Here is a 144,179-nt window from a genome sequence, read left to right as displayed (position 1 = left end):
GAAAGAATTTGATTGTATGAAGCTTTGCATAATTATACCACTAACCCTGTCAGACGTGTCAGGGAGCTGTAGAGAGAAGTGGAATACGCTGCCTCATCTTTCCCAGAGAGAAGCCCCCCACTGACTCTTCACTCCCCCGCCTTGTGTGTATGCACAATGATACAATTGTGATGTCTTATGATACCATCATAAGTTACATGATTACACGCTGCTTTCCCCCAGGACTCTGTGACAGGGTGATCGTCTGTCCCCGCCCTCCCGTGCCCCAGGAGCTGCTCAGACCACTTCCTTCCATGTTCTGTCTGTTCCAGCCCCTTCCACCAACACGTGAACCATGTGACATCCCAGTTTGTAATACCTGTCTTTCTGTTCTCTGCCAGGGTAGAGGACAAGCGCTCACTCCTGCCCCTCCCTGTAACCCTTCCTTCCTTCCTGACTTTTATCAGGGTTAATGGAGGGCTAATTAGTTCCTCGCCTCCCCAGCTTCTCCTCCTGATTAGCCAATTGCTCAATCAATCAACACTTGGGAAACTAACCGAGGCTACAGTGCCCAGGGTGCTGACCCACCTGGCAGGCGGTGCACAGGAGGGGCCAGCTGTAGGGACGAGTCGAGGCTGTCCAGAGGAGACACTCATCTGCAGGGTCCTGCCTTGTTAGGTTGGAAGGCGTGTGGTGAATGAGGCAGGGACGTGCAGGGTGAGCCAGGCTGGCAGCTGCCATTTTTTATGTTGTGCATCTGAAAGTCCCGCTGGTCGCCGCTGCAAATCGGACAACGTGTTCTGCGCTGGGCGTGACTCAGTGCTGTGAACTGGGGGAGGGGTTTTTCCTACAGCCACTGAGTGGCAGTCACATAGGGTGTTAGGGAGCTGGCCCATTGCTCTGCACAGCGCGAGCAATACCCCCCGCTCCCTGAACATCTCCTGCAGGGGAACTCACCTGGGGGAATTTCCTGCCTCTGGCTCCTTGACTGGGATATTCTCAGTAACATGGGGGGAGTCATCTGCCGTAGTCTCCTGACAGTCTGTACAAGGCTCCTGAAGTGTGCTTGACGGCTGAGGCCTACGATACGACTTTAACGCAAGTAATAACACAGTCAAACCAAGAATAAAGCCCCTTTCCACTGAGCTGTTTATTTCTATAATGTATTGGTGCTCTTCCGGTGGCGTCCAGACTCGTTACATCTCAAACCAGGGTTCAGTAATTAACAAGACTGAACAGTGAAAGTGAGCAAAGAGGCAGGCTTTAGATCAGGCACAGGTAGGACTGATGATATTTAAAAACCAGACACTTCTGCAGGAGTGCCAGAACCTCCCCTGCCCCGCCTCTTCCTCCAAGACTCCACCCCCATTCACTCCTCTTCCCCTGAGGCTCCACCCCCATCCAGTCCTCTGTCCCCCTCCCCCATTGCTCGCTGCTTTTCCCCTCGCTCGGGCCAGGAGGGGCTAGCCTGTGGAGCCGGGCTAGGAGTTGCAGCAGCCTGACGCAGGCAGGAGGTGGCTCCATCTGAGTAGGGGCTGCTGCGGGCGATGACCCAGTGCCTCCTCACCTCCGCCACCGGCGGTAATCGGACTTCTCGCGTCCGGTCAGCAGAGCTGACTGGATACTTTCATGTCCCCTTTTTGACTGGATTTCTTGGTCCGAAAGCAGGCACCTGGCCACCCTAGGCACTGGTTTGGCTGGCAAGATTACCCACGTTCTGCCTGGTATGCTGTGATCGATGGGGCATTCACCCTCTCGTGGTCTGGTCACGCACGTCCCGAAGAACAGCCCATCTCTGGTCTTCACAGGTGCGAAACATCTCGGTGTCGCAGGAGTCGTTCTGTCCCTTGCACTTTCCAGCGAGCTGCCTCGCTCAGGGTGATGTTTGCCCACGCCGTTTGCTGGCAGCTCGTCTGGAGAGGCCTGCTCAGGCATGCCTAGAAATTGTGGTAAAGGAGCAGGTGATTCAGGGCAGATCTACGCTTGAAACGCTGCAGTGAAGACATTACTACATCGACAGAGTGTCTCCCATCGGCGTAGTTAATCCGCTCCCACGAGAGGTGGCTGCCGTGTTGACGGGCGGGTTTCTGAAGCTTGGTCTGTACCGGGGGTTAGGTCAGTAGAACTGTCACTCAAGGGGGTGGATTTTTCACACCCCTGAGTGACTTAGTTATACCCATGTCAGTTTATAGAATCGACCTGGCCTCTGTGACAGCACATGCATGACAATTGTGGTAGATTTGGGAGGCAGAAACACATTGCCCTCCTACCCCCACCCAAGGGTGCTGACTGAAGACACCCAAGGACAGCAGTGACTTGTTTGGTAGCCTCCAGTCTAGGATCTGGTTCCTGTGAAGCCTCCTGGATTGGTAGATTTGCCAACCACAAGTGGTGTTTTAGCACCCAAAGCCCCCCCCCCCCCGACCCCCTTTGTTTTGTGGGTTTTGTTCTCTTATGTGTTTGGGCTTTAAAAATGGAGGAGCGTTTCTCCAGACTCAGGTCGTCATTACACAAACTGCCCCATGTAACCCTGGGGGGAACCCGCCCTTAGCACTGGTCCAGCCCTCACTGAGCGAGGCCCACCAGTTATAACAAATACGTTGCACTTTTAGAGCATCTTTCTCTGAGGATCTGGCTGTGCTTGCCAAGCCTGGTGCTACAAGGTAGGCACGTAGTGTTGTATCATCCCCATTTTAACTGACTTGCCTAAGCACTCACAAGTTAGTGGCAGAACCTAGCATCCAATCCTGACTCCTGGTCCCATGCTCTGACCCGCTGGACTGTGCTTGGCTGTCCGCTGTCCTTCCGCAAGTCAGATCTCCTTCCCCGACAGCTAGAGCAAGCGGCTGTGATATCTGTCTCAGCAGAAGCCTGTTGTTATCCTGGCTGTCTTTGCTCCCTCTTCTGTTCTCCACCCCTCGCTTCTGGGTTACTCCAACACAATGTGCCCTCCCCGGTCAGAAACGCCCAAGCTGGCCAGAGCACAGGGAGCAGCCGTGTCTCTTGCTCATGCGGCACAGCCCTAGCATGAGCTCCTCATTCTGTCAGGTATGGGGCCCATGGTGGGGCTTTCGGCAGGTTTTTGACACCTGACTGGAGCCCTAAGCCAGGCACTGGTGACTGCTGAGCCCTGGTGTCGCCCCACGAAGCTAGAACAATGGCTATCCTTGTGTTGTGGCTGCAGTAAGTGGAAGCGAATGCTAATCCCAGCTCCAGCACTGACTCACTGTGTGGCCTGGGGGACCCCTCTGCGCGGTGTGGATAACGGGACTTGCCTTGCATGCCAGGCTGCTGGGCGGGAGTCTGTCTGTCTGCCCAGAGCAGCGGAGTGTTGTGAATATTAGTTATTTAGGCCATTTAGAAACTTGATCTGAGCCCTTCTGGGTCAGTCGTGCCATTGGACTGTGTTTGTCGGGAGAAATGATTGGAGCTGGCCTATTGCTTATAAATCTGCTGAAAATACTGGGCCGGTTCCACAGAGAGTGAGTGTAGCAGATTTAAAAAATTTATTTGAGCATAAGCTTTCGTGAGCTACAGCTCGCTTCATTGGATGCATCCGATGAAGTGAGCTGTAGCTCAGGAAAGCTTCTGCTCAAATAAATTGGTTAGTCTCCAAGGTGCCACAAGTCCTCCTTTTCTTCTTGCGAATACAGACTAACATGGCTGCTACTCTGAAACCTGTAGCAGATTTGTATTGTACAGCTGGAGAGTTGGCTCCCTGAGTGCCACAGTCTTGAGGATGGCATGGGGGATAAAGACCTCTGGAATCGGGGCCAAATTTACACAAACTCCTTCTCCTGCTGTGAATGATGTTCTGGGGACTATTTTACCCTTTGACTGGCTGATCGACTCCTCTCCAGCTAAGACCTGAGAGGTCAGTAGGAGAGCGGTGAGAAGGACTTTGATTTCTAATGCTGCCAATCTGGCAGGAGCCATAAGCCTTACGCATTGGCTGTAAGGGTAGGGGTGGGAGGACTCCTTTCTTTGGTTGAACTCAGACCTTCCCAGAGGGAAGCATTACAGAGGAAGGGCAGTTTCTGCTTTGCAGCAGCCCGTGGCTGATCTGTCTGTCAGAGGAACAGCAGCAGCCCCTATTGTGAGGTAGACAACATATGATTCTGAAACATGTTTTCGCTTGTGCCCAGCTGGACTCATTCATGACGCAGAAACTCGTCTGCATAAATACATCCTAGGCGGGTCAGCACTATTAATGTGTATCGGACCTTTATTATTCTAGCAGTGCCCTGCAGAGCTGACATAGAAATAGTGTCCCTCATCATTTGTTTCAGATGGCCCCGAACTAGTAGCCCGCGACTCGGGCAGAGGCAGGCCACATTTTGGTCCTATATTGCCATTTCTGAAAGGCTGAGTTCAATATGGTAGCTAAGCTGAGTCAATGAGACTGAAGCCGGGGGAAAAAATTCATTGCTACTCAAGGCTATTGATTAAAAAGAAGAGTTTAGTCAAGTCCACGACACTCAGCTGATGTTGGCCTTTAATAAGGACGGTGCACCAAATTCTGATCTATTGGCTAAGCAGGACAGTTTTTAAAAGTTGCTTTAATGTAAATGCGGCAGAGAGTCCTGTGGTACCTTAGAGACAACAGACTGATTGGAGCATGAGCTTTCGTGGGCGAACATGCACCTCGTCGGATGCATGGAGTGGAAATTCCCAGAGGCAGGTATCAATATGCAAGCAAGAATCAGGCTAGGAATAAGGAGGTTAGTTTGATCAGGGAGGATGAGGCCCTCTTCTAGCAGCTGAGGTGTGAACACCAAGGGAGGAGAAATGGCTTTTGTCGTTGGTGAGCCAATCACAGTCTGTTTAATCCTGAGTGGATGGGGTCAAATTTGCAAATGAACTGAAGCTCAGCAATTTCTCTTTGAAGTCTGGCCCTGACGTGTTTTGGCTGCAGGATGGCCACCTTGAAATCTGCTCTTGTGTGTCCAGCGAGGCTGAAGTGTTCTCCTACAGGTTTTTGTATATTGCTGTTCCTAATATCTGATTTGTGTCCATTTATCCTATTCCCTATGTAAAAGGATAACACGCAACCCCCGCAAAACAGAGAGAGAAAGCCGGCTGCTTGTTAAAACAGACAGGTACAACTCCTCCCACCTTACTCTAGGCTGGTTGGCTGTCAATTGACTCTGCTAGGCCCAGACCACAGTTCTCTGCAGAGGCCCTAGCCTGCAAGCAGGACCAGAACACCTCTCCCCCAACATTTTAAAGTGGTAGCTTACAATGTTAATACAGTTTTCAGTACACCCAGAATTGGCCTTCAACCCCTGTGCTGGCCAAGAGGGGCCTTCAAGTGTTGAAAGATGCCAAAGCTGACTAGGCCTGGCCTCTCCCACTGGGGCGAATGTCTGAGCGCGGCGTAAGGCAGCTTATGGGCTGAAGGTTGCTGAAGAGCTTTGGTTAGTTGGTTTAAAAACCTCCGTTTCCAGGGTGACCCAAACTGTTCCAGTGACGGACCCTGCAACCACCCTGACCCAGAGGTGCGGCCGCATCGTCGCACAGGGTTAACACGTTTTTTCTCTCTCTCTCTCAGCGCAGGCAGCTGTAATATCCTGCCCCAAACATTGTTTCACCTTTTTCCTTCCTTGGCTGTAATCTGCTGGCGATTTCCTGCCTTCGGTGGGGTGGGTGCAGCCATGCTTTATTTTTACTCCCCATTGTGTCATGCCGTTTTCGTTCCCACGCGGCATAACAAATAAGATCTTGTATGAAATCAAATGATTCCTCTGCCCTCTCAGCTTGTCCTATTCCACAGAGCTCTGCTTTCCTGGAGCCAGTGGGCCGGTCACTGAATTGCCATCATTCGGCGCCCCCAGTAGGAGTGCCATGGAACAACCGCCTCGTTTGTCACCCATCGCTCACCCTCTAATGGCTGATTGGAGCTGCTGAGGTTCCCAGGGGATTCCGATGAAAGGATAGGTTGGCACCTCTGGCCTCTCTCCCCCTTCGTGTACCATGGCATCCTTATGGGTGAGACTGAAGTTCTTTTGTTTCTTCTCTACTGGTGCTCCGGGTGCCTGGATTGTCTGATGATTTGTATATGGTGCTGGGCATGTTTGCTTCTTTGCTTCCCTTTGTGGCTTATCTGGCATGTTGCCTTTGCAGCTTAGCTGGGTGTTAAGGGACCCAGACGCTTTAGGCCATTGCCTGCCAAAATGAATTGTTGTTGCTTTTCTTTTATTAATAATAAATAATTAGTGCACATCTTTGTCCAGCTACGCTGTAGAATAATTGACTGTCGGCTGATAACCAGGGATCCTAGTTTCCCGTGAAACCCCCACCAAATTCTCTGATTTTAAAAAAAAAAACCCACAAAAATGCATGATTAAAATGAAACACTGAATTTTAGTTTCCCTAGCCACAACATATATAGGTATCAGTTGATCACAATGTTTTTATCCATATATTTACAATTTTTAAGCAAGGTCAAAGCCTACCAGTACCATCCATTATACTAAAATATAGTTAATAGAATGATCCAGTCATGGTCCATTGTTTCTCTGCTGTTGTCAATGGCTCTGCTGTATCCGCCTCTTGTTTTAGTTTCTCTATAGTTCGTTTGTTTAGCGCTTTCCCTGTGTTCTGCAGTTGTTTGCCTTCGAACGTCATCTACAGCCTTGCTGCATACAGAACAGCACATTACCATCGACGTGAAATTTGTCCTTGTCAAACTCAGTGACACGGACTTTAGGGGGGATTTTTAAAGTTTTCGGCATCTTTTCATAACTTTAATTACTTGTGTCTGGAGACTGAGGTGAAATTTGAGATGCATTAAAACACGAACCCCTATACACCACTGAGTTACCTCTCTACACTGGAAGCAGTTTATTTAGCTATGTAAATTTACAGTGCATTGAAAACCCAGCCACAAGAGGGGCAGGTTGCATACATTGAGTAAATGACACTGGTGCTTTCCATAAAATTTGTTTTTATTTTTGCACAAAATGTAAAAACTAAAGATTCTCTGTCAAAATACAACTTCTGCTTTTTTTCTGTCAAACGGATTTCTTGGCTCCCTGCTGATAACTGTCAACAAGCACAACAAAGCCACTTTAGGGTACATCTGAAGTCTACAGAAACAAACAGCCCAGCACCTTTAATTAAAGATGCAAATTGAGTTAAAAGTTGCTATGGAAGGGATGAATTGGAGGGACACAATTTTTGAGCCCACAGTTTTTGAACTCAGTCACCTGGGGCTGGAGGTGGGGCTATTTCCTGCATGTGGAGAGATAAGGAGCATAACCCTGAGAATAAAGAAATTCTAGCCATACCATGGAAACGCCTACTAGGAGTTTCCCAAAGTCCATCAAAATCTATGGGAGTATTTTAATTGATTTCAGTGGGCTTTGGATGTGCTCTGGTGCCATATGAGAATTATTCAAAACCTAGTTCTGCCTATTCATTTATGTTAATGACTAACACGAAACGAATTGGTTAGTGAATTGTATATGAGAGATGTAGCTAGAGTGCCTGACCCAAGAAGCATGTTAGCTCAGTCAGAGCAAGGCCACTCCTGTTCTCCGAGTGCCGATGTTTGTAAGCAACTGGTATATTTCCACAGAGCAGGCTCCAAACCAAATCTCAGTTCTCCTCCATGTGTGTGCAATAGTCCCATGGGTTTCTCTCCAGAAATGCAACTTTGAGCCCTAACTCCAGCAGGGCCCAAGCCAGTGACCAGCTGCACAAACCTCCATCACATTAACTGTACATGCTCTTCAGGATTGTTGCCTAAACTGTTCTGAGCTGCTTATAAATTGGTCTCTCTGTGGATGGCTGAAGAAACTGTAGTAAGCTGCCGGCTAAATAAACCAGCAGAAGTTTGCACTGTTATGTGAGATAAAAGCAGTGTATGTATGGGGTCTATTATGGAGAGTGTTTCTTCTGACACAAGTTCCCCCAGCTGAGTGAAAGTGATCAGATTTCACTTTTCATTGTGTTCTCTCATTTTCTTGGCATAATTTTATACTGACCAGCTCAAAGAAACTGGAAAAAACAGAATATTTTTTTCTGAGGACCATTGTATTATTGATGGAGAGACACCATCCCCCTGCTCCCCATAGATCTAGTCTCTGCTATTCAGTGAGGTTGTGAACAGCTGTGGGAACAAAATGTTTCCTAGTTTTTACTCAAAGCCCCTGGAGCTGACAATGCTTTATAACTTCCCTGACTTTCTATTAAATATCTGTGTGTAAAGCAGTACACACTTTCTCACTGCTTGTACGTGAGCCAGTAAAAACTCTTGCACTACTGGGAATTGAGATTTTTCTCTTTCCTGTGCTACAAGTCCATCTCTCTGCATGCAGCCAGCCCATTATCTAGGTTCAAAGCAATCTGTGAAGAGCATTAGTTGTAAACAGAGACTCCAGCCAAAGTGAGTTGGCATGTCAGTTATAGGGTTAGATTTACGCTGTTTGAACAGAATAAGAAACCAAGCCAAAACATGGTTAGTTTTAAAAAAAAAGACATTTATTACTTTGGTGGTGATTGTAGTTTTGCTTTCCTGTGTTTCTTCAGACACCCAACGTCTGAGCATAGCTCTGGATATGGGGCATGAGCAATGAGAAGTAAAGAGATGGATGGGAGAGCAGCCTAGATGCCCAGCAGCCCTGTGTGTGTGTGCGAGAGAGAGAGAGCTGAGTCAACCCAACCCAGTTTCCCAGGACAGCAGACCCCCAGAGTCAGACACTTGGGAACGGAGGTGGTTCGTAACTCTGAACAAGCCGTCCTGGGCCGCTCCTCAGACCGGGGCTCTCCGCTGTGCCCTGGCTGCCTGGCGGGGGTGGGGGTGAGGGACAGGCAGCTGGTTCCAGCTCCCCGGCTGGAACGATGCTGAGTGAGACCCCCGGGGCCCTGTGGTGTCCGTGGGCCCGCAGTGCAGGCGGCGGTCCTTTAAAACGGAGCAGGGCGCAGCATGCAGGTGGGAAATCGGGCTCTGGCTCCAGCAGCTGACACTCCAGGCCAGGTTTCAGTAGCAACCGGGGCTCTGGGCTTGCAAGCTTGTCCCCCTCCCAGCCAGGGGCAAGGGAGAGGGGGGAAAACCCCATTTCCTCACCTCCTGCCTGTAAGTGGCTGCCCCAGGCCACGCCCTAGCGCGTAGGGGGTGGGGACGGGCCGCCCAGAGGTGCCCACCTTTACGATGCAATCCAGGCACAGTCCAGCATCTGCTTTTAGTTTTTTATTGTTTGTCTCTGCTGCTGCCTGATTGGCCACGTCCGGTTCCCCAGGGTGTCTGGCCGCCGGGTCAGTCCCGAACCCGGGTCTTCTGGCCTCTACTGCAGCTTGGAGGGGCAACAGAGGGGGACTGAGGAAGGGTACGTGGAGAAGCTGACTTGTTCTTGCTGCCTATCGGCACGTCAGCGCTGCGCACGTTCATTCTGTAATTGTGTGCGGGTCTGTCTGATGAGCAAGAGAGCGACAAAAATCTTAAACGCTTTTTATTTCGCACTGCCGCCCCCTCTTTGATCGCGAACACGGCGAACGCTGTTCTGAGGAAATTAAGCCGGGTGTTACAATAACTTTTCAAGGCCTTTTTGGCAGTGTGTCCCTGCTCAGGTCAGGGTATTCAGTGTCCAAGGGGCTTTAGGAGAGAGATGCGAGATGCAGAGAGCCCCTGAAGGAACATGCTGCCCCAGGCAGGGGGCTGGAACTCAAGGGCATGGCACTGCTCCTTGAGGTCTGCAGTGTCCTGGTAGCTGTGTTGGTCCCAGGACAGTAGACACATGGTGGGTGAGGTGATGTCTGTTACTGGACCAGCTTCTGCTGGGGAGAGAGACGAGCTTTCCAGCTTACACCGCGCTCTTCTTGCGGTTTGCACTGCAGCTGGGAGGTGATTCCCAGCATGGGGAGACAAACTTGGGCTAACACCCTTGAGTTAGTGTTGATGACGCTCTCCTCGGAGAGCCTAGAACGGTCAGCTGCTGTGTTACCTCTCTGCCTGAGCAAGAGCGAGAGAGCTTTGCTGACGTTTAAACTGTGTCAGCCCCCAGCCACACCACTCTGTCCGCCTCACCAGCAAACTCCTCGAGGGCCTGCCAGCCGTAACCTTGCCTTGCAGGTGACATTGAGCGCACCCCGGTTCCCAAGTTCCCCAGAGACGTCTCTCTGCAGTATCCAGCTGCTGTCACTGAACAGCCACAGAAATTACCAAGTCTGCTGCTTCCAAAGAGACTGTGCACACCCCCAACCTGTTTACCTGAGGACCCCACTTACTTTAATATACTGAGATGGTTCACAGTAAAACTAAGCATACATTTATTAACACAGAACATAGATTAAGTGATACTGAGCAAGAGAGAGACTTTTCTGGTTACAAACAAAACAAAAAACTCACTTGAACTTTAGCAAGCTACAGTCTTTGCCTAAACAGCTTTCTCACTTGCATCAAGCTATCAGCATCTTCAGCCCTGCAGGCAGGAGGAACTTCCATTCACAGAATCAGAGGGTGTTGGTCCCTTTGTTCCTGAAGTGATGGATGACAAAGGAGTTCCCTCTTCCTTTTATGGTCCAGAAAATCTTTGACATATATTCTTGATACGTAAAGCCAGACAAAGTTTTTCTCCCCTGCTGCTTGTTCTTTGGGGTGCAGATGCCAAGCCACTTCATCTTCTGGTCAGTTTGCTTTCTCAATCGGCTTGATCATTTTGACAGGTTTCAGAGTAACAGCCGTGTTAGTCTGTATTCGCAAAAAGAAAAGGAGTACTTGTGGCACCTTAGAGACTAACCAATTTATTTGAGCATGAGCTTTCGTGAGCTACAGCTCACTTCATCAGATGCATACCGTGGAAACTGCAGCAGACTTTATATATACACAGAGAATATGAAACAATACCTCCTCCCACCCCACTGTCCTGCTGGTAATAGCTTATCTAAAGTAATCTTTGATTTGTGCTGGAAATGGCCTAACCTGAAGATTACTTTAGATAAGCTATTACCAGCAGGACAGTGGGGTGGGAGGAGGTATTGTTTCATATTCTCTGTGTATATATAAAGTCTGCTGCAGTTTCCACAGTATGCATCTGATGAAGTGAGCTGTAGCTCACGAAAGCTCATGCTCAAATAAATTGGTTAGTCTCTAAGGTGCCACAAGTACTCCTTTTCTTCTTGATCATTTTGTTTACCTTAGAGGCAAATATCCTTTCATTGTCCTTGACTTTTAATCAAGCCATGGTGTTTTCTCATCCACCTGTTGGCTTGGTCAGGGCAGACTGGTAAATCCACATTCCTTTGGCTAGGGCAAACTTGATCATCATCTGCTTCCACAACATATTTTAAAAATGTATCTCCAGCACAAATACATAACTATTGTACACCACCCATACATGCTGTGCAATTTTAGATTTTAACTGAAAACCATTTTGTTTTGTCATTTTTTTGTTCTAAGTTTGAGAAAAGGAAGGAATGAGAGTGTGTCATATGAGTATCAGATGTGATTATACTTCAAATTCTTAGGGTTTCATCTGTATTCAGGCCAATTCCAGAACAAAGAACAGAAATTGCATCCACAGAGTCTATGAAGTCAACGATTATTGTCATGATTTGTATTATTCACTGGGCACCATCTGTGTGCTCAGCACTATTCAGAATGTGCCAGAAAATGTCGTCCCTGAGCCATTGCATCTAAGCTGCGTAACTCTGGGTAAGATGGCTCAGAAGTTTAAGTATGAAGTGTATCGTCCTTGACCACACATGGCATCACATGTTCACTGTGATGTTAATATCTGAGAGTGGAGGCACTCATGGCAATAGAAGTTGTACTGGATTAAGGACTAGAAACTTTGACCCTCCAACTTTCTTTCAAGAGAAAGAGCTGCCCGGAGCTCCTGGGCCTGTTTGTTTTCCTTTCCTGCCTGCAGTGGCCCTGAGAGACCTCAGAAATCTCAATTTTTTTTCTCAACTTTAAAACATGGAATTTTGTTGGTGTTTGGTTTAAAATATTTGCCTGTGAAAATTGCAACTCAGTCACTGTGGTGGTGTTTAAGAGCCTTCTGGAAAGTAGCTAGCTTTTAAATAGAAGTGAAAGCCGTGTTGCCAGCTCTCATGATTTTGTCGAGTCCCATGATAATTATTGGTTTCGGAGGAGCAGTCGTGTTAATCTGTATCTTCAAAAAGAAAAGGAGGACTTGTGGCACCTTAGAGACTAACCAATTTATTTGAGCATGAGCTTTCGTGAGCTACAGCATCCGATGAAGTGAGCTGTAGCTCACGAAAGCTTATGCTCAAATAAATTTGTTAGTCTCTAAGGTGCCACAAGTCCTCCTTTTCTTTCTGATGATTGTTTTCCTTAAAGCCGCAGCTCATGGAGTCAAGTGATCCGTGATGATTTCAGCCTTCCTTCTTAAAGAGAAATGAAGTTTCTAGCCCTTGTGGCTGTGGAGAAAGTGTGGCCCCAGTGCACCCTAAAGGCTGAAAAAGCAGACTGTAAATAAAAACACCAAATCTATTATTTTTTATATAATGTTATTTTAAAGCCACTCATGATTTTTGGGGAGCCTAATTCATGATATTTGAGCATTTGGGGTTGGCAATACTGTGAAAGTGACTTGACTCCTGTTTAAAGTCCTTTTCTAGTCTATTATTTGTACCGGGGTAACACCCCTAGAGCCCCAGGCAGGTGCACTATAAACTCACCGGGCCTTGCCCTAGAAGGATGTTTCCAAAAATTAAATGAGCTATTCCAGGCTTGATGAAGTGCTAGAAAGTCATCTAGAGTTTTCTACAATTGTTTCAATTGTTATATTCAAGAGTTAGTAACAAAGTAAGAATATACATTACATTTTTAAACCTAACCAGTGTCCCTTAAGTGAAGTGACACAAGACGTCCGAATATGTTAGTATTAGAGCTGAGTGGGTCTAATATTTATTTAATTTTCTCTTTGTATAGGAATTAGAAATTATCTGACAGGAGCACTGTATCGAAGTTATCTGCAAAAAAACAAGAGTTTTCAGGTGTCCAAGTAGCCTCTGGAATCACGGTTAAAGCCCTCCACCCCCCCACCCACCCCCCCCAAAATCTGAGCTGGTGCCCCTGGTTGTATGATACCTTAGAGGCCATGGTTTGCCCAAATAGTCTGATGACCGGGTGTTGGGTGCGCCCTTTCCCAGCTGGCATAAAGAGGCTCTTAGGGGTCACAGTAGCACACTAAAAATAGAAGTGTGGATGTTGCAGCTCAGGCTAGCTGCCCAAGCTCAGGCCGGGCAGGCTTGGACTCAGGCGGCTAGCCTGTGCCAGCACCATCCGCATAGTTTAACTTCTATATTTGGGGGGGAGGGGCATACATGGGGGGCAAATTCTGTGCTTGCCCACAGGGGCACCATTTCAGATTTTTCAGAGGTTGTGGGGCAACTGTAATGGATTCCAGGGGCTACATAGGCAACTGAAAACTCTCTAGTTTTTTTCCAGATAACTTAGAAATGATCTGACGAGGCACTGAGTCTAATTCCTGTATCAAGAAAGAAAATTAAATAAATATTAGACCCACTCAGCCCTAATACTAATACGTTGTGACCTCTTGTGGCAAGTCACTTAAGGGACACTGGTTAGGTTTAAAATTTGTAATCCATATTCTTACTCAGATACTCTTACTAAAGTCAGAAGGGACCATTGTGATCATCTAATCCAGCAGTTCTCAAACTGTGGGTCGGGACCCCAAAGTGGGTCATGACCCCATTTTAATGGGGTTACCATGGCTGGCTTAAACTTGCTGGGGCCTGGGCCGGAGCTGAAGCCAAAGCTTGAGCCCCACCGCCTGGGGCTGGGGCTGAAGCCGAAGCCTGAGGGCTTCATCCCTGGGCAGCTTGGCTCAGGTTACAAGCCCCCTGCCTGGAGCTGAAGCCCTTGTGCTTTGCTTTGGCCTCCCCGCCTGGGTCGGTGGGGCTCGGTCTTTGGCTTTGCCCCCCCTACCCAGGGTGATGGTGGTCGGGCAGTCTCAGGATTCAGTCCCTTCTCTTGATAAATCCCTAGTTTATAGCAAAAATTCTTGTTGTTAGTCCCTAAATGCATGACTTTGCACTATTAAATATCATCCCATTTCTATTAATCCAGTTTACAAGGTGATCCAGAGCTTCTTGTATGATATTCTAGTCCTCCTCCGTATTGGCAAAACCTCCCAACTTTGTGTCATCTGCAAATTTTATTAGCACACGCCCATTTTTTGTGCCAAGGTCAGTAATAAAAATGTTAAATAAGATTGGTCCCAAGATTGATCCCTGAGGAACTCCACTAGTAACCTCCCTCTAGCCTGACAATTCACCTTTCTGTAGGACCTGTTGCAGTCTCCCCTTTAATCAGTTCCTTATCCACCTTTCAGTTCTCATATTAATCCCTATCTTCTCCAGTTTAACTAATAATTTCTCATGTGGAACTGTATCAAATGCCTTACTGACATCCAGGTAGATTAGATCTGCTGCATTTCTGTGTCTAAAAAAATCCGTTATCTCCTCAAAAGAAGATATTAGTAACTTTTGTTACTACCTCTTGAATACAACAATCAAAACAATTGTAGAAAAATCTACTATTCCTTTTTATCATTTAGGCTGCTTGCTTTTTTGCAGTTCACCAAGCTTGGAACAGATCATTTAACTTTAGGAAACATCCTAACAGCCCTTTCTGATCTTAATCACCTGTTAATCCCTCTAAAAAAACAATGAGGAGTCCCGTGGCACCTTAAAGACTAATCCCTCTGTTTCTGACTCCCTGCCTCAGGGGCACAAACTGGTAGCAGTTTTCAGAGTAACAGCCGTGTTAGTCTGTATTCGCAAAAAGAAAAGGAGTACTTGTGGCACCTTAGAGACTAACCAATTTATTTGAGCATGAGCTTTCGTGAGCTACAGCTCACTTCATCAGATGCATACCGTGGAAACTGCAGCAGACTTTATATATACACAGAGAATATGAAACAATACCTCCTCCCACTCCACTGTCCTGCTGGTAATAGCTTATCTAAAGTAATCATCAGGTTAGGCCATTTCCAGCACAAATCCAGGTTTTCTCACCCTCCACCCCCCCACACAAATTCACTCTCCTGCTGGTGATAGCCCATCCAAAGTGACAACTCTTTACACAATGTGCATGATTATCAAGTTAGGCCATTTCCTGCACAAATCCAGGTTCTCTCACTCCCTCACCCCCCTCCAAAAACCCACCCCCATACACACACAAACTCACTCTCCTGCTGGTAATAGCTCATCCAAACTGACCACTCCAAGTTTAAATCCAAGTTAAACCAGAACATCTGGGGGGGGGGTAGGAAAAAACAAGAGGAAATAGGCTACCTTGCATAATGACTTAGCCACTCCCAGTCTCTATTTAAGCCTAAATTAATAGTATCCAATTTGCAAATGAATTCCAATTCAGCAGTTTCTCGCTGGAGTCTGGATTTGAAGTTTTTTTGTTTTAAGATAGAGACCTTCATGTCTGTGATTGCGTGACCAGAGAGATTGAAGTGTTCTCCAACTGGTTTATGAATGTTATAATTCTTGACATCTGATTTGTGTCCATTTATTCTTTTACGTAGAGACTGTCCAGTTTGACCAATGTACATGGCAGAGGGGCGTTGCTGGCACATGATGGCATAAATCACATTGGTGGATGTGCAGGTGAACGAGCCTCTGATAGTGTGGCTGATGTTATTAGGCCCTGTGATGGTGTCCCCTGAATAGATATGTGGGCACAATTGGCAACAGGCTTTGTTGCAAGGATAAGTTCCTGGGTTAGTGGTTCTGTTGTGTGGTATGTGGTTGTTGGTGAGTATTTGCTTCAGGTTGCGGGGCTGTCTGTAGGCAAGGACTGGCCTGTCTCCCAAGATTTGTGAGAGTGTTGGGTCATCCTTTAGGATAGGTTGTAGATCCTTAATAATGCGTTGGAGGGGTTTTAGTTGGGGGCTGAAGGTGACGGCTAGTGGCGTTCTGTTATTTTCTTTGTTAGGCCTGTCCTGTAGTAGGTAACTTCTGGGAACTCTTCTGGCTCTATCAATCTGTTTCTTTACTTCCGCAGGTGGGTATTGTAGTTGTAAGAAAGCTTGACAGAGATCTTGTAGGTGTTTGTCTCTGTCTGAGGGGTTGGAGCAAATGCGGTTGTATCGCAGAGCTTGGCTGTAGACGATGGATCGTGTGGTGTGGTCAGGGTGAAAGCTGGAGGCATGCAGGTAGGAATAGCGGTCGGTAGGTTTCTGGTATAGGGTGGTGTTTATGTGACCATTGTTTATTAGCACTGTAGTGTCCAGGAAGTGGATCTCTTGTGTGGACTGGACCAGGCTGAGGTTGGTGGTGGGATGGAAATTGTTGAAATCATGGTGGAATTCCTCAAGGGCTTCTTTTCCATGGGTCCAGATGATGAAGATGTCATCAATATAGCGCAAGTAGAGTAGGGGCTTTAGGGCACGAGAGCTGAGGAAGCGTTGTTCTGTCTCCTCTGCAGAACTCATTGTGCTGCACACACAGGCTCCCCGCCTGAGGCTTGCAGTTTGTGGGGAGGGTAATGCCCTCCCATGCCACACCAAACTCCCTCCACACTGCTATTGTTAGTGTGCAAGGCCCAGCGGAGCTAGTATCAATCTCTCTACCTGTGCTGGGAGTCACAGCTCCTAGCTGCAGCGTAGCCATGCCTTGTGCAGCCCCACTGGAATTAATGGAGCACTGCCTAGGTATGGGGCGGGGGGTAGGATCTATCCATGTGGATCTAATTGCAGGATGGAGGCCATAGGCCCAGACATGGTCCTTTGTCCAGAATGTTCCATGAAAAGCGAGTTGGTCCCATGGTGCAATGGAAAGGGATGTTGTGAACTCACTTTCTCTGGAATAAAACCAGCCAGCCTTTCCACAACAAAACAGGTTGCTCACAATGGGGCTACCTCGGTGAAGCTGTGTATCTTTGCAGATTCCCATAGCAACTACTGCCTTGGGCTCAGTGAATTTTATATTCCATTACTGGTGGGCAAAATATTGCTTAATGCGTCGTTTGCCTCTGAATGATGTTGTTTTTAAAATCTTGGTAAGTAAATGGACAAGCAACTATGTTAAACCCACAGTTATTTAAATGTAAAATTAGAGGGTTTAAAAAACTTCCTTTTAAAGGAAAGGCTTTGAAAAACATACCATTAAATGCTCAAAATAGTGTCGGTTTCTTGGCGGACATGTCAGCTTGTTCTAAGAAGTTGTTTAAGTCCCAACAGCAGCATTCATTCCCGACAGATTTCTGCCCAGTATTTCCGGCTAGTAGCTGCTGGATAAGGTGTAATATTCCTCATTCCAACAAACACTCAGTGTAATATTCCTTGCGTTCCAACAAATGCGAGGGTGCTTTGTGGAGACTGATAATGTGGTGTCTGGATCTGCCACTGCTGTGGTGTGTCTGTCCCATAAAGAGGCAAAGCTGGGGTGGATATTTCACTCTAGGGGTTTGTCTGGATAGGAGCTAGCTTCCAAGGGTAGAGAGAAGAGAGACCCTTTCTGGTGGTTGCCTAACAGCTGTAGCTCACAAAAGCTTATGCTCAAATTGGTTAGTCTCTAAGGTGCCACTAGTTCTCCTTTTCTTTTTGAGCATACATTTAAGGGTCCTGAAGAGAGAATGCAGCAGGACAGAGCTAAGTAGCCTTAATATCACCAGCCTGCTGACGTGGGGAGCATGCAAACCACTTTGAATAAGGCTGGTTAGACTTGGTGAAGGAGAATGAGAGTCCTTCAGACACAAAGGCGACTCTGGACTGGTTAGGAGAATGTAAAATGGTTGTTTCTGTATCTGAAGAGAGAAGCCAGTCTAATTGAGCTTGTCATGGAGAGTAAGGTTAGCTGAGATGAAGAGTGTCTGTTTTGAACTTCAAAATGCTTCCTTCTAACTGCTGAATAGCAATGTTTTGCTTTAAGGAAGCCATTGGTCACTATATCACTGGATACAGCTTCTCAAAGGGTGGACACACAGGTGCTTGAAACGCAGTGGGGTCTGCTGGGGGATAGGCAGTTGGTACACCTGGGGCAGCGTGCCCAGAGCCTGGTCTGAGGAGAAGAACCTCCAGATTTTACTGTGAGGCAGGTAAAGGCAAGAAGCCCAACACCTGACAGGTGGTCTCAGGAAGCCAGCCCAGACCCAAGGTGCAGCCTGATACCAGGTTTGTATTTCCATTATTTTCCATGCCTTTTTACAAATTTATCAGAACCTGTCACTCACCAGGCTAGGCCCCTAGTAAACCTGTTCTCTGCTGTTTGGGGAAAACTTTTCCCTCTTCCTGTATAAACTCTCCAAAGCCCAGCACTGCTGGCAGCTGACCTGGCTATCTGATGGCAACTCCACACTTCTGGGGAATTCAGAGCTGTGTGTCTGTCTCCTTGAGTCAGCAGCGGGCTGTGAATGTCTGGTGCAATGTGACAGAAAAGTCACAGGATGCTTCTGTTGAGGAGAGACTGTGGCTGCAGGTGCACAGTGGCCGTTGTGAGTATTCCCATGGCTGCCCCAAAGCTCTGAATGTCCAGCAGTGGAAGCTCAAAGCTGCCCATTTCCACAGAGACCAGTTTGGAGCTGCAGGTTTGGTTTGGCTGGATGGGCAGGACTGTAGCTTGGAGATTTCCTATGTGCTGGACCGTGCAGGAAATGGAATATAAACCATGTTGCAGTGCTGCCAGAACTGGGGTGGCCAGGCCTGTCCACTTTTTGCTGGGGTGGATCCCACCCCCTTTCCCTCCTCTTACCCCCACATGGCCTCACCGGCAGGCCAGCATGGGGTCTGGGTAGTTGTGGGAGTTGCGCGGACCCTGCCTGGTCCGGGGTGGCTGAGAGCAGCCCCTGGCTTATGATCCTGCCCCCCAGGCTCCCTGCCCGGCTGAGAGCAGGTGGAGTGTCTGCAACACCATGCTGGCTCCTCACAGCTATTTGCCCCTTCTTACAGAGAGGCAAAGCGATGTGACCGCGGTCACACAGGAAGCTGGTGGCAGAGCAGGGAACCTTGAACCACTGAGCCATCCTTCCTCTCGTCTCCCCTTCCCCAGCCGTGTCCACAGGATGTTGGACGTGGCTAATCAGTGGACAGGAAGAATTACACACAAAATGTTATGTCATCCGCTCATGCAGCTCAGTTCAACCTGGTTATTTGGTGTGGGAATAAGGGCTGGAAGGGCTGGAAATTCTATTCCACATTTCCTTAGAAACCAGAGGGTTTTATTGTCCATGCTTTCTCGCTTAATCAGGGTAATGATTCTATGAATGAGGCTTCAGATCCCCTTTCATCTTGTCTTTATCACTGAGTACTCCATGGAAACAGACCCCAGCATTGTAACCAGCATTACTGGCTTTACCTACAAAACAACACCTATCATCATTTACATCGTGGGGGTGTTTTGAAGGAATCTTTAGGTTTCCTGCAGCTTCTGGCTGCAGAAATGGAGCCCACCGTCTTATTTGGTACAACCCTAGCAGTTCATTTGCACCCATTTATATTTACAAGGTTAAATCACAAGGAAAAGTCTAGAAACGTCCCCTTTTTATTAAAAAATACCGGCAGAGATTCTTCTTTGTAGCCCTGCAAGCCCTGTGAACAAGGGACTTGCCCAAGTCCCCTCCAGTTCATTGCTGGTTCCTGATTCATACAATGTGGCTCCAAGTCCAATGTCATTAATCAAGGCTAGAGTAAGGGACAACTCGTTTCCCACTTAAGCACCAAAATAAAGGTCCAGATTTTAAAAACAACTCAGTGTGTTGGGTACCGAGCTTCTGAAAATCTTCCCAGGAGGGAGCTGCTGGGTGCTAAGCACTTTTGAAAATCTGGGTCTTATTTAGGTGCCTACCTGGCAGCTAATTGAAAACCTGAGCCCAAGTGACCTGCCTACCTGTGTTCATACCTGCACCTGTGCCAGCTTGGGCTCCCTCCCCCAAACATCTCACCTGCTGCACGGTTCCTCAACTGATTAAATTAGGTGACCTAAGAAAGCAGAGAGCCATTGCTGCTGAGCTTGGTGCCTCCTTCACTTACATGCAGACCAGCATGTAGCTGGGTTAGTAGCCACCAGATGGCAGGAAAAATATGGAAAGTGCTGTCCTGCCGGGTTCTTGTTGCAGCCTGCTCCTGTTTACTGGTCTATGGCGAAGCATTGCAAGGAGCGCACAAGGGAAAGCTGCTCCCTGGAGCAAGGTGCAGAGTCCTGGGCCTGGTCTCTCCACAGTGGCAGAGACGACCTCTGACGGATGAGAGCTTTGTGGCATGAGGTCAGGGTCAGAATTTGGCCCTTAAAGGCCTAGAGCCTTTCCTTTCTGTAACTCTTTTGTGCTTTCACCAGTAAGTTGCTGGGGACTGGGCCTGCAAGCTCTAGGGCCAAATTCTGGCCTCCTGTGTGGCTACTCAAAGCCCGGTATACCATAGACCCCATGCAGTTCTGCTGGGCAAGAGGGGATGGCTAGGATTTGCATAGCATCTGCAGAGGCTGCTTTGAAGAGCCTAGCTCCCTGTGCAGCAGAGTCAGCTCATGAGTGTACTAGACGGAGAGGGGAGATCTGCCCCTCTGCAGATCCACAGAACATTGTGCCCACAGAAGCAGGAACGGCGTGGGCCATCAGAGGGGCATATCAGCCATGGAGTGACTTCACTGGCATCCCGAGGCCTGGGGGGAGGGTTCCCAATTCCCCTTGGCTGGTACCAAGCGTGGCTACATGGGCCTTGGTGTGTGTAGGAGGATTTGGGCCTCGGTGAATTGTGAAATGAATATTGTGGACACTGACTCCCAAAGGGAGACGTTGCCTTAGTGACAGGCCGCGAGAGACCGCTCTTCCCCTGCAAGCTGCAGCCATGTTAAGGATTTGCGTGCTGTCTGGCTCATAATGGGAGATGGATGGACATCTCGCCCAATCCCGGCATTTCAGAGTTGTGCAGGGCTCCAGGAGCAAAGCGGCTCTTGTTAATTTTAACTTTTTGTTGACAGTGCTGTGGTAGCTGGGGATGCTGGGACAGAGGCAAGGTGGGCCAGGTGATAGCTTTTATTGGACCCACTTCTGTAGATGAACGAGAGAGACACTTTTCAGCTCCACAGAGCTCTTCTTCAGGCTCCCGCTTAGGTGAGCCCCTGGTGGGCTGTGGCAATGCAGAGGCTGGTGGGGCTAGTAACCAGGAGCAATGGAAGGGGAGGAGTGGCTAGGGCAGCGGGTCCCCATTAGCCATTTAACATGCTCAGAAAGCTGCTCCAGCCCATTCCAATGGTACACGGTAGCCTTCGCTTATACAAGTATGGCAGTGTGTACCATCCCGTCCAGCTCTCGTGTGGGGGGGTGCGGAAGGATTCAGTTTGAACTGACTGTCACTAATCAATGGTTTCTTCCACCCTCCCACCCCAAGAAACAGCTAGGGAAAAACCCATCTGTAATAATCTACATTTACAGAAAAGAAAAGTAATTTTAAAAATATCACTTGAGGATTAATAAGTGTGTGTGTGTGGCTTTGCAAAGAATTTGATGTTCTGTAATTCTCAATGAAGCTTTTAAAATTAATATTAAGAGTAGTTTATCAAATATTATTTTATGAGCCTGTTTGAATCTAGACTTTCCTAAATTATGAATAAACAGCAATTGGTCACTGAGGATCTTTTTTCCTTTCCTGATGGTGCAGAAGTTATTAAAACAAAATATATTTGGGTGCATATGTCCTTATTAGTTGTTATATTTATCATTAAATATTTGTACCATGAAGCCTGAGACAGCATTGGGCCCCTATTATGGCAGGCCTTGTACATACATGAAAGCATGGTCCCTTCCCTGCAGAGTTTGTGGGAATTCATCAAAAATAGAAATGAAGAGGGAGATTTCCAAAGGCACAAGTGACAATAAGACAACTGGCTGGCATTTGTGCTTTTGAAATTCTCTCCTTAAATCCAGAAAAGCTTCCCCCAATTTCTGCCCCCTCGCCCGCCCGCCTGCTTGCAGTGCAGAGGAGACGTATGTTTACTTCTTCTCTGGACAGAGAGTGGATTTGTTTGGATTTCCTCCTCGTTTTCCCCCTTTAATGTCATTAAATCACAGGGGAAGGATGGTCTCATTAAAGCACTTGACTAGGATTCAGGAGACCTGGCTTATCTTTGCAGCTGTACTGCAGACCTTCTTGGGTGACCTTGGGCTAGTCACTCTGCCTCTCTTTGCCTCCGTGTTCCAATCTGTAAAATGGAAGAGGATGATAAGCTTTACCTGGTTTCCCATCTATGCTGAAAGTCTCTGGTCCCTAATGTTCACCGCGCACGTTGCGACCCTTCAATGTTGGCTGTTCTAAAAGTGCAGAACGTTTTTTATTACTCTTATTTGTACTGTGGTATCAGTGGGGGCCACCACCATTGTGAGGAAACTAAGGACAACGTTACAAAAAGGAAAGGGAGACTGTATAGACAATGCCAGACAGAGCTGGTGAGTTGGAGGGGATTCAAACTCACGATGTTTTGTTTCTTAAACAAAATCAAGCATTTGTAACACTCTGCGACCCTTTGCATGACTGTTGCTATGCGACATACTTTCCCAGCTCTCCAGCCATCCAAGGAGAATTGGGACCCACATGGAGGATTTTCTGAGTTTCCTGCCTTTCCCGCTGCTCTGGTGCTGCCATTCCTCGGAGCAGGATGAGATGTCAGGGTGGCGGGAACGGCTCAGTGCGGGAGCTCCTGAATCTCCTCCGTATACGTCAGGCTGTAGAATAAGCCCAGGCCACATTCAGAGCAGGAGTGAAGGGTGGAGTCCTCCTGTGTTCACCCTAGATACCCAAGTCAATCAAGCCATTCCATAGGCTGCCTCACCTGAAACATACCTCAGTCCCAACCCTGTCTGTGTCCTACCTTGCCACCACCCTGGCTCAGGGCTGGTCACTCTCAACCCCCGCCCCAAGCACGGTGAGACATCTGGGCCATCACTCAGGAGCCTGTCCCACACACAGCTTCAGCCTTGGAGAAGCTTGGGAGGAAAGGCCAGGGCAGTTCGAACTCCTCCCTCTTCCACCCAACTCCACCACAGGCGGCTAGGGGCCTGTTGCTTCCTCTCGGGCCTGGTCTTCCCTGCTAAATAAGGTGTGTTTTTTACCTCAAGGTCACTCGCACGCACGAGTTATTCCAAGATAAAAACCCGGAGTTTTCCCAAATAGCCCTAGGTCAAGCCAAGGGCTGACCAGGGCGAGTTCACCACACTGTGAAACTGAAGGGCCTGGGAGCGGTGGTTGTCAGAAAGTGCGTGAGCTCTCACTCGCCATCTTACTACAAGTTTCATGGTATTGGGGCGGTTTTCCGGAAAGCGCCTGGAGGCAGGGGATACATCCAATCTCCGCTCTCATTTTTTGTTAAAACTAAATTCTAGCCCTCCAGAGAAAAGCCTTAAAAACATGTCCTGGAAGCAGCATAAAGAAAAGCTCAAAACTCCAAGAGATGGATAATAAGCAGCTGACATTTATTAAGTTTGAAACCCATCTCGTGGGGGGGGGGGGGGAGCTGACTTGTGATTTCTGAATGCTTCAGTTGGCAATGTGGTGAAGGTGAGGGGCCTACATGTGGGCACAGGAAGAAATATGCCAAGTGGCAGTGTAATAATCCCTTGCAGTGTAAAGATGCTCACTCTGCAACCTGGCAACACCCTGAGAACTAGAGCGATCCAGTGATTATAGTACTGTGGAATGTTCCTCTATAAGGAAAACTCACTGGCGTAATGATCATTGTCTCGTTGCTGATATTTACATGGCTAGGATCTGTAAACCTGTTAACGCTTTCTAAATAGACAGGTTTTCAAAACAGTAATAGCTGGCTCTGTTTATTCATTGCTTTCAAAGCACTTTACAAGGAGGACGGTATTCTCTCCATTTTACAGATGAGGAAACTGAGGCACAGGATGGGGCAACGACTTGCCCAAGGTCACCCCATAGGTCAGTGTCGGAGCCAGGGGTCCCGAGTCCCAGTTCCATGCTCTGTCTACAAGGTCATATCCCTTTTCCTCTGCAGACCTGTGTTTTGCAGTAGCCTGGCTCTCCTTTGTTTGGCAGACCCCAGCACCCACAGCTCAATGCACTTGGCACAGTTTGCCTCAGCGGAGAAGCTGAAGAGTGAATGGGCAGTAGTAGCAAACGCTTCAGGGTAAGAGACAATTGGCAGAGCTGAGCTGGGGGCACAATATGCCTGCCTCCAGCCTGCACCAATAGTCCCTTTCTTTTATACGTTTGGGGAAAAAAATCAAATAAGCATGATTCAGATTTTAGCTGACCAGACTTTTTCAGATTCTTTCCTCTAGATTCTGGACTCCTTCCTCCAGGCTCTTTCAGCTGCCACCTACTGTCTAAACTTGAGCAGCAGCCCGCACTGGGGTTCCATCCAGCTGACACTTGCCCTCTAGGTAGTGTGGGTATTTTGATCCCTAAACTGGCCCGAAGCTCTTTAAGAAGCAGTCGTCAAATTTCTGAGGCAGTGTGTCACAGAGCACACCAGCTCAGCTTACAAAGCCCTGGGCGATGCCGTATTTGGATTTTACTGCATCAGTAAGGTAACAAAATACTGAATGGTGGGGAACAAAATAGTGGAGGCACTGTAGCTGTGTCTGGTATGTTACCACTAACCCCCCGTAGAAATAGGCCCGGGAAAAGGGACGGGGACATCGCATCCATTGACACATTTCTACTTTTAACATAAATATCATGTCTGTAACCTGCTATAATTTTAGGTGGTCATATATCTGACCTGAATTCCTAGCATGGAAGAATTAGAGTAGGTATAAAATTAGCAATGGTATTTATGGATTGGCGGTTACCAGTGCTCCATCCTCACGTAGTTCAGCGCCTACTAATGCTTGCTTTACTACTCAGTAAACTTGGGCCAAGAGCTAAAAAACTCATTCCCCTTGCCTCGGATGTATGAAATCAAAGTCATGGTCTCCAGGCAAAGGTTTATAGTAAGAGGAAGCCATTGGTATCCGTAGTTAATTTGGACTATATCTCAGATTTGCATTATCCAGAACGTTAAACATTTATAAAGACGAGGCTCAAACTGGGCCAGTTTGTGGAGGGTTAGCAAATCGATTCTCTTCCTTGGTGCCCATTATCCTGCACCCCAGATTCTAAGCTTCTCTTTTAAATCTACCGAATGGGTGTGATGAAAACTATCAAAATGTGAACTAGCTGTAAGTCAGTGCAATGCTCTTTACAAAGAGCCCAAGACGGTGACTGTGAGAGTTATTGATTCTGGAGCCTATTGATGCTAGCATAAACATCACTGTCAACTTCTGCTCCGAGCAGGCGAGAAAGGAGGAGGATCATGTTATGCAGATGCACACAGTCTAATGTGATGGGCATCCCAGGCTGGTGTTACTTGTGGGTGGAGCTTGAGTGGAGTGCAATGGTGAGAGTGCACCAGTACCTTCCCCTAGCCTGACCCTGTATAAACAATCAGATAAACGATCATTAAACTTGGAAGATAAGGTAAAAGCCTTAGCCCCGCTCCATCTTGTTTCAGTCAGGGGGCATCCAAATGTAGCCAATAATTATAAATAAAAATTAATGTGTTGAGAAGAGGACTCTATATTGTAAGAACAAAAATTTTCAACAGAAAGTTTGCTTTAGGCCAGAGTTGGACCAGAACTACTTGGCGTCTCAAGGCTTATATATACTATAAAATTAGGTAGACTTAATTTAGGTCGACCTACAGCCACTGCAGTAATTCAATCAGCTGTTGGTATCCACACTACTCTCCTCCTGCTGGTGGACCGCATTCTGACCGGGAGCTCTTGTACCGACAGCAGTGGGGCATTGTGGGGCACTGTCAGTCGCACGGGGCTCACAGCTGGAACCCCCCATGCATTCTGGGTGACAGCTCCAGCTATGAGCCTGGCATGGTCTCAATTTCACAGCATAGAGCCTACCAGGAGTGAAATTGACGTTTTTGTCAGTTTCAGGGCTCCAGCCCTGAGCCCTCCCTTCTGCTCTGAGCTGTGGCAGCCCTGAAACTGACAAGAATGAAACCAACAGCTGAAGTAAGTAGCACAGTGTCTACATGGACACTGCCTTGCCCTAACTACGCCGACATGAGCTCTTCACCTCTCATGGAGGTGGAGTTATGTCGGTGTAGTAGGCCACTTACTTTGGCAGAAGCAGCATTCTAGTATAGACAGTGACATAATTAGGCTGATGTAGGCAGCTTACGTCAACCCAACTATGTAGTGTACCAAGCCATTTTTTGTTTTTTTAGAAAACCAGGATTGTTAACTACATAGCTTGTAGTTTATTATAAGATGAGAAGTGAAAAAGACATAATTATCTCCAGTTTCCAAGTCATTGTGGTTACAAGGACAAATCTTTAAATTCTCTGCAATAACACAGACTTTATCACTGTTATTCACATTAGAAAAGCAGAGAGAGGCTAGCCTTTCTGAGCTCTGTTATGTTGATGAGCAAAGCTATAGAATGAAATTATGGCCCCTCCCTTTGACACCAGTGGGGCCAGGGTTTTGCCCCAGGACTTCCACTCACCACTCTGGTTTACAGTAGGAAATTAGGCCAGTATAACCACATCACTCAGGGGTGTGAAAAATCAAGACCCCTGAGCGACGCAGTTAAATTGACCCAATCTCTGGTATAGACAGTGCTAGGTGGATGAGAGAATTTTCCTGTTGACCTTGTCACTGCCTCTCAGGGAGATGTATTAGCTACATCGATGGGGGAACCCCTCCTATCAGCATACGTAGTGTCTTCACCGCAGTACCACTGCAGTGTTTAAAGTGTAGACCAGCCCTGAGTTAATGGAAAGTGCTATGGGATTTTTAGTGAGCACAAAGCCAAGAAAGAAGAGAACAGTGACTTGCAATTATAGATTATTGGTACCACTTCTGCGTGGCTTGTTGGTCATTTGTTTGGTAGGACAGTGCTGCGGGGAATCTTACAGAAGCAATTCTCGAAGGGCTTCCCAGAAATGCATTTAAGAATGGATTTGAAGGCGAAGGCCTGGGAGCAGAGAGAGGCTGCATTTATCAAATACTTTATACAACATGAATTATTTGCTTGGCTCTCAGAAGGAGATAAGTGGCCCCGTTTGAATGTGCTAAAGGTTAAGCAGAAATAAATGCCTGGCCATTGGCAGGGAAGTGTACAAACGCAGGTGCATGCTGCGGGGAGGCTGCACTGAACAGCAGTTCTTGGACAGGTTCTGATTGCTGAACCACTTTCTGGCACCAGCTCCATGCTGTGCACCAATGTGAAGCCACTGGAATGGGCTGGGAAGGCTGAGATTATTTTCACGATGAAGCTCATTCAAAGATTTTGGCCCAGGTTTTTCCCCTGGTTATTACAAGACTTTGAGAAATCTCCCGTTGTTCACTAGCTTTCGAAGAGCCACAGCACAAAACCTGGGCTCCTGTCATGCGGGCTGTAGAACAGAACATGTCGGTTCTCTTGGCCAGCTTGCGGCTCTCTCCTTGCAGCGTCTGTCTCTGTGCCCGTCACTGAGTATTTATGGGAAACATAGTAAAAAGATGCAAAGTCCATCTTCTTTCCAGGTTAGAATTGGACCCTGGGCCTCCACTTCTGCAGCCAAGACACCTTTGTTTAGAACAAGCCAGGGCTCCCATCTCAAAATAAACGAGAGAGCGTGCCAGGTAACGGAGAACACTGCGGCCAAATCCCACGCTGGCTGAACCAGTGAGAGGGAGCAGAGATCCCGCCTGCTGCATCCTTTGCTACAGAGATTCATCTGTACTGGGCAGGATTCTACAGAAAAGCCCAGGATCCTGCCCTGGAGGGATTCACTTCACTTCTCTTCTATGCAGGAGCCACATGTCTGACCATGCTTTGCTGATAGCAGCATTGGACAGAGCCTGCCCAAACTTGCAGGCTAGGGTGACCCTCTGGAGACCTGGTGCATTGGCTGCTGCATTAACCTATCATCTCCCAGTGCACTTCTATGCTCTCTGGAGTTCTCCTGCCTGATGGCTTGTGGGGAAGGGCTCCCAAAGCCTTCAGCTCCTTCATGGCCCTGCTTCTGCTCCTTTTGAAGTAAAAAACCTCCTGCTGAGGTTGGTGTCGCAGGCTCTGGCCTCATCTCAGCCGAGGGCAGCATTCGAAGCTGACCAGCGCTGTGGTGATCTGCATTAGGGTAAATGCAAAGGCCGCGTGAGCCACTATGGAGATAATGTAGCTGTTTCTTTTGACTGAAAATGCCACATGGGATTTACGCAGCTTGAGGAAACCCTGCTGCTCTGGATCTTGATTGTTACTGGGGTGTTCACTGCAAACATACCCGAAGATGAGTCGCTAATATAAGATCCCACTCACTCTCCTCCTTGTGAACTTCCCAATGAACCTAACAATCTCTCCTGAGCTGAGATGATGGTTTCTAAGATGAGGCAGTGAGCAAGGATGTTACTGAAGGTTAAAGGACTCGGATTTCACAGTGTATCCACTAGGGCTTAAACAGGCAACTGTGATGTTAACGATCCAACTCTAGAAAGTGAACTGATTACTTTTCATATGGAGGGCTTCCCCTTCCCCTCTGACCTCACAACTATGCCCATGGAGAGTGTGAATGTGACTGCTGTCTGGGCTGTTTGGGAGCTGACATTGCACTGAATGCAGCGTGGAACACTACAGGAATTGCTTGCAGCTCATGGATAGTTAGTTGAGGTGTTCTCCAGTGAGCCTGAGGGGCAGCTAGCTCCTGGTGATTCCCAAGTGCAGAGCGTCTGCCTCTTTGGTCATTTGCCTGCAGTTCTGTTAATGCCCATGTAAGCAGTGTCAGGATGAGCTCCACCCTGATATCTGGTGGTGAGGTGTGGCAAGTTGTGGAAAAGAACTTCAGGGGCCGATCTCATTTGCATAGGCACACCCACCCCGCCTAGAATGAGGCCATAGCTCCCCAAATGGTCACTTTGGCTGCTGTGGGATCCCCAGTGTCTCTGTTATTGGGGCAGGAAGAATAAATTGTTATTACCCTGATTATGGGAACTGTGCTTGGAACTGTACTTGGCCTTTTGTTATGATGGAGGGACTCACCATCAACTAAGTAGCACTCGCTAGGCAAGGGTCATTGGTTCCAAAACTGTGAATGGAGAGAGGCTGGGGACAAGTATTAATACTTGATGGCATGGGCCCCTGGGTGAGGGCCTTATGTGCTAATTGCACTTCCTCCTCTCTCCACTGTGGAATATCAGAGCTAATTTTGATTCCGTTAGGAGTCTAGTCACAGGCTGCTGAGCTCACTTTGGGCTAATGGTGCACCAGCACTGAGGCTCCCCTACTACAAGCTGAAGTCACCAAAGAGCTGAACTGACTAAGAGCTGAAATCACTGAGCATTGTGTTAAGTAGTGGGGGAGCCTGAAGATATATTGTGGAGCAGTTTGCGGGACGGCTGGAGTGCCTTGGGGACAGGCTGGTGGAGCAGTGCATAGGGCAGCGGGAGCTGCTTGTGGGACATGGAGCGGAGCAGTTCGTGGACTGGCTGGTGGAGCAGCGGAGCGGAGCGGAGCCGAGCGAAGCAGTTCATGGGGCAGCTGGAGGAGCGGAGGCCTATGGGGCTGTGGGGCGGTCAGCTTCAGATCATGTAAGGTGCCCCTTTCCCCCTACCCCCATCTCCACCCAGGTTGAGAGGTAAAGCTCTGCAGATAAACTTTCAAACTTTGGAGCTGCCCTGACCAGTGACAGAGACTTTTGGGTCGTTGGACTTTTGGGACTTTGGGTGATTTGGGGTTGCTGGACTCAAGAATCAAAGGGAAAGGGGCATGCCCCAATTTGCTTGGGGTGGGTTTTTGCTCATGGGTTGTGTTAGGAATCCTGTTGGTGGTGTTTCCCCAACATAATGCCACATTGTTTCTCTCTGTTATTAAAAGGCTTTTTGCTACACTCAGACTATGTGCTTGCGAGAGGGGAAGTATTGCCTACTGGAGGCGCCCAGCGGGGGTGGTATATATTTGTCCCAGGTCACTGGGTGGGGGATCGAGCCGGTTTGCATTGTCTTATTGAACTGGATCCCCCTAGATATTGAACCCGGCCCTTGTTGCTGCCAACTCTGATAGGCAGAAGGGTTACACTCAGATACCAAGGTGATGGGCGCAATACTTAGGTTCTGATCTATTCTGCATGGCAAATAAATCAGTAATGTGGTGTGAGGTCCCTATCTGGCTGGCATGTTCTATAAGGCTTATAGCAGAGTTCCAGTCCCCATCTCCCTTTATCAGTGTTTTCCTCATGCAGAATTCCTTCTGTTTACAGTTTGCTCCTTTGATTGTTACATTCTTTTACCCTCGTTATCGTTCGACTTCTATCCCTGGTCTGCGGCTGTATCTACGCTACAGCCTTGTCTGTGCTAGAAAACTGGCTCACTGCTGATAGAGGCCTGGTCTACACTCGATCTTTTTCCTAATGTTTCCTACCATTGCTACACTCCACCAGCAGGAGCACTGGGGACTGTTGGCATTTTAACCACCTCGTCCGGTAGATCTGCTTTGAGCAGGGTTAGAGGACGTGGTGGGTCAGACCCCAGACTTGTCTGGAGCCATGTCCACACGAGAGCTTGTGCTGCAGTGGTGGGAAGTTTTTTTAGGGATAAGAGGCCAGTGCAGACACAGCCGAATGGAAGGAATTGGTTGTTGGCCCGTATGCTGTCTATCTCCAGCCACAGCCAATGGAACTACCCCAGGTGTAAATTTGGTCCATCACCTTTAAGGGAATGCTGACATTACGGTGTCTTGCTGGTACCCTGGTGTTGAGCTTGGAATAGATGTCTAGACAAACAGCTACGCGGAGTGGGTTCAGGATCTCAATGTACTTGAACTAAATCCTTAAAGAGAATTGGTCTCAGCTGATTGACCTCTTTCTCCTGCCTCTGTCTCCTTCCTCCTACTTTTTTGGTGATGACTGTGAGTAATGGGCCCTAGTAAAACACCTCTCAGTTTGACTGTTTGCATAAATGTTTTTCTTGGCTGAGAACAACTGTGTCACAGCTTCCTGTGTGGCAGCCAGTCAGACAAAGGTCCCATGTTACAGGGCTTGCAGTGTCTGATAGAAGCTGGTCTGGGTTATTGCTGGTAGCAGAGGACTCCGCCTTTGTCTGCGCTGGGAGCCACAGAAACTGATTAGCTGTGATGATTTTCTAATAGATACATCAATTTGTGAGGGCGGTGCATTCACACCCATTTCTAGTTCTGACTCTGCCATCTCCTACAATGCATTCTTATCTTGGTTATGATCCAGGAGTTGAATGTGAATTCAGACACATTTTTCTGGGAAGAAGGCTGCAGGCTGTTTGCAGATAGCTGCAATTTTGTACAAAGACAGACTGTAAATTTCTTTTAATGGATTGCTGATGGTCAGCACTTTTTGCAAACCAGCAGCCCTGTGGGGTGGGGGGCATGCTGTTCTCTGAAGAACGGGGTTTACCCGTAGGTAGTTTTCCTCTTATTTTGCATGAACAGTGTCACACCATGATGCACTAGACCAGGAACTAGTTGAGCTGGGTTCTATTCTCAGCCCTGACCTACCATGTGACCTTGGACAAGTCAACTGACATCTCTGTGCCACTTTCTCCTTCCACCTGTTGTCTGTTAGGCTCTGGAGGCTCTTTGAGGCAGGGCCTGTCCCCTGCTCTGCTGCATGCCTGCCACACTACGGCCCCATTCTTGGTTGTGTCTTCTAGACACTACAGTGATATGTATGTAATGATGATAATAAGAAATCATAGCCCTGCTTTTGCCACATTAAGCTCAGTGGAAGTTGGCTCATAGCTTGCCTTTTCACAGGTCAACATTGAGCAAAGCTGGTCCTGGAGAAGGGCCTGTGAGCACAATCCATGTGGTAATGTTCATCTAAACATGTTTCCACCCATCTGAGAACGTGGGCTAGGTGCAAAATGAAAGGGTAGGTAATACTCAGCTGTGAAAGGTGTGGGGAGCACGCACATTAGGGACCAGCAGGTTTAAAACAAACAAAAAGGAAGTATTTCTTCACACAACACTCAGTCAACCTGCGGAACTCCTTGCCAGAGGATGTTGTGGGGGCCAAGACTATAACAGGGTTCAAAAAAGAACTAGATAAGTTCAAAGAGGATAGGTCCATCAATCGCTATTAGCTAGGATGGGCAGGAATGGTGTCCCTAGCCTCTGTTTGCCAGAAGCTAGGAATGGGTGAGAGGGGATGGATCACTTTGATGATTCCCTGTTCTGTTCATTCCCTCTGGGGCACCTGCCAATGGCCACTGTCAGACGACAGGATACTGGGCTTTGGTCTGACCCAGTACAGCCGTTCTTATGTACCATTTCCATCACCTTCTTTGTGTTTCCTTATGCTGCTTTCTGCATGCCCAGTGACTGGAAGGTGGGTTTACATGGACAACGAAATGGGGAGAGGTAGCCTCTGAATGGAAGTCCCCTCCTTTTCTTCTCTCCCCCCCACCCCCCCAGGTCAGTCACCATAGCAGATAGGCACGTTAACACCCTTCCCCTCTCCCAGCCTCCTGGCTCAGTGGGCGAGAGTAGTGGCACCCAACTCCCTGGTTTGTTTGGTCATTATTTCCTTGTGTGCCTCCCACGAGAGCAGAAACCCATGGTTGGCTGAGGCATGCGTCAAAATGGCCCCTGAATGGGTGTCTAAAAACATTGCCGGCACGGTAGTATTGAAAATGGCTAAATCTGGGGAGCAAAGCTGGGCTCAAGTGAAAGCTGCTTCTGTGTAGAGCAGAGCTTTCCTGGGTGAACAAGTCCCTGCAATAGGCAGGACACCCCCTGCACGGGGGTTCAAAGTGCGGAGTTCATCTCCTTTGGAGAAGGTATACTCATATCCTCTCGCCAGGTGTGGCTCATCTGCCAGACATGGAGGCAAGTTCCTCCAGATGAGCAAAGCCACCCAGCCATGCAACAAACTGGGTGTTTCACTTTTTTTTTCTTTTCGAGTTTTAAACTTTACTTCCTCCTGACCGTGCTCGTGAAGAAGCTAAGCAATGGGATACAGGCAATAAAGCCAAGCCACTCTGCTTATCTGCCTTGTAATCCATGTGAAAAGCACAAAGGCACTTAGGGCTTGTCTACACTGAGAAGTTGTCGACAAAACTTTTGTCTTTCATGCGTACTTTAAAAAGCCCCCACCCTCCTGCGGTGAAAGACAAAAGTTTTGCCGATGCAAGTGGCAGTGTGAACGTGGCTTTGTCAGCAGGAGCTCCTGGGGAGCCCCCCATTGGCTGGGGCCTCTGGGCATGGGCCTTGTGGGCCCATGCATTCTCCACCACTGCACAGCAGCGTCCTCTTGTTTAGCTGTAGTGATATAATGCTAGTTTGTTAGTAATGCTCTTCTTCCAGACCCGATGAACTCTGCGTAGGTTGTGGCACCTTAGAGACTAACCAATTTATTTGAGCATGAGCTTTCGTGAGCCACAGCTCACTTCATCAGATGCATACCGTGGAAACTGCAGCAGACTTTATATATACACAGAGAATATGAAACAATACCTCCTCCCACCCCACTGTCCTGCTGGTAATAGCTTATCTAAAGTAATCATCAGGTTAGGCCATTTCCAGCACAAATCCAGGTTTTCTCACCCTCCACCCCCCCAACACAAATTCACTCTCCTGCTGGTGATAGCCCATCCAAAGTGACAACTCTTTACACAATGTGCATGATAATCAAGTTAGGCCATTTCCTGCACAAATCCAGGTTCTCTCACTCCCTCACCCCCCTCCAAAAACCCACCCCCATACACACACAAACTCACTCTCCTGCTGGTAATAGCTCATCCAAACTGACCACTCTCCAAGTTTAAATCCAAGTTAAACCAGAACATCTGGGGGGGGGGGGGGGTAGGAAAAAACAAGAGGAAATAGGCTACCTTGCATAATGACTTAGCCACTCCCAGTCTCTATTTAAGCCTAAATTAATAGTCTCCAATTTGCAGATGAATTCCAATTCAGCAGTTTCTCGCTGGAGTCTGGATTTGAAGTTTTTTTGTTTTAAGATAGCGACCTTCATGTCTGTGATTGCGTGACCACTACAGCATTTGCTCAAGAAACTTCCTGAAAAAGCACAAGATCAAATCCGCACAGACACACCCCTGGAACCCCGACCTGGGATATTCTATCTACTACCCAAGATCCATAAACCTGGAACTCCTGGACGCCCCATCATTTCAGGCATTGGCACCCTGACAGCAGGATTGTCTGGCTATGTAGACTCCCTCGTCAGGCCCTACGCTACCAGCACTCCCAGCTACCTTCGAGACACCACTGACTTCCTGAGGAAACTTCAATCCATCGGTGATCTTCCTGATAACACCGTCCTGGCCACTATGGATGTAGAAGCCCTCTACACCAACATTCCACACAAAGATGGACTACAAGCCGTCAGGAACACTATCCCCGATAATGTCACGGCTAACCTGGTGGCTGAACTTTGTGACTTTGTCCTCACCCATAACTATTCCACATTTGGGGACAATGTATACCTTCAGATCAGCGCACTGCTATGGGTACCCGCATGGCCCCACAGTATGCCAACATTTTTATGGCTGATTTAGAACAACGCTTCCTCAGCTCTCGTCCCCTAAAGCCCCTACTCTACTTGCGCTATATTGATGACATCTTCATCATCTGGACCCATGGAAAAGAAGCCCTTGAGGAATTCCACCATGATTTCAACAATTTCCATCCCACCACCAACCTCAGCCTGGTCCAGTCCACACAAGAGATCCACTTCCTGGACACTACAGTGCTAATAAACAATGGTCACATAAACACCACCCTATACCGGAAACCTACTGACCGCTATTCCTACCTGCATGCCTCCAGCTTTCACCCTGACCACACCACACGATCCATCGTCTACAGCCAAGCTCTGCGATACAACCGCATTTGCTCCAACCCCTCAGACAGAGACAAACACCTACAAGATCTCTGTCAAGCTTTCTTACAACTACAATACCCACCTGCGGAAGTAAAGAAACAGATTGATAGAGCCAGAAGAGTTCCCAGAAGTTACCTACTACAGGACAGGCCTAACAAAGAAAATAACAGAACGCCACTAGCCGTCACCTTCAGCCCCCAACTAAAACCCCTCCAACGCATTATTAAGGATCTACAACCTATCCTAAAGGATGACCCAACACTCTCACAAATCTTGGGAGACAGGCCAGTCCTTGCCTACAGACAGCCCCGCAACCTGAAGCAAATACTCACCAACAACCACATACCACACAACAGAACCACTAACCCAGGAACTTATCCTTGCAACAAAGCCTGTTGCCAATTGTGCCCACATATCTATTCAGGGGACACCATCACAGGGCCTAATAACATCAGCCACACTATCAGAGGCTCGTTCACCTGCACATCCACCAATGTGATTTATGCCATCATGTGCCAGCAATGCCCCTCTGCCATGTACATTGGTCAAACTGGACAGTCTCTACGTAAAAGAATAAATGGACACAAATCAGATGTCAAGAATTATAACATTCATAAACCAGTCGGAGAACACTTCAATCTCTCTGGTCACGCAATCACAGACATGAAGGTCGCTATCTTAAAACAAAAAAACTTCAAATCCAGACTCCAGCGAGAAACTGCTGAATTGGAATTCATTTGCAAATTGGATACTATTAATTTAGGCTTAAATAGAGACTGGGAGTGGCTAAGTCATTATGCAAGGTAGCCTATTTCCTCTTTTTTTCCTACCCCCCCCCCCCGATGTTCTGGTTTAACTTGGATTTAAACTTGGAGAGTGGTCAGTTTGGATGAGCTATTACCAGCAGGAGAGTGAGTATGTGTGTGTATGGGGGTGGGTTTTTGGAGGGGGGTGAGGGAGTGAGAGAACCTGGATTTGTGCAGGAAATGGCCTAACTTGATTATCATGCACATTGTGTAAAGAGTTGTCACTTTGGATGGGCTATCACCAGCAGGAGAGTGAATTTGTGTGGGGGGGTGGAGGGTGAGAAAACCTGGATTTGTGCTGGAAATGGCCTAACCTGATGATTACTTTAGATAAGCTATTACCAGCAGGACAGTGGGGTGGGAGGAGGTATTGTTTCATATTCTCTGTGTATATATAAAGTCTGCTGCAGTTTCCACAGTATGCATCTGATGAAGTGAGCTGTAGCTCACGAAAGCTCATGCTCAAATAAATTGGTTAGTCTCTAAGGTGCCACAAGTACTCCTTTTCTTTTTGCGAATACAGACTAACACGGCTGTTACTCTGAAATCTGCGTAGGTTGAAAGCTTGTCTCTCTCACCAGCAGACCCAAAAGATGTCACCTCATCCACCTTGTCTTTGTATTGAGTTAGGCATTGCTGGCTCAGTGGAGAAGAGTTACCATTACAGAGCTTCCTGCAGAAATGAAATCAGTGAGGGGTTAATTAAAGCAAGAAATCCCTGGCAGGTAAACCACTCTACAGAAGTACCACCCCCTGGTGGAATTGTATAGATGAGTTTTGGCTGGGTTCAAGAGACAGCAGACAAAGGAATGGTATACAGTCAGCCTGAACTGTCTCAAAGGTGGCCCTCCCTTGGTCCATGAACTGAGAGGAGACTTTAATCAAGAGGGCAAAACCCTGCTGGAAGGGTTTGAAGGTCTTTTGAAACCTCATAGGGTCTCCATGTGGCAGACGGTGACAACCGCTAAGCTAGCATGTGTGCTGACAATTAATTGTGTTTTTCTCTGTAATGCTTTTGTCTTCAGTAAATGTCCGGTGCTTTGTGAAGGCTGGCTAGTCACTGGTCTCCTCTCCTAGCTCCTGGGAGAGAGCAGATCTGCAGGCGCTGGGCTAAAGTTAGATCTGCTGGGTTAGTCACAGTGAATTGAAAAAGGAATTGCAGACTAAATTCCTGCTGTGGATGGAGCGGGATGTGAGTTTTCGCCCTGACAAAGAGTCCTGAGACCGGGGGGGCACAAAGGGGTTAGAAGTGCAGTTACCCCAAAACTGTGACGTGGTATTCAGTACCAGCTCAGCAATTCCCATGGCTGGCAACTGTTGTCAGCAGTGGGTCGGTTTGCCAGTGTAGACAAATTACATGATTGTTGTTTATTATTTATATCACAGTAGCACCTAAAGACCTCATTGTGTTAGTTGCTGTACAACCATATAGGAAATGTCCCAAAGAATGTAGTGTGAAAGACCAGAGGTCACAGGTGGAGGAAAAAAACGAGGAGGGAGGAGTGAGGGGGACTGGATAACAAATATAATAAAGTGTGCAATCTTCAATTGGCCTCCGCCCGTTGGTAGTGATCACAGCTCTCCATTTGCCCAGCTCTCAGCAGGTTGTACTCTACTGTCTGCATTCCAGCAGAAGTGAGTTCTGAGGAGGGACTGGGTGGAGGACAGGGTGGTGGCTTTCTGCGTTCTGACTAGGAGCTTGTAAGGGGTAGGTGGGGAGAGTGTATGAAAGCACTTCTCACAGCAGCGGGAAGTCAGATGTTAGAGATGGATCTGCTGGTAGAGTGAAAGCAAGAGTTCAGCTTGCGATAAGTGAATAGGAAGCATGAAGGGGCATACGAATGTTTAGCATTTCTGGCATGTAAATACCTTGCAATGCCTGCTACAAAAGTGCCATGCGAATGCCTGTTCTCACTTTCAGGTGACATTGTAAATAAGAACAGGTTTCAGAGTAACAGCCATGTTAGTCTGTATTTGCAAAAAGAAAAGGAGTACTTGTGGCACCTTAGAGACTAACCAATTTATTTGAGCATAAGCTTTCATGAGCTACAGCTCACTTCATCCGATGAAAGCTTATGCTCAAATAAATTGGTTAGTCTCTAAGGTGCCACAAGTACTCCTTTTCTTTTTGCAAATACAGACTAACATGGCTGTTACTCTGAAACCTGTCCATTTATTTGAACATAAGCTTTCATGAGCTACAGCTCACTTCATCAGATGCATACTGTGGAAAGTACACAAGATCTTTTTATACACACAAACCATGAAAAAAATGGGTTTTTACCACTACAAAAGGTTTTCTCTGCCCCCACCCCACTCTCCTGCTGGTAATAGCTTATCTAAAGTGATCACTCTCCTTACAATGTGTATGATAATCAAGGTGGGCCATTTCCAGCACAAATCCAGGGTTTAACAGGACGTCTGGGTGGGGGAGTAGGAAAAAACAAGGGGAAATAGGTTACCTTGCATAATGACTTAGCCACTCCCAGTCTCTATTCAAGCCTAAGTTAATTGTATCCAATTTGCAAATGAGTTCCAATTCAACAGTCTCTCGCTGGAGTCTGGTTTTGAAGTTTTTCTGTTGTAATATCGCAATTTTCGTGTCTGTAAAAAGTTTGGGACTTAGAACCCACCTGTTTCTCAGAGCAGCCTCTTGGAAGTGTTTTATACTGAACTCAAAAGCTGCTTGATTTATTCTGACTCATTTTAGCATGGGGTGGAAATTTTGCTAGTTTGGGACTAGGCAGTGCATTGTGGAAGACTAGATTCAAGAGTGGCCATGAGGGGCTCTTTTTCACTGTCTGTTTATGCAGGTACTTATGTGGCCTTTCATCACCATAACATCTGAACACCTTCTCTGAGCTGTTGATGCTCAGGCATGCTGTGGGAATGAGCTATTTAGGCTCCGTAGCCCTGTCTAAGCTAAGGAAGCTTTCCATTACTGTTGATATCTTTACATCTCCACTGATGTAAGCATCATTGGGAGCTCTAGTACAGAAGGGCTGTCGTTTGCTGCTGGCATTTTTATCATCACATCAAATATAGACTTGTTGTGAGCAGGATTAGATGAGGTGCTTAAAACACTGGCAGCAGCCAATAGCTTGCAACACTGGGACTCCCAAGGCTGGTGGTAGCAGCCATGGGAAATGTCTGTGCAGACAAGAGTACAAAGGAAAGCTATGGCTCTTTTATTGCACAAGTGCCTCTGGCTGGCTGGCTGACTCAGTGTGGCAATGAAGAAAAGCAGGGTCTTTGTTTGTGACAATCTCATGGAGTGCGGGACTAGAGGTGTCCATAAAAGACAGAATGATGGTTTCTAAAAGAAAGGGACAGGGACTTTCTTGAGAATCCGCTTTTTATTAGGCTGGTAGATGGGGGTGAGGAGAAACTTTGAGTGCCCAAGAAGAGAGGTAAAGACTGAAAATCTGCCATTTGGCCTGAAGTGCTCATGTTCCAAGAGGAGTGTAAACTCTGTACAAAGTCTAGAGTGGATTCCTGTAAAACAGGGCCAGACCTGGACATAAGAATTGCCTTTCAATAATGTGGCCAAAAAAGTGGCAAAGCTTTATTTCATTGAATAGGATGCTGCTACCTCTGTCACGTGTGTCTCCTGAAGATTTTGTTCCTTTAACCTAAAACAACATACAATCAATATATGTCCAATGTGTGGGCGTCACTGTTCCAAAATTCTGTGTTCTTTAACCCAGCTGAGTAAAACATTAATTCATTTGTGTATAGGTATCTCCAAAGACAATCAGCTACTCTTCCAGCCAAGCAAAGGCTTATTTAGCACAAACTGATTGATTGATTGTCTGTGAAGATATCTGAGTTGTAGAATAAAAGGTGTATTCAAATGGCTTAAGGAACTGTTTGGGAGATTTTGGGAGCAGGGAGCGCTGTCCCACGCTGTGCTGTCTAAATCTACCTAACAGGGTACTGTCAGGCTGAGCTAGACCCCACATTTCTATTGGGTATGACTAAGGTTTTACAAAACTGAACATCAATCACAGTCGTTATAGGTGGAAATGAATGGTGCCCTGCAGTTCTAACCCAAAACTTCACAGCATCGTCCTACTGTGTGTGATGGGCTGAGAGCGATGTGAAATAGTTCATGCTGAACGAAGCTGTGCCAAAAAACACCCTCCCTGATTCTGTTTCTGGAAGTAAATGTAAAGGGGGTGGGAATCTAGTGTTCTCTTTCACCATGGTTAGGATTCTTGGGGGGTGGTGCTGTATTTCGGTTTATTTAAGGCAAATTATGGCTCAGTTTTGCTTTGATTGGCTTCGCTGGAAAGTCAGGGCAAAGGCTCCCCCTGTCTCCTGTGGGCCTTGCACCCCCAGCACAAAGCCATATTTAAAACAATCAGCCTTGAATCAGGGCCATCCCCCCCTTGTTATGTCCCCTGCAATGCTGCAGCCTCGACCATGCAAAGCCCTGGGCAGCAAGGGGGGGTTCTGAGTGTACCCCTAAACCCCAGGCCGCGGGTGATGCCGGCAGAGCTAGCTTCCCAGCCACAAAGGGTGATTCTGGGGTGGGGGGGGTCTAGGATGTACCCCCGCCAAGGAGGCTTTCTGGGGTGGGGGCTGCTGGGGCGCCCCAGGCAGGCCCTGTGCAGAGGGGCTGCTGGGCCCCTATGCATCTATACAGCCCCCTGGCACTGCAGGGAGCAGCCCCCCCCGCCCAGTGAGTGCTGGGGCGCTGCCGCGGGCGCCCCCTGGCGGCCGCGCTCGGGCCCTGCGGCGGCCACGGGGGCGGGGCGCTGAGCAGCCAGGTGCGCAGGCCCCGCCCCCGCCCAGGTGAGGCTCGCCCCCCCCTTTCCCCAAAGGGAAGTCCCGCCCCCGCGCTCCGTTCCCATTGGTGAGCGCGCCCGCGCCGGCGGCCGGCGATTGGGTGCGGCGGGCGGAGGGGCGGCCCCGCTGGAGCCGCCGAGTCTGGCTCCGTCCCGCTCGGCGGCAGAGCGAGCCGCGGCCGCGCCATGAAGAGCCTCAAGTCTCGGCTGAAGAAGCAGCACGAAGCGTCGGTGGGCGGGGGCGCGGTGAGTCCCCGCCTCAGCGCGCGCGCGCGCGCGGGGGGCCGTGACCTGAGCTGGGCTGGGGGCTGCGGGGGGCGGGGAGTTGGGCGCGGGGTGTGGGGCACGAGTGGGGGGGCGGCACGAGGCGGTGTGGGGCACGAGTGTGGGGGGCGGCACGAGGCGGTGTGGGGCACGAGTGGGGGGGCGGCACGAGGGGGTGTGGGGCACGAGTGGGGGGGCGGCACGAGGGGGTGTGGGGCACGAGGGGGGGGAGTCGCGGGGCGGTGTGGGGGATGAGTGGGGGGTCGTGGGGCACTGCGCAGAGGGCCGTGCCGTGCCGTGGGGGGGTGCGTGTGATGGAATTCTCTGTCCCCCCCCAGCTCTCCAGAGCCAGCCTCCTGTATTCCGTCGCTTCTCTTAAAGCTTACGTGCCCTGTCAATGGGTTTTTATCTCCCAGGAAATGTGTGTATACTGTACACTTGGAAATGTGGCTTATTGGAAAGAGGTGTGGAAATACTCCGAAATACAGCCCTCACGTTTGTACAACTGTGCTCTGGAAGTTTGCTTGGTATAATGCTAATTCTTCTCTGTCTCACAGTACCACGTTTAACGCTGTTACTCAGTGGTTTGAGCATTGGCCTGCTAAACCCAGGGTTGTGAGTTCAGTCCTTGAGGGGGCCATTTAGGGATCCAGGGCAAAAATTGGGGACTGGTCCTGCTTTGAGCAGCGGGTTGGACTAGATGACCTCTTGAGGTCCCTTCCAACTCTGATATTCTATGATTCAATGTCCTGCCCCACATACGTTCAGAAGTGTCTTTAAGCTTGACGTATAATGTATAGACTTGCACTGTCTTATGGTAGTCATTAGAAGTCATCTGTTACAGTCGTATTCTTTGCTTTTTCAGAGCAAGTCTAACATGGTGATACTTAAATGTTAAGAAATGCTTTAGTAAATCACCACACTGATATTCAGTAATTGACAATTTTGAGGGAAAATAGGAAGATACAGGATTTTGGTCAATTACCCTCCCACCCTCAAATAAATGTGATTCATTTACCGCAACAAGATATTTTTGTAAAGTTGAGATTATTTTGATATATGACAGTAAATTGCTTTTGCTGAGATTATGAAACATTGAGGATCACGACTGAACAGAAACTAACTTTCTGAGAAGGAACTGAGTGATTTGAATGGCTATTGCTAGGGTGATTTGGCATGCAGAAACGAAGAAGTTCATATTCATGGTCAAATGTAGATGGGAGGAGCTGCTGATGATATGGTGTACAGCGTGAGTTTTGGATGGGTGTCAGTATGCCACAAAATCGAGGTGTGTAGTGGGTACTAGTTATTAAATTGTTGGTGTGTAATTTTGAGATAATTAGGCCTTGAAATATTTACCAGGTACATACCAAACTCTAGCTTGTAAGTTTACTATGGAAAAACTTTGTGTGGGTGGCTGTTAATGCAAGTAAAGAGAAATGCCTTGGAGAATTCCAGGCCCTGTTCCTAACTGCTGTGGGAGGGAAGATAGTGGGAATCCTGCTGAGATGCTGTCCCAGGATCCATCTTGGGAGCGTGCTCTCTTTCTCTCTTTTTTTTTTTTGCATTAGATTTTGGCTAGTAGGTGTCCAATAAATTCCAAGCTCCCCCACCCTCATCTAGCCCCTGGAAGGCAGAAAGGTACTTCCTTTCAACCCCTTGTTTCCTAAGCCTTTTTCTCCAGGTAAGATCTCTCACACAGCTTCTATATTTTTGGTCCGTAGTTCTTCCTGAGTAGCCTCTATGCATGGATCTGGTGCTTTTCATAACTTTCTCAAGCAGTAGCAGAGTGAAATTGACAGAATTAGTGTCAATTCCTTTGCAGACTGTATAAAGTTCTGAATAAGGGATGTTATCCAGTTTTGTTAACTTCTTGATGCTGTTGCTGCTTGGGAAAGCTTTAAGCAGTCCATTCAGTCACATGAATGGACTCAGATCATACTCAGGTGAACAATGCTGCTGTGTTTCACAATTGGGAGGTTAAGTTTGTAGCTGTAGGATCTAGAAACTTCTTAAAATAAAAAGCTAAATTCTACATAAATTGAGGGCTTTGCGCACCATCTGCCACCTCTTGTCAAGGAAAGTGCCTTATTCACCGATGGTAAATTGATTTTTTTTTTAAAGTTCTCAAGATGTATGTCACCTTATAGATGTCAGTTGCTCATGCTTAGAGGTGGTCACAGCAGCATTCAACCCTAAATATTCTACATTCTTGAGATTCCAACATGTACTGATGCTGTAAATGTCTTTGGGTGGTCCAGTTACTGTTGAGGTACTGCATTCTTGCAAGTTACACTAGGCGTTCAATGAAGATACTCATCCTCACTTTGGAACAAATGAAATGCAAAAGATTATTTGTGCATCAAGAAACACCAATGGCTGCTGAATCATCTCTGAATTAGAGGTGACACAGAGGTTGTGTATTATTCATTCCATCAAGTTTCTTTTTGTCAAAGTTATACTCTTGGGGACTGAAAGTTTTTTCTGGTATTATTTAGACTTCTTGTACTCGTATTATATGCTAATAGTTATTACAGCATCGTACACAGATTTTATAATTTTAGAGTGCTCCACAAATATAACTACATGTGCCCAGTCCCAGTGAGAAATATGACTGCACAACACTTCAGGAGAAAAAAGGGGAGGGGATTATTAATGAGGGTGGAATGCTGGAGGAGGTTGGTTAGAGGGGAGGAGAGTTTGTAGGGATAAGGAGGAGCATGATCATAAAGCTTAGTGTGGGAGGGAAAAGGGAGGAGTAAAGTGGGAGGACTGGGTAGTGGGTAGGAAACAAGGAGGAATGTCATTGCGATAATGTAGTAATTTAATGTCTTTCATAATGGAAAGCATGGAGCAAGCTTTGACATCACAGTCCTCCAGTCTAGTTTTGTCTTATTTCTCACTTTAAATAAAGCAATCTCTTGCATAGGCTCTGTGAATTATTTTTTTTATCGTTTTAGCATCTGTTGACTGAGCCAGGATTGGAATACTTTACTATGCAGTTTCAGAAGTGGTGTGTCAAGCAAATGATTTTTTCATTAAATCATGTAGTTTAGAAGTACTATAGCCACTAGCAACTAAAACTTTCTCTTTAGAGTTAAGTTGTCATTCTAGTAGTTGTGCCATCTGAATCAGTTCTGGTCAATATTGTTTATATGACTTCAAAGTACATTAAGGCTATCTTTTGCTATTATGTTATGTTGCAGTCTTTTTGTTTCCACAATTCATATATTTATAATATATTAAAATTTCATTAAAATTTTTTGTTCAGTCTTGTAAAACTTACTTTATTTTGTGGCTAAATTGAAAATAGTGTGTGTTATTGAGACCTAGCCACTATATTTTAGGTGGAAAACTAATATTTGTTGAAAATATCTCAACAAGGCTGACTTAAATATCCCTTTAGCATTGTATTTTTGGAAATACTTCAACATGCCGGTCTATTCTAAATAATTTATATTGATATGCTAGAAATGAGTGGACAACTTCCTAAAAATTAATTTAAAAACAGAAGCTTTAAACACATTGCCCGATAGGGCAGTGTGGATGGCAAATGCAACTTAACTTGTACAAATGTAAGGTAATGCTTATTGACAAAAATAGCATAACCTTCACATGCGTACTGATGGGCTCTGGAGTTTCAGGGGTGAAAAGCTGTAGGAGATCCTCTGGAAAGGTCACTGACATCATGCAATAGAAGTTAAGAACACATAGGATGCTTGGACGTGTTTAAGAGAAACTACTTAAATTATATCGAGTGGTGTTATGTCCACATCTGGTTCCAGTTGTCTGCCACACTTGAAAGATTTAGTGGAGACTGAGAATGTCTGTAGAGTAGGACATCAAAGATGGTTAGAAACTACTGAAATCTGCACATATGAAATTTCAATAACCTACATTATTTAAAGGAGAAGAATTTGAGGGGACTCTGAAAGATTCCAAATTAGGGGCATATTAAAAACGAATTACTTTAACTCACTCTGTAATATAAGACTGGAGAAAATAGTTGGGGGAGAGGAAGAAATAATCAAAATTAAACTACATTCAGAACTCATAGAAAGAAATGTTACTTTGTTCATTGCACAGTCTGAGAATTCATTACTGTGGATGGTCAAGATTTATATTCTGCATAGAATGTTGAAAAAGAGGTGGATGGATAATTATATGACCACTGGCAGTGGTCGCTATCCAAAATGAGATGTGTAGTTTTTTTGTGTTTTTTAAGTATTCTTGTCTAGAGGAGTCAGGAAAAAAAAATCCTACCTTGCTATGTAACTCTCCACTATTGTCTTGGTGCACTGAGGTTTTTTTGTCTTCCTCAGAATCATTAGGCATTTGTCATTGCTAGACGCAAAATACTGGAATAAGTGGTGTGATGTCCTATCTGATATGGTGAACCCCCGTCAACCTTTAATCCAGTTGTCCAGATGCTATCACAGATCTTAATTCTTAGCAGCACATTAATATAGTAAGAGTAAGTGCCAACAATTTTTGTTATTGATAATTGGTTCTGATAATTTCTGAGAACAAATTGTGTCATGTTTACTCCAAAATGAAATGGAGGGGTGAAGCTGCTAATACATATGGTTTTAGGCTGATGTTTTAAAAATTGCTTTCTGCTCACCTTCATATTTAAAATCCAGAATAAGCAGAATCCTGAACGAGGCATGGAGGGAGCAATTCTCAAGACTCTGTCAAAGATTTTGGTATGGTGGCTATTGTCTGAAATTAAGATGGGCTCTTTTACAAACCTATTTCTACTAAAATAGGTTTCCAAGCAGTACCTTTCTGCATTAATCCAAATAATACATTATTAAACTGTAGTCTCTGAGCAACCTCTGTAGTTAATAACAGATAAATGTTCCTAAAGTTATATGTTATGAGGATGTTGCTGTAGTCTATTATATAAATGACTTTTCCTCCACATTTCTTTATATAAGGAGTGGAACTCCTCTTTATCCATGGCTGATAGTAAAATGACTGAGTGCAATTACACATTCGGATCTGATCACTCTTGTATTGGTATCAGAACTGAAGTATGTTGTAACCCTCTGGATTAGCTAGTCAGTTAGCAATGATATGCATCTATCTGAGGCCCTGTCTACACTATAAAAATATACCATAATGGGTATAGCAATAATGTATTATGGCATGGTTTATTTCTGCCATTGTGGACTGCAAAAATAAATGGTAGAACCATGCTTGAGAATCATGTTTTTAGTTTGGTCAAAACCTTGTTAGATGTGGCCTTTTTAAATTCAAATTTCTGCTGTTGCTGGCTTCGGTGAGAGCTAGAATGTAGGTAAGGGGCTGGCCATCAGCATTTTAACCTTTGTGTTGTCTAATCCTGCTTGTTAAAAGCATGTCTTGACAACATGGTGATTAAAACGCTCATGACCATTCAACACTCATGCTCCCATTGTTGCTGGCAGCGGTAAGAAATCTGAGGAAAAGTTCAGGGTAGACGCAGGCTAATGCAGGGGCTCTCAGGACAAATTTTTTGGTGGCCTCAGAGTGTGGCTACCAACTCTTGCTGGTGGCCGCTCTCACACTTTTTCCTAAAATACTTAATTAGCTTTAGGAAAAACAAATAAATATGCGCAAACACACATCCACATCATTGTAATTTATTTATTGCTAGCTAGTAAGTCTGTTGTGAAAAGTGATATTAACAAACATACAAGTATCACTTTTCACAGCAGACTTACTCAGCCCTGGCAAGCCTGGGGACAAATTAAGCCCTGGATGGGGATTTGGGGGAGGCAGCAGGGGCCAGGGACTATGGGGATGGGTGGGTGGGGGGCCAGGAAAGCAGCAGGGGGCTGGACCCTGAAGTCCCAGAGCCTGAAGCCCCATGGCCAGGGGACGGGGCCTGGGGATGGATCCTGAAGCCATGTGGCCGGAGCCTGGGACCTGCTGCCGTGCAGCCAGTGCCTGCGGATGGAGCCTGAAGCCCCACGGCCAGTGCCTGCTGCCCTGCCACCCCATGGCTGAAGCCCAAAGCCTGAGCCCCCCAGCCCCTAGGAAGGTGGGGAAATCACGGGTTGCCTGCTCCTCCAGTGTTCTCTCCAGAAGGGGTAAGGGCCTAATCCCTGCTGGTGGCTCCAGCAACCAACATCAAGGCGGTGCATCCAGGAGCAACAGGGAAGGGAAGTGAGGGGCCGCTACTTTACCCCCTCAGTCACAGTCCAGGAGGCTGTGGCCGTAAGAAACACCCCGGGTGGCCGCATGCAAGAAACGCTGGGCTAATGTGGGTCCACCATGTTGTCTTCTGTCAAGACAGACCAGAACAAACACTGTTGTAATATGTTGTGGCTGATAAACTGACCTTCTACACAGTCAAAAAATAAACTATTTCTTTGTTCTTTCTTCTCATTCAACTAAACAGATTTATTGTGAGTGCTGTCCTGGTACTTGAGATGGCACAAATGGAGGAAGATGACTCCTGCCCTCAAATGTTTAGTTTAAATCAGAAACATGCAATACACTTAGACAAGATATGCATGTTGTCGGTAATATTGTAGATTCTAATACATCTTTAGAGGTGGATTATAATTAAAAAGCTTAGTGGAAGGAGTGTTTATTTTAATAGAATACTTATGGATTTCAGGAGCTCTAAAAGAAACAAATTAAATCAACAGACAAGCAAAAACTCATTGTAAAATATCATTGTTAACTCTTCAGCACGGTTACTCAGTAAGCACATAGTATTGTTTATCTGAGCTTTTTGACTAGGACTGGCAAAGTGCTTCCAGTTTGTTTGAACTCTTCTCTAAATTACATAAGAGTTAGCATTCATAAGGTGCTTTATAAACAAACGAGTCCTTGCAAAAGTTGTGAGGCAGGGAAGTATTGTCCCCAGATCTTCTTTTCTTGGTGGGTGAATGGGGTCACAGAGGGAGTCCGTAGCAGAGCCAGCCCTACGACGCAATAGTTCCTCCTTGAGCATGTACTCTAATCACTAGACTGCTGCCTTTGGTGACGGGAAGTAATAAAATCAGATTATTAAATTCTATGTAATATTTTCAAATGCTTCTTTTTCAATATGTGGAATTATACCAACTAACACCTGTCTGAGAATTTTTAATTTCAGACTGGAGGTTTGTCTACACTGGAAACACTGCAATGGCACTGCTGTAGCAGTTGAATGTAGACACTACCTGTGCTGATGGGAGGGGTTCTCCTGTTGGTTTAGGTAATCTGCTTCCCCAAGAGGCAAGTAGCTAGGCCAATGTAAGAATTTTTCAATCAACCTAGTGCTTTCTATGCCGGGGGTTAGGTTGGCTTAACTATGTCACTCAGGTGTGGATTTTTCACACCCCTGAATGACGTAGCTAGGTCACCCTAACTTTTTAGTGTAGACCAGGCCTGAGGGCAGTGTAAGTGTAAGTTATATCGCTTATGTCGATATAACTTACACTGGTCAGGGATGTGAAAAAGCCACCCCCTGAACGACGCAGGTTACAGCGACCTAAGTGCTGCCCACACCAGTGCTATGTCAGCGGGAGATGCTCTCCTGCCGACGTCGCTTCCGCCTCTCATGGAGGTGGAGTAATTTATGCCAACGGGAGAGCTCTCTTCCATTGGCATAGAGCGACTTCACCAGGCACGCTACAGCGGCGCAGCTGCATCAGAGCAACTGTGCCCATGTAGGGCTCCTAGTGTATGCTAGCCCTCAGTCATCGCATTGCCATGAGCCCTGAGCGAGGGACGATGCGTTTGTGCATTGCCCCTGAGCAGACTGGAAGGCAGCTTGAGTGAGTCACACTCTGCCTCTTGGTTTCCCTCTGCTTCATGAGGATGTGCCTTTTGCCAGTCTTGTACCTAGTGCTGTGTACTTCTCCCAGCACACCAGCTCTTACTCCCTGGTGTGGTCACACAGACCAGGCCACAGCCTGATCCTTCATAAGCACTTCACATTTTTATGTAAAAATTCAACCAATATTAGTTTGCTCCCAGGCTATGTAGAAAGTCCTGGTAACGTCTCTCTTCACAGAGCCTAAATGGCTCAATCTATATCCTGTAGCTGAGACTCATTAGTATATATATTTTTCTAAATACATAACTAAAGTATCCTCTATTGACAGGTGTATTAGAAAATGCTGTTATCTGTTCTATGCAGACTGGGAGACCGACTAAACCTGTCAATTGGCAGTAGGGGAGGTGTATTGTTCCACCTCTGAGGCCCCCAGATTTCATCTACCTCTCTAGCTTTAAGCCGGCAGAGTCCAGCTCCTCCCTACTGCAGAGCAAACTTTAAAGACGGGGGAGGGAGAAGGTTTAAAATCTCCTGGCTGTGAAGGTCTGCCTCTCCTGCCAGAGGATTCCCTTCCCCCTGAGTGGCTGGTACTCTGTCACCTCTGTTCAACCATGTGGAATGCAGCATGGCAGAGAAGGGGAAAATCAGATGTCTCCTGCATCTCCCCTGCTGATTAATTACCTCCATGGCGTTCTGTGTGCCTCAAGTGCTCAGACGGAGTAGGGTTTCTAGCAGCCTCCCTTCCCAAGCAGGAGAGCCCCCAGGACACAGCGGCAGCAAAATCCCCTGAACCTGGCACAGATGAACACAGCAGCCCTGGGACCAGCAAGCAGCTGCTCCCTCCCCTCTCCATGTGGGGGAGCTTAGGTTGAACAAAGTGTCAAAGGGCCAGGGAAGCTTTCCACCCAACCCCTGGAGTCTGCATTCACAGCCCCACGGAGCAGCTGCCCGACACCTCCCCTGCACTGGTGGTGCCAGGAAGCTAATGAGAGGGATCCAGGGACAGAGCAAGGAGAGCCTGGTAACCTGCGCTCAGACCCAACCCCTCCGTCCGTTCTGCACCATGCATCCCCTCCAGCGGCTCATAGCTATTCTCTGCCAGCAATGTCAGCCCAGTAGCGCCTCCCAGTGCGGCAAAATGGCCAAAGCCTCCCTTTGTATGATGAGCTAGAGCCTTGTGGCCCTGGCCTAGGGTCAGCCTACCTCCAGGCCATGTCCAGGAATCTCACCTGAACAAAGCGTGGGATGCTGGGAAGCTCCCATATGGGCCTAGTCCCACACAAACCCCCTTTTTCTCAAGGCACGAAAGCTGCTCAAAAAAGTAATCACAGGGTCCCTTCCCCACCTCCAGAGAACCATGAATCTGTGGGGAGCCCGAGACCCTCCACTTGTCCTGGGACAGGGTGCAGGGCTGCCAGAGAGACTCTTACCAGGCCCAGCTTCTGGACTGGTCAGGGGGCAAGGCCTCAGGGAAGAGGCGGAACAGTGGGCGGGGCCTTGGGAGTAAGAGAAAGGGTAGGGCCCCGGTTCCAGTGCTGGCAGCCCCCCTACTTTTACATAGGTTCTGGTGCTCTTCCATCTTCTGAAGAGTCTGAATCAATGGTTTCCTCTAGGAGGTGCTCTAAGGGTATGTCTACACAGCAATAAAAGACCTGCAGCATGGCTGTGGCCAGCCTGGGTCAGCGAGCTTAGGCTGCAGGGTTAAAAAGTGCAGTGTGGATGTTCAGGCTGGGGCTGGAGCCCGGGCTCTGAAGTCCCATGAGAGGGGTAGGTCTCGGAGCCCAGGCTCCAGCCTGAGCTGGAATGTCTACACTGCAATTTTTTGCCCCCCAGTTCGAGCCTTGTGACCCCAAGTCAATTGACCCAGGCTCTAAGAGTCACAGCTGTGGGCTGTTTATTGCAGGGTGGGTGTACCCTAAGAGTCACAAAGTGAAATCTGTTTCCCTCAAAACTCTGTAAATCTGCAGAGTGCAGATAATTCTCAGCATCTAATTCCCCTGTTTACCTTTATGAAGTGCAACAGGGCAGGCATTCTTCAGTAACTGCTCACCCTCACAGAGTGCAGCATTGGCAATTCAGTGTTGAAAAGACCATGCCATAGATATGTGCTGTTTCCTGTAGGCATGCATACACATAGCCCCACAGTAGGAATTCTCTGTGCTTTGGAGAGGAAGGCCAACTCTCCAAATCAGAGCTAAAAAATAATAAAATTATTAAAGAAACAAAAAACCATGTGCACAGAGAACAGATTTTCAGGAAAACTCTGAGTATTGTGAGCTACGTTTGAGATCTACAGATTCCTTAGTCAAGCTATGGCTATATATCCCTCCTAATACACCCTGGGAGTGTGTAATAGCAGGATAGGGATTTCCTGCCACACCTAAAGACTGGGAAAACATCAGGCAATATTATCAGCTGCCACTGCAGGTCGCCATGGCTTAACTATTGGGCTGTCATTTCCAGTTGTCATCAGGCCCTAATATCCTGGTTATTGCTCCCAGCTTCTGGTGCAGATTGCCCTGCCTCGGTACTGCCTCCACCTCCTTCCCCCAGCAGCTGGCTATGGAGTGATAAGTTGACAGCAGTTCAGATGCAGAAGAACTGGCAGATAGTGAGGGGCTTCTTGGTCCACAATTTCTTTCTTTTACCCCACCTCCATTCTGCAAGGCCAGAACATTCCTCGGCGTGCACCAGTCAAAATTGATCTTGGTGTCACTGCTGAAGATGAATGAGCCTTTTTTTCCTGGTCATGAAGGACTCGTCATTTCTACTTAGGAAAATTTTTTGCCAGAAAGTGGCCTTCTCACTATACAGGCTCTTCACAGGCAACCAAGTCCAGGCAAGCATCACCTCAGCCCAAACCTTCAGGCATGAAAACTATTGAGGGCATCATGCCAACTACCTAGGGCATCAGACAAGACAAAAGAATATTGTCATCTGGCACCCTGAGTGCCCTTGCGTGCTCTTACAAGCAATGCCAACATGGGTGGGCAGTATTGCAAATACGGTCTCTCTCAAACTATTTTAAAAAAAGAGAAATTGTACGCCTAAGGGCTTCTGCTGGTGGAGGAGTCAGTGCATGCAGATAGCCGTCCTGGATCTCCTGTGAATGGGAGCTATTGAACCTATCCCTCCTCTTCCTGGGAGAAAAGGCCTTACTCCGTATTATTCCTAGTTAATCTGAAACAAGCCCAGAAGGCTACAAAGCACTTTCCGAAAGTATCAAACAGGTCCATTTAACAAAAATCAAGATGGACACCTTCAAATCCACACTAGCTGACGTCAATGGAAGGGCCTGCATGACTTCTATAGATGTGAAGGATGCCTGTCTTCGTATCCCAGTTTGACAGTCTCACAGTTGCTTCCTAAGCTTTGCTCTTGGAGCACATTACCAGTACAGGTCCTTGCCCTCTGGTTTAGCAACAGGGCTGGTAGTGTTACTAGTAGCTGTCAAAAGGAAGTGGTCTGTCTCTCACCTTTCCTGGGTGACCACCTTATCCAAGCCTCATCCAGAGTCAGTTGTACGCTCTACCACTGAGCAAGAAGGATGCTGCAGAGCCATGGTTATGTGAGAGTTCTGTGTATTCCCAATCTGAGTGGGGTTGGTCATTGTAATCTACTAAATTGCTTATTGCAGGAAAGACAGGAGAAGGGGAGAAATCTTACCAAAACAATCAACCTTTCAAGGGGAATTTCCATTCATATGCTTCTGTCTCTTCTCGGACCAGTGGTCTCCATGTGGATATTCTTAGGAAGTCTGTGCTCACATGAGGCAACTACAGAGCTTCCTCTTATCCCTGCCTAAACAATCTCTTATCCACCCCTCACAAAGGTATCAGGTGTTCACATGGCACTTTTGTAGCTGGCATTGCAAGGTATTTACATGCCAGATATGCTAAACATTCGTATGTCCCATCTGGCATGTAAATACCTTTCAATGCTAGCTACAGAAGTACCATGCGAATGTCTGTTCTCACTTTCAGGTGACATTGTAAATAAGAAGCAGCCGGCATTATATCCTGTAAATGTAAACAAACTTGTTTGTCTTAGCAATTGGCTGAGTGGACTTGTAGGCTCTAAAGTTTTACATTGTTTTGTTTTTGAGTGCAGTTTTTTTGTATATAATTCTAGGTTTGTAAGTTCATCTTTCATGATCGAGTTTGCACTCAGTACTTGTATTAGGTGAATTGAAAAACACTATTTTGTTTTTACAGTGCAAATATTTGTAATAAAAAATAAATATAAAGTGAGCATGGTACACTTTGTATTCTGTGGTGTTACTGAAATCAATATATTTGAAAATGTCCAAAACTGTTTAAAAAAATCAATAGTGCGATTAATCGCACTGTTAAACAAGAATAGAACACCATTTATTTAATCACTTGATAGCCCTAGATAGATTATTAGAAGGCTCAGTCATGCACTAAAATCTAGACAGTTTAAGGAACTGATCACAGAACTAATAATTAATGGTAGCGTATATACAAGTGATCATGAGTTGATTACTTTTATAATGTGCAAACAATAAAATCCAGACCTCTGAGAGAGAGAGAGAGAGAGAGAGATTTTTTTGCATTAAAATGGTCAGTTTCACAAAGCTGCAAACAATCATGAACCAAATCAGCTGAAAGGAAGAATTTAATACAGAAAATGTGAGTAAGTGGAAGTTGTTTAAGAACACTTTGCTAGATGCCCTAAAAGCCACAATCCCACAATTGAAGAAGAAGGCCATATTGGTGGAAAAACTGACCTGGTTTGGAGTGGAAATGAAGGCAGCTGTAACAAATGGAGGAAATAGGAGTTGATAGTAATGAATACAAATCAGAAGCTAGTAATTGTAGAAAATTGATAAAGGAAACAAAGGGACATGAGAAAGAAAGCTATGGCCAGCAGAGTTAAAGACAATAAGGAGTTTAAGTATATTAGGAACAAAAAGAATCCTAACAATGGTGTTGGTCCACTACTAGATGGAAATGGTACAATTATCAATAATAATGCAGAAAAGAAAGTGTTCAGTAAATATTTCTGTTTGGTATTTGGGGGAAAAACATGATATAGTCGTATCAGATGGTCAGAACACTATTTCCATTCCACTTGTATCTGAGGAAGATGTTAAACAGAAGCTACTAAAGTTAGACATTTTTAAATCAGTGGGTCCAGATAATTTGAATTCAAGACACTTTTCAATAATCTTGAAACACTGGGGAAGTTCCAGAAGATGAGAAGAAAACTAATGTTAATATCTATATTTAAAAAAGTTAATGGGATGACGCAGGTTATAGGCCTGTCAGTCTCACATTGATTCCGGTCAGGATAATTGAGTGGCTGATGCAGGACTCAATTAACAATTCTATTACCCTCCTTCAGTTAATCCCAAATAACATAGGTCCCCTCGCAGGGTCCCAGAGCTTGGGCCCAAGCCCAGTTGTCTACACAGCAGGTTTTCAGCCCGTGAACCTGAGTACACTGATCCAGGCCAACGGCAGGGTTTTTATTCCAATGTAAACATTTCCTTACTGGTCTGTCTTGAAGCTTTAGTGTTCTCTCAAGCAGGGAGTGTCGTTATGCATAAATTCTTAGCTGAAAGAAAAAACAAAAATAGTGAACATTTTACATGTCTTATTTATCCAACCATTAGCAGATGTCTTAACTCATTATCCAATATTAATTACAGGGTGGAGATGTGCATTTAAAACATTCCAGTCTAGAACTCCACTGTAAATGTCAATTCCTCATTAAAATAGTTTGATGTTGTGAAAAACCAGAAGGCCTGAGAGTTTCTTTACCAGTGTGGGGGTAGGGAAGGGAACTAGCTGACACTGTTCTGTACTATGACAGAAAGAACAGCTGGCAAAATAGGAGTGTTTGAAACTTGTTTCCAGTGTCAGTTCTCATGACAATCTCAGTCTAACCTATTCCTCTTTAATCTCTTCAGCCCATGCAAGAGAGTTTTTTAAACCAAACTTTTCATTATAATTTCTCTGTGTAAATTCACAGGTGAGTCTTTCCAATGTCAATTTTATGCAAAGGCAAACGTACTCTGACCTTTGCAAAGCACGCTGTTTATTGCCCTGTTCATATTATAAACTGATTGCTGACACTGAAAAAGCAGGTCTGCCACAATCTCTGCCTCTCTTGTGGTCCATCCCTTTCCCCTCTCAAATACAATATTGCAGGGGTTCTCAAACTTCATTGTACTGTGACCCTCTTCTGACAAGAAAAATTACTACAAGACCCAGGAGGGGGTTCCGAAACCTGAGCCCGCCTGAACCCTGCTGCCCTGGGTCGGGGACGGCCAAAGCCCAAACCCCATTGCCCTGGGTTGGGGGACCTAAGCCGAAGGGCTTCAGCAACCTGAGCACCGCTGCCCAGGGCTGAAGTCCTCAGGCTTCGGCTTCAGCCCTAGGAGGTGGGGCTGTAGCTTCTGCCTTGGGCCCCAGCAAATCTGAGCCAGCCCTGGTGACCCCATTAAAATGGGGTCATGACTGAGTTTGGGGTCCTGACCCACAGTTTGAGAACTGTTGCAATATTGGCAATATGTGAGCTGACTTCTGGTAAGAACAAATCCAACCAATCGTCTACTGGAAAGAGAAGGTGACATCAACAGTTTTCACTTTGCAGGTATTGGTGTAGAGTTCCATTATTCTGGATGCTATAGAATTTTTTTAAACATTAAAATAAGTGTAACGCGTATAGCCTGTGGGTGAAAACACAAGGACCACTGGTGAAAATGACAATCTGTAGTCTTTAAATAAATTAAATAAAATCAAGAGAAAGGGACAGGTAAGAGTATAGGAAAATGATATGCTACAGCTAGTGTAGGATGGGACAAAATGCCACCTAGTCCTTGCTTAAATGGAAAATGTAGCTATTTACTCATGGTATAAAGTACTAACGAATGTACTAACGTCAAAACCTACAGTGCATTTGGATATTTATGCTTACCTGGCTTCCATATAATTTCTAATGAGAAAGTTGAGTGCAATCAGTTGAAAAGTCCATTGCACTGGTGTTGCCCATCTTCCTTAAATAAAGGGTTCTGTATGCTGACTTAAACGTATGCCAGAATGAGCTGGCAGAGAAGCCAAGGAACTGCTACCAAGCCCCAGAAGCATGCAAGTCTGGGCCAGCAAATAGGAGGAAGTAAGAGGATGTAAACAAATACCATTCATTTCTCATGGATATTAGCAACAAGTTGTAAAAAGGGTGGAGTGTGATGAGATTTTAGTTTGAAGTTGATATTAGAAAAGGCTTTAAATAAAAAAATAACTGAAACACTGACCACGTGCTTTATATGGGATCCAGACCCTGTGTGTTCTGGAACCTGCTGCAAAATTCACCCATTGTGGCAGAATTTGCTATAGCATCTGATGTCTTGAGTGGTTTTGTTGTCTTGAGTCTGCAGATGGCGTTAGCAGTAAGGGGTGTGAGCTACTCCTGCTCATCTCAATTCTGAAACGTCAAATGTCAACACTGCTAATTATTTCACCACTGACGGTTATAGCAGACACATCCTGTTCTGTATAGGTTCTTATTCTGTTCTGTAATATGGATTAATGTGCTTCTCCCACAATTCTTCCCAAAGGCCAAAAGTCCCATGTGTCCCCATCTCTGCTCCTAAACATCTAATTACCGTGCCTGTCCTGGCGCACCCACCTGCCACTCCAATTTCTACAATGTACTTGTGGTGTGTTAACAATGATCTGTGGGGGGAAAACTGAAGAGATCACGGTACAGTAAACAACATTGAATTTAATATCAAAACAACTGGGTACTATAGCAACTGCCTATTGTGGTGTTTTCTTATTTCACTCAGTAAAATGTCCATTTTAAAAAATGTACCTGAAAATGCTGCAGAATCCTCAGTCTGATGAATTGAAGAGCTACAGAAAACAGGGTCTTGCTTCAGAATTTAGATCCTTCTTGCTGCTGAATATCATTAGACATTGTTTATAGTGCTGCTCTTTTTTTGAAGATCATGAAACTTGCGAGATCATGAATCAGGCTTAATTTTACTTAGAAATCGCATCTCTTGCGATTAATTTGTGAGAGTTGGCATGTCTGGAAGTGTCCCAGTAGATAAGCAGCACTGCTCAGCAGGAAAAACAGTGTGCTGTTATACCCCAACAACAAATGGAAATGGGCTTGGGGAGCCACAATCTCTGAAGTTTGTAACACATTTCCTTCAACAATAGTTTTATTTAGAGAGGGGCAGTTTTCCTTCTGGAATGATTTAAAGGAAAAACAATGTTTATGGAACCTAGCAACAATTATGGAACCTAGCAACCTGTTACAGATCCCATAACATATTCCTTGTGTGTAAGGAAGAGCTATCAAAACTGGCAGACAGCTTTTCTATCCATGGACACAGTTACCAGGCTTTCCCTGCTATAGTGTCCAAAACCCACAATTTTAGCTGGGACTCTTGGGATCCCCTTTGCTGTATCATGGAGGCAGGTGGCAGTGTGAAAGAGCTTTTCTTGCAGATTTGACTTGCATCCTTGTGAATGAGGATTCATGTGCTTGCTCCATCTTGGAAACTGAACTTGGTAATTTTGAGTGATTCTAGCAGTAGTGAGAGAGAGCAAATGCCTTGCACATGATGTGTCTCCTGGAACGTAGGCTAATACCAGAAGAATCTTGCCGGAAGGGAGTGGGAAATGGAGAGAAGAGACCTACCCACGTGGTGCACCCCACAGTCTGATCAGCCTTGTACTTTGTCATAGCCTTGGCCACGCTCCCCCTGCTTGACACTCACCAGGCTGGTGTGTGTGGGCCCCACCACACTAGACCCATGTGTTTTTATGTTTCCTGAGACTGAGCTCAAAGTCCTGAGTCTGCACTCTCTTTCATTGGTGTGTAAGGGAAGCTTCCTGGGCACAGGCTCTCTGTTAGTTCTTCGTGAGGAGACCTCATGGTCCAGCTGCTCTAGGTCCCCAGGACCAGTGCTGGTTCCCGTAGACATCTGTTACTTAACCACACCCTTTACCAGAGCTCCAGCCTTGGGGGTACTCTGCCTTGCAGTTGACCTCTCTAGGGATATGTGATAGTGGAAACACACACAGGCTTTGCAGAGGGTTCCTAAATCAATCCCTCTTTACTTTAGACAGCACAAAAAATATACAGATCTAGACAAAACGATAAAACACCTGTACACATTTCCGTGCTTCAGTTTCCTCACCACTCCTGAGTACTGTTTGGGCTTAGGTCAGAGTCTCTTAGAGCATATCCAGAATCCTTCCTCTCCTGCACATGGCTTCCTTTCCGAATCATGGAATCCATCTCTGAACCCTGCAGTCAGTGACCTTCCATGCACTCTCTAAAATGATCCGTAAGAGACCCTTCTTTTTATAACTTCCTGTCCCCTTTTTTGGGTCACCTCCCATTAGTCGTCCATCAGGGGATCTGCTGCCTGATTACCATCCCCTTGGAGTTCGGACTTGAAAAACTGGCTTGCTCTGGGTGGTAGCCATCTTTGTCCATGAGTATTCCATATGAAGAGGCCTTCAAATTTAATGACCCTCCACTGTTATCTTTGTGCCAGGTACAAGAATTTCTCCTGTCACCACCTGTGGGTTTCAGCTCAACATGGAGGCAAAATTCAGCAGAAAAGGCATACAAACCCCACACTCAAAATGGAGTTTTCAGTCTGACACAGCTATCCATAGAAAGGCCCCAGTATCAAACAATTAGTAAGATGTACATTCCCCAGATAATCACAGCCTTAAGGAATGGTGACCCTTGCAGGGTAGCATAAAGGTTTTTGCCTTTTTCTCCTTGTGTATAAACAGTTTAAGATATGGGGGGACGGGGGGTGGTCAGGGTAGGGTCTGGCATAACAGCTGCATTTCATAGAATATCAGGGTTGGAAGGGACCTCAGGAGGTCATCTAGTCCAACCCCCTGCTCAAAGCAGGACCAATCCCCAACTAAATCATCCCAGCCAGGGCTTTGTCAAGCCTGACCTTAAAAATATCTAAGGAAGGAGATTCCACCACCTCCCTAGGTAACGCATTCCAGCGTTTCGCCACCCTCCTAGTGAACAAGTTTTTCCTAATATCCAACCTAAACCTCCCCCACTGCAACTTGAGACAATTACTCCTTGTTCTGTCATCAGCTACCACTGAGAACAGTCTAGATCCATCCTCTTTGGAACCCCCTTTCAGGTAGTTGAAAGCAGCTATCAAATCCCCCCTCATTCTTCTTTTCCGCAGACTAAACAATCCCAGTTCCCTCAGCCTCTCCTCATAAGTCATGTGTTCCAGTCCCCTAATCATTTTTGTTGGCCTCCGCTGGACTCTTTCCAATTTTTCCACATCCTTCTTGTAGTGTGGGGCCCAAAACTGGACACAGTACTCCAGATGAGGCCTCACCAATGTCGAATAGAGGGGAACGATCAAGTCCCTCGATCTGCTGGCAATGCCTCTGCATATACATCCCAAAATGCCATTGGCCTTCTTGGCAACAAGGACACACTGTTGACTCATATCCAGCTTCTCGTCCACTGTAACCCCAGGTCCTTCTCGCAGAACTGCTGCCGAGCAATTCGGTCCCTAGGTCCTTTTCTGCAGAAGTGCTGCTGAGCCATTTGAGGAGTTTCTGAAAATATGTTGGCTTACTTCTTACACTGGTACTCTCTCTTGGTGGCATGTTTCCCTTCTGCTTGGTCTCTGCTGGTACTGAAGCCTTATTTGGCTCCTAACTGGCTGTTTTTTTGTGAAGAGTCTGCCCCGATTCTGCATGTAGGAGAAGACTTTGGGGGAAAAGGGATATTTTCTGCTACTGTCATTGTCGTCTCAGAAGGCATTCAGTGGTGGGAGATCATCTCAAGATAATAACTAAAATAAGTGAGCAGGGAGATGCTCTGCTGTTAACTGCCTCTGCTGAGTTAGGGAAGTAGATCTGGGCGGGACGAAACTAACAGACTCCAAAGCATCTTGTTTGAGGACATTCTGCTATCTGTCAGTCTACTAGTGAAAGAGGAACAGCACCCAGGAGGTACAAACTCAAGCCCTCTGGGTTTGGACGCATTGTGCAGATAATGGCAAACTTGAGTTCCACAGCATAAATTTTTTTAAAAAACTGTCTATTGGACCCGGTAATTGCTGCTGTAATTATTGAACCTGAAAAACTCTAAGCCAGTGGTCACCAACCCATCGATCGCGATCATCTGGTCGATCCTGGAGCCTCTGCCAGTCGATCGCAATCTCTGCGGCTGGTGGTGCAGCAGGGCTCCAACAGGCTTCTTGCCTGCCGTGGCCCCATGCCACTCTCGGAAGTGGCTGGCTGGCTGCTGGCATGTCTCTGCGGCCTCTGGGAAGGAGGGGGACAGCAGGTCTCCATGCTCTGCCTGTGCAACTGCTGACCCCACAGCTCCCATTGGCCTGCCTGAGCTCCGCTGCACCGCCGACCAGGAGCTGCCTGTGGTAAGCGCCTCCTGGCCGGAGCCTAGACCTCGCACCCCCTCTTGCACCCCTCCTGCACCAAATTCCCTCCCAGAGCTTGCATCCCTCACTCCTGCACCCCAACCCCCTGCCCCAGGCTCAGCCCGGAGCCCCTCCCATACTCTGAACCCTTTGGCCCCAGCCCAGAGCCCGCACCCCCTCCTGCACCCTAACCCCCTGCCTCAGCCCGGTGAAAGTGAGTGAGGGTGTGGGAGGGCGAGCGATGCAGGGAGTGGGGAATAGAGTGGGCGGGGCCACGGGGATGGGGGGAGTAGATGCCAGGTTGATCTTAAAATCAAAAAGTGATCTTGTGCATAAAAAGGATGGAGATCACTGATGTAAGCCTTCTACAAGGATAGTCTATAAATAACTAACTATTGCTGATCTCACCATGTGATTGTCATTCCCCACATTCTCAGCAGCTCTGTGTCCTTTCTGCTACCTCTGGTAACTTAAGAACATCCTGTGTCTCTCTTTCCAGAACTGCAAGAGTAATCATCATTCTTGGTACCATATGTACTCTGAATGCCTTCAAGGACCTCTACTGGCAGGCCCTCATTTATTCACTACTTAGTTGATATAGCAAGTGGAGAAGTTTGTTTTTTGAAGGTCCCATTAATTCTAAGGGACATTGCTAGCACAAAGTTGGTGGGGTCAGACTTTCTATCTCTCTTTAAAATGCTACTATTTACACTGTTTTTTATGTATGCACTCCCCCCATCCAATTAGATGCTGTAAATGAACTCTTGAGCAGCACCGAGTGGGAAGAAGAAGGGACATGTTTCAAAGCTGCAGGGAAATGAGAGCGAGAACTTTGTTCCCTCTGAAGCTATAATATGCAGGGTAAGCTTAAATGAGTGGCAGCTCTCCGCTGTAAATGATTAGAGGAGATTTACTGAATAGTTTTCATTTTCTCAACTGCTGGCAAACAAGTGCCTTAAAAATCCAATTACCACCTGCTTAAGCTGTTGCATAATGCAAAAAGCATCATCATGCTGGACTTCCTTACTTGCCCTTTAATTTGGTTTGTGTCAGTTTCTCATCACCATGCCTGCACTAGTTTATCTTTAGATAATTTTCCATTTCTTTAGAATCATAGAATCATAGAATATCAGGGTTGGAAGGGACCTCAGGAGGCCATCTAGTCCAACCCCCCGCTCAAAAGCAGGACCAATCCCCAATTAAATCATCCCAGCCAGGGCTTTGTCAAGCCTGACCTTAAAAACTTCTAAGGAAGGAGATTCCACCACCTCCCTAGGCAACGCATTCCAGTGTTTCACTACCCTCCTAGTGAAAAAGTTTTTCCTAATATCCAACCTAAACCTCCCCCACTGCAACTTGAAACCATTACTCCTTGTCCTGTCCTCTTCTACCACTGAGAATAGTCTAGAACCATCCTCTCTGGAACCACCTCTCAGGTAGTTGAAAGCAGCTATCAAATCCCCCCTCGTTCTTCTCTTCTGCAGACTAAACAATCCCAGTTCCCTCAGCTTCTCCTCATAAATCATGTGTTCCAGTCCCTTAATCATTTTTGTTGCCCTTCGCTGGACTCTTTCCAGTTTATCCACATCCTTCTTGTAGTGTGGGGCCCAAAACTGGACACAGTACTCCAGATGAGGCCTCACCAATGTCGAATAGAAGGGGACGATCACGTCCCTCGATCTGCTCGCTATGCCCCTACTTCTACATCCCAAAATGCCATTGGCCTTCTTGGCAACAAGGGCACACTGCTGACTCGTATCCAGCTTCTCGTCCACTGTCACCCCAGGTCCTTTTCCGCAGAACTGCTGCCTAGCCATTCGGTCCCTAGTCTGTAGCTGTGCATTGGGTTCTTCCGTCCTAAGTGCAGGACCCTGCACTTATCCTTATTGAACCTCATCAGATTTCTTTTGGCCCAATCCTCCAATTTGTCTAGGTCCCTCTGTATCCTATCCCTGCCCTCCAGCGTATCTACCACTCCTCCCAGTTTAGTATCATCCGCAAATTTGCTGAGAGTGCAATCCACACCATCCTCCAGATCATTTATGAAGATATTGAACAAAACCGGCCCCAGGACCGACCCCTGGGGCACTCCACTTGACACCGGCTGCCAACTAGACATGAAGCCATTGATCACTACCCGTTGAGCCCGACAATCTAGACAACTTTCTACCCACCATATAGTGCATTCATCCAGCCCGTACTTCTTTAACTTGCTGACAAGAATACTGTGGGAGACCGTGTCAAAAGCTTTGCTAAAGTCAAGAAACAATACATCCACTGCTTTCCCTTCATCCACAGAAGCAGTAATCTCATCGTAGAAGGCGATTAGATTAGTCAGGCATGACCTTCCCTTGGTGAATCCATGCTGACTGTTCCTGATCACTTTCCTCTCATGTAAGTTCCTGTTTGATGCTGTAAATGAACTCTTGTTCTTTAAAATGATAGAGAAAACTTCAGGCACCAGTTGGTTTTTATAGTTTTTTCAGACAGTTCCTATTGGGTTCCCATTTAAGATGGAATTTAATTGTGTATTCAGTTACCTAATTTAAGACACCAATTGCTGCCGGACTAATTACAATGTCAGTTTGTTTCATGGAATGACATTAGTCATTCCATACCAGGAGTGTACATGTTTGATTCTGGTGTTGAGGAGACATCTGTGATGAGGTGGTTTCTAAGAGGGTGATTTTAAAAGCTTTATACGGCCATCAAGCGCTTTCTCAGGATTGTCTGTTCAAACTTCAGTGGAAACACTCCGATCCTCAACCTCTGAGGGTGGATCAGAGTTGTGCTATCACAACTCGTGGTACTCATATCATGTAGTACTACATCATATTCGCCCCTACGCAGAGGGCCCATAAACTAGAGGACTTAGATGGAACATAAACCTTGTGCTGCCCGTCTGCAAAGGCTTGAATTTCACCCTAAATTTCTAAGGCACTAAAAAAGAACAATGGAAAAGCAGGAATGCTACAAAACAAGGTGCAGCATACATATTAAAAAACTAGTTAAATATAAGCGAATGAAGATGAATCCATAATAATATCTAAATAGTGGTGTGAGCAATGAGCTTTCTTCTGCACCTACCCAATGTCAAGTGTGCTTGTAGACTCAGACTTTGAGGCCATCATGCTCATCTAGTATGACCTCCTCCGCATTGTAGGCCACAGGACCTGACCCGTAACCTCTGATTGAGTTACTGAAGTTCTCAACTCTTGATTTAAAAACTTCAAGTTACAGAGAATCTACCATTTACTCCAGTTCAAACCAGCAAGTGACCCATGCCCCATCCTGTAGAGGAAGATGGAAACCCCCCCAGTGTCTCTGCCAGTCTGACCTGGGGGGAAAAGGCCTTTCCGTCCCCAAATATGGCACTGAGTTAGACCCTGAGCATGTGGGTGAGACCCACTGGCCAAAAGCCTGTGAAAGAATTCTTTGTAGTAACTAGAGCCCTCCCCATCTCGTGTCCCATCTCCAGCCACTGGAGACATTTGCTAATATCATTTGTGGAAGGGGCATATGCCACTGCAGGTGACATCATACCATACCCTGCATAAACTTATCAAGCTCAGTCTTTAAACAAGTTAGGTTTTTTGTCCCCACTTCTGGAAAACTGTTCCAGAACTTCATTCATTTGGTGGTTAGAAACCTTTGTCTAATTTCAAGCCTCAACTTATTGAAGGCCACTTTATATCCATTTATTCTTGTGCCAACATTGGCCTTTAACTTAAATAACTCTTCTCCCTCACTGGTGTTTATCCCTCTGATGTATTTATAGAGAGTAATCCTATCTCTCCTCAGCCTTCTTTGTTAGGTTAAAGAAACCAAGTTTCTTAAGTCTCCTCTTGTAAGGTACATTTTCCATTCCTCTGATCATTCTAGTAGCCCTTCTCCAGCATGTGTTCCAGTCTGAATTAATCTTTCTTAAACATGGGTGTCTGAATTGCACACAGTGTTCTGGATGAGGTCTCACCAGTGCCTTGTATAATGGTAATAACATTTCCCTGTCTCTACTGGAAATACTATGCCTGATGCATCCTAGGATTGCATTAGCCTTTTGCATGGCTGCATCACATTGACGGCTCACAGTCATCCTGTGACTGAACAATACACCCAGGTCTTTCTCCTCCTCTGTCGCTTCCAACCAATACGTCCCCACCTTGTAGCAAATTTTGTTGTTGTTGGTACCTAAGTGCATGACTTTGCACTATTCATCCCGTTTCTATTACTCCTGTTTTCAAGGTCATCCAGATCTTCTTGTATGATATTCTAGTCTTCCACTGTATTGGCAAAACCTCCCAACCTTGTCATTTACAAATTAGCACACACCCACTTTGTGTGCCAAGGTTATTAATTAAAATGTTAAATAAGTTTGGTCCCAAGACTGATCCCTGAGGAACTTCACTAGTAATCTCCCTGCAGTCTGACAGTTCACCTTTCAGCATGACCGACTCTAGCATCCCCTTTAACCAGTTCCTTACTCAACTTTCGATTCTCGTATTAATCCCTATCTTCTCCACTTTAGCTAATAATTTCCTATGAGGAATTGTATCAAATGCAGGCAGATTAGATCGACTGCATTTCCTTTGTCATGGTCTTCTCTTCTTAAAAAATAGATCAAGTTGGTCTGACACAATATAGCTTTTTGTAAAACAATGTATTCTGTCCCAGTTACTGTTTACCTCTATGTTCTTAACTACTTTCTCTTTCAAAATGTGTCCTAAGACCTTACCTTGACCACAGTTGTTTGCAAGGGGCCTGTTTTTCCCTGATCACCTTTTTTCCTTTCTTAAATATAGGTGCTGTATTTGTAATTCTCTAGTCATAGAGTATGGTCTGTGAGTTCACAGATTCATTAAAAATCCTTGCTATTAGGCTGGCAATTTCATGTGCCAGTTCCTTTTAATATTCTTGGATGGAGATTATCCAGGCCCCCTTGTTTGGTCCCATTAAGCTGTTCGTGTGTCACCTTGGATGTGGTCATCTCTACCTCCATATCCTTGTTCCCATTAGCCACCCTGTCACTGTGCCCAGGCTTCTCGTTACTCTTATTCAAAACTGAGTCAGAGTGTTCATTTAGTTGTTAGGCCATGGTTGGATTATCTTTAATCTCCACCCCATTCTCAGTGTTTAGCAGTCCCAGTTCTTCTTTCCTCGTTTTCTTTTTATTTATGACTAAATAATCTTTTACAATTGGTTTGAATTGGTTTTAATTTTCTTTGCAAAGTCCATCTCTGTGTGGCTTTTCCCAGTTCTCACTTTTTCTCTACGCTTTCTGACCTCCAGAGGTAGTTTTCCTTGCTGATCCATCCCTTCTTCTGTTCTTCTTCAGGGTAATTTAGGAGAGTACTCCATGAACTCAGTGGAGACTGGCTGCTGTGTGCCTTTTTTATTTGGATTAATGGGGTCTGATTTGCTTTTAATGCTTCCCGATGAATTTCGACATTGTGAGATTGAACTGTTTTTACATGGGCTTGAAGAGCAGTTAAAGTGAAGACTACCAACGATTCTGATTGAGGCAGTGTGATGTGTGATCTCTTACTATTAGATAAATATACATCCTTCATTTGAAAAATAAAATATATTATTTGCAATTTCCAGCAGCACTGGAAGTATCAGTGTTTGAGGGTTAGCCATTGTCAAGAGGAAAAGATTATAGCAGTATACAAATTATTAGGTGTCTGCTCTATATCGCTTCTCCAGCTATCTTACTTCTGGTTCTGCAGAACAGAATGCCAATATTTCACTGTTACAAGGTGATAAAAGCTAATATATTAAACACATAGTTCACCTTTCAAATGTTACCTTTGGCATTTTGGTGTAGACTGTTCCCTGCTGAATTTTTTTCTGGTGTCTTGTCCTGTGGAGAAGATCTGTGCCGCTTGTTAGCGTTCTGAAGATGTCTTACGGCTGTGTGCTGAGGTCAGAGGGTAGGAAATGCTTCTGAGAAGGGAAATATTGTGAAGTGGGGCAAGTGAAAGAAAGGTTGAAATCTTCCTAAATTTGGCAATGAAATTTGTTCAGTAGGATAAAACTGAAGGAACAAGGGTCACTTTTGTGAGTCAAAGGGGTAGGGGGCCACAGGTGACAACTCTGTGGAAGTTGAGGGTGGAAGGAAGGAAAGTGGACAGTGGCATCCCATGGGCCTTAGGTAGCTGAGGGGTTTAGGATGCAACTGGCTACTACAAGGACATTTCCAGCCTCAAGTGAGAATTTTTTATTCTTCCTCTCCCCGCCCCGATCCAGTGTTTGAAAATCTGAGTCCATGATTGACTGAGAACTTGTTGCTCTCTTAGAGGCTAAAAGAGAAGCAGCTGATGGAGGGAGAAATGGAGCAGAACAAAAACAAATAAAAGCACTGCTCTGTAGAGGGCACTTAGTTTGGGACCCGCTCTATTGGGAGACTTCTGGGGGAGAAGATTGGTTTAAGAGCCTATGGGTATGTCTGTACTACAGCTAGGAGTGTGACAGGCAGTGCTAGGTCTGCTTGAGTTAGTGTGCTAAAAATAGCAGTACAGGCATTTGGGCTGGAGTTTAGGCTCTGAAGCGCGCCCCCACCCCTTCAGAGCTGGTGCGTCTCCACACCTATTTTTAGCACTGTAGTGTGAACCCTAGTCTGCGGACTCTGAGACTCACTGCCGTGGGCTGCTGCTTGCTGTATACAGGTACTGTTTAAGAACTCTGAAACTGCAGCACCAACTGGAGTCCGGGAGAAGTGGTCCAAAGCCCTCCTCTCACTTCTGAAAGGTAATTGTTTAGCTGAATGGGGGCAGAGCAGGGCATCTCTTCTGCCCTGAGCAGAGGCTATCACAGCAGTTACGGGCGAGGATCTATCCCACTCTGGCCAACAAGCAGCCAAAGAGCAGAGAAAGCGGGGCTATTTCTGTTCAGAATGAGCTGCTGTTAGTTCTCCCAAGTCAGCATTTTTCCCCATGTGGGACAAGGGAAATCATGGGGATTCCTTAAAAGTTGCCAGGTTTCTGCAGTTGTGCAGCGAGCTTTTAAGTTCTGGGTCTAAGGTCATCACAAACATTGGTTAATTAGACCCAGAACTTTAAATATAATCTACATATTTATTAAATACCTATTACTTGTAGTCATCTTGTTCCTTGTGGTAATCCCATCAAATGATGTCTTCTCTAGGAGTCCTCTTCCTACAAAGTACTCTAATTACCTGGATGTAATGATCTAAAATACTTTATGGGCTTTTCGAGCACCTTTCATCAAGGCCTTTACAAACAGTTAATTATAGATGAAAGGTATTCTATAAGCATAAAGTGTTGGAAATTGTTACACCCAGGTAGATTTATCTGGCACTGGCTTTGCTTTCAAAACATCCCCTCCTATATGTACTCAAAATGTTTAAAATTTTAATGTCGGATGTGTATATTTTTAATTTAATCCAAAATTTGCATCACAAGCTAGTAGTTTGTTTAGACTTAATTTTTGAGCAAGTAAAATCTTTATCTGCTCCAACTACTCCTCGATACATTGACTTATAAAGGATAACTGGCAAAGCTGTGCTCTCTGAGATCACCGATTAAAGCAAAAAACAATGTTGAACTCTGTGGAAATAAAAACTGTTTTCTCTGTGACTAACTTTTGTTTGGCACTATTGAACTCCATGTGTTTATGTGATTAAATGGGATCAGAATGCAAAGTTTAAGTGCTAGAACAGCTAAAAACAGCTAATTTTGAATTGGAAGTAGTAATTGCTACAATGTAGATACATGCCTTAATCATGAAACACAAAGCTGAATTGTCTGTTTTTCACAAACCAGCCTGTTCACTTCCAGCCATAAACTAAACCAGAAGGGCCTGTTTACAAATTAAATAGGATGAAAACATTATCTTGCAATTTACCATGTCAGTGTTTCTCCTTTGAGTTTAAATACATATATTTTGCTGCCCTGCCGGGGGTGGGGATCTGTTTAAACTCTGCAATTGCAGGTTTGAAATTGTGGGCAGAAAGGGGGAAAATAGAGTGACGATCATACACCCACTCTGTTTTTAATCTTTATAGATATGTCCTAGGGCTTTGTAGTAGCTAATACATCTACCATTTTTCTAATAGGTAGCTGCAAGATCATGTACTTGGTTTCATAAAAATAGAATGGTCAGAATGCTCTTTCAACTTCAGGTAATGCTTTTTGTACATTAAGGGTTTGAGAGTGGTTCAGCAGTAGACTTCTTTTAAACATACTGCTAGTAGCAAAAGCTCTATGCAGAGTGAATATCAGATAAACTAAACATTTTTTTTCTTTTTCTGTTTTATACCTGTTGAATGTGGATTTTAAACACACAAACAAACCCCCAAAAGACTATTTGAATTCCTGGGCATATGTATTCCAGATCTACATTTCCTCCTTATGCTGTAAACAAAGTGTGTGTACAGGAAAGTCCTTCTAGTTAAAACTTGTGTTGACATCAATGACATTTCCATGCCTGGAATGAGAGAGGAGGCTACCCACTGTGTAGATGAGTGGGATTTTTCAAAAGCACTCTCCACTTGTCTACGTGTTCCCAATGGGAGTTTTACTCACTGAGTTGGATGGGAACAGAGTTAGTCCAATATAAGATTTTTTTCCTTTCAAAACAAGGCTTTTTTCCAGGTGTAAAGCTAACAGGGATTTGGCAGCTGTTATTCCTTTAAGAACCTTATTGTTACGCCAGAGTTTTAGATAACTTTTGTTTTTGTATTTAACCAAATCCAAATGTGGAAAGTCAAATCAATTAATCTTTTCAGTCAAAGTCAGTTAAGGCCTCTGGTATACACTCATACTGATTTATTTAGATCTTTTTATAGGGTAAATGTTGGATCCTTGCATAATACTGCATTGTTTAAAAATATTTGTACATCAGCGGAGACATTTTAGCTACTTGGATAAAGTACATGAGCTGCATTAAAGGGTCAGACATACTGGGGTGAGAAGCCTTGATTTTTTTTTATTTTAATTTTTTAAAATCCTAACAGCTGGTTCCTAACAATCTCCTTTATTTCTATAAGGCTTGGGGGGAGGGGAGGTTCTTGAAGTGGGGGGGTGGGGATGTGGGGAGCGAAATTGGGGGACATCATTGGCAGCTTCCCACAAAGAGTTTTTAAAGTGCACTATGGATGTTGTTTTTCTTCAGGTTAGATTTTTGTACAATGGTGTTAGCTGGCCAAAGATGTTTCCCTTGTGACTTTATTCCTTTGCAGGTCTTTTAAATTGGAATGCTTTAGTTTATAATATTACATGGGAGAAGGGACAATAAACAGAAGAAATTACTAAATCTACCATCCTTTTAACCATTATCTCACCATATTAGCATTCCATCCTTGCATGCTGCTCCATAGAGGTGTATCAGTACAGGCAACATAGGGCACTATACCCGCAGTAGAAATCTTATAGACCTAGAATGAAAGTACACCTCCATTCCTCCTCTGCTTTCTGGAGCTGTCACGCTGATGCCTCTTACTCTGAATGGACTGCTGCCATCAAACCGCCCTTTCATATCGTCTCTCTCCTGCAAGATGGGTTTCTGAGTATGTAATTTGAACAGCCACAAGTGAATCATGTCACTGTAAAGCTGTTGAACATCAGCTCAGGTAGTTAGCATCCCATACTCTGCTTTGTTTTGGAACAGAGTGAACAGTGTGAGTTCTTCGCTCTCACTCTTGCTTCCAGAAATTTCTTTGGCCTTCTTTCCCCTCCGTTTATTTAGGCCTCTCTTCCCTTGAAGGGCACTGAATAGGCTAAGATAAAATTAATTAGTATGTCCCTGTGACAAGGCTGTTCCAACAACATTTTAGAAACGAAAGGAAATGAGGGGGATTGCAATATTTCCTTCCAGTGCTGACTAGCCAGTCCAGTGCAGTTGCTTCCATGCCACCGTGTCCTTATTTCTCTTCTTGTGGGACATAGGGTTGCCAGGTGTTTGATTTTTTGACTGGAACGCCTGGTTGAAAAGGGACCCTGGCAGCTCTGGTCAGCACCACTGACCGGGCCATTAAAAGTCCAGTCGGTGGTGCAGCAGGGCTAAGGCAGGCTCCCTGCCTGCCATGGCTCTGCACAGCTCCCGGAAGCAGTGGCATTTCCCCCACTCCGACTCCTAGCATGTGGAGCCCCTTGGCCTGCCCCCACCCCAAGCACCGGCTTCATAGCTCCCATTGGCCGGGAACCACAGACAATGGGAGCTGTGGGGGCTATCCTGCGGATGAGGCAGTGCAGAGATCCGCCTGGCTGCTCCTCTACCTAGGAGCTACAGGGGGGACATGTTGCAGCTTCTGGGAGCTGCTTCAGGTAAGCGCTGCCTGGAGCTTGCACCCCTGACCCACTCCCGTGCCCCAACCTCCTGCCCCAGCCCGGAGCACGCTCCTGCACTCCAAACCCTTCATCCCCAGCGCTATCCCAGAGCCCGCACCCCCAGCCGGCCCTTTACGCCCCCCATGCCCCAATCCCCTGCCTCACCCCTGATCCCCTTCCCGCCCTCTGAACCCCTAGGTCCCAGCTCAGAGCTCTCTCTTGCACCCCAAACCCTTCATCCCTGGCCCCACACCAGAGCCAGCACCCCCCAGCCCAGAGCCCATACCCGCTTCCTCATCCCAACTCACTGCATCAGCCTGGAGCCCCCTCCCGCACCCTGAACTCCTCATTTTTGGCCCCACCCCAGAACCCGCACCCCCCTGGTGGAGCCCTCACCCTCACCCTTACCCCCTCCCACACCCAACCCCTGAGCCAGCCTGGTGAAAATGAGCAAGGGAGTGAGGGTGGTGAGAGTGAGCAACAGGGGATGGAGTGAAGTACGGGGCGGGGGGGAGGGCCGGGCCAAGGATGTTAGGTTTTATGCAAGTAGAAAGTTGGCAACCCTAGTGGGACATAGAATCATAGGACTGGAACGGACCTCAAGAGGTCATCTAGTCCAGTCCCCTGCACTCGTGGCAGGACTGATTATCTAGACGATTCCTGACAGGTGTTTGTCTAACCTGCTTTTAAAAATCCCCAATGATGGAGATCCCACAGCCTCCCTAGTCAATTTATTCCAAAACTTAACCATCCTGAGAGCTAGGAAGTTTTTCCTAGTGTCCAACTGAAACCTCCCTTGCTGCAATTTAAGCCCATTGCTTCTTGTTCTATCCTCAGAAGTGAAGGAGACCAATTTTTCTCCCACATGCTTGTAACAACCTTTTACATACTTGAAAACTGTTATCATGTCCCCTCTAATCTTCTCTTTTCCAGACTAAACAAACCCAATTTTTACCATCTTCCCTCATAGGTCATGTTTTCTAGACTTTCATCATTTTTGTTGCTCTTTTCTGGACTCTCTCCAATTTGTACACATCCTTCCTGAACTCTGGTGCCCAGAACTGGACACAATACTCCAGCTGAGGCCTAATCAGTGCGGAGTAGAGCTGAAGAATTACTTCTCATGTCTTGCTTACAACACTCCTGCTAATACATCCCAGAATGATGTTCGCTTTTTTTGCAACAGTGTTACACTGTGTGACAGGGTTGGGCCAGATGGCTACAGGAGAGTGATAGAAGGCAGCTATATTAGCCCCAGATTAAGTAGGTCCCTCTTACCTGGGTAAGGTAACAGGGAAGGTTCCAGAACAATCAGGAACTTTCTGGAAACAATTAAGGCAGACAGGCTGATTAGAACACCTGCAGCCAATCAAGAAGCTGTTAGAATCAATTAAGGCAGGCTAATCAGGGCACCTGGGTTTAAAAAGGAGCTCAGTTCAGTTTGTGGTGCGTGCGAGGAGCTGGGAGCAAGAGGCACTAGAAGCTGAGAGTGAGAAGGCGTACTACTGGCAGACTGAGAAGTACAAGCATTATCAGACATCAGGAGGAAGGTCCTGTGGTGAGAATAAAGAAGGTGTTGGGAGGAGGCCATGGGGAAATAGCCCAGGGAGTTGTAGCTGTCACACAGCTGTGACAGGAGCCACTGTAGACAGCTGCAATCCACAGGGCCCTGGGCTGGAACCCAGAGTAGAGGACGGGCCTGGGTTCCTCCATCCCCCCAACTCCCTCCTTTATACCGGAGGAGTTGAACTGGACTGTGAGTTCCACCAGAGGGGAAGATATCTGGCCTGTTCCCCAATCTACTAGGTGGATCAGCAGAGACTGCGGGGATTGTTCTTCTTCCTTTCCCCATGTTGGCCAGTGATGAGGCTAACTGAGTGAACGGCAGATTTGAGCCACAAAAGTGGCCAAACTGAGGGTTGCCGTGAACCTCTGAGGCGAGAAAATCCGCCAATAAGCGCAGGACCCACCAAGGCAGAGGAGGAACTTTGTCACAACTGTTAACTCTAATTTAGCTTGTGGTCCACTATGACTCCTAGATCCCTTTCCACAGTACTTCTTCCTAGGGAGTCATTTTGTATGTGTGCAACTGATTGTTTCCTTAGTGAAGTACTTTGCATTTGTCCTTATTGAATTTCATCCTATTTACTTCAGGCCATTTTTCCAGTTTGTCCAGATCATTTTAAATTTTAATCCTATCCTCCAAAGCACTTGCAACCACTCCCAGCTTGATATCGTCCACAAACTTTATAAATGAACTCTTTATGCCATTATCTAAATCATTGATGAAGATATTGAACAGAACAGGACCCAGAACTGATCCCTGCGGGACCCCACTTGATATGCCCTTCCAGCATGACTATGAACCACTGATAACTACTCTGATGAAGTGAGCTGCTGCTCACAAAAGCTTATGCTCAAATAAATTTGTTAGTCTCTAAGGTGCCACAAGTCCTCCTTTTCTTTTTGCAGATACAGACTAACACAGCTGCTACTCTGATCTCTGGGAATGGTTTTCCAGCCAGTTTTGCACCCACCTTACAGTAGCTCCATTTAGGTTACATTTCCCTAGTTTACTTACGAGAAAGTCACCTGGGACAATATCAAAAGCTTTACTAAAATCAAGATATACCACGTCTACCGCTTCCCCGCCATCCACCAACCTGTTACCCTGTCAAAGAAAGCGATCAGGTTGGTTTGACACGATTTGTTCTTGACAAATCCATGTGACTGTTATTTATCACTGTATTATCTTCTAGATGTTTGCAAATTGATTGCTTAATTATTTGCTCCATTATCTCTCCGGGTACAGAAGTTAACCTGACTGCTCTGTAATTCCCTGGATTGTCCTTATTTCCTTTTTAATAGATGGGCACTATATTTGCCCTTTTCCAGTCTTCTGGAATCTCGCCCGTCTTCCATGACTTCTCAAAGATAATTGCTAATGGCTCAGATATTTCCTCAGTCAGCTCCTTGAATATTCTAGGATGCATTTCACCAGGCCCTGGTGACTTGAAGACATCTAATTTGTCTAAGTAATTTTTAACTTGTTCTTTCCGTATTTTAGCCTCTTCTGATCCTACTTCATTTTCACTGGCATTCACTATGTTAGACGTCTTATCACCACCAACCTTCTTGGTGAAAACCAAAACAAAGAAGTCATTAAGCACCTCTGCCATTTCCGTGTTTTCTGTTATTATTCCCCCCCTCCCCCCATTGAGTAATGGGCCTACCCTGTCCTGAGTCTTCCTCTTGCTTCTAATGTATTTGTAGAATGTTTTTTTGTTACCCTTTATGTCCCTTGCTAGTTTGATCTCGTTTTGTACCTTGGCCTTTCTAATTTTTTACCTACATATTTTGTTATTTCTTTATATTCATCCTTTGTAATTTGACCTAGTTTCCACTTTTTATAGGACTCTTTATTTTTTTTTATTTTTAGATCATTGAAGATCTCTTGGTTAAGCCAAGGTGGTCTCTGGCCAGACTTCCCGTCTTTCCTACTCAGTGGGATAGTTTGCTCTTGTGCCTTTAATAATGTCTCTTTGAAAAACTGCCGACTGTCTTCTCTTGTTTTTCCCCTTAGATTTGCTTCCCATGGGATCGTACCTACCAACTCCATGAGTTTGCTAAAGTCTGCCTTCTTGAAATCCATTGTCTCTATTGTGCTGTTCTCCCTCCTACCATTCCTTAGAATCATGAACTCTTATGATTTCATGATCACTTTCACCCAAGCTGCCTTCCACTTTCAAATTTTCAACCAGTTCCTCCCTATTTGTCAAAATCAAATCTAGAACAGCCTCTCCCCTGCTAGCTGTCTCCACCTTCTCAACTAAAAAATTGTCTTCAATACATTCCAAGAACTTCTTGGATAACCTGTGCCCTGCTGTGTTGTTTTCCCAACATATGTCTGGGTAGCTTGTCCCCCATCACCACCAAGCCCTGGGCTTTGGACGATTTTGTTAGCTGTTTTAAAAAAAAGCCTGATCCACCTCTTCTTCCTGGCTAGGTGGTCTGTAGTAGACCCCCTACCATGACATCACCCTTGTTTTTTACCCCTTTTATCCTTACCCAGCGACTTTCAACAAGTCTGTCTCCATCGTAAGACAAGCTTCAGAGCTCCTTAACCCTCTCTTGGAATCTCCTCCCCCTTACAAGCAGCAGTGCATCCAGAATTTTGCACCTGAGATAAGGGGTAAAGCAATATGCAAATTAGCAACATTTTAATGAAAGAAAGCCAAATGAAATCATATGCTTGTGTGCACCACTAATGTTAATGGTACTGGCTGTCTCGCAAAGTAGTTGCTTGTGTTTTGTGTCTTTAGTCAGCTCTCAATAAATAAACATTAGAGCTGATCAGTTCAAACATTTGAGACTGCAGTGTACCAGGAATGGAATATGAACATTTCCCCAGTAGCCACAGTTGTTGGCAGAGTAACAAATCCTTACCAATACACAGATATTGTGACAGGATATTGGGTTACATTCAGCAACACTTTAACTAATGGCCTCTTCGTTGCCAATATTTCCTCCATTGTTAATCAGTAGACCTGATCTTGTTTCTTGGGTAGATATTGTAAACAATGTTTAACTATAACCTTTCACCATAGCTGTATTTGCTGAAGTGTGTAGAGAGCTGAGCAACAGCATTGCAGGCAACTTCACTGTAAGTTCTCCACCAGTGTCATGGTACCTTTTTGCCAGTTGGAAGACAATACAACATGGAAAACTCTAAGTCAACACTTTCAATTTTTGTTCTGCTTTTGCAAGGCATTTGTTGAATTGATCCTCATGTGAAGGCATCTCTAATAGCCACTGATGCTCCTACGAGTTCTGTGTTTTAATATATTGATCATTAGTGCATGTCTAATTTATTTAGGGCACTTTTGGGCAAGAATCTAGAAAATACATTGTACATGTCTTTTCAAGGCAGTCTTCCTGATTTCAGGGAGAGAGAACTTTAAAGATATTTTATAGGCAGATGCCAGTAAATCTACTTCTGAGAGATTTTCAAATCAATCCCTTCTCCTTGACTAAAGTTCTTGGCCTTTACACCCACTTAGTAAAACAGCTGCTCTGTTTTAAGGGAGCACTGGCAATATTACCCTGCAAAGAAACCCTTGGTCTGTTGGCAGTTAATTTAGCAGCTTTAGATTTCTGCTCTGTTTTCAATTTGAAGACTAATTCTGTTTAAAAAAAAATAATGCAGTGCTATAGATTTAAACTTGTTCATACTGGGGGAGAATGTGGCAGAAGCATCATCATCATGGCTGCCTTTCCATTCTTTCCATATTTTAATTGTTCTTTTTATTGGCAGACTGTTTTGTCTTGAGTAAATTCCACTTTACCACAAGCTTTTTAAAAATTTTCCTTGCACCCCAGTTGATGCCATTAGTAAAAGATTTATACAGATCTTCGCTGCTGTTTATGGTTTTGCATTTAACACATCCACTGTGTAAGAACTGTGCTCTTTTTAAAATACTTTGGTGCAGATGTTTTCTCCCTAGCAGTGCAAATCTTAAATAATAATAATAATAATACTAAAAAATGTCATTTTCTGTTTGTTCTTAAAATGGCACCTTGTGGTGCTTTTGGGCATCTTTGAGAGAGGAGGCTTTTTTCCCTATAGTGTTTCATTATTTCCCATCCTTCAAGCTGTTTAGAGTCTAGCTAACCCAGGAAGGCCTTTACTGTCATTCCAATCAGCTGCTGGGTAGGGTTTATTCAAAGCTGCCTTGTGGCTGATACCCTTTCCGGGTAGCCACATCTTCATTTATTTGGCCTTAAGTGGGCACAAAATAGGAACAGTATTCTGTGGCATGAGACCCCCGAAGGCAATGATAGGCAGGGTGCTTCATGGAGGAACTTGCCATCTAAGAAGTTTTTGGCAGCCACAGGAGAAGTGAAGTCCAGAAGTTGGATAAATATTGGTCTGTCAGCCGACAGAAATGTGAGAAAAGCAAAACTCTTGGTTGGGTGAAATTGAAAAGAGAAGCAGCCTGGCTGTGTGCTGGGCACAGTCTTAGCTGAAATCATGCACCAGGATGATAAATGGAGCCAAGAACTGTATCTAGCCGAGCATCTATATTGCCCTCATCACCATGATACCTACCTCAGAAATTAATCTTTGGCGCCAGCTCTTGTTTTTCAGGCTGCTGTTGGAAGTGTTCCTTTAAACTTTGATTCATCAAAGTGAGGGTGCAAATTTTTTCCTGGATCTTGTGCAGTATTGATGAGCCTTTTTAATTGGCCTCTTGGGACTTTCTTGTCCAGCCCGTCTTGTGAACTGAGCAAACATTTAAGTTCCTGTTGCTACTTCCTTCTGAGAATACAGCTTATGGTCTTACGTATGTTACAATACTGTCTCTCTAGTTCTGGTGGCATATGCTGCTCCCACCGTGGATTGACTGTTCATATTTAGAATGGGCTAGAGTGCTTTTTCCTGCTCCTTTCTCTAAGAATTTCCTCCTTATAATATGTCCATGTTCATCTATCTCAAAGGTGAAAATTCAAACACATTTTCTTAAGTTCTTTGGCATGCTGGTGAGTTATGTTGTTGCAAACCCACTAATCTGACTGTGTGACCTGTTTTGATTTCAGTTGTGCTTTTAAACATATCCTTTTCAAAATCAGAGTGCTAACTTTATCTTCATTTAGCATGTGCAGGGTAGGCTTATATGTTTTCCAAAATACCTTTTATAGCTGTAGGAGGTTGACTTGTTTCATGGTGATAAGATAACTGCTGGTATGACACAGACTGTATAAAATTCACTTAACCTTTGTTTTGTTGGAATGTTCCTGTCATGTGGAAACTTTGACGGCAAATAACTCCTTGGAACACGCGCTTTCAAAGAAAAAAAAAAGTGTTTGATTTGGCATAGGGTCTGCTCTGAAGGCGGTAGATAAGATGTGTGACTTCTTTCAGTATTATGAAAAAATGATTTCCTTTTTTGTGTGACAGCAATTGTGTGCGCACAACCCCAAATGTGGACAGGAGGAGGTAGGATCGTGTACTCTGAAATGTCTGTTTTCCAAAAAGGTCTCCACAGAAAATTGTGCTTGCAGTCTCACTGACTGTGTATGTTTAACAGTCTTGTGGTGTCCTGCATATTTTCTTTTTTTATTACTGTGCACCACGTTTATATCTCCTACAGACAAAACAGCCAATAGTCACGATGTTGACCTAGTCCACTAAATATGGTGTTTAGGAGATTTCCACTGTTAAATTTAAAATGTGTGAAAGAGGATCCTGCATCTTCAATACTGTTAATCATTACACTGTCTATTTAATGGTTTGACAGCCTCTGTGGCTCTTCTCATTTGACATGTTGGGGAGACAGACTGGCAGCAGCAGTAAGCTGAAACCTGGTTGTATTCAGAATGGGATTCATACTCGTAAAAGGAGAATTTTTTTTTTAAGCAAAGGCATGTGCTTTTTCTAAATTAAAATCGGACACATTTTTGTCAAAATAGAATCACCCAGTCTGTGTGCTATGTAGTCATTACTTTGCCTAAAGTCAGATGATCGTAAAGCTGATTCCAGCTTTCAGTGTTGTTTGGTGGAATAGCTAAATCTGTTCCTGCCATTATTTGTAACATCCTGTTTACCGGTGATAACTGTGACCCTCATATAGTGTCAGTCAAAAGTTAATTTGACTAACATGTTTGTTCCTTTAAGGTGAAACTTTGCACATCTGCAAAATGTGGCACCATGTTGGTAGTTTCACACATGCTTGTCTCCTTTGCTACCCATAAGCATAAAATGTATTACTCACAGGATGAGCATGCATAGAACGTATTATTAGCTATTACTTTCTATCACTCAGCTATCAAGTCCTGGACAATCAAAAAATAGAACCAGGCTGATGTGAGACTGTCTGCAGATTGTTTACAGGATATTTCAGGTCTGGGGAATATTACTGTGAGGCAGTCTGTGCTGCAGCACAGAGTCTGCAGAAACAAAAGCTGTATGTAGGGTTTTCATGTGAAGTGCCAGAAAGGGACAGCCTAAGCAGTCGGTACGAAAGAAGGAATTCCTGTACCGGTCTTAGGCTGTCCCTGGGCCGTCTTTAAGGGAAAAAACCTTATTTTTGTAAGAGTTATGAAGTCTGAAGAAGACCCTGAAGATGGAGAAAATATAGTTGGGGATCCAAGCTAAGTGAAGGATGGAACAAAATGAATGTAGCCAAGAAAAACCAGTATATTGCTTAGAGCAGCCTGTTTTGAATTCTGGTTGGGTGCTTGCCTTGTAAACTGCAGCAGTTTGTAACTGAAATCGAGGTAAATTATTTGCTGCTGACAACAAGGAGTTGCAAGTTCTATGATGAGTTGTTGGTTTTCCTGTGCTCCTAGAAACACAGTAGGTATCTTGTATTTCCTATTAATGGAAGAGAGGTGTGTTTTTTTTTTTTTTTTTTTTTTTAGTAACCCTGTCTGCACGAGTTTAAATTTTGTAAATAGTCAAGCTGTCCCTTACCTTTTATTTAGCATCCCTTATGTCTGTAGCCACTATAATAGTGTTCATAAATGTTGTTGTTTCTTGTTGGCAGTTTCTACAACAAAAAGGTTAAAATAAAAAACAATGCTGTGAACCACTTCTTAATTGACAATTACTTGGTTTAGTGGACCAAAGTAAATTGACATAAATTGAAAATAATCTTTGTAGAAATCACTAACCTTTATACTGTCCATTGTTTTCTTAGGACTTGATACTAAACTTTTTTTTTATACTAATTCTAAATTTGTGAAGATCTTAATTATGGGTATAACAACATAACATAGTAGTGGTTTTATTTGGAATATTTTTATCATTTTAAAAGGAGCTTTATTGAAGAGTTTGAATTTGTTCACACTTATAGATGTAAGAGCTTGAAGGTTAAGCCTGAAGATCTTTGACAATTTAAACCATCTGTTTGCATGCAAAACATTTTATTGAATTCGCTTTGAACCTAACACACTGAATATAGTAGAGCAGTGGTTTTCAGCCTTTTTTTCATTTGCGGACTCCTAAAAAAAAATTTCAGATGGAGGTTTGGACCCCTCTGGAAATCTTAGACATAGTTTGCACACCCCTGGGGGTCTGCAGACCACAGGTTGAAAACCACTGTATTAGAGTATTTAGAGGCAGCAAGAGGATGCTTCATACATAGTCTTTAAAGTATATAAACTTACACATGCAAAGAAATTTAGAGTGACAAGAAAAATTGCCAGTTTTCAGAGCAAAACAACTTATTCTCTCCAGGCCTAGTGCACATGCTAGTTTAGTATGGAAGCAATGACTGGCTTTAGCTAAACACCAAAAAGGCAAAGGTGTTTTAATATAGTAAAATTTAGCTAATTTAGGTGGACTGGCAGAGAAATTCCAAAATAGATTTTAATTAACAAGTCAATGAACAACAAAAGGAAGGGTGTGAATGCATTACAAAACACACTTCACTTTGACAGTTGTTTACTTCTACTTATTTGGTACTTACTGTACTAATAGTAACTGTTGTTGGTAGGATGTTTAGTAAAAGAGATATTATCCATTACCTATTTTATTACAATACTGAATAGAGGTTCCAGTCATGTTTGCTGCTCCATTGTATAAGGCATTCTGCAGAGTAAGAGTCACTTCTTCAAATAGCAACGTGAGACCTTGCTACAGCACATTAGTGTTAGAGAGGTTACTAGAGACAGCTGTCTTTTTGTATGGATTATCTATTCGCTTCTTTACTAAACACACTTAGAAAGACCAATGTTCCCTAATGAGGCAAAGTTTTTAGAATTCTGTTTTTTTTTCTGCCCAAGACTTGATTTTTTAAAAAACACTTTACATGAATATGTATTCTTGTTTTATGTGCCTTTTTCTTGTTTTCCTATATATACATGTAAAGACTGTATGCACCTGTGTTTGGGGGGGAGTTGGGGTCTCACAAGGCTGCGTGTGTGTTTGTGAGGGGAAGTTGGGGTCTCTGAAGACTGTGTGTGTAGCACAGAAGGATGGGTGGAGGATTTGGGAGTCCTCCCAGGTTGTTGGTGTGTGGGGAACAGGGGAGGGCTGTTGGGTGGAGGAGAGGCTCTCCTGCTTAAAGATCCAGAAATCATAGATTGATGTTTTTGGCAATTTAAGACTGGAACAAAGTATATTTCTTACAGTGCATAAATTTAAATGTTACATTATCAATATCAGTTTGCAGTGTTTTTATTGGAGAAAACACAAAAATGATTCTTCCTCTCTTCTTGGGAAATTTGGATAGGTCTGCTGATTGCTGGTTTGGTAGAAGAACTGGTTCTCACTAAATCAAGAACTTTAATGCTTTTATTCAGTGACCTGCAGCAGCTGGAAATAGCTTTGTTTTTGGTGAATTACATAGAGAAGCTAGTCTCTAGGTAGCCAAACTTGCAGCTAACATCCCAGTATAATCCTGGGTTTTTTTTCCCCTTCCACGTCCTCCTCCTGTCAGCAACTTCACCGATCAATCTGAAATGTTGCATGCAGAATTTGAGCTCCCAAGTGGAATTTTTCTGGAATGTAAAGGACAATTTGGATAAAGTGATTTGGAGGCAAATAGGTCAGAAATGGAAGTGGTTTTCACTTGTTGGGATAGATTCCTAATATGTTTTGGCTTGTCAGATCTTTTAGACCAAGTGTGCTGAAACTCTAAATTTGTGGGTTGGGTTGTTTTTTTGTTTTGTTTTGCTTTTTGGTTTTGATGAATGTTGTCTGACTAGTATTGGTGGGTGAATTACTTAGTTATTAAAAATGATTTATGCTTTCTTTACAAAAACTGCATAGCCAAGTACTCTGCAGGCAATTTGAAACAACTCTGTGAACTTCCTCATTCTCAAACTGCTTGAGGATAGCTAAAATATCTACACTGTTAATAGGAGAGAGCTGCACAGGGATCCTGATCTTCTCTTGCTTGTTTCCAGCATCAGCTTTTCATTTTGAAATTGGAAAGTTAGGTAGCTGGTTCTACTATAGTTCAGCCATTACTTTTTTGTGTGTGGTTTTTTTTAATGGGCCAAATTCAACAAGGAATGGAACTCGGATGAGAATCTTGGTGCTGAACTAAACGTGTGTGGGAGGTGTAAGTTGCCCACAAATTGAGTTTAAGTGGGTATAAGGGACAAAATAGTGTAATTTGCATCAGTTGGGCATTCAGTTGTGTATATTTCAAGTATAAGTTACTTCTCCAAGGTGCAGGAGAGGAGTGTACCAGGAAAAGCAACTTGAAGGAGTGTGTAAGATAAAAGCAGCTACTTCCTCGCAATCCTGTGGTGAGTTTTAGCCATGGAATAAGTGGGTAGAACACCCACATGCTTTAATGGAATTTGCACCATCTTAAGCTAAAGAGGAATTTGGTGTCAAATTGGCTACACTTATTTTGCATACTGCTGAATGCCAAATTGGCAGAAGTTGGAGTATTTTGCCAATCACATTGCTCTCTTCTATTCACTTGATATCCTACACATAAGGATCATAAATTAAATTTAGTTTAGATAGACCCTATTGCATTTTCATCCACAACACTCCTTCCTTGTATGGGGGGAGGGGAATCTCCCAATCAAAATCTATAAAGTCACCACTCTATCCTCAATGTTCCCCATTAAACCTCTTGGCTGCTATACAGAAAACTGTATTTGGAAATGTCTAGATAGCTGGCAAACTGTAATTTTACTACTGCTCATATTCTGTGCTAAAACAGCCTATTTTTGTTACTCCTTCCTGCTGCCCACTTACATTTCGTCCACTCGTTATGTCTTAAAAAGAACAGGAGGACTTGTGGCACCTTAGAGACTAACAAATTTATTTGAGCATAAGCTTTCGTGAGCTTTTTTTTTAGTCTCTAAGGTGCCACAAGTACTCCTTTTCTTTTCTTTTTGTGAATACAGACTAACACGGCTGCTACTCTGAAAACTGTTATGTCTTGTCTCTTAATTTGTAAGCTCTTTTGGACAGGGGACTGGTATATACCACATGTTAGTTGAGTGGGGCCCCAACCTGGCTTAGGCTTCTAGGACTCTGCTGCAGCATAAATGTTGGATAATAATAAATAAAGATGCACTCGGAGGTCTTTGTTCATAGGTGGCCCAGAACACAGACTCATCAACTATGCAATTAACTGCTCTGCTGTGTGGTGTGGCTCTTGTGTTAAGCTTTTGTTATCATGGAAGTCATTCCTTCATAAAGATGACAATATATATGTAAACTTTCATATGGCCCTTCCAGCCCATTGCAAAATCCTTGTTATGTGACTACCCCCATCTATGTATTTTTCAAATGTAAAACTGGTCTCCTGACTTGAGACTTGGCATGGAATCTTAGCTAACTTTTCTGGGGCTACTAACCTATTAAGAGCTGGTCCAAATGCTACTAAATTTGCATCCTCACTGTGTGGAGTGGTATTGGGTTATGCTTTCCTATCCTAGATGTGTATGCAAAATCAAAGATGTGGAGTCAAACCCTAAAGTGAATTTAGGATGTTGATAGCTGCAGGCTGCAAACTTTGTCCTTATCAAATATCCTTCCGTAAAACGTCTTAATCTTGCGCTTAAGTAGAATGCAGGCTGGAAAATTGGCAGCGGGTAGAGGCAGAGTTAAGTTTCTTTAACCTTATGCCCTATGGTTGTTTTCATACTTTCATATTGGATTTTATGCTTTTAATGTAAACTTATTTTTTGTTTTGTTTCTGGACTTCATAGCACGTGGGTCTTTAGAGAAATCTACAGAATTCTAAGGGGACTTTTCTCCTTAAGTATGTGATATTCTATTCTATGTATTTCTTATAATGTCCACAACACTGTAGTGTGTGGGCATCTTCCTGTAGTGAATTAAGCAGTGAGACTACACATCTGTCACATGTGGTTTTTCTCTTATGCTTTCCCCAGTGGGAGAACTGTGTGCTGGAGCGTGGTATCTTTGGTAGGATTTTTAAGTATACATGCTGCTCTGTGTCTATAGTAGATATTGACAAATGAAACTAATTTAATGAAGATTTCTTGCCTAGTAATAGGAGCAAATTATGACATTTAATTTTTTTTATGATGGTAATCTTAATGGGTTCACATTATGCAGTAAACTCACTTGTGGTGGTGGTTTTTTTACTTATGTCTTTATGCAGCTGAATACAGATTGGAGCAAATACGATGATCGGTTGATGAAAGCAGCTGAAAGGGGAGATGTGGAAAAAATTTCATCTATCCTTGCCAAAAAGGGAGTCAATCCTACTAAACTGGATGTGGAAGGGAGATCTGTGTAAGTAATTTCCAAGAATGTAGTGGAGGATGATGGCATGAGTAGTGAAATCTGTTTAGACGGTAAATCTTTCTTCATTATGTCACATTTTTACTGATGGTGTGTATTAGACTCCTTCCCATCTGAAACAAACAGACAGCAGATTACAGAATTAGAGTTCTAGAATTACATATCTATTGGAGGTAGATGATTTTAAGCAAAAGAAGAGTGTACACAAATTCCATACTTTACTAAAATAAGCTCCCCATTGTACCATCCTAGATAGAAATTCGCACTTCATCTAGCCACAAACCATTGCTCTGAGGGCTGTCAGACTTCCTGTTAGTCAGGTTCATTTAGCAATACTGATTTTATGGGATGAGGGGAAATAGGGATGAGTGCTCATTGACATCCGTCCCTCGTAGAGATGTGTGAAGTCCTATTTTGTGAACTGGAAAGGCAAAAAGGTGCAAATCAGTAGAGCCTAGGGTAGCAAAATTGAGATGGTGGTAATCTGAAGGAAGTTATATTGGGCACTGTGAGTGGTTGAGGGGTTGTAGGGGATTGACTAGGTAAGAGTGGAGTCTACAGTATAGCCATAGGGAGGCTTGAAAAGAGACCTGAAAGCAGGAGGATGGGGAAAGATAGGGAAAACCTACTCAATAGAAATCTGTGATCCAGGGATCGATTCCATTAATTCAGGAGTCCGCAGCATGATAGAGGCTTGCCCATGAAGCCAACAGTGAGAGATCTAGCCAGTCCAGAAGTGGCTGGCTGTCATTTTTATTTCCTTCCCATTGCACAAACTGAATCTATATATGTAACTGGGTTTTCTTGTTTGTATGTAATAGTATATGGAGTAATTTATCTTACATTTCTTTAAAACAAACACCTTCCCCCTAAATCTAAACAAATCCTGCCCTCTGTGTGTCCTCTAAAATGTTTCCTAAACCCCTTTTGGGTTTGCTAATTTAAGTCTTTTCATAATGGATGTTACAGGAAAATACAGTTTAGTATTTTTAGGATCTTCAAAATGAAACTAAAAATAAGATTTGAAAAGCATTCTCCAGATATTACTGGCAATCATTTTGTCTCAAATTACCGGTGTGGAGACTGTGTTTCTAGGTTGTCCAACAGCATTAGTACTGTATAATTTGTGGTAGGTAATAGTTGGTAAAAGGAATGTACGTTTGGGTGGAACATTCCTATAGCCATCAAACTTAATATCACAGTGTAATCTTGGCTATCTGCCTGATTCTGCTAACCATTTCAGATTCTTGAATCATCTTGCATCAAAATTGCCAGGTACACCAAGAAAGCAGAAGTACAAGTGGCTTTAGATATTGTGCCTTACAAGCATCCATTCTTTAATTCTTATACATTCTTTGTCCTCCTTGTGTTTTTCCACTATTGCTTAAATTCCAGTAGTTACTCTGGTTCAATGGAAATATGAGTGTGCATGATAGCATGGTTTATTCCTACTTGAGGTTTGGTGATTTCTTAGCATATTTATGCACCAGTGCATAGGAGCCAGTCCTAGCTTTTTATAACTAATTCCACAGGTGAGTAAGGACTAGGCATAAGTGTTTTATGGAAGAGTCTGCTGGAATTGTGTTGTGTATCCACCTCCTGTCTGAAATAGGAGGGATTCTGGTTACAAATGGAAAAACTGAGGTACAGCCATCTTTGTAATAGGTGGACCAAACCCAATAACTCCTCTGGATTGAAGCATACTAAACAGACTTCGGAGGGACTTTCCAAGCCTGTGGAGTACTCCATCTTTCTGCAGCCCCCTCAGCATTAAAAACAGTGGGATCCAGCAGCACTACTTTTGGGCCCCAATGCCAGCCTGTATCTTTTCTATACTTCTCAAATCCCAGAGTGCATTAGCAAATACACAAATAAAACTGGAGCTGAGGTTGATCAGAGAGAGAGATGCAGCCAGTTGAAAAGCAAGGGAACCTGACAGTACATATAGAGGGAAGTGTTAGATTTTGTGGGGAGGAAAGGTAAAGGAGAGAGGAGGATGAGGAATTACTCTTTACTGGAAGTTATCCTCCATCTTTAAAATTTGGATTGATAGGAGAAGTTTGAGCTGGTTCTTAAACAGTCAGCTTGACCATCCTTCCTCAAGGTATGTTCACAAAAGTTAACAGAAATCCATGTGGCTACAATTTCAAACTGAAGTGATAGAAGTGTCATTGCTTTGACTATGCTAATGCTTGATCCTAGTAAATTTGAATCATAATTAGGAAAGGGAAAGCTGATCGATATTTTACTTATTCTCTGCCACAGACACAAAATTAGTGTACTGGTTTTATTGAAAGAAATTATGCTTCCTCTTCTCCCCGCCCTCTTGTGCCCCCCTCCCCCCTACACTTTTAGTTGGGTCAGATCATGCTACAACGCTAGACTTTCCAAGCTGGAACTACATGAGTGAAATATGGTTTTAATCTACCTAACACTTCACTGTACAACTGTGGGTTCTTTTGGGTTTTTTTTCTCCTCGTGTGCTCTGCCTCTGCTGGCAAATGTTACCCTTTTTTTCTTTTTGTTCTTCCATGCAGAACTAGTCTGTTTAAGCCAAGAAATGCATAGTATCTTTTTTTCCCCCCCTTAGATTTCATGTTGTAGCATCAAAAGGAAATCTGGATTGTTTGAATACCATTCTTGTACATGGGGTTGATATCGTAGCCAGCGATGCTGCAGGTATGTTTCCTTAAAGTTTAAGGGTGAAATTTTCAAAAACACTTGGCACAGGTCTGATTTCCGTCCCAAAACAAAATCTACATTAAATGCTTGTAACTTGTCCTGTAGTATGGAACAGGCTAAAATAGATGCAGACTTGAGCACATGTTGAATAACTACTTGAAATTCTTTGCTTCCTCATGGCTAGAAACATGGCATAGAGTACATGCTTCAAACTGTCTGATTCTGTGTTGGATATAGTTTAGGTTCTCTGAATTGAACAAATTTCCAGGCAATAGAAAAGTTTAACTCAAAAGGGTTTAAATGATTTTAAGTACTCTGGCTCCTCTGAATATGGACTTGTGTCTACATTTGCTATTCTAGCTAAGTAAATCTTAATAAATACATTTACAATATATATGGGAACAGCATGGTTTATGGAGTTCGGAAAAAGTGCTGGGAGAATTTCAAAAGGTTTGATTCTGAGTAGTATGTAAAACCATGCAGATGCTTTTCTGAATTGCCTTTGGTCCAGAAACCAGCCTGGAAGTCTCATGGGATTTTCATAACCTCAAAGTTCTATCGAGATTCTGAATTTAGTAGTGAGTAAGGAGGCATGTGAAAACTGGGAAGGTGGTGAAAAGAAGAAATACAAATTTGTTTAGTTATTTTATCTGTGTGTCAAATTTCTTGTTCCTTATGAATTACAATATTGTATTATGAATAGTGAAGTATCTGGATACAAGGGAAACATATTAAATGTCTTCATGGTATATGTTACTGCATGTTGATATTGATAGCCCTACTGTAGTTCCCAATTTAATGCTTTTGTGTATATTTAATCCGTAGGGAGAAATGCGTTGCATCTTGCTGCAAAATATGGACATGCTCTTTGTTTGCAAAAGCTATTACAGGTATTGAAGACAGTAAATCAATCTTTGTGCCACATTTTACATTTAGACGTAAAAGGAAAGTACGTGTTCTTCAAGAGATGCTGTTAATTTTATAGTTACTTTTAATTTTTTTTTTTTAAACTAATTTGTGGTACTGCACCTGCCCCTAAATTCCCCTTTTGGTGATGTGAATCTTTAGTGCATCTGGCACGTAAATACCTTGCAATGCTAGCTACAGAAGTACCATGTGAATGTCTGTTCTCACTTTCAGGTGACATTGTAAATAAGCATTATCTCCTGTAAATGTAAACAAACTTGTTTCTTTTAGCGATTGGCTGAATAAGAAGTAGGTCTGAGTGGACTTGTAGCAAAGTTTTACATTGTTTTGTTTTTGAGTTCAGTTAGGTAACAAAAAAAAACCTACTTTTGTAAGTTGCACTTCCACGATAAAGAGATTGCACTTCAGTACTTATATGAGGTGAATTGAATAATACTATTTCTTTTGTTTATAATTTTTACAGTGCAAATATTTATAATAAAAATAATACAAAGTGAGCACTGTACACTTTGTATTCTGTGTTGTAATTGAAATCCAATATATTTAAAAATGTAGAAAAACATCCAAAAATATTTAATAAATTTCAGTAGGTATTTTACCTGAGTTCCCTGTAAGCCGCATGGCCGTGCAGCTGCCTATTAAGCCCCGCGCAAAAGCTCAGGGCTGCAGTGGGGAGAGGCGCCCCTCCCTGCCGGCCCCAGAGCCGACCGGCCTCAGACTTGCTGCTGCCGGGGGAGAGGAGCCCCTCCCCCAGCCCGGCCCAGGTCCATCGGAGCTGCCGGAGAGAGGAACCCTGGCCGCAAGCTGCTGCGTTGAGAGAGGGCTGGGGGGCAGTGTTTCTCTCTCTTCCCCCCCCCCCCCCCATCCACCATCTGCAGCCCCGGGGCAGCCTGCACCCTGAACCCCTCATTCCCAGCCCCACTCCAGAGCCCACACCCCCCATACCCCAACCCTTTGCTCGCACCCTCTGTACCCTCAGCCCTGAGCCCCCTCCCGAGCCCCTCATTTCCGGCCCTACCCCAGAGCCTTCACCCCTAGCTGGAGCACTCCTCCGCCCACCCCCCCTCACCCAACCCTCTGCCCCAGCCCTGAGCCCCCTCCCTGAACCTCTCATCCCCAGCTCCACCCTCGAGCCTGCACACCCAGCCAGAGCCCTCACTCCCCCCACACCTTAACCCTCTGCCCCAGCCCTGAGCCCCCCCTCACATCCCAAACCCCTCATCCGCAGCTCTACCCCAAAGCCCTTACTCCCCCCGTGAGAGCCTTTACTCCCCACTGCGCCCCAACCCTGAGCCCCCCCACTCTGAACCCTTCTGCCCCACCCCCACCACATGAATTTTATGTGCACCAATATGAAGGTGATGTGTCACAGGTCGCCTCCATATTGGTGCACATAACAAAATTCATTCCGCACATGGACATACAAAATTAGAGGGAACACTGTATTCTACTATTTAACAGTGCGATTAAAACTGCGAATAATCACAATTAATTTTTTTTAATTAATCGCGTGAGTTAACGGCAATTAATCAACAGCCCTAGTTTAAATGTTTCTAGTTCAGTGATTTCTAGTTCTTTTACTTGTAAGTCTGAGTGACTTGTGAATTATAAATATTGGAATTAAATCTTGATACAAATCTAGTAAATAAGAATTATTCTTTTAACAGTACAATTGTCCAACTGAAAATCTGGATCTTCATGGTAGAACTGCTCTTCATGATGCTGGTAAGCAGTGTTTTTGCCATTCCAGGAACTGCTGCATGAAGTTATTTATTTCTGTTCGTTTTAAGAGATTCTCCTTTAGAGTATCCTTTTCAGTAAGAAATATAATTTATCATAATGTATCTACTGTAGAAGAAATTGGCATAGGTTATTTTTTCCCCTTCAGTTGACCTTATTAAACCTGTGGTAGAAAATATGTATATGAATAATTTTTTTTCTTCTATCACTCAGCTAATATCTGTAGTGTTGAGAAGCACTCAAACCCGAATTCTGTTTTCAGGTGCCTAAAATTTTGAGAAAAACTCTTTGGTTGAAATATCTCCTGCTTCTAAGCTAAAAGTGTATCTGTGTCTGTGGAGGCAGAAGGAGGGGGGGCTTGATAAAATTTTATTCATTTTTAGATCAGTGCAAGGAACTGGATTACTGCTTAAGACCTATTTTTAGATGAAGTTTTCCACTCTTACCCAAATGGCTGCTTCTTAAAACTTTGAATTGTCATAGACTTTGTCCTCACAGAGGAAAATGTGCCTTTGACAGGTCATCAATCAGTTTACAAGAACAAAAGATGTTGGAGAACTGCATATAACAAATGAGTTTTTCACTGAAATGTTAACAATATGGCACAAGATGATGCTCTGAACACTGGTGTACAATGTTAATAGACTAAGGCTTTGTCTACAATGGCAAGTGAACGACAAAACTTTTGTCGTTTAGAGGTGTTAACCCCCCCAAGGTAAGTTTTGTCAAGGAAAAGCGCAGGTGTGGACAGTGATTTGTTGACAGGACCGCTCTCCTGCCGACAGCGCTACCGCCACTCATTGTGGGTGGAAGTTTTTTGTCCGCGGGAGAGCTCTCTTCTGCTGACAAACAGCAGCTACGCTGGATGCCTTTTAGCAGCACGGCTGTAGGGGCAGAGCCGTGTGTCGCTAAAAGCTGCGTAGTGTAGACGTAGCTTAAATATAGTTTAGTCTCGATCAGTCTAAATCCTTCTAAAACTCTATGCCCCTCCTTAACATTTTGGACTGTGATTGTGTGTTCATTGCAAATTGCACATGCTTTCAAGAGCATAGCACCAGAGTTCACTGAATCCTAAAGCATAAGACACTCTGTCTGTGTGCTGAATTTGACTTTCCTTAGAAACAGTGTATTAGAGGGTGGAAGCTGGGTTACGGTATTCTGGAGGGACCTTGCACAGATACTGCCCCAAATGACACTACTTTCTAGTTAAGTTGCCTCCTCCAGCATAAGGCTAAGGCCAGTTGTTTAGAATTTTAGTACAGGAATGTTTGTTCCTGCTGGTGAACTTTCCTTGCACTGTAAACTTTTAGATGTGGAGGGGCGGGAGGGGTAGCTCAGTGGTTTGAGCATTGGCCTGCTAAACCCGGGGTTGTGAGTTCAATCCTTGAGGGATTTAGGGATCTGGGGCAAAAATTGGGGATTGGCCCTGCTTTGAGCAGGGGGTTGGAGTAGATGACCTCCTGAGGTCCCTTCCAACCCTGATAGTCTGATTCTATGGTGTGTGCTGAAGAATATAGCTATCACTTTCCTTAGAGTCCATTCAAAAGCACAGCACTATGATAAAAATAGTCAATTATTGAATTCATATTCTATAGGTATCTGTGTTGTCCTGCACAGAATAAAATACAAGCATCTTGTTTGGGTTTGATTCCCAGTATCTTGCTCCGTAGGTTGTGAGCAGCATTCAAGGAGCGCTTAGCTCACGGTAAGGAGCGTATATAGGGGGAATGCCTCTCGCTGCTCGGCAATTCCTGTGGCTAATTAAAGGGCTGCAACAAGTTTGAGTCCTTTCTGGTACTGCTGAGCTAGAGGAATGGTGGCTGCACAGTGGAGCTTGGGAGATGAAGGCTTAAAAGTGGAATCCTAGGCGTACTTGGGACTCCATGGAAGGCTCTCCTCAGACACTTAAACCACTCTTTCTTTTCTTTGTTCCCAAAAGCTATGTCAGACTGTTCCTCTAGTATTCAGCTACTGTGTGATCATGGTGCCGCAGTGAATGCCAAAGATGGAGTAAGTCACTAGTTATTGCTATCCTTCCTTCTCTTCAGAATCTAGTGGAATGCTGTGTGTTGTTGTTTTTTCCTCTTTGAGAATGTGCCCTTTCCCAATTTTTCCTGTTTTCCAGGATGGGAGGACACCCCTAGTGCTGGCCACTCAGATGTGTCGTCCAACAGTCTGTCAGCTTCTGATCGACAGGGGAGCTGATGTGAATGCCAGAGACAAACAAAACAGGTAACACATGCCACTGGGGTATGTTGGCAATGTATCTGTATTCTTAAACAACAGAAGTCTCTCAGCTTTCAGACTTTCAAGTTGTAAAATAAACTTGTCAAACTGTACAGCTGAAACATATACTAAATTAAGACTTCAAATGTTGATTAGCCAATTCAAGTAATATAAATAAATGAGAGAGCATTCACAAAATGCCTGTTTCCACAAACAAAGTCAATCATTTCCATGTTTTTCGGTGTATGTATTTCTGGCTTATGCAGCTGAAAGACTGTTGACTTGTGTAGAGAATGTAGTCTGGTGCTTATAGTAAATTGGAGAGAAGTAGAGTTGACAGCTGAAAGACCCAAGTGAAAGGGATTACCTCTTCTCTGAACTCAGGCACTTGTGAAAAAATTTATCTTCACAACATAGCCCTTCATGGTGCGCTGTGTTGCCTGTCTGCTGCTCCTCCCCAAGTCACATTTTTAAAAGCGCCCAAATCCCAGTAAGGCTCCTAAGTGACTTAGGCCCTCTTGTAATTTTTACCTTGTGTGTTTACATATCTGTACTGAGCTTCATGCACAGCCACTTCTTCCCCAGATATTTCTTCTTGGATTATAAATACACTATGCTGAGGGGGTGGGCCTGGGCCTTGTCGTGGTTAGAATATGGGAGCTTGCAACAATACTTTTGAAAGGTGCATACGCACTTGTTTGGGTGGGATTACATGTTTCCAGGCACCTTCAGAATTTGGTCTGAGGTATTTTGTAACTCTTCTGATACCTTTTTTTTTCTATAGTATTTGTAATTTGTGTGCTGAACTTCTTAGTAAAACTTGAAATGAAGGATGGGATAATAAACCTGTGTTTTGAAAATCAGGAGACTCTTGAGGAGAATAAGACTTGGGTTTACTGTCATTTTCTCTGTGAAGAAAGCATGTTAGCTCAGTAGTTTTATTAAAATAATACTTTACATATTGGTTAAATAGAAAAATCCAATTACATGAAGATGCATTGAGGAAAGGTTCTTTCTCTAAGCACAGGCTTCTGTAATTGAGTTTATAAAAAAGTAGTGATTACTACTTCAAGTAAGCTGTCCATTGCAAATATTGTCTCCTTACGTGTCTGATGTGTGTCTGTGTGTGTGGTCTTTCTCCCTGCCCCCAGGACTGCTCTAATGTTAGGCTGTGAATATGGCTGCAAGGATGCGGTTGAAGTTCTGCTCAAAAATGGTGCAGATGTTAGTTTGGTTGATGCCCTTGGTCATGACTGTTCTTACTATGCCAGAATTGGTGACAATATTGACATTTTGGCCCTAATAAAGACTGCCATTGAGGATTCCAGCAAAGGTATGAGAAGCATTCCTGTATTTGGGAGAAATTTCTCTTTCTTTCCTTCTGGGTTCTTTGATTTCATGCTTATTATTCCTCTTACAGGGAGTGTTGGCTCTTGACTGGGAAGAAATTTTTTTAAAACATTACAATGCTTATATTAATACTATCTGAATAACATTTTTGTGGACAATGTCTTTTTGGAAATAAGTTTATTCAATATAAGGATGTGATATTGTCACAGTATATGGCACGCTAACGTTGGAGGACAGACTGTCACTTCTATTCAGAATGGGAACATTTAAATTTTATCTAATCCTGGGATACTCCATTGCAGGGGTCGGCAGCCTTTCAGAAGTGGTGTGCCGAGTCTTCATTTATTCATTCTAATTTAAGGTTTTGCCTGCCAGTCATAGGTTTAAACATTTTTAGCAGGTCTCTTTCTATAAGTCTATAATATATAACTAAACTAAAGTAAATACGGTTTTAAAAATGTTTAAGAAGTTTTGTTTAAAATTAAATTACAATGCAGAGCCCTCCGGACCGGTGGCCAGGACCCTGAAAATCAGCTCGTGGGCTGCCTTCGGCACACGGGCAATAGATTGCCTACCCCTGCTCCATTGTAATGTTATGCTGTTACAAAACCTAATATTGTATATGATGTAAAAATGTTATACGTTTGGAAAATAATCAAAAATGGAAATGATGCATTTTAAATAGGACTACTTGTTTAGACAGCTCCTGAAATTGGTATAGCATTATCAATGATAATGAGAAACATTGTCTTACTAATAGTAAAACTATTTGGATTTGTGATTATTCTTTGTTAACAAATCAGAAATGCCAATTGGTAATTAGATATTTCCTCTAATATCACTGTTACATCAATGTCTAACTTAAATTAAGTATATATAAAAAATTAAAAACCTAACTTTTGTTGCTTTTTAGCAAGGGAGCTTATGAAGAAAGGACAGCCTGAACAAAAGGTCAGGCTTTATTTGTTCTATGCTAAATGTCTCACTAAATGTCTGTCACTCAGGAAGCTCATACGTTCATATGCATTACTGACACTGCATGTTGTATTCTTGTAAAGGTTCCACTCTGGCAAGATGTTGGCCCCCTGTCCTCTTTGCCCATGTCTGATGACTGCCTAGAAAGAACACTGTATTATGATACAGTACTTCTCAGAATGAATAGGGATGTCCCTATGGTTCTGGCCAACATTCTTTGTCAATAAACTTTTTCTGTTGTCCAGAGCTGCATATGAGCTATTGGTGAGCACAATGGTGGCTGTTTATACACCCTTACTGCACTGTCACAAACCTCATGACTTTGCTTGTGTGAAAGACACCGTGTGAATCGAAGTTCTATTCTAAATCCATCCTCAGTAATATTTTCTCTAAGTTTTTGTTCCATCTAAATGATCCTCTGTGGCGAATGCTGAAATGCTTATACAGAATGTGACTCCCAGGTGCTCCTGGGGTTTCTAACTTTTATTAATGTGCCGTAAACGGTAACACTGATTTAAATCCCATCCAGTGGGCAAGGCAAGTGAAAGTGATTCATTAGTTAAATTACTCTTTTCTAAAGCTTTTTTAAAAAACTGCTATTGTATATTTCCTCCACTTGCTGCCGTCGGACCAGAAGCAGAGATGACTAGTATGTGAAACAGGGCCGGGCGCGCTCACGGGTATCCTCACATTTTAAAAATATTTCCTCAGTAGCACTTCATGTTGGCCAGGGGCCTGACTTTTATTTGCTAAAATTGCCTGGTCCATAGAACGGAAAATCATTATACTGCTTATCTTTGGGAGCAAGTTCTGATTCTCTTAATTTGTATGTGGTTATTTTGAAACTTAGCTCTGATTCTCAGACCTCTTAAATCAGTTAGAGAGCTCATGGAAGACGCCCTAGCACAGGGGAATGCCTCAGCGGAGTAAAACCACAAGAGCGGCTCATTTTTGTCTAGGCCACGAAGGAACATAAGTGTGCCTGCGGTGAAGGGCATGTGGCGTGGCAGGGTGATCTTCGACTGCTAGCGTGGTTTAGAGTAGGCTCAAAGCAGCTGTTATTAAACATAGGCACTGGTGCGGAAGTGACACCCCTCTTCATCTGCATTCAGTGCTTGCTGGTTGTAGATGACAGCCTGGGCCTTGATATTTAAATGATATCCGTATTAGTTTGGGGATTAGAAATAAGACTACAACAATTTATCTGATTTTTGTCCTCTGTGAAATATAACAGAGCAGAGTAAGCGTGAACTAGTAGTAACACTGCCCCCCGTGGGATATATAATGAAGTATAACGCTGATCTCAGCTGGAAAACACTGGGCTTACGTGCTGTATCCAGAAAGAGCATGACTTCAGTTTGCTTAAATTTATGATTTTATGTTTTAATGCTGCAATAACAGGTTACTAATGTGTCACAGAAACGGAATCCGCTGTATGCACAAGAAGTGAACTTCAAGCAGTATCAGAGGGAACCGCTAAGCATGCAGGTAAATCAGAATAAAAAGAGCAGGAAGGGGTTTGTGCTTTGTATATTTTATTTGATAATCAACAAGTCTGATTAAAGATTGGGGTTTGGTTATAAAGCACATCGTCTATTCCCATAAGAGGAATGCAATATTTCAGCTCTCAACATTACTGACATGCAATGTTGCAAGTGTGCGATTTCTTAGCCATCTTTTAAAAAGGGATAAAATCCCTGCAGTGTTTCATCTGACTAAAACACAATAAAAAAGTCTTCCACTTAAAATGCATGCTAATCAATTCAAACAGCCTAAGGTTGAGCTATTAAACATTTCTCTTCATGTAGATGCTGATTCTCTCAGGTGCTGAGTACCTCCTCTAGAGTGAGAGATGAAGGTGTCTACTACCTTTCAGGATTGAGGCGACAGTGAGGGAATTACTGGTTTATGATTGAGTCTTGTACGCTGTAGAGAAAATGTAAATGGAAGAGCAAGAAATAGGCCTTACAAAATTTTCCTAATGTTTCCTCATGATTTATGAGACACACTCTTACTAATTCCACCTGATAACTATGAGCAGGACATTTTTAAGCTAGTTCTCCCTTTTGTGCCCTATGTTGTATGTCAGGGGTGGCCAACCTGGGGCTCTGGAGCCCCATGCGGCTCTTCAGAAGTTAATATGCGGCTCCTTGTACAGGCACCGACTCTGGGGCTGGAGCTCCAGGCGCCAACTTTCCAATGTGCCGGGGGGTGCTCACTGCTCAACCCCTGGCTCTGCCACAGGCCCTGCCCCCACTCTACCCCTTCCTGCCCCCTCCCCTGAGCCTGCTGTAACCTTGCTTCTCCCCCCAGAGCCTCCTGCACACCACGGAACAGCTGATCAGCAGGGCTCCCGGTGGGTGGGAGGCGCTGGAAGCGGGGGGGGGCGGGAAAGGGGGCTGATGGTGGGGCTGCTGACCATAGGTACAAACTCCACGGGTGCTGCACCCATGGGGAAAAATTGGTGGGTGCTCTGAACCCACCGGCAGCCAAGCTCCCCTCCCCTGAGCGCGCCACGTCTCCGCTTCTCCTCTCAGCGTTTTGCACCGCAAAACAGCTGTTTCTCAGCATAACAAGCTCCGGGAGGGAGCGGGGAGGAGCGTGAAAGCGGCATGTTCAGGGGAGGAGGTGGGAAAGAGGCAGGGCCGGGGACAGAGGGTGGTCAAGCACGCACCGGTGCCAGCAGAAGTCGGCGCCTATGCTGCTGACGTATTACTGTGGCTCTTTGGCAATGTACATTGGTAAATTCTGGCTCCTTCTCAGGCTCAGGTTGGCCACCCCTGTTGTATGTAGTGTCTATTTTAGAATATGTTCTGCAGAGACTTTTATTAGTTAAAATAGGTAGATTCTGTAAAGAGCACTCAAATGTTGATAAATGATGGTGTAATAAGAAGCTAACTTTTATTTCAACCTTTTAAGCATTTCACTGAATTAAGGAAAATATAAAATAAAATATATTAGTAGGTGTCTTACTAGAAAATGAATTTGCTTGCTATAATTGCTAGAATAATCTATGGCATTTCCTTCCTCAGCTTATTAGTATGCCAGTAGAGTATTTTTAAAAAGTGAAATAACATTGAGGGGCTAATTTTTTAAACTGGGGAAACTAGCCAATTTAAAACTGAGGCTGCCATTATGAAATATTTTAGTATACAACAGAATGACTTGACATCATAGGTCCTGAAACTGAGAATCCTGCATATCTTATTGTAGCAACTGTACTATTAAAGTACCTTACTATGTGCATTATGAGAAGTTACTGTAATGGTAGCTTAACTCTGAACTTTTAGCTTTTGTCTGTTAAAATAGGTCATTGGTTTTTTTTTATATATATTTATAAAATAGTCTTTTAATAGTGGGAAAAAATTAAAATGGCCAATAATGTATTTTAGTTTAAGAAGCATGTATGTATCTCATTCTGATAAAGGGTACTATGCTAATTGGAAATATTGCACTTTATTTAAAAAAGACAGTGAATGCATTTGTTCTGGCTTAATAGATGTGATTAAGGTTACATCCGATGCACTTCAGGCATGCAGCATGTTAAAAGGCTATCATGATGCCTCATGCCGATGAAGTGTCTTTTAGATTACATCTTTAAACACAGTGGCTGGGTTTCAGACTTTTTTTTTTTTTTCAACACAATTTGTTTTTTATATGTTGAGAGCCAGGAGATAAAAGTAGCTCTTGAAATGCTGTCAGCACTGGAGTATGGACAGGGAAAGATTATATTAAAAACTGTGTGTGTATTACATCCATCCAAGGACAAGAATTTAGTGGTGGAGAATCTGAAGGCGCTTTAGATAAGTTTACTAGGTATAATGATTTAAAGTGAGGCTGCAGATATGTTGTGAATTTTGTTAAACAAGCATTGGTGTTCTGAAGGACCATTATCATTACTAGTTAAAACGCCTACATTTTCTTTGTTTCAGGAACTGGAAGCAGAAAATGAAGATTTGAAAGACCGATTGAAAGAGATTCAACAGGAACAGAGAATACTTCTAAACAGAGTCAGTGTATTAGAGCTACAACTGAACGAGGTAAAAATAGTTTTTTGTATAATCCTGTTTAAAAACTAACAATCGTCTAACTTGAATAACAAAGCCATTCTCTTGAAATTGGCATAGTACATCAGAATGGCTTTGTCTAAAGTCTTGAAATGGAAATTTCAACAATTCACAATGAACTGAACATTAAAAAAGGAGCCAGGGATTTATTGCTGGGTTGCTCGTTTTCTCAAATCAAATGTTCCACCAGGAAACCAACAGCCTCTCTGCTCTTATAAGAGTCATCTGTGGGAAACGGAATTACTTAATTTAACTTAAAAAAAAAATTTAAAAAAATCCTGCTTTGAACTTTAATTTGATGTTCTTTGATGAATAACCAATGCTTGTTTTGAAAGGAATGCATGTGGGAAAGCTGTCACTCTCACTTCCTGAAGGATTCTTCATTAATCATTTTACTTTCTCAGTTTAATGGGTGGCTTTGACTCCTGTATGGGTGGGTGGTGGGAAAATACAGATAACCAAGCTCTGTAACATTTTTATTGCTTCCCTGTGAGCTGTTTTTGTTGACTCACTGTTACGTGGCTTTTTGCTGCAATACGGTATATCCATAGGCAGATGACCTTTTGATACTGTGGTCATTTCTAGAATGTGATGAAACGTTGCTTTGGAAGTAGTTCTATTGATACTCAAATATGAGCGACAGCCTTACATCACAATCGAGACTGTAGAGCATGTGGTGGTTCATGTTACAGATTTAAGAACAAATTCTAATCTCAGATGCATGGCTAAAAGCAGATATTCTGCCTTTAATAGTATCTGTTATTCTGTATTTAAAAACAGCTGGGAAAAACCCAAATGTGATTATCCATTAACTATAAGTGGATTGCTTCTAGGGCATTGCTTTGATGCTTTAGTACTGAGAGCTCCTGGGGGTGACTCAGCAGACATGAAACTGTAGTAATTAACAGGAAAGTTCAGCAGGAGCAAAGCTTCAATCAGCAGAAATTGAAACCAAGATTCCCAACCTGGGGCTCTCACAGCTCTCATCCAGAGGCATTGTGTATCCCCCCTCTGCCTTTACAGCCCTCTGAGAGCTTGTAGAATGGAAGAGGAAAATAAAGCTGGAGTTAACCCCTTGTTTACTGGAAGCCATGTTTTGCCCCTGCACTTTCTTCACAAGTACTTTTTAAACTTAAATAGCAGTAATCAGTTAAACAGCAGTAATCAAAAAATCAAGCGTGTACATGTGTATGCATAACTCAGTTCCAGTGTGTTATAAGCATCCATTGGTATGTTCATACCTGATGGTCATGATTACAACAAAGTGAACCTTTAACTACTTTGAGCAGCAGCACCAAGAGAAACATGTCTAGCATTCATTTTCATCCAAAATCATCAAATTGGAATTGGAAAAGGTTCAGAAAAGGGCAACAAAAATGATTAGGGGTATGGAACGGCTTCCATATGAGGAGAGATTAATAAGACTGGGACTTTTCAGCATGGAAAAGAGGCGACTAAGGCGGGACATGATAGAGGTCTATAAAATCATGAGATGTGGCGAAAGTGAATAAGGAAGTGTTATTTACTCCTTCTCCTAATACAAGAACAAATGAAATTAATAGGTAGCAGGTTTAAAACAAACACAAGATAGTATTTTTTCACATAATGCACTGTCAGCCTCTGGAACTCCTTGCCAGAGGGTGTTGTAAGGTTCAGAAGGGAGCTAGATAGATTCATGGAGGATAGGTCCATCAATGGTTATTAGCCAGGATGGGCAGGAATGCTGTCCCTAGTCTCTGTTTGCCAGAAGCTGGGATTGGGTGACAGGGCATGGATCACTTGATGATTACCTGTCTGTTCATTCCCTTTTGGGCACCTGCCATTGGCCACTGTCAAGAGGACAGGATACTGGGCTTGATGGACCTTTGGTCTGACCCAGTATAGCCGTTCTTATGTTCTAAAAAATGTGTTAAATAACTCAAGAAAGGATGCATACCTCAATAATTTGGAAGCACAATCTGCCATATTAGCATGCATTTTAAGACTTCAACATTATGTAATTCCTGCTTTTTTTTATTTGGAATATGGCAGATTGCAGGTGCTTCCCTGCCAAAAATTAGAGGAACGTGGAAAATGAAAGGGAAAGACATGTTGGCAGCAGGTATCATTCTGGACTAAAATATAGTGATTGTTTTATCAAATACACACACAACCCTGTTAACATATAACTGAAATGATTTTGTGGGGGTGGGGGGCGTGGGATTTTTGGTTGCCTTCTAGGAGCAAATGGTTGCAGATGATCTTGAAAGTGAGGTAGGAAAACTCATTTTTCACCTCTCCACCTTAAATTTGAGTATTAACTTTTAGCTTGAGTAAAATAATTCCCTTTGTTCATCTTATGACTTTTATTACGTCATTTACACGGCAGCTTTAACCATTGCCACTTCAAAACTAAAATGCTACACGTTCACCTTTCCATACAAAAGTTGCACAGCTGTATTTTTGACCGTATGAATTCTTTCCCATATTTTCCACTTGTGTACAGTGAAGGCAATAGCTTTTGATTAATGAGAGCCAAAATTATTTAAATTTAGTGTTGCTTTGTACGAGTTACATAGATTCCTGGCATCACCACCATAGATCTTGTCACAAGGATGTTGTGTAAAGCATGCCAATGCATCTTTGAATTAGATTGCTCATTTTATAGCTCTTTCAATACTAAAGTAGTGACTCTCATTAACACAGCAGACTTCTGGTGCATGCAGCCATGTTATCCATGTTTTGTCTCTGCCATCGTTTACATGTTCACTTGATTATTAAATGTACAGATGTTCGTGTCAGAAATCTATGGCATTGGAAAGCAAGGGATTCTGACCGCTAACCTCTAATGGGAGAGCCCCTGAAACTTTAACTCGGGATTTTAATAAGTGTTCTAAATGCTTATGGGTCTGGATATAGTGCTGAATAGCTGATCTCAAACAGAACCATCTCTTGTTCTTCAGAAAGATGAGCTGAGAAGACTCTTAACAGCCAAGGAAAAACAGCAGGAAGAAAGCTTAAGAAGTATTGAAGCTCTGAAATCTAAACTTAGACACTATGAGGTATATTGTAGTTCAACTCAAACAATAAATATGTATTTTTTCATAAATATTGTGGCAATAATACCAGTTATATCATTAAAAACAAAAATATAATTGTCCTGAAAGACATCTTATGCCACTGAAACTGTAACTGAAAATTAGGTACCTGTATTAGCATCTCATGCTGTATGTAAAATTAGAACAAAATGAATATTTTATTTTTATCTCAATTGCTGCAATCTGTTTTTTTATTTCAGCGTGACTATCTGGGCTCTGGAAGTGATTTTGGTAACAGTGTTTAATTTTATTTTTAGAATTTCTCTCTCTTTAAATGCATTATGCAATCTCAAAAAATTCAAGTGAAACCGTTGCCCTTTATTTCTGTTTTTCTTTCTAGTCTCATGCTAATCTTAATAGTAACTGGGTTTAACCTATAGGTCTCACTTCTGTACACTCAGATTTATTCTTTGAGGGTAGATGTTCCTGTCCTGAATAGGTATCCAGATCTCATTTAACCCCCCCAGCAAAGGGTGAGCTAACATTAATCCTCTGACTAGTCGACAGGGACGGGCATGCATATTCTGTAATAATAGGGGGTGAATTTTGCTAAACCAATTTAAATAAAAAATAGAATAGTTGATAAAAGACAACTTGAATAGTTATGTTGTAAATATACAAAGATTGAGAACAACATATAAGATCACTAGTCTTAGGTTCTTGATTTAGTCAAGTTTTTTGTTCAGAATCTATATTGGTGTTTGTTGCTGTAGAATCTGAGCTCTTATCAATGATGTTAATTATCTTTAAAAAGAGATTTGCTGGCCCAATTTAAAGAGATTTTTTTTAAAAGTCCAGTGTTAGTTTTATAAGTTAATATTATGTATGAATGGCTGGTAGAATATTTCTTAAATGTGAGTTTCTATACGAATGATTGAAAGGCTTTGGTGCAAGCTTATCTATCCATATTTACAAGTGCTTTGTAGTGTGTATTCTTAAGCTTTTGAGCTCACAAACCACCCCTCTTTTGATTTGGGTATACTTTTAATTTTCAAGTTTGATTACCAACTAATCTGAATGAGCACAGCATTAATATCTATGTAGTAAAACAAAATAAATCATTATTTGGTCTGTCATGAACCTGTATGCAAGTCAGAGGGGACTACTCATTGAAGTAAGGTGTCCTATGGCTATTTGAAAGAAGAGGTTTTTATTTTATCCCTTATTCTATGGTAATCTAGGGAAAGAAGATATGCTGGTTAAACAGGGTCAAGTATTTGCTACAGAATCACAGGTAAGACTATATTAACATTGTGTGTGGATATTTGTGATGTATCTCTTTCTATATGTATTCCTGGGCATGTAAACAGTGCTTGAAGTAGGTACAGTTGTAAGACAGAAATGTATTCTATAATAAACACTATATTAATCTCACTAAGCTGTTTTTGTAACTTCTAGTGCCCTCTAGAGGAAATGTGTGACATAGCTGTTTAATTTGTGGCTCAGTTCCAATATAGCCTTTGACCCTATTGTTGATATGGGACTCAATGAATAAAGAATTGAAGGAGGGTGGTAATATGTGGTTATGGAAAATAGATCCTGTCTAACTGGATATCTTTTTTTTTTTCTTTGAGATTACGAATGTGGTTGATTAACGTAATAGTGCTGATTGTAGTATAATTAGACTTCTATAAAGTGTTTGACTTGGTACCCCATGAAATTTTGATTTAAAAATTAACATGGCACACATTGAAATGATAAAAACCTGGCTAACTGATAGGTCTCAATGTAATTGTAAATGAGGAATCATCAAGTGGGTGTGTTTCTAGTGGGGTCCTGCAGGGCTTAGTTCTTGGCCCTACACTATTCAACATATTTATCAGTGACCTGGAAGAAAAAAATCGTTACTGAAAGTTTTCAGAGGAGACAAAAATTGGGGGAGTAGTAAATAACGAAGATGACAAATCTGGATCGTTTGGTAATTTGGGCTCAAGCGAACAGTCATAGAACTGGAGGGGATCTTGAGAGCTTAACTAGTCCAGTCCCTGCACTCATGCAGGACTAAGTATTACCTAAGCCATTCCTGACAGGTGTTTGTCTAACCTGCTCTTAAAAATCTCCAATGATGGAGATTCCACAACCTCCCTAGGCAATTTATTCCAGTGCTTAACCACCATGACAGTTAGGAAGTAGGGCTGTTGATTAATCACAGTTAACTAAAAAAAAAAAAAAATTAATCACGATTAAAAAATTAATCACAATTAATTGCACTGTTAAACAATAGAATACCAACTGAAATATATTAAATATTTTTGGATGTTTTTCTACATTTTCAAATATATCAATTTCAATTACAACACAAAATACGAAGTGTATACTGCTCATTTTATATTTTTTATTACAAATATTTGCACTGTAAAAATGATACACAAAAGAAATAGTATTTTTCAGTTCACCTCATGCATGTATGGTAGTGCAATCTCTTTATCATGAAAGTGCAACTTACAAATGTAGGGTTTTTTTCTTACATAACTGAACTCAGTAACAAAACAATGTAAAACGTTAGAGCAGGGATAGGCAACCTAGGGCACATGTGCCAAAGGTGGCATCTGAGCTGATTTCCAGTGGCACTCTCACTGCCTGGGTCCTGGCCACCGGTCCGGGGGGCTCTGCATTTTAATTTAATTTTAAATGAAGCTTCTTAAACATTTTAAAAACCTTATTTACTTTACATACAACAATACTTTAGTTATATATTATAGAGTTATAGAAAGAGACCTTCTAAAAACGTTAAAATGTATTACTGACACGCGAAACCTTAAATTAAAGTGAATAAATGAAGACTCGGCACACCACTTCTGAAAGGTTCCCAACCCCTGCGTTAGAGCCTACAAGACCACTCAGTCCTACAAGATGTCTTGTTCAGCCAATCACTAAGAGAAACAAGTTTGTTTGCATTTATGGGAGATAATGCCGCCCACTTCTTAATTACAATGTCACCTGAAAGTGAGAACAGGCGTTCACATGGCACTGTTGTACCTGGCACCACAAGATATTTATATGCCAAATGCGCTAAAGATTCATATGCATCTTCATGCTTTGGCCATCGTTCCAGAGGACATGCTTCCATGCTGATGACACTTGTTAAAAAAAAAATGTGTTAATTAAATTTGTGACTGAACTCCTTGGGGGAGAATTGTATATCTCCTGTTCTGTTTTACCCGCATTCTGCCATATATTCCATGTTATAGCAGTGTCAGATGATGACCCAACACATGTTGTTCATTTTAAGAACACTTTCGCTGCAAATCTGACAAAATGCAAAGAAGATACCAATGTTAAATTTCTAAAGATAGCTACAGCACTGGACCCAAGATTTAAGAATCTGAAGTGCCTTCTAAAATCTGAGAGGGACGAGGTGTGGAGCATGCTTTCAGAAGTCTTAAAAGAGCAACACTCCAATGCGGACACTACAGAACCCAAACTACTAAAAAAGAAAATCAACCCTCTGCAGGTGGCAGCTGACTCAGATGATGAAAATGAACATGCGTCGGTCTGTACTGTTTTGGATTGTTATCAAGCAGAACCCGTCATCAGCATGGACGCATGTCCTCTGGAATGGTGGTTGAAGTATGAAGGGACATATGAATCTTCAGCGCATCTGGCATGTAAATATCTTGCAATGCTGGCTACAACAGTGCCATGCAAATGCCTGTTCTCACTTTCAGGTGACGTATAGAAGAAACGGGCAGCATTATCTCCTGCAAATGCAAACAAACTTGTTTGTCTGAGCAATTGGCTGAACAAGAAGTAGGACTGAGTGGATATGTAGGCTCTAAAGTTTTACATGGTTTTATTTTTGAATGCAGGGGGTTTTTTTGTACATAATTCTACATTTGTAAGTTCAACTTTCATGATAGAGATTGCACTACAGTATTTGTAATCGGGGAATTTTTTTTCCTAGTTTTTGACAGCACTGGAGCAGACCATTTCATAGCATTAAAGTGCAATCAGTTACCCTTCTCCACAGCTTTTCTCCTTTAAATTCCACTGAAGTTTAGCATAATTTGTCCGTTGAATTCCAGTGAAAACAAACTAAACCTTTAGGGCCCAGTTCAATTTATAGTGTAGTCCAGTGGGGATCTTTTCACTGACTCTTATGAGAGTGGGCTCAGTTCCTAAATGATGAAAAATGTGCATGCATTCAGTACACTTACATTTATTTTATACTCTTAACATCTTCAGATCATTCAACTTCTAGATGTTTGAATGATGGCTACAAGTAAAGTTGCATAGTTTCTCTGTAATACTGATAGTTTTGCTTATATAAGCCAAAATATATTTTGGATTCCTGGTCTAAATTACCTGCATTAATTGTTCCTGCTCACAAATTATAAACTGCTTGTAAATCTGAAATATACAATGGAGGTAAATCGTATATGTTTTAGATGAGCATAGTTAAAGAAGTAATGTATGAAAAAATATGAAGAGTAAATTGAACAAATTTCTCTTTTTAAGCATGTATCTATTTCTCTGCCAACTAATCTGCAGACCAAGTCTGTGCTGAGACCACTGGAACTGTCACTATCTAGCCAATCCTCCAGTTCCGAGAATGAAATTCTAAAGAGAGAGCTAGACAACATGAGAATCTCTTATGGCACAGCAAAAGAAGAAATAAGAAAACTTCAGAAAGAGCTGTCTCATAAGGTAGCTGAATGCAAAGCTTTGACATCAGAGTGTGAAAGAACCAAGGAGGAATCTGATGGACAGATAAAGCAATTGGAGGATGCTTTAAAAGATGTGCAGAAGAGAATGTTTGACTCAGAAGGCAAAGTAAAGCAAATGCAAACCCACTTTCTTGCGCTGAAAGATCACCTGACTAACGAAGCAGCTATAGGAAGCAATAAGTTAACAGAAGATCTAAAGGATCAGTTGAAAGACATGAAAGCAAAATATGAAGGAGCTTCTGCAGAAGTAGGCAAGCTAAGGAACCAAATCAAGCAAAATGAATTGTTAGTTGCGGAATTTAGGAGAGATGAGGGGAGGCTGTTGGAGGAAAACAAAAGGTTGCAGAAGGAACTCGGTAAGTTAGAGATGGAGCAAGAGAAGAGTGGGAGAAATGTCGTGGAGGTACAAGGACAGCTAAAAGAAATGGCAGCAAAGTTAGTCCTCTCTGTACCTGTTGAGAAATTTGAAAATATGAAGAGTTTATTATCAACTGAAGTGAATGAGAAAGCAAAGAAATTAGTAGAGATGGAAAGAGAGTATGAAAAACTGCAGGCAGAGCTTCGGCTCTTAAAGAGGGAATTTGAGAGTCAGAAAGCTAAATTTTCTCAGTATGTGAGGCCAGAGGAACATGAACAAATGAGGGGCAGATTTGAGAAAAAAACTGAAGAACTGGAGAAAACGATTTCTGAATTGTCGAAGAATCAGACATTGCAGAAGGAAGTGGAAAGGGTGCACATGGACAACAAGCTGCTTAAGCAGCAAATACACACTTTAACAACTGAGATTAAAAGCCAATATGTGCCTTTAAAACTGAATGAAGAAATGAAAAAAACAAATGATCTGACTATTGTGGATCTGACCAAAAAACTTGCTGAAGTAACGCAAAAGTACAATGAAAACAAAGCAGAAGCTGAGAAGCTGCTGATGGAAAAGACCAGTTTAAGTGAGACTGTAAGTCACTTCCAGGCTGTGTACATGTCTCCAGAAAAGCACGAAAAAGAAGTGGCAGCCTTAAAATCCAACGTTGTGGAACTTAAAAGGCAGCTTGCTGAGCTTCATCTAAAATATGATGCTGAACAGGCAAAAGTCTCCAAACTAGTGTCTGAAAACACAACTCTGAAGGACTCTCTGAATGATCAATACATACCTGCCAAAACACATGAGGAGATTAAAACAGTCTTGAACAGCACATTAGAAAAGACTAATAGAGAGTTGTCAGTTCTGAAGGTAAAAACTGAAGATCTAAAGCGAGAATTTATGAGAGTAAACGAAGAGAATGGAACTTTGAAAAAGAAACTGAGACTCCTACAGAACCACATACAAACAGAGTATGTAAGTTTAAAAGATCATGAGAGTAAGGTGTCTACCTTAAATAAAAGCATGCAAGAGTTACAGGACAACAACACTGAGTCACTGGCTAAATACAAGAGAGGCCAAGAGGAAATCCTACAGTTACATGCAGAAATTGAAGCCCAGAAGAAGGAACTTGACACAATTCAAGAATGCATTAAGTCAAAATATGCCTCTGTTGCCTGCTTTGAAGAGAGAGAGAGAAACTTTGAAGCCATGGTGAAAGAACTAAAACAGCAGTTGCTAGAACAGACACAGAGATGCAGAGAATGTGAGGAGGAGATGCAGAAACACAAACAGGAAAATGAGAAGTTAAAGGACGGGTTTTTGTCTATGGAAAACGACTTGCAACAAAATTACATTCTTGCTGAGAAATCCCATGAAATGGAAAAAATGTTCACCAGCAAAATGGAAGAACTGAATAAGCAATTGAGAGAATTACTGCAAAAATACACAGAGATAAAACATGAAAAAGACAAGCTACAAGAAGAGAGTGCTAAACAGATTTCTGAGGCCCTTGCTATGCAAACTCGCATGCAGGGTCACTATGTTCCAGTGGAACAGTTTGAAGCCTTGAAGAGAACGCTTGGCCGCACAATAGAGGAACTAAAAGAAGACCTCAATAGTAAAAAGGCATGTTATGACCGAGAACTAGAAAAGGTAAGAGAACTGCAGCAGGAATTAGCAGATCTACATAACTCCTCAATATCTTTGGCAGAACACACGCAGATGAAAGAAGCATTTGAAAAAGAAATTGTAGCAGTCAAAACTAGCTTGAAAAAGGAAGTGGAAGAAAACCAAGCAAAAAGTGAGGAAATCTCTAAACTCCAGTCTGAGATTCAAAATACTAAACGAGTTTTAACTGAACTGGAGAGCAAAGAAGTAGTTGATATGTCAGAGTATAAATCCATGAAAAGTGCCTTAGAGACCCAGGTTACTAACATCGCTGGAAACTTAGCCAGCTTGAATAGAAAATATGAGGAAATGTGTGAAGAGGCTTTGCAAGCCAAAAAGCAAGAGCTTTCTGCAAAAGATGAAAAGGAATTGTTGCAGTCAAGAAGCTTCAGCATTGAACAAGAAATTAAGGACCAGAAAGAGAGATGTGATAAATCTTTGACAACAATTACTGACTTGCAAAAAAGAATACAGGAATCTGCAAAGCAAGTGGAAGCAAAAGATAACAAGGTAGGCAGAAAGTGTTCAATATTTAACAGTATTAACTGCCTCTCTTTAGATCCAAAGGGCCAAATTTGCAAATGTAGTTACCTAAACACACTCACTTACACACCTAAGTGTAGGAATCTGAATTTGGTCCAAATTCTCAAAGCTGAGGACCAGTTTTGTGTGCTGTTATGCAAAGTGCTATTTAATTCCCCCAAAATTTTGCTCCCTAACACAGAACTATTCAAATTTCTGTTTTACTAGAATTTTCAAGTTTTAAATGCATATTATTCAAATTCAAAATATTAATACTACATCCACTAGCAGACTTTGTTTTTTAAAATAATCTGAAAAAAGTAATACTCCGCTTCCTTTGTGTGTTGCCTTGTCATTTTGACACTGTTGCTTGCCAGTTTAACACCAAATGATATTGGGAAGTCAATGTAAGAGAAGATTTAAGGCATTATGAATATGTGATGAAAAAGACTTGCAGTTTTCTTAATGCTATTTAATGAAGATATTTTAGTTTTAAAACAGGACGCATTATTGTTATACTAGGATTAAGGAGCACTGCATTATAACTTTATCCTACAGTATCTTTCAGAATTAATGTTATATGCACTTTATACCATCCAAAGAACTAGGTTTTCGCATCTAGTAGTAGCTGCTAATTCTGTAGTTAAATGTGTACTGTGTGTACTCTTTCTCTGAAGAATTGGATACCTTTATGGCCAAATTTCCTAAGGGCAGTCTCACTTGTGGGCATTGCGCCTGCAAAAAAAGATAAGGCTGATGCCCTGCTTTGAAATCTGGGCCTTAGCTAATTTGCACACTGAAGATAAGTGGCTGGTTGACCTATGGGCTATGTCTTACAGATTTCTGAATCCTAAGAAGCTGAGAGCAAAATATTTGATATATTTTCAAAGCATCTCTCTTTTTCTCTTACAGACTTTTCTAGTAAACCAAGATTGATGAGGTCAATATAATGATGTCCTCATACACTTGTTAACCTTTAGTTGACCTTGCAAACTAATATTCTCTTATAAATATGTTCAGAAAATGAAACATTATAATCTTTGTATTTCTCTTACAGATAACAGAGCTGCTTAATGATGTAGAACGACTAAAGCAGGCTCTTAATGGCCTGTCTCAGCTTACATACACCTGCGGGGTTCCCTCAAAGAGACAGAACCAACAAGTTGAAATGCTCCAGCACCAGGTGAAAACCCTGCAGCAGCAGCTGGCTGTAAGTACTTACGTAGAACTTTGCTCCAGAGCTCAGTCATAAGGCGTGTTACTATTTTTGTCAGAAGTGGTGGAATAAGTTTTAATATATGTTGTTTAGGAGCGGGGAAATGGGATGGGCAGGAAGCTAGGATCCTCTGAGGAAAAGAATGACATTGTTTAACGTGATCTGGAAAAAGGGGTAAACAGTGAGGTGGCAAAATTTGCAGATGATACAAAACTTCTCAATATAGTTAAGTCCCAGGCAGACTGCGAAGAGCTACAGAAGGATCTCTCAAAACCGGGTGACTGGGCAACAGAATGGCAGATGAAATTCAATGTTGATAAATGCAAATTGGAAAACATAATCCTGACTATGCATATAAAATGATGGGGTCTAAATTAGCTGTTACCACTCAAGAAAGAGATCTTAGAGTCATTGTGGATAGTTCTCTGAAAACATCCACTCAATGTGTGGCAAAAAAGCAAACAGAATGTTGGGAATCATTAAGAAAGGGATGGATAATAAGACAGAAAATATCATACTGCCTTTACATAAATCCATGGCACTCCCACATCTTGAATACTGCATGCAGATGTGGTCGCCCCATCTCAAAAAGGATATACGGGAATTGGAAAAGGTTCAGAAAAATCAATAAAAATGATTAGGCGTATGGAACAGCTGCCATATGAGGAGAGATTAATAAGACTGGGACTTCTCAGCTTGGAAAAAAGACAACTAAGGGGGGATATGATAGAGGTCTATAAAATTATAGAGGTGTGGAGAAAGTAAATAAGGAAGTGTTATTTACTCCTTCTCATAACACAAGAACTAGGGGTCACCAAATGAAATTAACGGGCAGCAGGTTTCAAACAAATAAAAGGAAGTATTTCTTCACACAACACAGAGTCAACCTCTGGAACTACTTGCCAGAGGATGTTGTGAAGGCCAAGACTATAACAGGGTTTAAAAAAGAACTGGATAAATTAATGGAGGATAGGTCCATCAGTGGCTATTAGCCAGGATGGGCAGGAATGGTGTCCCTAGCCTCTGTTTGCCAGAAGCTGGGAATGGGTGACAGGGGGTGGATCACTTGATGATGACCTGTTCTGTTCATTGCCTCTGGGGCACCTGGCACTGGCCACTGTCAGAAGACAGGACACTGGGCTAGATGGACCTTTGGTCTGACCCAGTATGGTGGTGGTTACGTGATTTCTTTGCGATAGAACAGTTTTGGAGGTTTCTACTTGCCCCAGCTTTCCTGTGCCCATGAGGAGAGGTAGCAGTGTCTTTTGGAAAAACCTGTCCAAATGAAGTGTTCTCGTCCTGCAGTATTAATCCAAAATCAGTGAATAAGTCCTGTGTGCAGGGGCTGCAGTAAGATTGTGTACTACACATGCCAGCAGTGAATTCCGTGCCGTATAACACAAAGGAAGGTAGTCTCTGTCCCAGGGGATTAACAATCTCAGGGTTGTCAGACACTAGGAGGGCGCTTTCCAGTTTGGGTACCACTGACCTGTGCTAGCTCTGTTTGAGCTAATCTGCTAGAAACAGCAGTGGGGCTGCAATGGCAAAGGTGGTGGGTTGGCCTAGCAGCCTCAGTACGCAAGCGGGAGAAATGGGCTGGATTGTATTCAAGTGGTTAGCACAAGCCCCTGTGTGTACTGATACTTTTCGCACACTAATTCTGGCGGAGTTACTGCTTGTCACAGAGTTACCTGTGCTGGGAGGTGTCCTCCCACCTGCTGTGTCCAAGCCTGCAAACGCTTATTCCAGAATGCTGCTTACTGTTGTGAGTAGTTCTGTACATAGCCTCACTGGAGTTTGTGATAGTAAGTGCTAGGGCTTTAGTATAAATGTCCCTAAACGTATCTTTGTTCATGTGTGTAGTAGCACTGTTGACTTCAGTGAAACTACTCATGAGAGCAAAGTTACACATACACCTCTACCCCGATATAACGCAGTTCTCGGGAACCAAAAAATCTTACCATCTTATAGGTGACACCGCGTTATATCGGGGTAGGGAGAGGAACTGCTCCCCACCCCAGCTCACCTCCGCTCCGCCTCCTCCCCCGAGCATGCTGCCACCACTCTGCTTCTCCCCCCGTTCCTTCCCGGCTTGCCACGCCAATCAGCTGTTTGGCGCGGCAAGCCTGGGAGGGAGGGGGGAGAAGCGGAGCAGCGGCGTGCTCGTGGGAGGAGGCGGAGGTGGAGCGGAGGTGAGCTGGGGTAGGGGGGCTGCAGCAAGTAGCGGGGGGAGGGCGCAGAGGAGCCACTTGCGGTAACTCGAATTCGGCTGTAACGAGGTAAAGCAGCCCCGCTCCCCGGAGCGCTGCTTTACGGCGTTATATCGGACCGCATTATATCGGGGTAGAGGTGTATGTGTAAATCTATATCGAATTGGGTCACATTCGTGGTAGTGTGTGCAGCATCCCCCATAGTGTGATAAAGTGAGTTTAAATTGGGACTTGAGTCAGGGGCTTCTGAACAGAAGTCAAATTCTATTCTTGTCCAAGTAGGTTGGTGGTGGTAACACCTGGGCTGGTGTGGAGAAAGCCCTATTTCAAGGCAAAACACTTCAAGCTGACACTAAAGCTGAAAGGCTCTATTTTTCGGTTAGGGTTTTATAAACAACTAACCTTGAAATTCTAGGGTCATGCGACACTTAAACAAACAAAGTCAAACAAGCAAAACTGTAATTATACGAAGAATTGATCTTGAAAATATTGACATTCTTCTCTCCACATTCCCCACCCTTCTACATACAGGATGCTGATAGACAGCACCAAGAAGTAATTTCAATTTATCGGACACATCTTCTTAGTGCTGTGCAGGTATGTTAGCGGGTCTATAAAAATTAAGTTACTCGTTTTCGATGTTAGGTCTTTTTTTTTTTTTTTTTTTAGAAAATTCTCTTTCAAAGTAAATGTGTGTGAATGAGTAATATCTAATGTCAGTGCTTCCTGTATGCACATTAAATTATTGTAAAAGGCTTTTTGCGGTGCCTGATATTGCTCCAGAAGGAAACTGAGAAGGAAAAGAGCACCGCAGCATGTTAAATTTAGTGTTTGCCTTCATCTGCTTGTCACTTTTTATGAACATCTAGACAACATACAGTGGTGACCCACTTTAAGGGGGATAATACAGTGCTATCAATACATGTCCATATCCCAAATAGTGCACTGGAGGAGTTGCATGAGTGTTGAGAACTTTCAACTCTCCTGTTCCTTTTGAATAGGGAATATGAATTTATGCAAAGATGAGTAAATTTTCCCTATAATTACTGGCTGCAGCAAGTTACAATAACATGGTTCAGCTGAGAAGCTGTGCAATTTCAGATCCTAAATATGACTCTTATACTAGTCACCATCATAGCTGAGTACTGTAGATAATTGCAGGAAGCTGCAAGGCAGTCCAGAAGATATGAACAGCAACATCTCTAAATCAAAACAGTGATTTCAAACAGGAAATTTGCCACTGTGCTGCAAAGTTGGAAATTAACTCTGCTGACACAAAGTCATTAATAAGGTTAATTAAATTCAGTTTTACCAATGAGATGGTGATTGACCATGCATTCATTTTGGGAGGGTATTTGTTTTAATTTTAGTCATGAATAATGCAGTGTGGTTTTTAAAAATCCTGTCCCCACTTCCAGGGCCACATGGATGAAGATGTTCAAGCTGCCTTACTCCAGATCATTCGCATGAGACAGGGGCTTGTTTGTTAATATGCTTAGTGCTGGTTCTGTAGCATGGCTGTTGCATCCTGTAGGAGTGCTGTGGTTACAGCTGTATTAACCTTCATGGCCTTTCTCTTTTTCGTGGCGTGGTAACTGTAAAAAGAATGCACCCCCCAAAAAAATTATTCCAAGTATGAAAAACACTAGGAGGCTGAAGTCATTTACCCCTTGTAAAATAGAACAATAGGGCAATTGTTTTAGTTAATATTAGATGTTTCAAATATGTGGATTATGAAGTGTGTAGAATTTATTTTACAATTGGTGTATAAGCTGGCAGTCAAAATGATGACATAGTAGTTACATTCTTCTAGTGTCTGATTGACCATTTTAGAATAAATAAATAAACTCAAATACAACACCTCCAAGTTGATCCTATTGTTAATTTCCAAAGGGTGAATGACAGTGAACTTAAACTGAAGTGACTGTGGCTGAAATACTGTAACTGTTGGATTTTTTTTTTTTAATGGTTAAAAAGCGTGCTTTTTGTGATCATATTAAGTTGATCAACAGATTGACAGTAGATCAACTACAGAACAAGATGGATAGCGTCAAGGTATACATTGTAGCTTGGCTGGCCAGGTTACATTCTTTTATTTAAGTAATTTAAGATTTAGTGCCTTCGCATTTTACTAGAGGTACAAATCAGTTTTTTCCATCAGACACTAACATTTATGCTTTTTTACAAGATATATTTTTTCATTAAAGCTTTGTAACACTGATTTCAATAGGCTAAGAAACAGCAGGACTGGAGTAGATCATGAATGTAGAACAGCAATTCAGTCTCAAATGCAATAGTCCAATTTTTATTCTTATGTACTTTTTCAAATTTCATTATGCATAAAATGGACCTAGATTGTTTGAGTAACACACTTGATAAAGTTGTACATTATCTAGTTCAAGTGTCAGATGGTCAACCAATTTCCAGCAAAAGCTTAAGAGGTTTTTCTGGTTTATTAACACTGTAAATTATGTACTATAATCAATTTTTGATTATTTATGGGGAAAGATGCAAATAGTAAGATTCATAGAGAAATCTAATTTGGAATTCACATGTTAAACAAAACAGAGCTTCATATTTTTTTAAGTGGAAGTGCAATATTGCCAAAGAATGAAATATCTACAGCCAAGTTTTATGGAAGGAAATACAAAAATTGGGACTATTTCGAGGAAAATGGCAGTAAAACAAGAGTCTAGCCACAAAGTCACTGGGTTTTTTTAGTGTCTCAGAATAAACAGAGTAGAGCCTGACCCTGTAAGTACCACTTATGGGATATAATGCTCCTTGCTGCCAGAGTAGTCCCGCTAGCTCCGTACTACGCTCCGTACCAAGTGTTACACTTGTCAGTAAGCATTTGCCCATAATTAGCAAATAGGAGGCTGTCATCCTGGCACTGATGCAGGGCAGGATGGAACAGAATAGAATTCAGCCTCTATATTTTCCTGCAAGTAGACTTTCAGGGTTGTACAGTAAATTCTGTAAGTGCTTGATCTAACTACAGTTATGTTAACTGGGTTTAAAATACAAACCCCCAAACTGTACCTGGCAGCTTTTAAGGTTCCTGTTTTCCGACAGAGTTTAGCCTCTCTGCCCTTGAGTGTGGGCTTCCTGCTGTATCACTGAAATGGCAACCTCCAAATATGGAAAAGAGGATGTTGACGCAGGCACTTCTAAAACAAACTCTTGTGAAAATGCATGTTTAATATATTTAGCTGTAGTGTGACAACTGATCATTCTTGTTTTCCTTCAGTTTCCTAGAGGAGTCCCATGAGATGTGTGAGTTCACCAAGTATACTTTAGTTTTTAGAAAATCTTTTCTAATCACATTATTTGAAGCTCTGGTTGGAAAGAAATTTGATTGTTTTGATAATACTAATACTGGGCTATTTTAGTATTGAATTTTTCCTTACTGGGGGAAGTTTTATGTATTTTTTTCTCTTGTATTACATATCAATAAAGTATTTTATCTTACTGTAACAGTACCTTGTGGCTTATTGGCAAAATAGTCTACGGGAAAGAGAATATTAGTCTTCATTTTGACTGGAAAAGATTTTGTGTGTGTGTGTGTTGCCAAGGCACATACTGGGATTACCAACTTTTCCACCTCCAAAACTGAGCGGTTCAGTTTGTCTCCAGTCAATCCTGGACTACTGACGATACAGCCAACGAAAGTGTCAGCTGTGAGGGCAGCTTGTAAAGTGGACACGTGTCCCGTTAGATTGCTACCTCGCTTCTGGCGGGAAGCTGAACAGACTTTGCGTGTTCCCTTCTGAGCACTGCCAAAATGGCTGGCTTGGAACTGGTGACCTGGAGGTGAAAGGCTCTGTACCAATATCTAGCCCCAAATATTAGCTTCAGATTCATTTCCATAATCTGTTCAGGCCAGGTCCATGAAGGAAACAAGTACAGGAGGGAGTGCAGAAAGTTCTTCAGAAGAAGTGCAAAGTGAGTCTTGTGACTAAATGCAATAAATGATCGTTTTCTCTTAGAACTTTGGAGATTTTACAAAAGTGACTCAGAACAGGGAGTATACGCAAGTATTGTGAAAACATTTCTTCAATTCTTCTAATACATTTCCAACCTGAACTGAAACACCTCTTGCATTTCAGTCATTCCTAAAGAGACACTGGAAGTTGGGTCAAAAAATGTTGTGGTTTTATCTGGCTAAGCATCCTCCAAGCAGCAGGTGTTATATCTGTTAACCGTACTATGAGTGTCAGCTAATCTACAACACTTGCTCCTCAGACCTTATTTGGAAGCTGTTTTCACTGATTTACCAGTAATCTGCTTTATGCATTCTCTGATGGATTTTTAAAATCGTTTAATCTCTGACCGTGCTACCTACTTCACATTGCAGCCAGTTATTTGAAAGCTTTTGAATGGCTATCCCTTACATTTTTTTCGGAAGCAAGCAGATTTCCCTCTTGCTATAGATGTTTCCAGTGGGAGTCTTTAGGTCTATCTTCATTTTTAAATAAGATAACATTATTTAAACACTAGCTTGAAAATCTCCTCTCAAGATTAAGATGACAGTGAAAGATATTAATTCTCTCACACCCTTCAAACTTACAATGCAATGGAAACTTGGAAATGCTGCCCGTGTATACTCTAATATTAATAATATGGAAGCATAAAAATCAAGAGTACCATATAATCCCGAAACTGTATGGAGATCAACAAGCAGCAGTTTGTTCAGCAAAGTAGAGGACAGAAATGTTCAATGAACTTTCAGACATAATAGCTGAAGCCGTAGAATTTTTGCAATATCTGATGTTTGTACCGAGTGTACAAGCCTGCTACTTATATTTATGAAGCGGAACTGTCATTTGTGATTAATCCTATGGAAATCAATGAGTACGGGACTGCTCCTTTTATATTAGTGAACCAGTTTTCAAGATGGTTGACTTAATTGCCATTGTAATTGGTTTGACTGATGGAATGACAAGGAAACACGTGTATGGACACGATTGTGTAATGTTTCATGGTTTGACAGAGCTGCAGCAGCTACCGAGGTTGAAGTGAAAGGAGTCTGGAAAAAGGCATACATAGAATCATGGAATCATAGAATGGACGGGACCTTGAGAGGTCATCTAGTCCAGTCCCTTGCACTCCAGGCAGGACTAAGTATTATCTAGACCATCCCTGACAGGTGTTTATTTAACCTGCTCTTAAAAATCCCCGAAGATGGAGATTCCACAACCTCCCTAAGCAATTTATTCCAGTGTTTAACCACCCTGACAGGAAGTTTTTCCTAATGTCCAACCTAAAATGCCCTTGCTACAATTTAAGTCCATTGCTTCTTGTCCTATCCTCAGAGGTTAAGAACAATAATTTTTCTCCCTCCTCTTTGTAGCAGCCTTTTATGGACTCAAAAACTGTTATCATGTCCCCTCTGTCTTCTCTTTTCCAGACTAAACAAACCCAATTTTTTCAATCTTCCCTCATAGGTCATGTTTTCGAGATCTTTAATCATTTTTGTTGCTCTTCTCTGGACTTTCTACAATTTGTCCACATCTTTCCTGTAAACATGTGAATAGAAAAACTTGGATACAGTCAGCTTTAGAAGATGTACTGTGACAGGTTGAGAGGAAATTGTAGCTACTGTTCCCATCATGGGACAGGAATATATAACCCTTACTATATGACTGGGGCTAGGAAATAAAAATCTGCCTTTTTATAGTATTGTTACATCTTTATTAGTGATAAACATTGATTCTGAGTGAGTTGGTGCTATCTGAAACAAGTAAACAACCCAATAAGTTTGGATGCTTAGTTGAACCTTTTAAGTCTGAACAATTGGGTTGGGAATATCACAACAGCATTCTTGCTGGACTTCTGGTACTCTCCGATCCTTGTTGGACCACACATACTATAAGAATAGCTTTCTCTGAATATTTTGGTAGTAAGTTTTCTGGTCCAAGAAAGAGGCACTGTCAGAGCACAGGATCTAGGAAATCTGGAATTCTGGTTCCAGCTGCAATAGTGTATCAGAGTGTTCTGTCATTCGAGAGGGCAAGCTCTTCCACTTCCCTCCTAAAGAAATTTATTCTCCCTTTAACCTGCATATCTGATCTCCCTAGACTGCAGCATCTTGGTCGAGGGTGGATTTGGGCAATACCTCCTTTTGCCTTGAACTTTATTGTAGCTGTGTTCCTAACTAGGACTGATTCTGATCTCCTAGCTATTCAGCTCCATTGACTTTTTTGTATTGATGTGAGGTCACAATTATGCATCCTGTGTAGAGTGTAAATAATATCCCAGCAGCATGTCAGAGTGTGAACCCCTTCCTGAGGAGTCCCTTTGCACTGGCTGTGAATCTTGGAATGAATGAGCACTGCTAAAATTCTCAGCAGCATTTAGCACCAAGTATGTAATGTTGTGATTCCCACCTGCAGGACAGCACTAGCTGGACAGTAGACGGACATGTCCGCTGTCCTGGAAGAGGTAGTAAGTCTTATATAAACTAGGGAGAATGTCTTTTTGAAGTTAAAAGAAAAGTAAATCTGAATTTGGTTTCAAACGTGTAGTAAGTGAAAATTCCAAATGCTGTGTAATCCAAAAGAAACTCTTGAGTTGTATCTTCCCTTGAGTTTTAAAGTAGCTTTTCTCTTGTGATTACGCTACACAGCTGTGCTGTAAGAAGTTAAATTTTTCATAAAATTGAAATCTTAATATTTGACAATAACAAAACCAAAAAAAAAAAAAAAAAAAGGGAATCTCCAGTCCCATGACTACTGATATAGGCAAAGTTCACTGGCGTGGCGTCTGATTTTTGGTTTAAGTAACTCATGAAAGGTAGAGAGTAAATCCTGGTTTGTTTCTGTTTATCTGCAAGGTTCCCAGTGCAGCGATGATGCATGTGTTCAGCATAATCAAGCATGCAGCATCCCCTATGTGTTAAAGGACGTTTTCATTCATGTTCTGCGTGAACTAGCATTGATGATAAATGAATTTAAGCAAAATGGAAGGTCACTAATGTTAGACGCAAATGAAATATATCCAAGAATCATAGAATATGAGGGTTGGAAGAGACCTCAGGAGGTCATCTAGTCCAATCCCCTGCTCAAAGCAGGATCAACACCAACTAAATCATCCCAGCCAGGGCTTTGTCAAGCCAGGCCTCTAAGGATGGAGATTTCACCACCTCCCTAGGTAACCCATTCCAGTGCTTCACCATCCTCCTAGTAAAAAGAAAAGGAGTACTTGTGGCACCTTAGAGACTAACCAATTTATTTGAGCATGAGCTTTCGTGAGCTACAGCTCACTTCATCAGATGTATCTGTTGAAGTGAGCTGTAGCTCACGAAAGCTCATGCTCAAATAAATTGGTTAGTCTCTAAGGTGCCACAAGTACTCCTTTTCTTTTTGCGAATACAGACTAACACGGCTGTTACTCTGAAACCATCCTCCTAGTGAAATAGTGTTTCCTAATATCCAGTCTACACCTCCCCCACTGCAACTTGAGACCATTGCTCCTTGTTCTGTCATCTGCGACCACTGAGAACAGCCGAGCTCCATCCAGTTGGGAACCCTCCTTCAGGTAGTTGAAGGCTGCTATCAAATCCCCCCTCACTCTTCTCTTCTGCAGACTAAATAACCCCAGTTCCCCCAGCCTCTCCTCATAAGTCATGTGCCCCAGCCCCCTCGTCATTTTCATTGCCCTCCACTAGACTCTCTCCAATTTGTCTACATCCTTTCTGTAGTGGGGGGCCCAAAACTGGATGCAATGCTCCAGAGGTGGCCTCACCAATGCTGAATAGAGGGGAATAATCACTTCCCTCGATCTGCTGGCAATGCTCCTACTATGCAGCCTAATATGCTGTTAGCCTTCTTGACAACAAGGGCACACTGTTGACTCATATCCAACTTTTCATCCACTGTAATCCTCAGGTCCTTTTCTGCAGAACTGCTGCTTAGCCAGTCGGTCCCCAGCCTGTAGCAGTGCATGGGATTCTCCGTCCTAAGTGCAGGATTCTGCACTTGTCCTTGTTGAACCTCATCAGATTTCTTTTGGCCCAATCCTCCAATTTGTATAGGTCACTCTGGACCCTATCTGTACCCGCCAGTGTATCTACCTCTTCCGCCCAGCTTAGTGTCATCAGTGAACTTGCTGAAGGTGCAATCCATCCCATCATCCAGATCATTAATGAAGATGTTGAACAAAACTGGCCCTGGGACTGACCCCTGGGGCACTCCACTTGATACCGGCTGCCAACTAGACATCGAGCCGTTGATCAGTACCTGTTGAGCCCGACGATCTAGCCAGCTTTCTCTCCACCTTCTAGTCCATTCATCCAATCCATACTTTAACTTGCTGACAAGAATACTATGGGAGATTGTATCATGTCCACTGCTTTCCCCATATCCACAAAGCCAGTTATCTCATCATAGAAGGCAATCAGGTTGGTCAGGCATGATTTGCCCTTGGTGAATCCATGTTGACAGTTCCTGATCACCTTCCTCTTCCTCCAAGTGCTTCAAAATGGATTCTTTGAGGACCTGCTCCATGATTTTTCCAGGGACTGAGGTGAGGCTGACCTGTCTGTAGTTCCCTGGATTCTCCTTCTTCCCTTTTTTAAAGATGGGCACTATATTTGCCTTTTTCCAATAGTCCGGGACCTCCCCCGATCGCCACGAGTTTTCAAAGATAATGGCCAATGGCTCTGCAATCACATCAGCCAACTCCCGCAGCACCCTTGGATGCATTAGATCCGGCCCCATGGGCTTGTGCATGTCCAGCTTTTCTAAATAGTCCTTAACCTGTTCTTTTACCACCGAAGGCTGCTCTCCTCCTCCCCATACTGTGCTACCCAGTGCAGCATTCTGGGTGTGGACCTTGTCTGTGAAGACAGAGGCAAAAAAAGCATTGAGTACTTCAGCTTTTTCCACATCACCTGTCACTAGGTTGCCTCCCCCATTCAGTAAGGGTCCCACACTTTCTCTGATCTTTTTGTTGCTACCATACCTGTAGAAACCCAGAAGTCTGAGGGATGCGTCATAGGGGTACTGTGCATTGTGATCTGTTCCATGAACTAGTGAAAGCAAGACCAATAAGTAATGCAGCTTATAATTGATTGTTGGCACAATGTTGCTATCCATACTGGCTCTTTTTTTTAAGTGGGTAGGCAAAAGGTTTTTGGGGGATAGCTGGCTTGGGAATATCTCTGAATTCAGAAAAGCTTAGAGGTTATTGCTTTCTGAATAATTTAATGCTTGTATTGCTCTGCCAACTCAGAAAATTAACATTTAATAGAAAAAAAGTATAATATAATTTAGTCACAGCTATTAGAGCTGATGGATTTTACATTAAGTGTAAAAGATGCGGAGCATTTAAGGACCATTACACCGCAGGGCTTCTTTATTATGGGAATCACAGGCCTCCAAGCCAGCACTCTGCTGTGAAGAATATTTATTTTTAAGTTTACGGAGGACATTCATGATGGGAAAGGCACACATTTTAAAAGAAAACAGGGCATGAAAATGTAATTCCCCGTCCCCCCCACACACACTATAAAGAGCGAGTTTTATTTCACAATAACTAGTTTTACACCTCATTAAGTAGTGGTTTTTCTTAAATGCTTGTAAAGTACAATGGAGACCATTTAAAAAACTGTGACCTGCACAAAATGGAGCTAAGGTGCATTATAATGTAATGGGGATGTTTCACTGCAGGGAAGCATCTTTTAAAAATAGCTCCCAGTGCATGGAGGGTCAAACATGATGGGAGAGAAGAAAACTATTTTTAGGTGTAAGGAAGTTCCCACTTAAGGCCTGATCCTGCAATACAGTCATAGAGCATGGCCCAGAGATTGGACGTAAGGATACTACACTGGATCATCTCGAACAGGATCACAAACTATATTCTGAGCATATATTAAGTTGAGCCTGCAATGACCTGTTCATGATACGGTGGGTGAGGTAATCTTACTGCCTTGACTTCTCTTGGTGAAGTAGCCTGACCTCTTCTGTCACAGGACTTCACCTTGCAATATGTGTAAACTACATATGCTAAACCATCTGTTCCACCTTGCATTTAGCTGTGACCCTCTCAGTTCCTTTCCCAGACCTGAAGAAGAGCTCTGTGGTGTAGCTCGAAAGCTTGTGTATCACCAACAGAAGTTGGTCCAATAAAAGATATTACCTCACCCACCTTGTTTCTGTAATATCCTGAGACTACCACAGCTACAACAACACTGCAGACAACTGCTCGTGGTAGGCAGACTCGGGCAAAGAGTCTGGTTGTCAGGCAGCTGTTAGTGACCTTATGCCTAATACTTGACAGCAAGAATTCTTACCAAGGAAGTCATGCAGTGAAAGCAGTAAAAGGGACCATTTCTGGCTGTATGTGTGGCCAATGGAGGGATTTGCAAGTTGGACTATGAAACCAATGGAATCTGCAGAAAATACCTAGATGTGGGGACAGCTGTGATGGAAGCAAGGGAAGGTAAGAGAGGAAAATACCTCAAATCTCTTTCGCCAATGGGGAAAAGGAGCAGAAAGAAGCAGAGAAATGTGCTAGGGTTGGGAAAACAAGAGTAAAAGCCCTCCATGAGCGTGAGAGTGGCAGGAGCAGCGGGAATAGAGTGAAAATAGCAAAAGTGTCTTCCTGTGGTTGCACAGAGGCCCAGGGAATTGTAGGAACCAGACCACTTCAAACCTGTTCAAATTCTAAAGAGAAAATGCGGTGGCTGGCGTCGTATGCGTTAGATAGCATGGGAATGACTCAACGGTGCTAGGTTGAAAGCTGTACCTTGTTGGGGAGCTATCACTGTGACATACAGCACGGCAATTGGCCAGCTGGGTTGTGAAGCATGATATCAAAGCTTCCAATGGATGTCTTGAGTCCTGGAGAGAACGTTATTCTCCAGATTTGAAACCTGTGCAGTGACACGAGTGCTGCTTGTGAGCAGGCCAATGTGAATTATATCGGCTCTTAGCACAAGAACAAATTGATTGGCTTGAAAGAGGTATATTTTTATTTCCATAGTTTACCCACAAACTCATGTAATGAGCATGAGCGCGCACAGACAGTACAGGGCATATTCTCAGCTAGCGTCCATTGAAGTCAATGGAGTTGTACTTATTTTCAGCAGTAGAGAATCTGGCTGACTGAGTTGTTAATTTTATAAATGTGCTGCTGGATGTGCACGTCTTATGGGGAAATGGAAAATCTGCTGCAGATCTGGTAAAGCCATGAAACCTTGAACATTCCCAACCACAAATATTGTGGGAGAAATAAAAAGTCTGGATATCTAACAGAATAGTCCATTTTTCAACCATCAAAAATGAAGTTGCGAAGATTTCTTGTCCATAGTCCTAATGCTCTCGACTTTTCATATATGAAATCGCCTCCAAAATACTGCACTTCCTGTTAACAGCCAGTGGATGCTGAGATAATGCAGAGATTAAGACCCCTCTCTGATTGGTATTAAATAGTATGTAATACACACCACCAAAGCACAACATTGCACAACAAATCAACCCACACAGTGCAATGCACTGAGCTGATGCAAGTTGTAACACTCTGGAGACCAGGAGGCTTCAGAAATGTTTCCTGATCTGTGGCTTTTTAGTTGACAGTGCCCAGGACTCTCCTGTCCCTGACGGAGATGGGAATTCTGCCCTGTGTCTTCCTGATGAACTGAGTAACCACACGCAGATGGGCTGGTCGGCGGCGAGTCATGCAGCTGTCTGTTCCTGAAGAGCAGGGAGAAGAATGGGGAAGAGGAGGCAGAGCTATAATCCACAGCGAGATGAGTAGGGAGGCACCTAGGCAGGGAGAAGATGGTGCTATTTTACATGCCCCGGAAACACAGATTAAAATCTGCAAGGCTGCGATTTGTATCCAGGGCGGATTCAGGGATTTTGGCATAGCTGACAAGATAATAGAAGTGATTGTTGCTCTGTGGCTGCTAATGTATAATGGGATGGCAGTAGGTGACATCCTGGCCCTATTGCAGTGTATGAGAGTTTTGCCATGGACAACTGGGATTTCACCCAACAGCTTCCCTTCCGCACCAAATAATCTAGGTTATCTCCCAATTTTGCTGTTGTCAAAAGTGAAGAGCATTAATGGGCTGCTTGTAAGTAACTGTGTATCGTGGATTTGGCAGTGAGCTATGGGCTGATTCTGATCTCAGTAACCCAGGAGCAGCTTCACTGAGACCAGGAGTAAACTGGTGTGAAAGAGAAGCCAGGGGTTTGAGTCTGATCTGTTCAAAAGAAAGTTAACGGCTCAAAAGGAGGTAAAAGGTGCATTCTCAGACCTGCCCCCTTCCCTGTTCTGTCAACGTATTCTGGCAGTTTGTTTACCTTAGAAAAGTGTGAGGAAATTGAAACAAAGGTTTCATTTTGTACAATATCTGCTTCCTCGCACAGACTACAGTTCTGAGTCTCCATTCCTGAGGCGCATTTGTGATGTGGGTGCTCACATAAAAGTGCAAGAACTTTCTTCCCCAGACCTGAAGAACAGCTCTGTGTAGCTTGAAAGCTTGGCTCTTCCACTGCAACACAAGTGGATCTAATCAAAGATATCTCCCTCTCCCCTTCCTCGTCTCTCCTCTCTCAGTGACTTTTGTTTGGTTCAGACTCTAGGTTGCATTTTATAACTGCTTAAAAAATCTGAATCCTGGCAGTGGCCCTTAATAGATTTTGCTCTGTTTTGAATCCACATGTGAAAAGGAATATGAGGGCCTCAGCTTCTGAAATGCCTCTAAAGCAATGTCAGTGAAGCTTTTAGCTATAACTGAATTCTTCGTATGAGGGAGTTTGGAATGTGGATTTTTATGTAGGCATCCAATGTCGTGGTAAGAGCTATACTGGACAAGGACATATTTTCCATAGCCTCTCTTTATAAATACAGCTGTTGTTGTTCTACCTGAAAGTACCAGGTGTAAATGTGCTTTCCACCAAGCAAACTGATAACTGAAGGAAAACAACCACCCTCGATACATTTAATAATATTAGAATAGGGAAACAAGAATGTGTTGACACCAACCTGCTTGGTTATTTTAGACAGTTCCGGAACAAATAAATGTATTTATTACCTATTGTCAGGACAAAAGATGGATTTGCAGTTTAATACAATAGGGGGCTGAATTTCTATAGAACTAATGAAAGAAAGCAAATTTACAAAGGAAATGTATATGAGCTAGTACCCAGCAATGCTCAAATGAGAACTGCACTCCCTGACCTTTACGGCATTAGATTTCTCTGGGAAGAATGGCCAAAGTCTTGCTCCATCACAGAAAATTAAAGTACAGGACTTTGCTTTCATAGAGTGAAGGGTTTGTCAATATAATGGGTACATGCGACGTGGCAGCCAAGACTAAAGTTCTGCTGACTGTAATGCAGCCTTGTCAAGTCCGTTAGTCAGTGGCAAAGTCAGGATTTATTTTCTGTTGTTCTTATTTTGCACAAACACATAAGCTCAGAGCCTGCGCTAAATAAGGGCTGGCTTTGCATAGGTGCTTCCCACCATGGGCAGCACTAAGTCCCACCTATGGGCAGGAAGAGGGGTTCTCCTCTACTAGCTGAGACTTGCTGGCACGTGTTCTAGCTCCCTCCAGGAAATTCTCCCCACCAGCCCCTGAACTCCTGCAGACAGTAGCACAAGGCCAGGGAGAACTGCCTACTAGTGAATGAATTAAGAGCCAGTATCCCCCTTCACTTGCCAGGCTATGAAAGCACACGCTGGAAGCGGCCTGGCTGAGTGGGTCTTGTCTGACATCCCCTTCCAAGCAGAGATGCCAGGAGCCTCTGATTGGTCCCTGCATTTGTACAGAAATCACTTTGAAAGGCTTTGGCAGATTGATCCTCGCTGGGGTGCAGAATGGGAGAGCTGGCCCGAGCCAGCAGGACTTGCCATGGAGCTCGCTGCCTGGCCACAATACCAGTGAAAATACTTCTGGGAGGAATGGAGCAGGGGAAGGGAGATGCACAGGGGTGGGACAATGGGCTGGGACTGCTAAGGCCCACGGAGCACCTGGTGCGGCGTGCTATGAAATCCTTGCTAGACTGGACGTTCTGCACCTGCCTAGTTGTTTAGTGGCATGTTCCCCATTGGTCTCCACACCTGTGCAGAGGAATTGCAGTGTCTAGAACTGCACAGCATTTTGCCCCGACTTGCACCCCATGCAACTGCAGCTCTGGGCCCTACAGCCGTACAGCTACGTCTGCAGGATCGCCACTTACCAATGCTCCAACGTACCCGTTTCCTGTTCAAACTGCCATGTTCCTACGTCCTGTGCTGCTGTCGTACCCTGCCACTGAGCCCACAATTGCAAGAGATACCAAAAAACTATCGGACCATCAAAGGACACTTGAAAATCATCTCTTAATATTCCTTATGAAAGCACAAATAGCAGCGCCTAGGTATTAATTATAGGGTGCCCAGAGAAGTTCAAAAGTGCGGAGGCTTGCTGTGCACTCAGTGTCTTGCTCTATCCGCTTTGGGAATTAGCATGCCAATTTGAAGGGCTGTAAGCATCTCTTAATGGTACAATCACACGCACAGCAAGATGGAAGGTGAACTGAATATTCAGACTGATGTTCACAAGGAACGACTCAGAGGTGAATGTTAGCAAGAGCATGTGATTCTGTAGGAAGAGCATGTCAGCTGGTCTGTGTATTTACTACAGCTAGTCAAAATCCAGCCCGGCACTTGGTGGAAATCTCCCCCCGCCTCCAAATTTCCCATTAAAATGTGTTTGTTTTTAAAATTCAGTGTTGCCACTGGAAAAGAGTGCGGGACACAGAGGGAAAGAGGCGAGAATGGGGGGGAAATTGTGTGTGTGTGCGGGTCTTTGTCAACAAATTCCACAAAAAATTTCAGTGTGGGGTGGAACCGATACCAGTATTACCAGTAGTTAGTTTTTTAAAAATATTTATAGTTTGTGCTGGTTTAAGCACGTTTCAGCCTAAAGAGCAGGCACCCCTGTGCTGCTCCTTGCACAGATTTTGAGAACAGTGGTGCTCGGACCTAGCTGAGCTCTCGAGACACGTGCGATGACCCTAGTGTACTCAAAATTCAGCATGTGCCTAAATTAGCAAGAGTCGGGTCATAGTAGTGGTGCTGTAAAGATCTAAAAAACCTGGAGTGCCAGTCGTCTTTGCTGTCTGATTTTATTCAGGTTTTTAATTATTGTTAATTGGCCTTTTGTTGTTCCATTGTTAGTGTTTGGGACACTTATGGGCTGATTTGGGTGACCAGATGTCCCGATTTTATAGGGCCAGTCCTGATATTCGGGGCTTTGTCTAATTGTCTAATATAGGTGCTTATTCCCCCCCACTCCCTTTCCCGATTTTTCACCCTTGCTATCTAGTCACCCTAGGGCTGATCCAATTAATTCAAGTGAGGTTAAGGGACTTCTCAAGTCAGTAAGCATTCCAGATCAGACCTTTATTGTATCAAACATATTACGGTTCGGATCCTGCAATTAGTAGCATGTAGGTGGACTGCTGTGCCCGCAGGGAGTCAGTGGGTGCACAATCTGCCTGCATGCTATCAATTGCAGGATCTGAGCTTTAAGTTCTCCGTTACTTTACAATGCATTTGCCAAATAAAACAGAGTAAGGGGAAGATGCATTATTGCTCATAGTAAGTGACTATGAAGCAAGACTGGCTTTGGCTGTGTTTCTCTGTTAATCACATTCGTCCTCTGAGTCTGGCAAGATTGGGGATATGCTATTACTCATTGATTGCGTGTTCTTGCTCAGCCCTCTGTTAAACTCATTGTTCCAGTGTGTGATTGACATATCTTAATAAGTAATGACATTCAGACTTGGCCACTGTGGCTTAAATGAGTTCTATTATGGCCCACTAGATTTTCTCCTCTGCTATTAGAAGCTAATTTCTGTGCAAATATCCCTGTTCTTTATATAGACAAATTGCATATTATGCTTTAGTTCAAGGAAACGATACATGCACAGTTCCCAGTGAGCCCAATTCCTTCCTGTTGTTATGCCACTGAAGTCGGTGGAATTGTAGCCCTGTGCTTTCTTATGGTCGGAAGAATACGTGTAACAATTCAGAGACCTCAGTCGACTGGGGTTAGAGCAAAGGATCTGAACTGAGTGTCAATGTATACAAGCAGTGAGTTCAGGGAACATTTTCTGTCCCTCAATGAATGCAACTGGAAAAAAGAGTGAAGTACAGGGCTTCCTGGTCTCAGAGCTTAGATGGACTTTCCTAATTAACTAAATTACAAAACCACATTTCTGTAACTGGGATGTGTTGGCAAGAATTGGACGTACAGAGTCGACTCCCCCAGTATCAAGGGAGTTGTGGGTGAGCTGGGCTGGATCCACAGAAGTTCTGGGGGAACTGCCAAAGGGTCAGAGTTCAGGTTCCATTCAAATAAACACACCAAAATTCAGCGAGGGGCCCAAAGCTTGTTTGAACTTCTTGCATGTGCACTTTTGGGCTGAATGTTTTCTACAAAGAGGCTTTCGGATGTGTTTCTCAGGGCTTCTTTCTTTCTTGGAGTGGGAATCTCTTCAGAAAGGCTATTTGCGTAAGATGTTCAGAACAAGTTTGAAAAGCCAAGAGGATCAAACCAGTTCTCTGTGGGGCTTGAATCACCATGGAAACAGCAGGCCCAGAATTAGGGTTGCCAACTTTTTAACCACACAAAACCGAACACTCCAGCCCCACCCCTTCCTTGAGGCCCCGCCCCTTCCTTGAGGCCCCGCCCCTTCCTTGAGGCCCCGCCCCTTCCTTGAGGCCCCACCCCCTGCTCATTACATTTCCCCCTCCCTCGGTGGCTCGCTCTCCCCAACCCTGACTCATTTACATAGCGCTGGGGTCCATGGGAGTATGGAACCGATGCTTGAGGCAGGGGCAGTGCACAGAGCCCCATGATCCCCCCGCCTAGGAGTCGGACCTCCTGGCAGCTTCTGGGGCATAGCGTGGTGTCAGGTAGGGATTAGCCTGCCTTAGCCCTGCAGCACCGCCAACTAGACTTTTAACAGCCAGGTTGGCGGTGCTGACTGGAGCCGCCAGGGTCCCTTTTTGACCGGGCGTTCTGGTCGAAAACCAGACACCTGGTCACCCTACCCAGAGTGGGCCACCTTTCACAGTGACACTCATTGCCCTATCTCCTGTTGCTCTACCTGGTACATGTGTGGGTGTGGACGCAAGGTGGACAAACAGCAAATGCACTTGTACGGTGGCAGTCATTTATTGACAGACTGCCTGGAGTTGTGGGTGGTTAAAGAGTGGTGCCCAGCCTGCTGGTGCCAGTCAGTCCACGGAGAACAGCTAGCTAACAAATGGCAGAGCTCTGAGGAGGAGGACTGTGGGCCTGGGCAGAGGTGTTGAGCACCCACGGCTCCCGTTGACTTGAGCTGGAGTTCCGGGTGCTCGGTGCCTTTGAAAATCAGGGCCCGTATTCAGCTTGTGCCAGGAATTGTATGTGGGGCCCATGCTGGTTTTCACTTTCCAGAGGTGCAGTGCAGAAAGCCCAGCCCAGGGCCTTGAGGCCACCTTTGTGCCTGCCAGATTCTGGCCAGCTCAAAATAGTCCCTAGTGTATCTTAGAGCAGGCCAGTCCTCTCCCTGCCAGCCCCTGCCTTCTGGCTGCACTGGGGGACGTCTCCCCCAGACACTTGTGGTGCATTAGTGACTCCTATGTGGCACCAGCATGGGGGTCCAAATCTCTCCCCTTGTGTTTAGAGTCTCCCCTCGTGACACAGGTGACCATGAACACATCACACCTACTCTGACATCCCATAGAATTGTGAATCGAATCAAGTTCCAGGCTCTCAGGGCTCTGGGCCCAGAGTACCTAAAAGAGCCTAAAGTCAAGAAAGCTGGGTAGAAAGCTGGCTAGATTGTTGGGCTCAACGGGTAGTGATCAATGGCTCCATGTCTAGTTGGCAGCTGGTATCAAGTGGAGTGCCCCAAGGGTCGGTCCTGGGGCCGGTTTTGTTCAATATCTTCATAAATGATCTGGAGGATGGTGTGGATTGCACTCTCAGCAAATTTGCGGATGATACTAAACTGGGAGGAGTGGTAGATACGCTGGAGGGGAGGGATAGGATACAGAAGGACCTAGACAAATTGGAGGATTGGGCCAAAAGAAATCTGATGAGGTTCAATAAGGATAAGTGCAGAGTCCTGCACTTAGGATGGAAGAATCCAATGCTCCGCTACAGACTAGGGACCGAATGGCTAGGCAGCAGTTCTGTGGAAAAGGACCTAGGGGTGACAGTGGACGAGAAGCTGGATATGAGTCAGCAGTGTGCCCTTGTTGCCAAGAAGGCCAATGGCGTTTTGGGATGTATAAGTAGGGGCATAGCGAGCAGATCGAGGGACGTGATCGTTCCCCTCTATTCGACATTTGGTGAGACCTCATCTGGAGTACTGTGTCCAGTTTTGGGCCCCACACTACAAGAAGGATGTGGATAAATTGGAGAGAGTCCAGCGAAGGGCAACAAAAATGATGAGGGGTCTAGAACACATGACTTATGAGGAGAGGCTGAGGGAGCTGGGATTGTTTAGCCTGCAGAAGAGAAGAATGAGGGGGGATTTGATAGCTGCTTTCAACTACCTGAAAGGGGGTTCCAAAGAGGATGGCTCTAGACTGTTCTCAATGGTAGCAGATGACAGAACGAGGAGTAATGGTCTCAAGTTGCAGTGGGGGAGGTTTAGATTGGATATTAGGAAAAACTTTTTCACTACGAGGATGGTGAAACACTGGAATGCGTTACCTAGGGAGGTGGTAGAATCTCCTTCCTTAGAGGTTTTTAAGGTCAGGCTTGACAAAGCCCTGGCTGGGATGATTTAACTGGGAATTGGTCCTGCTTCGAGCAGGGGGTTGGACTAGATGACCTTCTGGGGTCCCTTCCAACCCTGATATTCTATGATTCTATGATTCAACACCTTTGCTCCTCTGACCCATAGAGATTCTCTAAAGTGAGGGTAAAGCTTATCTGCACAGGAGACAGAGCTGCCTTGGGGACCGTCCCCAAGCTGTGGAATGAAACCCCCGGAGGAATGAAGGACCACCAGAGACCTTCCCTGCTTCCATTGCAAGTGCCAGACGCATTTCTTTGACCTGCCGCCTTTAACATAAACGCAGAGCAACGTGTGTAGATATTATCCCAAAACTCCCAACCAAAACACATCTTCCGCGGGGGAGACTAGAGAGAACGAACACGTGAACGGTGTTAGTCGTGTTGCTTTGTCCGGTGCTAGCAGGTGCTCGGACACTGCGGTGATAAGGGTGGTGTAAGAACCTCTGTAAAAAATACAGTCCAATACAGAATTTCATTCCTGATGTGAATATCGCTGACTGTAACTCTTAACTGCCAATCGCCCAATGGTGAAGTGAGAAGGAGGCTGTTACCTCAGCCCCCCTCTGCCATTTGTGGGGTTCACTGAACATGCTGGGAACCAGAAATTAAAATGTAAATTATTTGTATGATTTGAAGTTGAGTCTGACAAGCAGCAGATGGTCTCTGTGCTCTCTGCAGCATTCATCATTTCCGCGTCAACCTGCATCATGGTGTCCAACAAATCCCCAAAAAGATTATTAATCCTGCCTTGCTTTCCCTTGTTCATTCCTCTCCTGTAGTTTGTTACGTTGTTCGGTAGCCTGCCACTCCTGCCTGGCTCCAACTGGAAACACAAGACAAGCTCCGTGGCTTCCTCTTGCACTTAACATACCGGACAAATTGTTTGCTCAACTTTGGCATCTTGCCTCAGAGGAATTTTTGTCATTTGAAGGTTTTAAATCAGCTATTTGAGCCTCTCACAATTGTAAATAATAGGCTATTAGTTTATAAGAGGCATGCTTGTCAGCATTTCAAAATTCTCCAAGGGATCGCCCTGTCTTTGAAACCCTTTAATGCTTATAAAATAGAACATTTAAAAAATGCACCCCAGGAAAATTCATTTATAGAAAATCAGTGAAATGAATAGACGTTTTGGGCCACATGTTAGTCATTTTCGTGTTATTGCTTTAGCATGTCTTCATTGGAGTAAGTTAATGTTGGAGGCCATTCATGCCAGCTCTACACCTGGTTCAAGCTGGAAAGAAACAGATCTTGAGCTTTCATCTTCTCTGTCTTCTGTTATGCCTGGAACCAAGGCTTGGCCCCAGATCAGACAAAAGGGTGAGCTGAAAACCATCAGTGGAGCTGGTTTTTAGAGAACGTCTTTAGAACCATTTTTGTGACCTCTGTATCAAGTTTATGTTCTGGCAAAAGCAGGAAACGATCTCCTATAATGTGGCACACATGGCATGGCTGAACAGAAGCTGGGCCAAAAACTAAATAACAACATCTCTGGGTTTATGGTTTACTTGTTCGCTCCAGATCAATGGGTAAAAGGTGCATTGAGCCACCTTGTAATTACCAGGCTGATGTGATTAAGCTGTAGTGGGAGATGCAGAAAGCTGCAAAGGGGCCGATGTGTGCATGGAAACATGTCTGAGTTTCCAGTGTGGAGATTTTGCTTTTCTCTCCTTGTTATTGGTTAGCTGCTAATCTTCCAGACAGCCAGCTTTTTCATGTAGCTTTGAGAGAAACCAAATTACAGCTCAGCATGGCTAAGAGGGTTTCTTCTATCCGATTTGTTGTTCATTTTCTGGTCCTCATGTCTAGTGGAAATAATTTCCAATAAAAATGCCAAGCGAGTGCATTTCTATGGGTTTTTTTGGCTTATTTTAAATTAACTGCAGATTCATTTTGCAGCAAATGTCTGGCATTTATTTTTTATTCATGTTGAGAAAACGTTTGTTTTCTGCCAATAACTGGAAGGAAGAATTTAAATGAATTCCGAAGAATTTCCTAAATGAAGTGGACATTGGTCCACGGCTTAAATGTTTCTGCTCTCCAGCCTCAGGCATGGCGTCGATGCAAATCCACAATATTCAGCTGGAGGCCGTGTTCCTGCTCTGTGAGCTATAGGAGAGGGGACCTACTGAATGATGGTACTTCAAGTTTCTGGATGGCCTTTAATAATTGAGTAACTGGGCTGGCTTTGCTTGATTGACAAATAGCCGGGAGCGAAGTATGTTCTGGAGATGAAAAAACTTCTTTCTGGAACAGAAATGGATCAGTCGCTGAGCTCCGTCCATTGTCTTGAGCATGCTAAAATCCAAACCCATTGGACGACAGGCTCCATGAAGTAGGGTTTGGTCCTGTTTGTTGACTTTATGTCCCCTCCACCTCTTGTAAAGCATCATGCACATAATGATCATTTAAAACACAGAAAAAACTAACATGCCCGCTGCTGGCCCAGGTTGAACATGAGATGGCACACAAATGAATTCCAAACTCAGCACCCTTGATTTCCAAATGTCCATAAGACCCTGATCATCATTGGATGCCTGCAGCTTATTCCTGGGGGGAGATTTTACTGGTGCTCAGAAAAGCCGAGGCACGGGGAATACAGTCTCTAGCACAGAATGTGCTAAAAACTTTAAAATCATTTTCATGCTTTTGAATAGTTTTCAGCGTTACCTTTCCCCCTCATCCTGATGGCGCTGAGGTCGAGCACACACTGGTCACACAGAAACCACCAGGCCAGAGGGGCTTGAACTGAAGCCCAGTGAAGACCCTAGAAACAGACCCGCTGACTTCATTTGGCTTCTGCTCAGCCCCATGGGATCCTGGGTTGGCAAGAAGAGATCTCTTCCCATCTTAGTTGAAAATCATCTTCCTATCTCTGTGCATGGGAGGTGCGCAGCGACCCAGCTATCCGAGCGTCTGACCAGTCTCACAGCGCCTTGTGCTCCTGCCTCAACAGGGCCTCCAGTTTTTCATAATTCTGGGGCCACCATTTTCTTCTACATCCTCATCACCATGCCAACCCTTGCTCCTCACTAGAGCTTGTCTTACGAAAACTGCAGCAACTTCCTACTCCAACGACAGGGAAACCGCCCAGTATCGCAGCTACTGCAGGCTGGTAACGGTTGATAAAAGATGACTTCAGTGGTGACTATGACTTCAGTGGTGACTTTGTCAGGCTTGACAAAGCCCTGGCTGGGATGATTTAATTGGGGATGGGTCCTGCTTTTGAGCAGGGGGTTGGACTAGATGACCTCCTGAGGTCCCTTCCAACCCTGATATTCTATGATTCTATGATTATGGTACAAGTGGAACGGCTGCCTGGCTGGGGAACCAGTTAGTGTCAGGGAAAGGGGGGATACCATGCCTGAGTTCTGTCGATCTTAAAATCTCTCTGCCTTTGTGATGGGGTGCCTACTGTGCACAGGTGCTGATAGGATTAATGTGTGCCAGAGAGGCCAATTGTCCCACCTGGTTGCACCTGGAGGGTGGGCCAAGCCTAATTAGTGATGAAACCTAGCTGGGAGGGGCTGGGCAGTGCTATGAACAGAGGAATGTTAGCACAGAAGGGGTTGCAGGGAGGAACTTTGCAGTTACTCTCCTGGTGGCAGGGAACAGAGAGACCTGTAGGAACCATGAAGGCTTTTGCACGGTGAGGAGAGAGTCCAGGGAAAGGCTGGTAGGAGGAAATCCAGGGAGGTAGCAACAAGGAGACTAGTGGAGTGACCCTTGACTGCTTGGACTGGAACCTAGTGTATACGGTGGGCCTGGGTTCCTGTAACAGCCCCAGAGGAAGGTGGTGTGACGCTCCTGAGATAAGGACTCTTGAGCGCTGAGAAGAGAGGGAGGCAGACCAGACAGAGGGACTGGACATTTATTTCTGTTGGAATTTCTGTTACCATAGAAGGGATGGGGCTAAATGTGTCCCGGCTGGAGGGCCAAGTCACGAGACGAGAGAGAGACCACAGCAGGGCCAGAGCAGCTCTTGGCAGGGGTGCTAGCCAGGGACACTTGCTATGCCAGGCCCAGCCGTGAGGGGCTGTGCCAGTGGTGAGGGCTCTCGTCTACAGTTTAACTGGCCTAGGGATTGTGGTGCTCCCGACTCCCTCTTCAAACTGCTGAACCTGGATGCCAGGAAAAGCGGGCACGTAAAGGTAAGAATGAAAGTACCAGTGGTGAGACAATAATTCCCAAAACACCATTAACATTTTGGGGGCGAGGCCTTTATTGTGCAGGTGCTTCGGGCTGTAGAGTGTCCAAAGGGCCAGCTGTGACGTGAGCCAAGCTGGGACCATCAGCTCTTGCCCCTAGGCCCTGCCTGGCAGTCACAGCTCTCCACACCCGGATACAGTCAGAACCAGGCTTCCTCAGACAAAACTCCCTGGAACAAAAAGTTGAAACTTTGAAAATTTCAAGACTCCAGAAATGTCAAAATGTTTCATTTCCGTTTACTGAACTCATCCGAAATCCTTCGTTTAGACTCAGTTCAATACCAAACTGCATTGTCCCATAGCGGTGCCTCATGGAAGCTGCAGTTCAGGAGCCTGATGCCCCCACTTTCTCCTATGGGCCAGAAACCCTGACCACACGACATCTTCTAGGATGCACCCAGTCATGCTACACCCATGATGCACCGCGCAGAGCTTGGTCAGTGAGCAATCCCCAATGCATTATGGGAGATGTAGTCCTCCAGAGAGCTTGACCAACGGGAGAGAACGGGCCCAAAGTACAACGCCCATAAGCCAAAGTGCTGAGAGGAACATGCAGTTTAATGTTTTATTGCATTGATTCAAATCTAAGTGTTTTGGGTCAGTTCAACAAAATGAAATATTCCAATTGGTTCTGAAAAAAATCTGGTATGAAATAATTTCCAGAGAAAATTGAAAATTTTCAGCAAAATTGAGATTGTTTTCCCCCTGTGGAAAATTCCAATTTTATGGAAACTACCCTTTCGTTGGAAATCATTACGATGGAAAATTCCCAACCAGCTCTTCCCAGACTGCTGTGGTCAGCTTAGTCTGCTGGTTCAGTGAATGTGCAGGCCAATGCTCATTGCGATTGTCAGGGTGATCCAGCCATAGAGTACATGTGCACCGTGTTTCAATACCTAGCCAGGGTTCTTCTGAGACAGGTTCTCTGAATTACCCCAGTGAATGCACTATACAGGAGACCTGGTGATGGTCTCTGAGGACTTCCATAAATTGGCAGGTTCTCCTCTACTGGCATTGCTCATGCCTCATCACTTGGATGGGGATCTCTAAGCCCTGATCTTGCAAGTCTTTACATTTGTGCTTAATTGAAACCACTTGAGCAGTTCCACTGACGTCAGTCAAGCAATGAAAGCAAATGATTCTCATGTGGGTAAAGTTAAGCATGTGTGTAAGTTCTTGTAGGATCAGGCCCTTAGGTTGTAACATATTCACTCTTCAGCTGACCTAATGTTGTCTTTAACTTCATACACCTTGAAGGGTGGAGAGGAAGGCAAGTCCAGTGGTTAGGGTACTGGGAAAACCTAGGTTAAATTCCCAGGTCCACCATGTTCTTTCCTGTATGACCTTGGCCAAGTCATTTAGTCTATCTCTGTGCTTCAGCTCCGTATCTGTGCAATGGGGACAGTAGCATTGCCCTGCCTCACAGGGACGTTGGGAGGAGAAATATATTAAAGCTTGCGAGGTGCTGAGGTACCGGGGAGATGGGGGTCATGGAAGTACAGTATATGGTTTACTACTATCGTCGGCTTGATTGGGTTGCTGGCTTTAAAATCTGTGCTCAGAATGTTATTTGTTCTGCCTCACCTGATCAAACAAACTTAGCGATTTGGGGTTTTGTAGATTTGCCTATCTAATAATGTGTCTATCTGAAATCAGTATGTTGATTTTCTTCCATAATGATCGCGGTTCTACTTGGAATAAAACATACATAATAATAATTCCACCAGGCTTCACTAAAACAGCAAAAGAACCAACTGTCCCGTCCCCCCTGCGAGCTCAACCCTTTAATTTTTTCAGTGCAAATATTGTAGTGAAAAACAGGGCCATTGAAAGTGGGGGTGAGTACAGCCTGCAGGTGGCGCTATGGGCATGAGCAAAAGCCACCTCTTACACAATGGTACAACACAGATCGAATCTAGATGGTGAAAGGGGAGAACAACGTGCTTAGCTGGAAATAAGAAATAATCATAATCATAAAAATAAAAGAGTAACATCGGGCAGTACTTGGAAGCAAAAAAAAAAAGCTGTAATGAAAGTTTCCAAATTTCAAAGGGAATGATTCCCGAAAAACCCCTGCCTGTGTTCAATGCTTTGCCTGGATGAGAACGTTATAATTTAACAGGGGGCGGGGAGTAGAAATAACAATCAGATGTGGAAGAAACATTCATTTTAATAAAGCCCTTTAGAGAGTCACTGCTCTTCGGTAGGATTGGTGGGGTTACTTCTCTCACAGTGTCTCCTCGAGGCCCAGGTGGAGACCAGGGCTCCCTTGTGCACATACACAGCCCCTGCTCTGAGGAGCTTACTGGTTTGTAGCCAGGACAGAGCAAAGAAGGGCAGGGGAAGGGGGCAAAGAGCAGTGAGTGACTTGCTGAAAGTCACACAGCAGATCAGTGGCAGATCCAGGGCTGGAAGGCAGGCCTCTGAGGCCTTGTCCGTTACCCACTCACCAATCCATACTGTCTCTCAGTGCAAGCTGTGTCCTCTTGCATGTAAGGTCAATACCTGCTTTGCTTGCCGGGGCTGCTAACCCAGCGTTGGAAGCATGAGCCATACACAACAGTTTGGGCGGGGTTTAGTGTGATGCCCTAGGAGGACCCAATAGCACCTTACAAGAGAGCATGTGATAACATGAGACACATGCTGTTCCCTTCGTTCTCTTCATCCATTCCAGAGCTTTGTCATGCACCAAGCCGCTTGCCAGCTCTCTGCTCTCTGATATTTTACATGTTCCAGAACATATGTCTCCTAGCTCTGAATATCCTTGAAGTCAGTTGATTAATTGCTCAGTTTGGGAGCACTTAACACATTTCAGGACATCAGCTGCCTCAAAGTTTAGTTTCAAAAATAAAAAACAAGTAGACAGACTTTCTTCAAATTAATTGTTTTCACTAAAAAGCAAGGCTGGATAGAGACATCCAGTGCAATTACCAGGCTTCAGCGTTAGCTGCAAGGCAGAAATGAATTTAACCTTGTCATGGCAAAAGAATCTCTGAGTGTATTAACCGTTCTTTTTCCTGTTCAAAATATTTTTAGTTGAGAAAGACCTGAGGTCAGTTACGGTATCTATAGAAAAAACTACGTGCAAACAAAAATGCCTGATGTGACACTGTCCTCCTACTATGGGCTGGGCTGGGTACGGCTTGGCTGTACTGATGCCACTGGGATCACTCTGCTGCGTGGAGGCAACGCTGAAGTGTGTGATCAGCGCAGTCTAGCCCGTAGTTTATTAGCTGCCCAGGACAAGGGGTGATGTCCAAACCAGAGCTGACCACAGGGCGACAGTTCCCTTTCACAGCAACTTTTGAGGGTTTAAAGTTTTCATTCCACAATGGCATAAAATCAAAACCTTTCAAGTGTTTTCACAAAAAAAAAAAAAATTGCATCAAAATGCTCATTTTCAGATTAAAACCTGAACATTTCAATTCAGCAAGAGTCACAGGTGGATGACCCAAGTTCAAGGCCCCACTCTACCTGATTCAGGGTTTTCCATTCCAGACTACTGACTCAGTAGAGCAGGGTCTTGAACCTGTGGCTCTCAGAGCCCAAGCCAGTGCCCCTAAGCAGCTATAGACTGTATCTCTAGCTTGTTTGACCCCTTTCCTGCTGAAAATTTGGTCAAAACTGATACATCTCCACACAAACATTTGGGCTTTGACAAAACAGTGTATTTTGGTGACATTTCATTGAAAATGATCTGACCAGCTCTGGTCCAGATCTCCTTGTCTTTCAGATGAGGTAAAATGTTCTCCAGTTTTCCAAATACCCATCCTCTGCTGTTTCCTGCTTTTCCTGAAATCATGGGCAAAGCCACCTTTGAAGGAGCAAGGCCCATACAATCTTTTGGAAGAGCCACTCATTGGGCTGATCCAGACCTGCAGAGTTAGGCAACCAGTGCAGACTTGGCTGCCTTAGTCCAACCATATTGGTTGACAATTCTCCAGTGTGTCTTGGCTTTGTCGTACATACAATGTTAATTCCACTGCATACAGTGATCAAATCAGATGATGGGCTAAGGTGCTGGTGAGTGACTTTTATCTGGTTTTGCAATGGCCTACAGATAGGATTTATTTGCTGTCGAATAACCAGCTGCTTACTGACTGGGGACATCATCTTCGGAAGTTTGGCTTATGTGGAGACTCCAGTTTCTTCTTAGGCAACAATTTTACAGAGGTGGCTAATCACCACACTGTGGTAAATCCAGATGGACCTGACATCCTATCTGTATAGCGTCTGGAGAGCAAAGACAGAGGCAGAGCTGTACTGGGGAAAGTGGAGGCAGGCTCTCCCTCTTCTCTTGCTGACAGGGCTGGTATTTTTAAGATCAAAAGCTTTTCACATTTGGTCCCCTCCCTTGAAGAAGCTAAAATGTTTCCACTGCAGACATTAGAGAATCTGACTCAGCCTCATGCTGTCTATCCCCACAACGAGCTTTCGGCGCATTCTCTTCATAACTTTGCAGCTTACAGAAATAAAACTTAGATTAAAACCAGTCCAGCAGCCTGGAGGTTTGAATGAGCTTTTGTACGATGTGCTGCCAAAGGGAGATTTACTCAGGAGTCTGCGTTCGAGAGCAACACGCCACCAAAGACCCACAGTTTTCAAAGCCATGGAAATTTCACAGCACTGACCAAGGCACCTTGAGTTAAGAGCCCTCCATGCCTTTCTCAGTCGCAGGTGCCTGTTGTCTTGCCCTGGTGCTCAAGTCAGTAGTTTTCCACCTTGTTCAATAGATTCTGATGTTCTCGCCTTGAGTGGGCTTTGCTGACTGGGAGCCGTCCTCCAGGCTCCGCGCCTCTCCCCAGATGTACACTAATAGTTTGACATTCTTGGCTCCTGTTGGCAAAGATTCCATCAAGCTCCCCTCTAGCGGCAACACCAAAGGGCAAAGTGCTTGGTCAAACTCTGGCAATTCTAGTTCTCGGCAACGGGGTTTGCCGACAACCGGCTTCTGAAAGTCTTGGCCCCCAAGAAAGATACTGATGAGCTCTTACCAGGAGTCATCAGAGCTTGCCTGCTTTTAGGGATGGCTTTGGGGGTGGCATAGTCTCAAAGCAAGTGTGTGCGGTGAGTCTGCAAAGCTGGGTCTGCATGAGTGGAAGGCTGAAGGTGCAGAAGAGTAAGATGCTGCGTTCAAGAATTAATTTGTTTGGCCGCACTTAGGTTAAACAGTTAAGCACACACTAGCATGCATCGGGGACCAGGGCAAATCTGCTGAGCCAGCGTCTTTATTATGAACTGCAGCATCAGTTTTTTTAGCACTACTAGAAGTGAATGACCATTACAGTGCCCTGCTCCGTGGCCTTTCAGTGACAGAGGGGCAAACTGTCTGAGATGCTGGCCAACCACCTTCGTGGTGTGATCCTCCCATGGTCTTGCGCCTTTCTGTTTCCTTGGTGGTGGTGAATCCTTTGTGTCGTATGACTGGATGATTTCATGTTCACATTTAATGGAGCAGAAGTCGCGTTCCCCAACAGCAGCCAGGACTGGACCAATTAGCTAGTGCCTCTCTTTAGTCTGAGACTCCTACTCGAGCTGTTCTGTCCGTAGGTGACAGCTCTCTCAGAGAAGCCACATGGCAGGAGCCTGTAGCTCCTGGCCAGATCCTCAGGAGATGTGCTGAGCTTGTCTTAGCTGGCAATCAGTCTCTGCATGTGCTTTGTCTGTGCTGGAATAGACAAGGGAGACTAAGGAAGCCAGATGATCACCTCTCTCCTTTACTCTGGGTGGCTTCAGCCTTGATTAGAGAGGGGCTTGACCCAATATCCAGATCAGGGTCCAAACTCCCCTTCTCTCTAATCATGAATATTACAGTCCTGCCTAGTGGGCCCCATTGTTCTGGGCACTGCACATGGGCATACCATGGATTTATAGAGAGGCAATAGGATATTTTCTGTCCTATTATCCATCCCTTTCTTAATGATTCCCAACATTCTGTTTGCTTTTTTGACGGCTGCTGCACATTGAGTGGATGTTTTCAGAGAACTATCCACACTGACTCCAAGATCTCTTTCTTGAGTGGTAACAGCTAATTTAGACCCCCATCATATTGTATGTATAGCTGGGATGATGTTTTCCAATGTGCATTACTTTGCATTTATCAACATTGAATTTCATCTGCCATTTTCTTGCCCAATCACCCTGTTTTATGAGAAGCCTTTTCATAGGTGCTGAGTTTCTAATCTGCTCCCCTGGCTCTGCCCAGACCCCACCCCACCTCCACCCCTTCCCCCAAGACCCCACCCCGACTTGCTTCTTCCCACTCCCGCTCTGCCCCAGCCCCGCCTCTTCCCCGCCTCTTCCCGCCCCTTCCCTGCCCAGTTACGGCCCTCCCCCGAGCACGCTGCGCCCTCGCTCCTCCCCTCCCCCCCGAGTGCCTCCTGATGCCGTGAAAGAGCTGGTCTGCAGCTGGCGGTAGGCGCTGGGAGGGTGGGGGAGGCGCTGATCGGTGGGGCCCGCTGGCAGGCAGGAGGTGCTGTGGGGAGGGGGAGATTCCGGTAGGGGGGCTCCCGGTGGGTGCTCAGCACCCACCATTTCCCCCCCATGGGTGCTCCAGTCCTGGAGCATCCACGGGGTTGGCACCTTTGACCCTTTGTAACTCTCCATAGGGTATGTCTACACTACGGAATAAGGTCGAATTTATAGAAGTCTTTTTTTTTAGAAATCGGTTTTATATATTCGAGTGTTTGTGTCCCCACAGAAAATGCTCTAAGTGCATTCACTCGGCGGAGTGCTTCCACCGTACCGAGGCTAGAGTCGACTTCCGGAGCGTTGCACTGTGGATAGCTATCCCACAGTTCCTGCAGTCTCCAGGTCATTCTCTTTAGTCCTGCAGTCAGTCCTATTGAACCGTCTTATGGTGAGCAGGCAGGCGATACGGATTGCTAGCAGTCGTACTGTACCATCTTCTGCCGGGCAGGCAAGAGATAAGGATGGCTAGCAGTCGTACTGTACCATCTTCTGCCGAGCAGCCGTGAGATGTGGATGGCATGCAGTCCTTCTGCACCGTCTGCTGCCAGCCAAAGATGTAAAAGATAGATGGAGTGGATCAAAACAAGAAATAGACCAGACTTGTTTTGTACTCATTTGCTTCCCCCCGTCCCCTGTCTAGGGGACTCATTCCTCTAGGTCACACTGCAGTCACTCACAGAGAAGGTGCAGCGAGGTAAATCTAGCCATGTATCAATCAGAGGCCAGGCTAACCTCCTTGTTCCAATAAGAACAATAACTTAGGTGCACCATTTCTTATTGGAACCCTCCGTGAAGTCCTGCCTGAAATACTCCTTGATGTAAAGCCACCCCCTTTGTTGATTTTAGCTCCCTGAAGCCAACCCTGTAAGCCGTGTCCTCAGTTGCCCCTCCCTGCGTCAGAGCAATGGCGAACAATCATGCATCTGAGTTGAGAGTGCTGTCCAGAGCGGCCACAGTGGAGCACTCTGGGATAGCTCCCGGAGGCCAATACCGTCGAATTGTGTCCACAGTACCCCAAATTCGAGCCAGCAAGGCCGATTTTAAGCGCTAATCCACTTGTCAGGGGTGGAGTAAGGAAATCGATTTTAAGAGCCCTTTAAGTCGAAATAAAGGGCTTCATCGTGTGGACGGGTGCAGGTTTACATCGATTTAATGCTGCTAAATTCGACCTAAAGTCCTAGTGTAGACCAGGGCATAGTCAACTTTGGACTTAATTCTCTTGAGTAACTTTGTATCATCTGAAAACTTTGCCAGCTCACTGTTTACTCCTTTTTCCAGATCAAATATGAATATGTAGAACAGCACTGGTCTCAGTACAGATGCTTGGGAGATCCTTCTGTTTACTTCCCTCAACTGTGAAAACCAATAATTTATTCCTACCTTTTGTTTCCCATCTTTTAACCAGTTACTGATCTAGGAAAGGACCTTCCCACTTATCCCATGACTGCTTATTTTGCTTAAGAGCCTTTGTTAAGGAACCTTGTCAAAGGCTTTCTGAAAATCCAAGTACACTAGATCCACTTGATCACCCTGGTCCACATATTTGTTGACTCCCTCAAAGAATTCTAATAGATTGGTGAGGCATGATTTCCCAAAAGCTAAGCTTTTTGCAGGAGCTGAGACTTTAAGGGTAGTTCACATTATCCCCAGCGTCCAGGGCTAGAACAATGCATTTCAGTTTTTGCCTTGTTAGAGTAAACTAGGTCTTCTTAACATTGCCTTTTGTCAGAAATACACACATTCAGCTGGGGGCCAGTTTACCAGCTTCAACCCAGCCCTCCGGATCAATCCAATAACATTCTGCAAAGCAACACAGCACTTGGGCCAACGAGGTGGCTGGAGTTCTTGGCACTTATCCGCCTGATTTTCTTCTTTGTGAGCTAGAGGGCAATCCTTTCCTCCGCTGTGGAGTCTGGAACGGGGCTCAGGGTTGTGCCTCCGGGAAGTTGGTTTTGCTCAGGGCTGGTTGAAAGTTGGAACTTATTTCTGTGCTGTCATCTAGCGCCCTTGTTTTAAAATGGATCATTCCAAAAACTGACAGCAATTCTCTCCATCTGAATTGGTGGCTGCATCTCCTCTGCTCCTAAAGCTATCCCGCTGTTCGTACCTTAGCAGTCACTGACCCGGCCCTGCGTACTCTGGCTGAGTGGCAGATTGTCTCTCTCCTCAAAGGCTACAATGAGCAGTGACAGCTCCCAGTGTGAACACTCTGACCCGGCACTAAGAGTGCTTTGTGTGCTTTAGCTTAAACCACTGACTAGCCACACAAAGGCACCCTTGCTGCAGAGTAGGGCTGCTCACACGGGGAGTTAATAGAGAATAGTTACTTGTACTTTGCCGTCGCATGCTAGCTATTCCTCATTAACTTCCCCATGAATTCTACATGTAGACAAGCCCTTAGGATTTTATACAGCCACCCATCGCAGCAGTATCTGAGCACCTTCCAGATAAAATCAATAACGCTGCCCCTGCGGCGGGGGGGATGGCTCAGTGGTTTGAGCATTGGCCTGCTAAACCCAGGGTCATGAGTTCAATCCTTGAGGGGGCCATTTAGGGATCTGAGGCAAAAATTGGGAACTGGTCCTGCTTTGAGCAGGGGGTTGGAGGAGATGACCTCCTGAGGTCCCTTCCAACCCTGGTATTCTATGATTCTATGGAGAGAGCCCCACAGTATGCAATGTTCTGGGGAGGTCATTGGCAGACCCTGCTGTAACCAGGATACATTACTGTGGATAATACATTACTATCAGGTCATACCATTAGAAATTTTTCCAATCATCCAGGACCTTCCCCGATTGCCACAAGTTTTCAAAGATGATGGCTAATGGCTCTGCAGTCACTTCAGCCAACTCCCTCAGCACCCTTGGATGCATTAGATCTGGACCCATGGACTTGAGCATGTCCAGCTTTTCTCAATAGTCCTTAACCTGTTCTTTTACCACCTGAGGTCTACTCACATTCTCCCCATATTGTGCTGCCCAGTGCAGCAGTCTGGGAGCTGACCTCGTCTGTGAAGACAGAGGCAAAAAAGCACTGAGTACTTCAGCTTGTTCCACATCATCTGTCACTAGGTTGCCTCCCCCATTCAGTAAGGGTCCCACGCTTTCCCTGACCTTCTTGTTAACATACCTGTAGAAACTCTTCTTGTTATCCTTCACATCCCTTGCTAGCTGCAACTCCAATTGGGCTTTGGCCTTCCTGATTACACCCCTGCTCGAGCAGTATTTTTATACTCCTCCCTAGTCAGCTGTCCAAGTTTCCACTTCTTGTAAGCTTCCTTTTTGTGTTTAAGCTCACCAAAGATTTCTCTGTTAAGCTAAGCTGGTTGCCTGCCATATTGGTTATTCTTTCTGCACATCAGGATGGTTTGTTCCTGCGCCCTCAATAAGGCTTCTTTAAAATATAGCCAGCTCTCCTGGACTCCTTTCCCCCTCATATTCGCCTCCCAGGGGATCCTGCCCATCAGTTCCCTGTGGGAGTCAAAGTCTGCTTTTCTGAAGTCCAGGGTCCATATTCTGCTGCTCTCCTTTCTTCCTTTTGTCAGATCCTGAACTCGACCATTTCATGGTCACTGCTGCCCAGGTTGCCACCCGCTTCTACGTCCCCTACCAATTCTTCCCTGTTTATGAGCAGCAGGTCAAGAAGAGCATGGCCCTAG

At 44.2% G+C, this 144,179-nt stretch overlaps 1 protein-coding gene across 1 annotated transcript; it reads left to right on the top strand.

The window, feature by feature from the left end:
• The first annotated feature begins 40,567 nt into the window (after positions 1 to 40,567).
• On the top strand, positions 40,568 to 114,490 carry UACA (uveal autoantigen with coiled-coil domains and ankyrin repeats). Its single transcript, XM_077828902.1, has 18 exons — positions 40,568 to 40,627; positions 83,219 to 83,352; positions 85,952 to 86,040; positions 86,869 to 86,933; positions 88,638 to 88,695; positions 90,650 to 90,720; positions 90,836 to 90,942; positions 92,088 to 92,269; positions 93,200 to 93,237; positions 94,681 to 94,749; positions 97,194 to 97,301; positions 100,271 to 100,369; positions 100,606 to 100,642; positions 101,587 to 101,639; positions 104,864 to 107,608; positions 108,678 to 108,830; positions 111,578 to 111,643; positions 112,465 to 114,490. The coding sequence occupies exons 1-18, from the start codon at positions 40,568 to 40,570 to the stop codon at positions 112,534 to 112,536; spliced, it is 4,206 nt and encodes a 1,401-aa protein (XP_077685028.1). The 3' UTR covers positions 112,537 to 114,490.
• Positions 114,491 to 144,179: the final 29,689 nt, after the last annotated feature.

Source organism: Eretmochelys imbricata, chromosome 10 (assembly GCF_965152235.1).
Source record: "Eretmochelys imbricata isolate rEreImb1 chromosome 10, rEreImb1.hap1, whole genome shotgun sequence".
NCBI lineage: Eukaryota > Metazoa > Chordata > Testudines > Cheloniidae > Eretmochelys > Eretmochelys imbricata.
This window is presented reverse-complemented; position numbering and strand designations above follow the sequence as displayed.

Excerpts from the sequence above, each read along its gene's own strand:
- UACA (XM_077828902.1), top strand. The coding sequence starts at position 40,568 with ATGAAGAGCCTCAAGTCTCGGCTGAAGAAGCAGCACGAAGCGTCGGTG. Across the intron at positions 83,353-85,951 it reads GATGTGGAAGGGAGATCTGT|ATTTCATGTTGTAGCATCAA; the intron begins GTAAGTAATTTC and ends TCCCCCCCTTAG. Across the intron at positions 86,041-86,868 it reads CGTAGCCAGCGATGCTGCAG|GGAGAAATGCGTTGCATCTT; the intron begins GTATGTTTCCTT and ends TTTAATCCGTAG.